This window comes from Polypterus senegalus, chromosome 4, assembly GCF_016835505.1.
Source record: "Polypterus senegalus isolate Bchr_013 chromosome 4, ASM1683550v1, whole genome shotgun sequence".
Lineage (NCBI taxonomy): Eukaryota > Metazoa > Chordata > Cladistia > Polypteriformes > Polypteridae > Polypterus > Polypterus senegalus.
In genome coordinates, this window is record NC_053157.1 from 237,228,499 (window position 1) to 237,371,163 (window position 142,665).

The following is a 142,665-nucleotide window of genomic DNA, read 5'->3' on the forward strand; positions in this document are numbered from 1 at the left end:
AGGCTCCTTTAATGGACCTGGAGCACAAATCCAGCAGTGGTGGGACCCCCTGTGTGACCCTCTAAACGATGTCCACTTGGTCCAACTTTACACCAGGTGGACTCCAATCACGTTCTAGAAACATCTCAAGGCAATTTCAGGATTTATTGGAGTTTTAATTGTCTTGGAAAGGTTTGCAAACTTACCTTTTCACTTTGGGTTACTGAGTGCATATTGACGGGCAGAAACGGCGGACTCGTCCAATTCAAATTGAATGAAGTGGGCAGCAGGTCTGAAGACTTGCATGAATCCGCACTGGAAGTCCCATTGCAGTAGGGAGAAAAAAATAAAAGACGCTAACATGCCGTCCAGAGTAAGCCCCTCATCCCACCCGTTAAACTATTGTATTTTTTATTTTTTTTTTGCTTTGCCCAAACCAACCGATCAAGCGAAACCTTGAGATTCGTCAAAAATCTTGACCTCTGTTTTCAATGGATCTCGAAGTTTTAGGGTTTCCCCGATACTGAAAAACGTTGATGATGATGAGTGGGTGGGTGCCACAGTAGGAAGGTTGCCAGTTTGAATCCCGCAAAATGCCAAAAGAGACTCTGCTCTGTTGGACCCATGAGCAAGACCCTTAACCTGCAATTGCTGAGCGCTTTGAGTAGTGAGAAAAGCGCTATATGAATGCAAAGAAAGAATTATTACAGTTTCTTGAGGACGGTCGTGAGCTAAAAAGGCTGGACGGAGAAACGGCAAACTCGAAAACGTCAGCCCGTTATGAGCGGATTAGTCTTTGAGTCAAATTGTGCAAGAGAACAGGGCCCTCTAGAGCAGGGGGTCCTCAGTCCCGGTCCTGGTGGGCCACAGTGGCTCCAGGTTTTTGTTCCAACCCAGTTCCTTAATAAGCAGCACTTATTGCTCAAGTAACGATTCCGCTTCACTTTAGTGGTCTCGCTCGTTAAGATTTTGAACCCTTATTGCTTATTTTAGTCTTAAACAGCTGTTGTCTTGGTTTTGAATTGCTTCTAATTAGCAATAAGAATCAAATGACAAAAGACAGCAGCATTTCTCCATTTAGCTTGTTACCATTTACACCTCTGTGTGTAATTATCATGCACTTATTGGGTTTAATTAAACACTTGGAAGGAAAGTGAAGAAAAAGTGAAGGGCTGAGAATCACTCCTCCATTTTAGCCTTCAAATCATTTGGATGATATCCTTAGAAAAAGGGGAAGAAACTCGAGGATATGAGAATGAGATGACAGAGCGGAGTTAAAGCACCAACAAGCCATGAAATGAAATTATTGGTAAGGACTGCTTTCTAATTAAGCCACCGGGTTAGAACAAAAACCTGCAGCCACCGCAGCCCCTCCAGGACTGGGATTGAGGACCCCTGCTCCAGAGGACCCCTCACATCCCATCATTCTGCAGTCAGTGATGAAATCTTCTCGTCAGTCGCTCTCGTAATGCGGTGCGGTGGGTTGGCACCCTGCCCAGGATTGGTTCCTGCCTTGTGCCCTGTGTTGGCTGGGATTGGCTCCAGCAGACCCCCGTGACCCTATTCGGATTCAGCGGGTTAGAAAATGGATGGATGGATGGATGTTAGGGAAAAGTTTGGGGAACTCGGTTCCTAGGGGCGCAAAGCCCCACTGACGCTCACGGCCGAATTTTTTTTTTTTAATGATGAGGCTTCTAAATAAGTTGCTGTCATTACTCGAGCTTTGTATTTCAGTTGTGTACCTGAGGTTTCTTCAGCGTGATATCACGAAGTTGAGGGACAGTCGGGCTACGAATGGAGACCTGAAGCTGAAACACACAAGCGACAAGACCACAAGGAAACTGAGCCGCAGTGTTAGAAATCCAAATGAGTCTTCCATGTGCAAGTGGGCTACGGCATCGTGAGAAGGACAAGGGTGCAAAGGGGAGAGCAGGGGGCCATTACGTTTGCACATCTGACAGCACAGAACCTTTCTGGAATCAACTTGTGACATAAGGACCGACAACTTGCGTTATCTCTTTATACCGTGGGGTCGAGGATTGCAAAAAATAAATAAATAAATAATAATAATAATAGTGAAAGAAAGAAATTAAATGGCTCGGTGACGGGATGGCTACTCACGACTGCGGTAAGTGCGTGCTGTCAACTTTCACCCAGTTTTATTTAAATTTTCCATCACACGTGTGAACTTTTCTGCCGGTCACACTGAAAGTAAACCCTTTATTCTTCTGACTTGATCCCCTAAACTTTTATCTAACAAATGAATCCTTCTGCCTTGCTGCGATTACGGGAATGCGCCTCAGCGCTCAGTCGTCGGAAACCGTGAGCGCGCCCGAAGGACTGCTTCAGACGCGCGCTCTCGGGGTGCATGTAGTCCTCCAGGCAGCCTTTGTGCTGAAACGTGTGTGCCGCCACCGTGTTAATATGGGAAGGAGCAGACTCTTTGTTTTAAATGGTTTTTAAAACATGTAAACACGAATTTTGTAAAATTCGTAAAAATCAAATCAGCTAAGAACACCCACAAATTTCTGCCTAAGATTTCTAAGAAGATTGCCAAAGTGCGGAACTAAGGGTATGAGTACTGCTATAAACGTGCGATTTCAGTTGCCGGGGGTCTCCTGGAGCCAATCCCAGCCAACATAGGGCGCAAGGCAATAAACAAATCCCAGTCAGGGCGTCAGCCCAACGCAGGAAACACACACACTATGGGCAATTTAGGATCGCCAATGCACCCAACCTGCATGTCTTTGGACTGTGGGAGGAAACCCACGCAGACACGGGGAGATAAATTTGGGCACCGTTGTCATTTTATTGATTCCCAAACTTTTAGAACTAATTATTGGAACTCCAATTGGCTTGGTAAGCTCAGTGACCCCTGACCTACATACACAGGTGAATCCGAGTATTTAAGGGGGTCAATTGTAAGTTTCCGTCCTCCTTTAATTTTCTCTGAAGAGTAGCAACACGGGGGTCACAAAACAACTCTCAAATGACCTGAAGACAAAGATTGTTCACCATCATGGTTCAGGGGAAGGATACAGAAAGCTGTCCCAGAGATTGAAGCTGTCTGTTTCCACAGTTAGGAACATATTGAGGAAATGGAAGACCACAGGCTCAGTTCAAGTGAAGGCTCGAAGTGGCAGACCAAGAAAGATTTCGGATAGACAGAAGCGACGAATGGTGAGAACAGTCAGAGTCAACCCACAGACCAGCACCAAAGACCTACAACATCATCTTGCAGCAGATGGAGTCACTGGGCATCGTTCAACCATTCGGCGCACTTGACACAAGGAGATGCTGTATGCGAGAGTGATGCAGAGGAAGCACAAACAGAGCCGCTTGAGGTCTGCTCAAGCACATTTGGACAAGCCAGCTTCATTTTGGAATAAGGTGCTGTGGACTGATGAAACTAAAATGGAGTTATTTGGGCATAACAAGGGGCGTTATGCATGGAGGAAAAAGAACACAGCATTCCAAGAAAACACCTGCTACCTACAGTCAAATATGGTGGTGGTTCCATCATGCTGTGGGGCTGTGTGGCCAGTGCAGGGACTGGGAATCTTGTCAAAGTTGAGGGACGCATGGATTCCACTCAGTATCAGCAGATTCTGGAGACCAATGTCCAGGAATCAGTGACAAAGCTGAAGCTGCGCCAGGGCTGGATCTTTCAACAAGACAACGACCTGAAACACTGCTCAAAATCCACTAAGCCATTCATGCAGAGGAACAAGTACAACGTTCTGGAATGGCCATCTCAGTCCTCAGACCTGAATAGAATTGAAAATCTGTGGTGTCAGTTAAAGAGAGCTGTCTATGCTCGGAAGCCATCAAACCTGAATGAACTCGAGATGTTTTGTAAAGAGGAATGGTCCAAAATACCTTCAACCACAATCCAGACTCTCATTGGAACCTACAGGAAGCGTTTAGAGGCTGGAATTTCTGCAAAAGGCGGATCTACTAAATATTGATTTCATTTCTTTTTTGTGGTGCCCAAATTTATGCACCTGCCTGGTTTTGTTTGAACAATTATTGCACACTTTCTGTAAATCCAATAAACTTCATTTCACTTCTCCAATATCACTGTGTGTGTCTTCTATATGATATATTTAACTGACATTTTTTATCGTAACAACCAACGATTTATACAGGAAAATAATGACTATTAACAAGGTTGCCCAAACTTTTGCATCCCGATGTACAAGCAAACGCAAGCACTCACTTCTGGGGTTGCATTTATAAACCTCTGTGTGGATTCGAGGGTGAAAAGAAGAGCGCACAAAAACAAACACATAAAAATTCGCATTACATACTAATTAAACATCTATTTTATGTAAGTAGAAAAGTGGAGTGCTTATATATTGAAATGGTTTATACGTTTCTAAAGATGTAGTGATAAGGTCATTGAGATGGCCTGGGTGGGCTGCAGCCGCCATGTCTCTCTTGACCACTGGATTCACAGATAGTCATGTCTGAGATGAGTCAGCCAAGAGTAGGGTGCAAAAATGCAAAAAAAGTTATTTTGCTTTACTACGATCAAAGTTCAAAATCAAACTGATCAAAAGAAAGTGCAGGTCTGTGACACCGGTTACACAATTCCGGACTCTGGGTGCCAGTAGACGTAACCAAACGACCAGGAGGATGGGATAAGTGAGCCGCAGACCGGAAAAAAAAAACAAAAAAACTCTGTTTTAACTCAGACACGCCAATCTTATTTTAGAAAACAACGCCAAAAGTGACTCTCCTTCGTTGAGCAAGGCCCTTAACCTGCAATTGCTCCATCCTGGCTATGACGCTAATCTGCACGTAGGCCCTCCAACCTGCAGGGAAAATTAATGGCGCTTTTCCACTGCATAGTACGGCACAGCACGGTTCAGTACAGCTCATCAGTTCAGCTCGCTTTGCGTTTTGACTGCAGTTTAGTACCGCTTTAGAGTGGGCGGGATTATTCACGTGTCGTTATAGTTGCGCCGCCTCTACTGCCGTGACATCATCATAAACGCGCCACAAGCGACTTTCTGAAACATTTTTTCATTCCGCGTCGCCCCATCCAGCTCTCGCTGAATCCGCTCCTCGGCTACCAACGAGAGGGACGTCTGTACTTCCTCAATAGACCACGAAACAGCCATTTTTGGTTAAAACAAAATGGTGCGTCCGAACCTTCGCTGGCTGTGCTAAAAATCTAGCGGGTCTGTTGTGTCTCGTGTCGCAAGTTCAGTGACGCAGTAATGACGCATTTTCTCCGCCAATCAGTGACCAGCACAGTTTACACGTCACGTTTTGGTAATGGTTCAGCGCGCTTGGAACCTCGGCTGAGGTGGTACTAAAAAAAAGGACCAGGTACCAGGTACTGGTACCCCCCAAAAGTGAGCTGAACTGAACCGTGTCGTGCCGTACTATGCAGTGGAAAAGCGCCATTATAGTGTGGTGCTGAGGTGTCATCCCTTTCATGGCTGCACTCGAGTCCTAACCTGGGATCCTGCGTTGGTTTGTCATGTGACGGGTGCTGCAATGCGTTGTATCAGCGCCTGCTCCTAACCCAGTGTTTCCCAAACTCGGTCCTGGGGACCCCCTGTGGCTGCAGGTTTTTGTTCCAACCAGCTTCTGTTTTTAATTGAACCCCTGGGCTAATTAAGTGAACTGATATTTCCCAAGTTCTGTGTTTTGGGAACAATATAGAAAGAAATTAGAAAAATAAGTATGCAAAAATAAATAAATAAATAAAATGTACCAGGCAGTTATATGGGAATAATGTATTTTTTTTTTCTTTTTAACAGTATTTTCATCTTGATTTTCATTCTACTTTTCTAGGTGTTCTAATTGTTTAATCCATTATTTACTAATTAGTGGGGCTGACGCTAAAGTAGTTGCAGCCTTTGATCGTTCACTGTGTTGTTTTCCAGCGTGTCATTAATTAGATACAAGGGGTGAAGCTGCACAGAGAAAGGGCAACATAGAATGAAATCAACAAAAGAGAGTTAAGCATTTAAACCTATAGTAACATCAAAAATATTTCTAAATGTCTTATAAATGTAAAAATCACATTGCTGTGCTTTTCTGAATGTCGAATAAAAGAAAGAAAATCCCAGCACAATAAATGAGTTCAGTGCTATTAGATGTTGTCACTGATTAGGAATCTGGTTGGAACAAAAACCAGCAGAGACACAGGACCGAGTTTGGGAAACACTGTCCTAACCCTCCCTCTCTCTCTCTCTCTCTCTCTTTCGCTCGCTTGCGCACGCACGTCTGACTCGGTTACGCGGTCATCCACTTCTATTTTCACTTTACCACACGTGAGAATTTCCTTGCCGGACCCCCGAGAAAGTAAACCCTTTATTCTTCTGACCTATTTCCCTAAAGTTTTACCTAGCGATTACTCCTTCTCCCCTGCACTGATTACGGGAGAGCGACTCGACCGCCGGAAGCCGGGAGCGCGCCCGAAGGACTACTGCAGACGCGCGTCTCGGCGCCGAGTAGTTCGTGGTCCACAGCCTGCTGTCGGGGTGCGTGGTCCAGACGTTGTGCCGCCACCATGTTAAGCTGGGCAGGATCACTGAAACAGGTACGTGAAAACTTTATTTCTCCTACAGATTTTTTTTTCTTTGTTTATGATAGGCTGAAGTCTCCTTCCATTATAAATAAATAGTTTAATAAATCATCCAAAATAAAAAAAAAAAAAATAGCAATTATGGTGGGGGTTAAAATCAACCAATAAATAATCCATAGACAAAATGAGGTCAGAGTCACTCCTAGGAACATTAAAGCATCAGAACAATCTGGACGAGAACAGGCCATTCAGCCCAACAAAACCCACCAGTTCTATCCACTTAATTAATCTAAAATAACATCAAGTCGAGTTTTGAAAGTCTCTAAAGTCCTGCTGTCCACAACATGGTGATGACATGGAGGCAAGGCTCGCCCGCGTTAAATGGATGGACTGTGAGTGGGGGGCATCAGAGGACTGCTGTATGAAACGGGAGGCCTGTGACAAAAGGATTTCCATTTTTAAAGAAGAGGAGCGCCAGGGGGAGACCATGGAGGTTAAAGTTGAGGGTTTGAAAGAGGTCTCAGCATGTCTGGAAGAAGAAGAAGAATGCAATATTGGCAATATCTGTGAGCCGGAGATTTCTGAAGAACAGCCCTGGTTTACTAATATGGGACAACTGCCCGGCTGGCAGAATCCTATGGAAGTGAAATTGGAGTCATTTGATTTGAGCTTGAAGAGAAAATGGGTGATGGAAATGTGCGAGACGCAGAAGAGCGGCAGCCTTCTAGGAGTGCGGGAACAAGTAAGTGATGTGGTAAAGAGTAAAACCTGTGACACTGCTGTCATTTACAAAGTCGAGTGCTGCAGCTCCCCAAACCCCTTGACACAAAAGGCTTGGACACAAGTTTACAAATGAATGAAGCTTTTTTATTGTGTGAAACTCTTCCAAGGAATATTTTCACACACCACAACCACACTCTAATTCTAATATATGGTGACTCTGTGGCTGCTTCTCCAGCTGGCTTTGTCTTCCTCCTCCCAACTCTGGCTCCCTGAGTCAAGGCAGGTGGCTCCTTTTATATGAGACCCAAAACTGTGGCGCGGGAGTACTTCTGGGTAAGGCTGAAGGCTGACAATGTAGGGCTCGCTAGCCCCCTCTGCACCCGCTGGCAGCATCCTCAGAGCCTACGAGGGCTGAGGCAACAAACTACAGTTGTCCATGTGCTCTGTAGGAATCCATGGTGGTACCGTAACCTAGGGGTGCCGCCACTTAACGGGTTGGGGGAGACATTGTCCTAAACAGATTATCTTCCCTTGTCCTTCGATCATATTGGGATCCTGGCTGGTTAAGGATCCTGCTACAGCTCCGGTCCAGATACCAGTCGCAGTGTGGGATCTCCCGCACCCTACATCTCATCTACCTGTATGCCCCCGTATAGCAGGCCAGTTAGCTACAACGGAATCGATGCAATCTCTTCAGTCCCCTGTCCAACATTTAACAAAGTTTCTTATCGGATCTAGTAAGGTCATAATCGTGTCCAAGCAACAGATGGCTTATCCAGCTTCCTTACACTTTAAAATTAGATAGTCCACCTTAATGAAAGGTTAAGTGTCTGTGTGACCATCCAGATGGTATGTCTCTGCCATTCCAACAGACATTTGCAGTGATAAATTGCACTACATTTTTCATTCCAAAAGATGGCGCATCACAAAAATTAGCACTGATTTTCTGAATCCCATTCAGATGGCATGTAACAGCAATACAGCAACTGGATGGACACACAGATACACAGGTAGTGGTCCTTCTGTTAAGGTGGACGGTCTACTAACTGCTCGTAAATTGTATTGTTAGAGTGTGCTGGTGGCCAGCAGTGCATGCAAAGTCCGAGTATGGCGGTCTGTCGACTAAGCATGTGACAAGAAGTTCTCCTTCTCATTCTTTCTCGGTTCTTGGCTTTGTTTTGATCAGCTGGATTTTGTCTCCGTATCACGTAGGCTTTTGCTCCAAATCTTTCAAGAGCTTCTAAGTACTAGGGTGTTGTACCGTGTTAGCCATTTTGAATGTAGAGAAATGCCAAGCAAAGTGACACCTTTTATTGGCTAACTAAAAAGATTACAATATGTTTCTAAGGCAAACATGGAGGATTCAAAGGGTTTCAGAACTCTGGACCATTTTAGGGCTCGGACACTCAGAGTTACTCTGAGCCAGTTTGACTTCACCTGCTCATTTGTGGGGAATTTGGGAAATCCATGCAGACGCGCAGAGACCATGGATGACAACAGAGTGACAGGATGTGACCCCTTGAGGCAGCTACACTATGTCACCATGCCACCTGAAAGCAAACACATATACAGTATTCATGTTCATTTTGTGCAATATAAAGTAGGTCTTAAAGCATCTAACTGTTACCAAATCAGTCCCAACAAAGTCGAGGTAAACTAAATCGACACCCCAAACTCTAGTTACTGAAGGTCAACTGGCCACTCAGACCCTCCATATCCCACCACAATTCATCCGTTTTGGTGAGATAAGAGAAAGCTCCAGCATTGAAGGTGATGTGTCCACTGCAGTGTCCTGTTAAAGATTAGGAGTCACAGCTTGACAGAAAGGAGGGGAAGATTGAGAAGATGAGAGCGACAATAATAAAGAGTGAAGGGACAGTAGTGACCACTTGCCACAAAGGGGTCTCTATCGGGACTTTGGCTGTTTAAGTTCCCATTCTTAATCTCCCCTTCTATTTTCATACCCGGGGTCATGGGCAGCATTGAAACCAACTTGTGCATGGATGCCAGTCCACCACTGGGCACACATGTCCACATTCAGTCACACCAGAGGGTTATGAACACAGCAGACACATCTATGAGATATAAGAGGGAGTTGGAGAAACTGAACAGAGAGCAGGAGAACACAAAAGGTCCACAGCCAGAGTGGTCAGACCAGCAATGAATGTGAGGTGTGGGGCAGGAATACCAACTGGTGTGCCTCCCACTTCTTTCTTAATATTTAAATTAGTTTCCAAACGTTTAAACAAAACTTCTGTTATTTCAGATTTCCTGGACAATGGCAGCTCTTTACCATCTTCATTAATACAGAACTCTCTCTCAACTGGAACAGGACAAGGACAAAATAAAGATATCAATAACTGGATCCGAGAATTTTCCCCCAACCACTTTTCAGCATCCTCTTACTTGTGCTGCCAAGCAAATGAAGATAGAAGCCATCAACAACAATCAACATGAAGAGCAAAATTCATCTCAAGAGGCTTCATATGCTTGCCAAGGGTGCAGTCGAACGTTTAAAAACATGTTGGACTATAAATATCACAAATGGTTTCATACAAAGCCCAATCTATATGTCTGCACGGACTGTGGCAAATTCTTTTCTTGCAACAGTAATCTTCACAAACACAAAAAGATCCACACTGGGAAAAACCTTACTGCTGTTCCAAATGTGGCAAAGGATTCTTACATTTAAGTCATTTTCAGAACCACAAGAGAATCCATACTGGCGAAAAACCTTACTGCTATTCCGAGTGTGGCAAACGATTCTCCAATAACAGCAGTCTTTGGACACACACCACAATTCACACGGGAGAAACATCTTGCAGCTGTTCTGACTGTGGGAAAAGATTCTTGCTAAAGAGCCATCTTCAAAGTCACATCAGAATCCACAGTGGAGAGAAACCTCATTGCTGTTTAGAATGCGGGAAAAAGTTCTTATTAAAAAAACAACTTCAATGCCACATCCGAATCCATACTGGAGAGAAACCTTATTGTTGTCCTGATTGTGGGAAACGATTTTCAAACAACAGTACTCTTCATAGACATAAAGCAATTCACTTAGTAGAGAGGCCTCATTTTTGTTCTGAGTGTGGGAAAAGATTTTTACATGCCTACCAGCTTCAGCGGCACATCAGAGCACATACTGGAGAGAAACCCCATTGCTGTTCAGAATGTGGCAAGCGATTCTCCCGTAACAGTACTCTTCAGCAGCACACACACACCTTCACGCTGGACCCCAAGAGAAGCCATATTGCTGTTCTAAATCTGGCAAACAGTTCTCTGACAGGAGCGCTCTTCAGAAGCACACACGCCTCCATACTGGAGAGAAGCCATATTACTGTTCTGAGTATGGAAAAAGATTTTCTCAAAGCAACCATCTTCAGAAACACAGACAGATTCACATAGGAGAGAAGCCATTTGGCTGTCCTGAATGTGGCAAACGCTTTTCACAAAACATCCATCTTCAGAAACGAATGAGAATTCACATTGGACCTCCAGAGAAGCAGCCCCAAGAGAGAAAGATAGGAGGCAAAAAAGGAAGGAAGTAGCCATGTAGCAGTGCTACTATGAGTTAGAACTGCATCTCCCAGCAGTCCCTGCAGGGGCTGTTGGGGTCACAGGTGGTCAGAGGGGTTTAAAAGGAGGGCAGGTGTCCGACAGAGAAAAAAAAAAGTGTTTTTTTGTTGTTGTATTTTGTGTTCATTTACCTGTCGGATTGCCTTCTGTTAATACAGCCATATTTAGTCGCAGTGTCCTGGATTGTATTCGTTGTTGGGGTCTGGATCGTCTGTCTACCTGTGTGCTGAGGACTGTTTGTGGATTCATGGCTTTCCCACAAGTATAGGAGCGCTCCTGAATGATCCATCCGTCTTCACCCTTACAGTGTCATCCGTGGGACTGTGTTTTCAAACCCTTTCAACATACAGATCTCTGGACTTACTCTCGCCATCTTTCATCACATCTGATTTGGTATTCCATGGACTTTGCTATGTGGTGCTTGTGATTATATGTTTAATGTAATATTGCTGTAGGGGTACAGGGGTGTTATTATTGTTTCATTTATATAATTTAATTTCATTCTTTAATTCCTGTTAGTTCCCAGTGTGCTGCTTTTTGTCTCTGTTTGTGAGTGTGTGCGGGTCGAGCCAAGGCTGGGAACGTCCCTGCGATCAACTATAAAAATAAATCACCGTCATCTTGAAAGTGGGAATCTTAGCAGCACCTAGTCAAGTGTTAATCCTCTTGTCTGCTGGAGCCTTGATGAATACCTTTGTGTGGTGGGCTTCTGTTGTGTAAGTTCTCCACGGGGGGAAACTACATTCACAGGGGCGGCGCAGTGGGTAGTGCTGCTGTAAGGAGACCCAGGTTCACTTCCCAGGTCCTCCCTGCATGGAGTTTGCATGTTCTCCCCGTGTCTGCATGGGTTTTCTCCAAAGACATGCAGGTGAGATGCATTGACGATCCTAGATTGTCCCTAGTGTGTGCTTGGTGTGTGTGTGCCCTGTGGTGGGCTGGCACCCTGCCTGGGGTTTGTTTCCTGCCTTGCACCCTGTGTTGGCTGGGTTTGGCTCCAGCAGACCCCCGTGACCCTGTGTTAGGTTATAGCAGGTTGGATAATGGATGAATGGATGGACTACATTTACAGTAGACAAAGGATCCAAAACAGTTCTTCATGCTGGCCTATACTGGATGAAAAGATGCCTCGGTCCCGGGACAAATGAAGGCGGTAGTGATAGTGTGAAATCTTCGGATGAAAGGAAGAAGACCTTTAATCTGATGACATAAGAAGAAGAACAGTGAGATAGACAAGCAAACTAAGCAAGAAATTAAGACAGGGTGTCCAAACTTTTTTTCACTAGGGGCCACATACAGAGAAATCTACGAAGGTCTGGGCCACCTACTTGAGGTGAGGTATATTGCCTCACCTCCTGTGTATTAAGCTAGCAAAATCAATCAAATATAATTGAATATACTTAAAGAAAAAACAGCATCACAGCTCTCCATTAATGGGATTTAATTTACTGTATTACTAGCCGTCCCTCGCGGCTTCGCCCACGTAGTAGTGAAACAGGACAGTGAGGAGTGACAGCTCTCTATTCCTGACTTCACGCTTCCCCCTCCCCTCGGCCCGCGTGAATGTATCGCTCCTGCAAGCGAACTATGATTCTTAGTGGGATGAGAAAAGTCGCAAAATCAACCGGAATGTTCAAGCAAATTTTAGACAAAAACCCGATCTAAATCCGTTAAGTAGTTCTCTCGTGAAAAGCGGACAGAGAGACAAACGGGTCTAAAAAAACTATAAGAAATCTCGCGCTTAGACCACGAAATGTTTAAAACCGTTTCTTAGTGAGCACCTATGGGCCAAGGGTAACCTACATTTCAAATATCAAGTCCCAAGTCCCAATGGTTTTGGGAGATTTCGTGATGAACGAGTCAGTGGTATTTGGCTTTTATATACGTAGATAGACAAATCGCTCTCATCACATGCAATCGAGCACAAATCAAAAGCACCAGCTTTAGCTGACACATGATGGTTGAAATTTGCTGACAATTCTTCAATTCGCCGCACATCTGCGTTTCTGGACAAGCGCATGTTGTAGAGCTCCTGAGTTTTTCTCCGAGCACATTATTCCTGCGACTTTAGTGAGGCGCTCTTTTATGACGTCACCACCTGAGAAAGGTTTCACGTGAGTTGCGCTACCGCGTAACTGGCTAATGTGGCATTTTCTTGTGTTTTGTTAGCATGGAAAAAAATACTGTAGTTGAGCTAGCAGAGTAGCTGCCATTTGCTTAACTCCCTGTTCTCGCTCGGCACTAGTGTAGGGCGTGTAGGTCGGATGTTTGGTTTCGTAGTGTCGACGCCCATTATACTCTCATCAGTGCGATGGTTTCATTGCAAATCAAACAGACACTTGCCCATGACTTCTAGGAAGAGATATTCATTTTCCGCACCGTGTCTGAAATTTTCTGCACTTGGTTGCTATTGTGCGTTTCTTTGGTTCTGCCATTTTTGGTCGCCTTGTTTGTGAAGTTGTTGTTTGTGCTCCACGAGGACCCTCAGTGCCAGGATGTGCTCAATGGTTGACTTCTTAGGCGTAAAACCAGACTGCATCTGGTCGCTGGTAGGTGAGCAAGTGATCACAGATCTTATTGAGGGTGACATCCTGGCACAGAGGGCCGTGTTATCCCCCTGTAGTCCCCCCAATCCAAGTGCTCACCCTTCCCTTTCCAGTCCCGTTTACCAGTCAGTTAGGATGATGCCTGTCTGTCCCAAAATGGAAACAAAGATTGCTTGCGATGCCAGGAGGACAGCCTGACCACCAGCCTGGAGAAGTTCACCACAGACCACTGCAGCCTTCCCTCCCCCTCAGCCGGCTCGCCACCTGTGCCAATCTCAGTGAGGATGGGCATGACATTAAACAGCAGCCGGCCCTGTAAGCAGTCCTCCAGCTTGAAGGGGAGTCATGGAGGTTGGTTGCAGGATTGTCACACCAGCCACCGTTAAAACATTTCACACAGCTCCGAGGTTACAGACGGGACTTCTTTCTTTTCCGCAGCCACAAATGCCCCCCGAAAGGCTGCTCGCATTATGAAGGGCATTGAGGGAAAGACTTCAGGAGCCTCAAACCCATTGGAGATTTTGGTCCTGTCGGGGATCAGAACTGGTGCGGTGCCAAGGCGTCACCTGCAACATGGCAGCACTGGGGTCCCAGATTGAGGCGGCCCACTTGAGTTTGCATGTGGAAAGTCTGGTGATCACTAACTTTCACCAAGACATAAGGTACAAGGACAGGCCAAAGGAGCCAATGTGTGCTCCTCTCCTTGAAAACGTTATTGAAGTGGAAGTTCACGCACTAAATAAGAGGTTCGAAAAAAACAGCGCAAATACGAATTAGAAAGAAAGCCCCTCATCATTTTGCCTACAGAAACTCTTCAGCCCCCCTTCACTTTTTGTCACATTTTCTTATGTCACATCTTTCTGCTCAAATCCTTTACATTTGTTTTGTTTTTCCCCCTCATCAAGCAATGGCCAATACCTCAGAATGACAAAGCGAGAAAACGGGATTTCCAACTTTACTAAAGAAAAAACAAAAGTGACACGTGACATTGGCACAAGGGGGTCAGAGCTCACACTGTCACCCTATTGCTCATTATTGAGATGTTTGGAGTCTGCGACTGGACTGATTAGAGAAGGCCCGCGTCGGCCTATAAGAGGGTCCCACAGCCACGCGGTCCAAGGTGTCATCTGCAGAGCCTGGAGAGAGGATTGTGTCGAGGCACAGAGCTGGGGAAGGTGACGTCACTGGAGGAGCACAGTGGGTGGTCCGTGATATTCTTAAATGGAAGAAGTCTGCAACAACCAACCACAGCTCTTCCTAGAGCCGTCCATCTGACCAAACTGAGCAACAATGTGTGAAGAGCTGACTGATAACCTGATTGTCGCCTGTGTGGACCACCACTACTGCAACATTGTTATGGTAAAGTGGCCAGAAGCCCACCGGGAGTTTGCAAAAAGCCATGCTGAAGACTCTCGGACTGTGAGAAGAAAGATTTGTTGGTCTGATGAAACGGAGACTGAATGGTTTGGCCTCAATTGCAAGTCTCTCATCTGGTGGACTCCAGGCAGCACTCAACACCTGTGCGGTACCATTCCAGTGGTAAAGCCTGGCACTGGTGGCATCAAGGACTGCCAGAGCTTGCCGAACAGAGCAAATTGCAGAGGTGTCCTTAATGAAAACTTGCTTATAGCACTCTGGACGTCAGACTGGGCTGGGCTGAATGTTCACAAAGCAAAGACAATACAGGAGTGGCTTGGGGACATCCTGACCCAGGTGGCTCATTGTTTTTATGGGGTGCGGTAAAGTGCTATCAGTGCCTTCTCCCAACCTCCTCCTCCTTAGGGACAACTCTGGGAATGTCCTTGAGTGTCTCAGCCGAACATCTTTGGAGAGACACATCCATCCATCCATTTTCCAACCCACTATATCCTAACTACAGGGTGGAGCCAATCCCAGCCAACACAGGGCGCAAAGCAGGAAACAAACCCTGGGCAGGGCGCCAGCCCACCACAGGGCGTGCACACACATGGGACAATTTAGAATCGCCAATGCACCTGACCTGCACGCTGGGAGGACCTGGGAAGCAAACCCAGGTCTCCTAACTATGAGGCAGCAGCGTTACCCTCTGCGCCACCGTGCCGCCCGTTGGAGAGACCCCTTCCAGGAATTGTTTCTAACATTGCCCCCAATGCATGCTGGGATAGGCTCCTGCTACTAATAACTCCACCATGAACATACAGGTTTGAAAGATGGTCTCACCATCAGTGTGCAACCTGCCAATGAGGGCTCCCCTTCACGTTTACCACACCATCACGGAAAGGCTTTTGTTTGGAGCCCTGAGTAGAGTTGATTTGGAGATCACGGGCTCAGGTCATCTGTGGGAGGGACACACGCCCTTTAAATGAAACACTTTGCACCTCGTCGTATGTTGTTACTTTTTCGCTCTCCAGTGTGAGCTGTACATGTGTCTGTTACGATTGCTGCTGTTTGAGAAACCCTTGCCGCACTCAGAGCACATATGTGGTTTCTCCCCAGTGTGAGTATTTTTATGGTTACGAAGGCTGCTGTTGGTTGAGAATCGTTTCCCACACTCAGGGCAACAAAAGGGTTTCTCTCCGGTGTGAATTCTGATGTGGCACTGAAGATTGTACATTTCTAAGAACCGCTTCCCACATTCAGAACAGCAGTGATGCTTCTCTCCCGTATGAATTCTCATGTGTTTACAAAGGGTGCTGCTGTGCGAGAATCGCTTGCCACATTCCAGACAGCAGTGGGGTTTCTCTCCAGTGTGAATTGCAAGGTGGCTCTGAAGTTGGCTGGCTTGTGAGAACTGCCGGCCACACTCGGTACAACAGTAAGGTTTCTCGCCGGTATGAATCCGGATGTGGCGTTGAAGGTGGCTTGTTTTGGAGAAGCTTTTCCCACATTCGGGACAACAATGCGGCTTCTCTCCAGTATGAATTTTTAAGTGTTCCAGCAGACTGCTGCTTTGGGAGAATCTGTTGCCACATTCTGAACAACAGTAAGGTTTCTCTCCGGTGTGCATTCTCACATGCTTCTGGAGGCTGCCGCTTTGGGAAAATCCTTTGCCACACTCCAAACAGGAGTACGGTTTCTCTCCCGTGTGAATCCGTATGTGCTCCCAAAGATTGGTATTATTGGAGAATCGTTTGCCACACTCAGAACAGCAATAACTTTTCTCACCAGCGTCGATTCTTCTGTGCTTTTGAAGACTCGGGAGTTTGCCACGTTCAGAACAGGAAACCGGCCTCTGACTCCTATGAATCAACTTATGACGTTCACAGTCGGATTTCTTCTTAAAAGTCTTCCCACACTCTTGGCAGGTGTACAGAGCCTCTTCTGCAGTTACCCCTTCTTGATGACCAGTCTCTGATGGTTTGTCAGCAGGAAAAGAGCTAAACAGGACAGAGGTTGGGGTCACATTCCCTGATCTTCTTGGGCACTTCATCACCTTCTCGGTGTTCGGGTTGTGCTGCGGTCCGCTCTGAAGAGATGGCTGAGAAAAGGAGGATGAGGAGAAGAAGCCATTCTCCTGGAAATCTGCAAGAATAGAAACACTTTAGTTAAACATTAAGAACAATACAGTGTTAGAAAGAGATATGGGGGGAGGCATGGGGAGGGGGGGGGCAGATGGGCAGGCACTGCTTCCTCACGTCTCAGCTCTACTCCTGCAGTTTCTCCATCTTCCTCTCGTGTCCTCAGGGACGTGCCTGCCGTGTTAGTCACCATCTGGTGTGACTGAGGGCGGATGTGTGTGCCAGTGTGCCCCCACAGTGGGCGCGGGTTGGATTTCAAAGCTCCTGGGAAACCCCTTGCCAAGAAAAGAGTGGAGTGGTGGCTCTGAGGTTAGGGATCTGCACTGGCAATTGGAAGGCTGACGAATCCTGTAAAATGCCAAAAGGGATCCGCTCTGTTGGGCCCTTGAGTAAGGCCCTTAATCTGCAACTGCTGAGCGCTTTGAGTAGTAAGAAAAGCGCTATAGAAATGCAAAGAATTAGATAGATAGATAGATAGATGGATGGATGAAAGGCACTATATAATCGATAGATAGATAGATAGATAGATAGATAGATAGAAAGGCACTATATAATAGATACAGTGGTGTGAAAAACTATTTGCCCCCTTCCTGATTTCTTATTCTTTTGCATGTTTGTCACACAAAATGTTTCTGATCATCAAACACATTTAACCATTAGTCAAATATAACACAAGTAAACACAAAATGCAGTTTTTAAATGATGGTTTTTATTATTTAGGGAGAAAAAAATCCAAACCTACATGGCCCTGTGTGAAAAAGTAATTGCCCCCTGAACCTAATAACTGGTTGGGCCACCCTTAGCAGCAATAACTGCAATCAAGCGTTTGCGATAACTTGCAATGAGTCTTTTACAGCGCTCTGGAGGAATTTTGGCCCACTCATCTTTGCAGAATTGTTGTAATTCAGCTTTATTTGAGGGTTTTCTAGCATGAACCGCCTTTTTAAGGTCATGCCATAGCATCTCAATTGGATTCAGGTCAGGACTTTGACTAGGCCACTCCAAAGTCTTCATTTTGTTTTTCTTCAGCCATTCAGAGGTGGATTTGCTGGTGTGTTTTGGGTCATTGTCCTGTTGCAGCACCCAAGATCGCTTCAGCTTGAGTGGACGAACAGATGGCCGGACATTCTCCTTCAGGATTTTTTGGTAGACAGTAGAATTCATGGTTCCATCTATCACAGCAAGCCTTCCAGGTCCTGAAGCAGCAAAACAACCCCAGACCATCACACTACCACCACCATATTTTACTGTTGGTATGATGTTCTTTTCTGAAATGCTGTGTTCCTTTTACTCCAGATGTAACGGGACATTTGCCTTCCAAAAAGTTCAACTTTTGTCTCATCAGTCCACAAGGTATTTTCCCAAAAGTCTTGGCAATCATTGAGATGTTTCTTAGCAAAATTGAGACGAGCCCTAAAGTTCTTTTTGCTTAACAGTGGTTTGCGTCTTGGAAATCTGCCATGCAGGTCATTTTTGCAGCCCAGTCTCTTTCTTATGGTGGAGTCGTGAACACTGACCTTAATTGAGGCAAGTGAGGCCTGCAGTTCTTTAGACGTTGTCCTGGGGTCTTTTGTGACCTCTCGGATGAGTCGTCTCTGCTCTTGGGGTAATTTTGGTCGGCCGGCCACTCCTGGGAAGGTTCACCACTGTTCCATGTTTTTGCCATTTGTGGATAATGGCTCTCACTGTGGTTCGCTGGAGTCCCAAAGCTTTAGAAATGGCTTTATAACCTTTACCAGACTGATAGATCTCAATGACTTCTGTTCTCATTTGTTCCTGAATTTCTTTGGATCTTGGCATGATGTCTAGCTTTTGAGGTGCTTTTGGTCTACTTCTCTGTGTCAGGCAGCTCCTATTGAAGTGATTTCTTGATTGAAACAGGTGTGGCAGTAATCAGGCCTGGGGGTGGCTACGGAAATTGAACTCAGGTGTGATACACCACAGTTAGGTGATTTTTGAACAAGGGGGCAATTACTTTTTCACACAGGGCCATGTAGGTTTGGATTTTTTTTCTCCCTAAATAATAAAACCATCAGTTAAAACTGCATTTTGTGTTTAGTTGTGTTATATTTGACTAATGGTTAAATGTGTTTGATGATCAGAAACATTTTGTGTGACAAACATGCAAAAGAATAAGAAATCAGGAAGGGGGCAAATAGTTTTTCACACCACTGTAGATAGATAGATAGATAGATAGATAGATAGATAGATAGATACTTTATTAATCCCAAGGGGAAATTCACATATTCATTATTATTATTATTAAAATGGACAGGTGGACTAGAAAGGGCTGTGACGAGTGGAAGTGTGGATTCAGACAAGTTCAGGTTCAAGCTCCTCCATGTCAAGTTGTCACGACGTTTAAAATGAAGTCCTAATTAGTATAAAAAAAAAATCACAGGTTTATGAGGCACTCATCTTTACAATTCTTTTTACAATTGTTGCTTTTAGTTCTGTAATTGAATGTATCGTAAATTATTTCTTTCAAATAAGAGTTATTAATTAAAAAAAAAGACCCCAAAGTTAGACTGGGGTACTCCCCGTTTAGATTTTTTCTAAACTTAGCCTTTTCTGTTCTGTCATTGCTGCTGCTTAAAGGAATGCCTTGTTGTCTCGAGCAAGTTAAACTGTGCAATACTCAGAACTCTCAAACACACGGAGCGCATAGAAATCATGAACTAGGGGTTTGGGGGACTTTTTGTCTCTTTTGCTGAAATACAGCACCTGATCGAAGATAAAATCGCCACGGAACACCTGTGAGATTACAAATAATTCCTTTAGTGATTATTATTACAATAAAATGGAATGTAGGATCGTAACAAACTGGAAAAAAATTATCAAGCACCGCACTGCAGACATAAAAGGAGGACAGGGAGTACCTCCAGTTTACTTTGGGGTCCTTTTTTAAATAAATCTTGCATAGAAAAAAAAAAACGGATGTCCGCCTGTTAATGTACCCCATCATGTACAAACATTGGGGACGGAGATCGCCAACAATGTAATTGAAAAAAGAATGCTATATGAACGGTGCCTCACTCAACACACAACTCAACCGGAAACCTCCCCTGTGGACTGACAGGCAAACCATTCCACCAATCAGTGTTTTTCGTTTGTTTTGCCAAGGTGCCCACCCTTTCCGTTCACTTGTACTTGTCGTCACCCTTCTGATTGTGAGCGTGTCATCTCTAATTTTGCGTGGCACCACATTTAATTCTGCGCGTCACCTCGTTTGAATGTGCGCATCAACTTCTTTAATTGTGTGCGTCACACCTTTACATTTTTTTTTGTTACTTGCCCTTCGGAGCTTCTTTAAAAGTATTACATGGTATATCTTCTTTGAAGAACTATAAGAATGACATTCTGGGTTTTATTTCTCTGTTCAGGCTCTGATGGGCATTAGTGCTCGGTCGCTGCGCATACACACACTCACCTAAAGGATTATTAGGACCACCTGTTCAACTTCTCATTAATGCAATTATCTAATCAACCAATCACATGGCAGTTGCTGCAATGCATTTAGGGGTGTGGTCCTGGTCAAGACAATCTCCTGAACTCCAAACTGAATGTCACAATGGCAAAGAAAGGAGATTTAAGCAATTTGGAGCGTGGCATGGTTGTTGGTGCCAGACGGGCCGGTCTGAGTATTTCACAATCTGCTCAGTTACTGGGATTTTTTAGGGTTTACAAAGAATGGTGTGAAAAGGGAAAAACATCCAGTATGCGGCAGTCCTGTGGGCGAAAATGCCTTGTTGATGCTAGAGGTCAGAGGAGAATGAATGGGCCGACTGATTCAAGCTGATAGAAGAGCAACTTTGACTGAAATCACCACTCGTTACAACCGAGGTATGCAGCAAAGCATTTGTGAAGCCACAACACGCACAACCTTGAGGCGGATGGGCTACAACAGCAGAAGACCCCACCGGGTACCACTCATCTCCACTACAAAGAGGAAAAAGAGGCTACAATTTGCACGAGCTCACCAAAATTGGACAGTTGAAGACTGGAAAAATGTTGCCTGGTCTGATGAGTCTCGATTTCTGTTGAGACATTCAAATGGTAGAGTCAGAATTTGGCGTAAACAGAATGAGAACATGGATCCATCATGCCTTGTTACCACTGTGCAGGCTGGTGGTGGTGGTGTAATGGTGTGGGGATGTTTTCTTGGCACACTTTAGGCCCCTTAGTGCCAATTGGGCATCGTTTAAATGCCACGGACTACCTGAGCATTGTTTCTGACCATGTCCATCCCTTCATGACCACCATGTACCCATCCTCTGATGGCTACTTCCAGCAGGATAATGCACCATGTCACAAAGCTCGAATCATTTCAAATTGGTTTCTTGAACATGACAATGAGTTCACTGTACTAAAATGGCCCTCACAGTCACCAGATCTCAACCCAATAGAGCATCTTTGGGATGTGGTGGAACGGGAGCTTCGTGCCCTGGATGTGCATCCCACAAATCTCCATCAACTGCAAGATGCTATCCTATCAATATGGGCCAACATTTGTAAAGAATGCTTTCAGCACCTTGTTGAATCAATGCCACGTAGAATTAAGGCAGTTCTGAAGGCGAAAGGGGGTCAAACACCGTATTAATATGGTGGTCCTAATAATCCTTTAGGTGAGTGTAGATATGCATATATATATATATATATATATACGCCAGAACGGCAAAACTTCCTCACCGTGATCATCGCGAATATACCTTCGCAAGAATAATCAGGTCAAGTCGGCACGCGTATTTATCGACTGCACTCACCAGAAGAGGCAAGTGGGGGGCAATCCGATGCGTCTCACCCTTGTATGCTCCGATATCTCCCTCTATTTCCTCTCCGCAATTGTTGTGTGTGCATTACGTGGAATTGCATCACCATTAATTACGGAGAAATAGGTTATTGTATCGTCATCCATACCAAACATGTATGCAAAACCTGAAGAAATTTCTCTTTTGCAAAAGAGGGATTAAAATCAGTTGCGAGATTTGACCCAGACATACAAACAGACAGTGGAGTCGAGTGAAATTAAAATCATTTAAAAACTGCTTTTTCTTTCATAGGAAGCTAAGTGCGGGTTTCGGGAGGTGTTATGTGTGCGTGAACCAGCGCCACCCGGTGGACAGGAGAGCGCGTGCACGGTTAACTCATTGGTTTAAAGTGGCACGGGACACGTGACACGGGCAGGGGTGACCAGATCCCTTGTCAGCTGATAACTAGAGGAACGCATACAAGCCTGTAGGGAAATTAGGAAGAAGGGGAGAGAGGACAAGCTGAGTCAGGGACAAGACGTCCAGAGTTGCTTGTGGCCGCACGAACCCGTCAGGGGCAGAATGTGCAGGAAGTGCAGGGCACAGTTGGAACGATAAATGGGTAGATGCAATTGTCCCATTAATTTTTTTACTTTTTTTTGCTTGAGATATTTATTGTGCGTTTTTAGTATGTTTTAAAAGCTACTGTTTTTTCACCTTTTTTGCTACATTCACACGTTGGACCTGTTTTTAGCTGTTTATTGAACAATAAATTGTCCTTTTAGTTTTATCAGAGAGTACCACTGTGTCCCCACTGGCCTCGGTCCCTCTATCAAGGACCTGGGGGTCTGCCAGTTTTATCTGTTAAGGACCCAAGGACCTGACAGTCTTATTTATTAGATTGGATATTTTAAGTCACCACACCCCTGAGTAGTTGCTGTCTGTTCTAATCCAGTCACAGTCACCTCTCATGTCCACCTACTAAGAACACCATGACAGTCACGGTCAGAATTTCTACTTTCTTTCCCATTTAATCCTATGACTTACTCATTCCAGCGCTCCCAGATGGCTGCTGCTCTTCTCCTTCACTGTCTTTCTCTTCCAGTCCACATATCTCAGATTTCGCTTGCTGTGTTGCCTGTTGCCCCACATTTTGTAAACTGGAGTGAGCTCCTACATAACGGTCTTGCTTGAAGGCATTGCCAGTTTCATGGTTAGGCAGTTCAAGGGTAACTGGGAACTCCTTAGAATCCTCATCTTTAACCTCATTGGCCCCCCATTCAGACTCCTCTTTAACAAGGCAAATACATCCCTCACAGTCCTCCAGCTTCACACACAGTGGCTCGAGTGCACCCCACTCACAGTCCTCTTCTTTAACGCATGCCTCCATGTCATCCTCTGCTCCGTGGAAAACTCTTCTCTTCCCCCAAAAGCATTTACTCTTCTACTCCGAGATTCCCTTCTCACATGGACGGACCTAAACTGGAGGACATTAGACCCCCAACTCCGTGGCCATGTGACCTGGGAAGGAGGCTCCCCTGTGGAAAAAAGAAATAAAAATGAGATAGGTGATGAAAAACACTGAGCGATTTCAGGTTTAAGTTAGATTTTTATCACTTTGTTTGCATGAGAGATTTGAAATGCAGGGAAACCCGAACCTCAGAAGCTCTTGGTAGATGTGGAGCAAAAACCAACTCGATTAGGACACCAAGTCCAGATGACTGAGACATGGGAAAGGCGCTATATGAATTAAATGTATTTTATTTATTATTAAGGACAAGAACCTGGAAAAAGTGAAGAAAGTTTAAAACAAAATTCAGTCTTTTTTATCACTTTGAACCACCGCATACGGGCAGGACAGGTCTACTCAAGGCCAGTGCTCACACAGTGGCAAAAGATCCAAAGGCCACCATCTCAGCCACGTGACAAATTGATAGGCCACACCTCAACTGCAGCGAAAGCAACAGAAAGACACGTCAAAGAAAACACAACCAGGTATTGAGTCGCTTATGGCCTGTAGGGGGCATGACAGCACTCCAGACCCCTGGAACGTCTTCACACTCACACACACGGTCCTGGGTTCAAATCCAGTGCTTTAATTTACAACAATGCACAACTTTACAGGTCTGGTAGGGTCATCAGTCACTCTTTCTGTGCTCCGTCTGCTTCCCTCTGCTTGTCCAAATCAAGTGTTGTCCACCTCCTCCCATGACTCCAAGCTCCCAGGACCAAGCAGAGGGCTCTTATTTAACACCTGACCTGCAAGTATTTCTGGTCAAGTCAAATCAAGTCAGCTGTATTTACAGACAGTAGCACATTTAACACAGCTACACGTTTGTAGCACTGCCACATATGGGGTGTACTGAAATGTTTTGCCTGTATGTGTTGTATTGTATCTCGTCTGTCTCCAGACTACATTTCTGCCTTCAACATCTAGTCTTGTCCCAAATATTTAACTCTGTCCCAAACATCAAGCCCCCATCTCAAACCTCCAGCCCCAACACAAATACCCCAGTCCTGTGCCCCAAATATTCAACTCCAACCCAAATGCCCAGGTCCACCTCAAATATCCACTCCCTTCCCAAACATTCAGCCCTGCCACGGAAATGCAGTCCAGTCCTAAATGTACAGCTCTGCCTCAAACATTCAGTCCCATTCAAAACATCCATCTATACCTTAAACCCATCCATCCATTTTCTAACCCGCTGAATCTGAATACAGGGTCACGGGGGTCTGCTGGAGCCAATCCCAGCCAACACAGGGCACAAGGCAGGAACCAATCCTGGGCAGGGTGCCAACCCACTGCAGGACACACACAAACACACCCACACACCAAGCACACACCAGGGCCAATTTAGAATCGCCAATCCACCTAACCTGCATGTCTTTGGATTGTGGGAGGAAACCGGAGTGCCTATACCTTAAACCTCCAGTCTGATATCAAACACTCAGCCTCGCCCCAGACATTCAACCACACCCTAGCCATCTACTTCCACACCAAACACTCAGTTCCTCCTGAAATGTCCAGCCCCGCCCAAAATGAGATGTCTGCCTCAATCATCTAGTCCTGCCCAAAATATTCAACTCCATCCTGAACGTCCAGCCCTGCACCAATCAAACATTCAGCTCTGCCTCAAACATGCATTCCTGCCCACAACAACTTCAACTTCATCCTTAAAGTGAAGCCCCACCTCAAATGCCCAGTCCTGTCCCAAACATTCAGCCCTACCCCAGAAATTCCACCCCAAACATTCAGTCCTACTCAAGATGTTCAGCCCTACCTCAAATTTTCATTCTACATTTCCAGGTGTTCTAATTGTTTTTAATCCATTACTTACTAATTAGAACATTAGAAGACTCTAGACGAGAACAGGCCATTCAGCCCAACAAAGCTCGCCAGTCCTATCCACTTATTTCCTCCAAGAAAACATCAAGTCGAGTTTTGAAAGTCCCTAACATCTTACTGTCTACCACACTACTTGGTCTCTTATTCCAAGTGTCTATCGTTCTTTGTGTAAAGAAAAACTTCCTAATGTTTGTGTGAAATTTACCCTTCACAAGTTTCCAACTGTGTCCCCGTGTTCTTGATGAACTCATTTTAAAATACAAGTCTCGATCCACTGTACTAATTCCCTTCAGAATTTTAAACACTTCACTCATGTCAACTCTTAATCTTCTTTTGCTTAAACTGTAAAGGCTCAGCTCTTTTAATCTTTCCTCATAATTCAACCCCTGTAGCCCTGGAATCAGCCTAGTCGCTCTTCTCTGGACCTTCTCTAGTGCTGCTATGTCCTTTTTGTAGCCTGGAGACCAAAACTGCACACAGGACTCCAAATGAGGCCTCACCAGTGCATTATAAAGGTTGAGCAGAACCTCCTGTGACTTGTACTCCACACATCAAGGCGCTATATAACCTGACATTCTGTTAGCCTTCTTAATGGCTTCTGAACACTGTTGGGAAGTTGATAGCTTAGAGTCCACTATGACAACAACAACATTTATTTATATAACACATTTTCATACAAAAAAATGTAGCTCAAAGTGCTTTACATAATGAAGAATAGAAAAATAAGAGACACAGTAAGAAAATAAAATAAGTCAACATTAATTAACATAGAATAAGAGTAAGGTCCAATGGCCAGGGGGGACAGAAAAAACAAAAAAAAAACTCCAGACGGCCGGAGAAAAAAATAAAATCTGCAGGGATTCCAGGCCATGAGACCGCCCAGTCCCCTCTGGGCATTCTACCTAACATAAATGAAACAGTCCTCTTTGGATTTAGGGTTTTCACGGAAGGATTTGATGATGATGATAATGATGATCACGTGGACTTCTGGCTTTTAGTCCATCAATGCTGGGGCATCATGGTGCTTTGAGTAGGTGGAGGTGGCGCAGGCCGCCACCACAGAGAAACCGGAAAAAGAAACAGAAGAGAGAGTTGGGGTCCGTACGGATTTTAGAGCCACCATGAATAGTTATTATGATAAATTGGAGTATCAGGATTAAGATAAAGTGAAGTTATGAGAAGGCCATGTTAAAGTAATGTGTTGTCAGCAGTGTTTAAAGTGCTCTACTGTATCAGCCTGGCGAATTTCTATTCCAGATTTTAGGTGCATAACAGCAGAAGGCCGCCCGCCTCACCACTTCTTTTAAGTTTTGTTCTTGGAATTCTAAGAAGACACTCATTTAAGGATCTGAGGTTACGATTTGGAATATAAGGTGTCAGACATTCCGATATATAAGTTGGAGCTGATTATTTAAGGCTTAATAAACCATAAGCAGTATTTTAAAGTCAATCCTGAATGACACAGGTAACCAGTGTAGTGACATTAAAACTGGGGTGATGTGCTCAGATTTTCTTTTCCTTGTTAGGATTCTAGCAGCTGCATTCTGCACTCGTTGCAAGTGATTTATGTCTTTTTTGGGTAGTCCTGAGAGGAGTGCGTTACAGTAATCTAGTCGACTGAAAACAAACGCGTGAACTAATTTCTCAGCATCTTTCAATGATATAAGAGGTCTAACTTTTGCTATGTTTCTTAAGTGAAAAAATGCTGTCCTAGTGGTCTGATGAATATGCGATTTAAAATTCAGGTTACAGTCAACGGTGACCCCTAAGTTTTTTACTTCCGTCTTAACCTCTAATCCTAATGCGTCAAGTTTATTTCTGATAACCTCACTGAATCCGTTTTTGCCAATCAATTCAATGGCTCCTAAATCCTTCTCATAAGGTGGACTGTCGATTTTCCGATCGCCCGTTGTGTATTCTAATTATCTTGTCCCAGACATTCAGTCCCACCTGAAACATTCAGGCACACCCTAAACATCTTGTCCCATCACAAACTTCCAGTTCTTCCCCAGTCATCTAGTCCCGTCCCAAACATTTTGTCCCACCCAAAGCATTCAACTCCATCCTGAACCTCCATCCCTGCCTCAAGCATTCCTTTCTGCACACAGCATTCAACTTCATCCCTAAAGTTGTAGCAAGGCTACATAACTTGACAGTCGGGTTGGCCTCCTGGACTGTCTGTCACTTTATTATGTTGGCTGGAAGGGTGTTTGTAAATAACAACATTTATTTCTATAGCACATTTTCATACAAACAGTAGCTCAAAGTGCTTTACATAATAAAGAATAGAAAAATAAAAGTCACAATGAGAAAGCAAAATAAGTCAACATTAATTAACATCGAATAAGAGTAAGATCCAATGGCCAGGTGGGAAAAAAAAACTCCAGACGGCTGGAGAAAAAAATAAAACCTGCAGGGATTCCAGACCATGAGACCGCCCAGTCCCCTCTCTGGGCATTCTACCTAATATAAATGAAACAGTCCTCTTTGGATTTAGGGTCCTCACGGAAAGGGCTTGATGATGATGGTCATGTAGACTTCTGCCTTTTAATCCATCCATTCATTGTTGGAGCATCATGAAGCTTTGAGTAGATGGTGGTGGCGCAGGTCACCACAAAGAAACCGGAAAAAGAAACAGAAGAGAGAAGTAGGGGTCAGTACGGACTTCAGTAAGCCCTTCAGGCTTCTTTGGTGACGTCCCAGTGCTGGGAGGACCCCGCCCGGTAAACATTCCAGCTGCCTGTTGCCGGCGTGAGGTTTCCATAACAACCGAGAGGGGCAAGGATGTTTCGGTGGGAAACTTTTTCTATTTAAAGGGGAATGGCGGATCAAGGCAGGAGGGAAGAAAAAAAAAAAGGAAGGAAAAGGCTGAAGGCAAGGCGGAGACTATCCACGCTCAAAGGATCATTCGGGATCTTTCTTCACTCGGGGACGTCTGCTATTTGTGGGTGGCCACCCCGGAGAAATAATCTGGTGACGAATCCCCGAGAAGAGGCCAGGTGCTGGTGTTCCCCGGGTGCTCCCGTCTGGCGAGTCAGATTCCTGAATCTGCATTTCTTCGTGATAGTCCGCGGAGAAGCCGTTTCGCCAGAGGACTGTTGTGTTTTCCTCCTGCCCTACGGAAGGAACTGAACTGCAGGATTTATTGTTTACTTATATGTGGACAAAGTAAATTTTTCTTTTGTGCCGTTTTCGGAGAACAGTTTTTTTTTGCTTATTGTCTACATCAAACTGGGGATTACGATTTGGGCGCTGGGTAGGGCGTCAGGGAATGGGGTTCACTAATGAGCACTCAGGCACCGAGCAAGTAAATGTTAACAGTAAATGTCAATAGATTTTTCAGTCCCACTTTCTTTTGCCAGTTATATAAGGGGACAAGAGGGGCCGAGGACCGAATACGGTAATGCTACTTTAACCTTCTATTATCGTCCACTTCCCTTTGGGTTGTGAAGTGTAGGAATCGCGTGCCCATATCTTGTGATTGCTACAAAGTGAAGCCCCACCTCAAATGTCCAGTCCTGTCCCAAACATTCGGCCCCACCTCAGTCCACGCCAAACATTCAGTCCCAGTCAAGATGTTCAGCCTTACCTCAAACATCTTGTCTTATTTCTTATGCCCTGTCCAAGACATGCAGTCCCATCTGAAACATTCAGGCACACTCTAAACATCTTGTCTCATCCCAAACATTTTGTCCCACCCAAAGACTTCAACTCCATCCTGATGATCAAGTCCTGCCCACAAACATCCAGCTCCGCCTCAGACATTCATTCCTGCCCAAAATGTATAACTCCACCACAAATGTCGCTCCCCATCCCAGACTTTCAGCCTTGAGATCTAACTCTGCCTGAAACTTTAAGGTCCATCCCAGGCTGTCACCCTGCCAGCTCCATAGTGACAGCAACAGGTTCAGACTGTGACTGGAGGACGCCGGATCTTTGATCAGGCAGCACTCCTCACTGTCATCGTGTTGCCCTTACTGGAATGTGTATTGAAAAATAAATAAATAAATAAATAAATAAATAAATAAACATGAGCAGAAGAGTAGCAGCGATGAAGAAGCTCATTCGACGCTTTAGTGGCTACAGTTGTCGTAACCCTACAGCTTCGCTTGTAAGTCAGCGTTTCTCAGCCTTTACGTATTTGCGACCCGGGTTTTCATAAGTTTTAATCGCGCCCCCCTAACGTTTTTTTGAAAGGAGCTCACTAATACCAATTTGTTCTTTTTTAATTAATGATATATTATCAATGCATACAGTGGTGTGAAAAACTATTTGCCCCCTTCCTGATTTCTTATTCTTTTGCATGTTTGTCACACAAAATGTTTCTGATCATCAAACACATTTAACCATTAGTCAAATATAACACAAGTAAATACAAAATGCAGTTTTTAAATGAAGGTTTTTATTATTTAGATCCAAACCTACATGGCCCTGTGTGAAAAAGTAATTGCCCCCTTGTTAAAAATCACCTAACTGTGGTGTATGACACCTGAGTTCAATTTCCATAGCCACCTCCAGGCCTGATTACTGCCACTCCTGTTTCAATCAAGAAATCACTTCAATAGGAGCTGCCTGACACAGAGAAGTAGACCAAAAGCACCTCAAAAGCTAGACATCATGCCAAGATCCAAAGAAATTCAGGAACAAATGAGAACAGAAGTCATTGAGATCTATCAGTCTGGTAAAGGTTATAAAGCCATTTCTAAAGCTTTGGGACTCCAGCAAACCACAGTGAGAGCCATTATCCACAAATGGCACAAACATGGAACAGTGGTGAGCCTTCCCAGAAGTGGCCGGCCGACCAAAATTACCCCAAGAGCGCAGAGACGACTCACCTGAGAAGTCTCAAAAGACCCCAGGACAACGTCTAAAGAACTGCAGGCCTCACTTGCCTCAATTAAGGTCAGTGTTCACGACTCCACCATAAGAAAGAGACTGGCCTGCAAAAACGGCCTGCATGGCAGATTTCCAAGACGCAAACCACTGTTAAGCAAAAGAACATTAGGACTCGTCTCAATTTTGCTAAGAAACATCTCAATGATTGCCAAGACTTTTGGGAAAATACCTTGTGGACTGATGAGACAAAAGTTGAACTTTTTGGAAGGCAAATGTCCCATTACATCTGGCGTAAAAGGAACACAGCATTTCAGATAAAGAACATCATACCAACAGTAAAATATGGTGGTGGTAGTGTGATGGTCTGGGGTTGTTTTGCTGCTTCAGGACCTGGAAGGCTTGCTGTGATAGATGGAACCATGAATTCTACTGTCTACCAAAAATCCTGAAGGAGAATGTCCGGCCATCTGTTCGTCAACTCAAGCTGAAGCGATCTTGGGTGCTGCAACAGGACAATGACCCAAAACAAACCAGCAAATCCACCTCTGAATGGCTGAAGAAAAACAAAATGAAGACTTTGGAGTGGCCTAGTCAAAGTCCTGACCTGAATCCAATTGAGATGCTATGGCATGACCTTAAAAAGGCGGTTCATGCTAGAAAACCCTCAAATAAAGCTGAATTACAACAATTCTGCAAAGATGAGTGGGCCAAAATTCCTCCAGAGCGCTGTAAAAGACTCATTGCAAGTTATCGCAAACGCTTGATTGCAGTTATTGCTGCTAAGGATGGCCCAACCAGTTATTAGGTTCAGGGGGCAATTACTTTTTCACACAGGGCCATGTAGGTTTGGATTTTTTCTCCCTAAATAATAAAAACCATCATTTAAAAACTGCATTTTGTGTTTACTTGTGTTATATTTGACTAATGGTTAAATGTGTTAGATGATCAGAAACATTTTGTGTGACAAACATGCAAAAGAATAAGAAATCAGGAAGGGGGCAAATAGTTTTTCACACCACTGTATTTTATTATACCTACTTAACTTTTATCGACATTTATCTAACTCTATACAGTATTTATTGTTCTAGTATCAGAATGTAGTTTAAGTTAATTTGCTTTGGTTTCAATAGATGTATTTTTCATGTTTTTGATTCTTGTTTTTTTTTTTTTCACATCTTCGCGCCCCCCTTTTTGTTACTTTGTGCCCCCCACAGGTTGAGAACCACTGTTGTAAGTAATTCTTGTGTTTGGATACTTGCAGTGTTGTAATTGCAGATAAACGTTTTCCTTCACTTACGTCCATCTCTTCATCCAATGACCCTGATTGTGCGCAGGTGAAATTCCTCTAATATAACATTCATTATCTCCTCCGTGAATCGTCACCCTATTGTGGAGGAGCAGATTGTGTGCCCCAATGACCCCAGCAGCAATGTCATCAGGGGCAACTGCCCTGGTAGAGTCACCAAAGAGGTGAAGGACCAGAGGGACCAGGCTAAGTGCGGCTCACATGACCTTAATGAGAAGAATTACGAAGGAGCTAATGACCTTACCCAGTAAAGGGGAACCAGAGCCCCTCACCTTGGAGCTGAGCATCGGGGCAGGTTTGTCTTTGAGGGCCTGGTGGTCGGGCCTTTACCCACAGCCCAAATAAGGAACATGGGGCTGTCCTTCTGTGGGTGGAGCCATACTGGTCTGGGGCATTGTGGCCTTGGGGAACAAAACTGACTGTAGGGACATTGAGCTGGTGTGGCTGATTTACTGATGGCTGAGATGAGGATCAACACCTCCAAGTCTAAGGTCAGTCAGAAAAGGGTAGAGTGTCCTCTCCAAGTTGGGGATGAGGTGCTCTCTCCTGTGGTGGAGTTTAACTATCTTGGGGTCGTGTTTGTGTAAGTTAGGGGACTGGACCTTTTTTTTTTTTTTTTAAGCAGGACAGACTCTAAGTCCCAATTTTGCTCCACTAGGTGTACTGGGTATGACGTTAATCTTCATCCAGCACCCCCATGTAGGCCCTCCGACCTGCAGGGAAAAACCTGGGGTTTAATCTCTCGAGTGCCATTAAAAAACCTCCTACTGTTCCAAACCAGCTGAACCAGTGCGGTGCTGAGGTGTCACCCGTCGCATGACTGCACTCGGGTCCGAATCTGAGATCCTGAGTTGGTTTGTCCCGTGGTAGGTGTGGCAGTTCACCGTATCGCTGCCTGCCCCTAACTTCTAGGTGACTACTTTGGTCTCTCGAATGGTAAAGCCGGCTCTATCCTTATTACTGCATTAAATATGATGAGCGTGCGAAAATGTCCGACTAACCTTATTGTGCATGCGACTTGGAAGAAAGTTCTCGTGGAACTTCCAACTAGAAGATCTCGAACTAGAAACTCGGTCTGGATGTCAATGACGGGACGAGTCGCTAACGCTGCGGTGTGGGGCCTCAGTGTGTGCGAACGGGGGCGAAGAAAAAGGCGTGGAGCGAGTGGGGTGCCGCCGTTTACCACCAAACTGAGGGCGGGCGGACCTGGCAGACTGAAGCGTCTCTCTCTCTCTCTCTCTCTCTCTCTCTCTCTCTCTCTCTCTCTCTCTCTCTCTCTGACCCGTGCCAATGGGATAGCCGCTCCTTGCTCCTCCTCTCAGATTCCCCCCCCTTGCTATCTTCGTCTTTCTGTCAGCCCTTACTTACTTTCCTTTGCTCGCTCTTCTCCTCTCCTGTCTCACTCGGGGGTCTCACCTCTCATCCCAGTTCGATGCTCATCGACTCTCCTCCTCCACCTCTTTCGATGCTCTTTCGCTTTTTCTCCTGATTTTTCCTGCTCGCTTTTGTTTGTGCAAATGCAGACACGTAACTCGTACGGCAGTCCCAGCCGTCTGCTGGGGGAAGAAAACAAAGTGGAAGAAGTCGAGTCATCAACACGCGACTCAGTGTGGGGAAAACAGGTGTGATGCTGCCATCTACTGCGCAAATTCAGAACTGTTTTAAAACGCCTCGTCTCTAGAAATACCAAAAGAGAAGTTCATAATGAGGCTATGCGAGGTTCTGACGACACCCTGCTCATGGCTGGTGGGACAGGCTCCACCTCGTGGGATGCTAAAATGGATTTGAAGTAAAGATAGTGATCACGGTAACGGCATTCATCTATCCATCTTCTAAATTCGCTTTGTCCTGAGCAAAGTCAAGATCGACAGAGAGAGAGAGAGAGAGAGAGAGAGAATCTTCCTATTAAGTCAGTAGACGGATTGGGAGAGCATGGAGGGTCATGAGGTCGCTGGGAAAGTTTGCGTGGCGCTCCGGATATCTCTGCAAAAGAACGAAGGTCCAAGTTTTTATTGTCCAGGAGCTTCCTGTCTTACTATATGGTTGCGAGACATGGACGCTATCCAGTAACCTGAGACGAAGACTGGACTCCCTTGGTACAGTGTCTCTACGGAAAATACTTGGGTACCGTTGGTTTAACTTTGTGTTGAATGAGCGGTTGTTCATGGAGTCCCGAATGAGGCACATGACCTGCATTGTGAGGGAGCGTCAGTTACGACACTATGGACACGTGATCCAGCTCGTAAAATCCTCATTGTTGGGGACCCACGTGGCTGGACCAGGACAAGGGGACACACACATAACATCTGGCTGTGGTAGATAGAAGGTCATTTCCGAAGGGTAGGACTGGACAGCGTGTATGCCTGGGGGGTTGCCAACCAGGATCCCGAGCTGTTTCATCGTGTAGTGGGTGCGGCAACGCGCTGTACCAGTGCCTGCTCCTCAACTTGACTTGACTTGACTGAGCAATGTCACGAGGCAGCTGGAGGAGAACCCAGCAAGCCTAGGGGGCAAGGCAGCACCTCGAGGGGGCGCAAGTCCATCGCAGGCTAACAATAGGAAACATTTCTAGAGCGTAGTATATTTTTATATTCTTCTATAAATGTGTGGGCCAAGGTGCATTATAAATAGTCAAATAAAAATTAAACTTAGAAAAGAGGCACAAATGGATGAATGCCTGACGGAGAGGAATGAGTCAATCTATGTATCTATGTGTTAAATTGCACCTTTCATATCTATATATCTATCTATCTATTATATAGTACCTTTCATATCTATCTATCTATCTATCTATCTATCTATCTATTATATAGTGCCTTTCATATCTATCATATAGTGCCTTTCATATCCATCTATCTATCTATCTATCTATTATATAGTGCCTTTCACTCATCTATTTATTATCTATCTATCTATCTATTATATAGTGCCTTTCATATCTATCTATTTATCTATTATATAGTGCCATTCATATCTATTATATAGTGCCATTCATATCCATCTATCTATTATATAGTGCCATTCACTCATCTATTTATCTATCTATCTATCTATATAATCTATTATATAGTGCCTTTCACATCTATCTATCTATTATATAGTGCCATTCATATCTATCTATTTATCTATTATATAGTGCCATTCATATCTATTATATAGTGCCATTCATATCTATCTATCTATTATATAGTGCCATTCACTCATCTATTTATCTATCTATCTATCTATTATATAGTGCCTTTCATATCTATCTATTTATCTATTATATAGTGCCATTCATATCTATTATATAGTGCCATTCATATCCATCTATCTATTATATAGTGCCATTCATATTATTATATAGTGCCTTTCACTCATCTATTTATCTATCTATCTATCTATATAATCTATTATATAGTGCCTTTCACATCTATCTATCTATTATATAGTGCCATTCATATCTATCTATTATATAGTGCCTTTCATATCTATCTATCTATTATTTAGTGCCATTCATATCTATTATATAGTGCCATTCATATCTATCTATCTATCTATTATGTAGTGCCATTCATATCTATCTATTATATAGTGCCATTCATATCTATCTATTATATAGTGCAATTCATAGCAATCTATCTATCTATCTATTATACAGTGCCTTTCATATCTCTCTATCTACTATATAGTGCATTTCATTTCTATCTATCATATAGTGTAACTCATATCTATTCTATCTATTATATAGTGCCATTCATATCTATCTATCTGTGTATTATATAGTGCCTTTCACATCTATCTGTCAGTCTATCTAACTATCTTTTATATAGTGCCATTCATAACTATCAATCTATCGATCTATCTAACTATTATATAGTGCCTTTCATATCTATCTATCTATATATCTTATGCTCTAAATCGGAACCAGACATCTGCAAGACAGAGAGACTTCACTGTATTGAGCTGCTCGTTGTTTCTGTCAAGTTAAAATTATTTTCCACATGGGAGAATCAGAATATTAATTAAATCAGTATTACTTCTAGCTTTCTATTATTATTTTTATTATTATTATTACTAGAACTCCTTGTTCTGTTTGCTGAAGATGTGTCATATTATTTTCTGTACAGTTCTTGTGTCTCAAGAAAACTGAACATATTAATGTGGCTCATACCGTCACTGCTTCTTGTAGCTTTTAATAACAAAAGTTTTACAACAAAATACACCACTGAAATTACAAAAATAATGTCCATACATCTAATTCTTAGAAATCTCAGTATAATTCAGTTACGTTTGTGAAAGTATTTGAGAAATTAGAACGCTACAACTGATGTTGATATAAAGACTTTGTGTGCCTCTACGCATGCGTAAAAGACTTTAATTTTATTTTAATTTTTTTCATTTTTATTACTATTTAATTTATTATTGTTTCTTTGTATCAGTATACTGCTGCTGGATTATGTGAATTTCCCCTTGGGATTAATAAAGTATCTATCTATCTATCTATCTATCTATCTATCTAAGTCTAAAAGCAGATAGGACCGCTCCAATATGGCGAGCGTGTAGACGTATCGCCGTTAAACCGATGTCAGCGCGGCATGTAATGCGTGGCTGTGCATGGCAATAATACTGCGCTTGTTCTCTCCCAAGGCCTGGACCGCTCACAGGCCCCACGACGTTAAGATTCCTGACTTCACATCCACGTGCGGGGATTAAACCAAGGAGCGACAGTTAAAGCCGTCATTCTGATCAAAAGAACTTGAGCGACGATTCCTCTCCTGCTCCGCCAAATCGAGAAGAATGAAGCTACAGACCTCCCGAGCGCCGCGATTCAGTAATTGGACTGTAGTTATTTTTTTCCTTGGTTTTCTTGGCTTGAGTCAGATAACTTTTCCCACAACTGTAATCTTAACCATAGTATAACCAGGCTAATATATTATAAAGCTATAACCTGCAGCCATAGAGTGGATCTCTGGAGGTCCGCAGCTGGGACCAAATCACCGTTTATCCATATCGGGAAGGATTACTGAAAGATTTTTTTTTTCTTTGTTTCTGTTTCACTCTGCGCATTAACGCATTAAGAGGGGCTCTCCTTTCTGATCACCCCCATTCTTTTCCCCGTCTTTCTCGATTTGAGTTCACAACAGCTATTTACAATGACGAGCAAAATTAAGTCGGGCGCCCCAGGATGACTCCTCCCCAAGAGACGATAAATACACAGTTCTAAAGGTTCCCAATTGTAAACGACGTCTCTGGATCTCAAAATATAATAAAGGGTTCATTTGGTGTAAATCATGCGTGATGGAATACCCCTCTTCTATTAACTGCTTTCTCAAAAATACGATTCAGTCAGACCTCTTTTTTTAAGACTGTTTCCAGATGAACATGAATGCCGTGAATGCTCACTGCTGTCCTTTGTACCCGATGGCAAGACAAATTCCTCGGTCTGTAACTCGCAATTTAAACAAACAAACAAACAAACAAACAAATAAATAAAATGTTCTTCTGCTGCTTGAGATGGATAAGTGAACAGACAAGTGAACAAGCCCCCCCGTTTCCTCCGATTCGGTTTTTATATTGACGGCCTTTTGAATTAACATAAACTACAATTCCCATGAGCGTCTGCGCAGCCGTCCAAACCCTACTTAAAGCACAGAGCGCACAATTACAACGCAGGGACTCGGCGCAGGCGGTTGTGTTCATAACTTAACATTAAACAGGATCTGCTTAGCATTTGGTTTGATACATGAACGTCAGACGGAATTCTGGATGATTCAGAGTTTTATTTATTTATTTATTTTAACTGTACCAAGGGAGCTCAACACAGATACCTCAGCGCAAGTGTTATTCTGAACTGAACAAGAGCAATATATTTTTCTAAGCATCACATATTTATTCATATTTAGCACATGACATTTAAGCAGGATTCCAGTTAACAAATACTTTTATTGGTTTTGATGCATTTTTAGGGTGCAAATATTACTCCAAGCAAGAAAGTTATTAAGTTCGTTTGTCTTGAGTAGGGTGTAGGGGTCACTTACATACCTTACCAGTCAAAAGTTTGGATACAACAGAAATTATGTTTTTGATAGTAGTTGATTTATTTAAATAAGCTACCCTTAAGTTGATTTTAAAATATGGTATCCTTTACTACTTTACTTTAAATAACTTTCCTATTCACACGTGACTGCAAAGCCCCATTCTCAGCAGCCATTCCTCCAGTGTCCTAATGGCCAACTCCCTCAGCTTATCCAGAATAAGTGGATTGGTTATTAGAGAAACCTTTCTAAACTGCATTAGCAAACCACTCGAACCTGCTTAGTCTTTTCACTCGGGCTACAAGGTCCTGGCATTCCTAACGGTCATTTCTGGGTTCGGAAATGTCTCGACAAAAGTGTCAGTTTTCACAGAATTGATGGCCACTCCGTTGTGACAGAAAGTGAGAAAAACTGAAGATGTCACACTGCCGTGAGGGCAAATTGGATCTGACCAGAAGAGAAGAAGAAGAGGAGGAAGGTCAAGATGAAGAAGAAGAGAACAACACAAGAGTGTGTATAAGGTAAGAAAAAAAAAAAGACTAAAAAAATAAACAAGAGCAAATAAATAAATAAAGAGGCAAACAAGCACACAAACAAATAAATAAGCAAATGAGCAAATAAATAAATACATAAACAAGCAAATAAATAAATAAACAAATAAATAAATCAATAAGCAAATAAAAAAACAAATAAATAAATAAATTGTCAAATAAGCAAACAAACAGATAAATAAGCAAATGAGCAAATAAATAAACAAACAAATAAATAAATAAACAAACAAATACATAAATAAACAAACAAATAAATAAACGAGCATAATAATAAATAAGCAAATGAGAAAATAAATAAATAAACAAACAAATACATAAATAAACAAACAAATAAATAAACGAGCATAATAATAAATAAGCAAATGAGCAAATAAATAAATAAATAAATAAACGAACAAATAAATATAAAAAATAAATAAGCAAATGATCAAATAAATGAATACGTAAATCAATGCCTTGTGGGTCCTCAGTTGGCACCAAATCCCAGTATAAATGAATGCTGTTCTTCAAGTTTCAAAGACTTAACCACCACTGAAAATGTCCAATTTAAAACAGAAAACATTCAAATGGGAAAAAGAAGACAAACATTAAACGTTATGACTGGAGACGCCTACTGTGGCCAGCATCCTGGAGTCGTCGTCTTCCCCCTCTATTTGCGGACGGCACTGGGGTCTGACGTGGACCTGATGCAGAAGCGGTAGGTCCAGCTGGGCTCATCCCATCGGCCGTGTATTGAACTTTCTCCGCTAATCTTAACAGATTCAGAGTTCACCAAGGCAATGGAGTGTAACACCCCTGGGTCCAGCCCAGAGAGGGAGACACTTCTCAGGTGCTCTCAGGATGAGAGAGGAAGTGAGGTAAAGCTGGCCACAAAACACCCTGGCAGGACCTGCTATGGGGATCACACACACACACACACACACACACACACACACACACACACACACAAAGAGCACTCAAAAAGCACATTGACTGCGTGTTTCTGCTGCTAAAGACCGTCCTGGGCGTTGGGCCGTGGGCAAGCCTGGGTGACCCCTGGGTGAATGTGTGAGGCAAGGCCAGTGGTGTGTGGGCACAGGTATCAGGATGAAGCAGTCTGGGCATGTGGAAGTCTAAAAGACCTGCATGGTGTGGAGTAGCATCAGAGGAACATGGTGGCAGGTTCAGGCTGAGGAAAAAAAATCTACCAGTCCTTTTCAGCGTTCGGTAGAGTTTTGAATGAATTCCTCCATCTCCAGCCCCCAGTGCTCATAAATGTTACTTCAAAATGAATGCACTTTACGTTGAATATCCATTATTGTAATTAGAAGATCAATTCACCTACTATACAAATATCCATCCATCCATTTTCCAACCCGCTGAATCCGAATACAGGGTCACAGGGGTCTGCTGGAGCCAATCCCAGTCAACACAGGGCACAAGGCAGGAACCAATCCTGGGCAGGGTGCCAACCCACCGCAGACTATGCAAATATACAAGCTCAAAATGATAAAGAAAGAAAAAATATCTGACCTGATACAAGAACACTGAATAATTCAGACAAAAGAAGACCATCAAGCCCCCCAAGGCAATGTCTCATTAAAGTGTGTGACAGACACCCATAAGATGGAAGGACTGGAGAAGATAGAATGCACAGGGCAACTCCGAACCTGGACGGCCGCGGGATTTCCTTCTAGTCAGGGGACGACTCATTTGGTTTCTCATTACTGAGATACATGGCTACTAATTAAGAAGAAGAAAAATAGCAATATATAAATGAAACGCAGATTATCACAAATGTTTCCAATCAGTTCTTCTCAGAGGTGCACCATACGGTTGATAAAAGGCCAGTTTTCTGATTTTCACAGCTGGCATGATGACTGACTGTTTCAAATTCAATATCTGTTGAGTTTTCGTACTTTGTCATTTACTCAATTCATTTAAATACCTCGCACACCCGCCCCTCGTTTATGGTGCATCCTCTTCATTTTCACTCCTTGTGTGCTTATTAAAGTGTCCAATTTTAGGAGGGTAAGAACAACAACTTAAAAAAAAAAAAAAACTATTTTGATCACAGCACGCAAGTCAAGATGGCATTGACATACAGCACAAATAACTCCTTAAATTTCAGAAAGTAAATCATATCAGAAACTAATTTTGTGACTCCTCCAAAAATCTATCCACCTTCATAAAAGGATAAGTGTTTGTGTGTCTCTCTGTGTGTCCATCTCTGTCATTCTAAATGATGTCACATCACAAACATTTTTAGTAATAAAAGGCATTGGATTTGTCATTCCAACAGATGGCACATCACAAATATCAATGCTGCTTTTGCAAATCCCATACCAAATGGCATATAACAGCAACACATGCTATGCATTTGTCAATCAAACAGATAGCACATCACATGCTTTAACACTGCTTTTAAGAACCCCATACCAAATGGCATATGAGAGAGACACATGCATTACATTTGCCATTCCAACAGATGGTGTGTAACATTTTTTAGTAATAAAATGCATTGCATATACCATTCCAATAGATGGCACTTCACTAACTGGTTTTACAAATCCAGTACCAAATGGCATATAACAGAGACATATGCATTGCATTTATTATTCCAACAGATGGTGCATCACATTAACAATGTTTTTTTGTTCTTTATTTTGCCTTATACAATTTCTTGCATTAGGAATTTGTTAGTTTTTGCATAGCCCTTGGGGGCAGAGCGCAGGGTCAGCCATTATACAGCACCCCTGGAACAATTTCAGGTTAAGGGTCTTGCTTAAGGGGAGAGTAGAATCTCTTTTGGCAGTAACAAGTATTCAAAACAAGCAACCTGCCAATACCAGCACATATTTGAGCATCAGAGCCACCACTCTGCCTTTTTATGACTCCCACACCAAATGCATACAAGACAGATGTATGCATTGCACTTGTTATTCCAACAGATGGCACTACACAAACATTAGTGCCGCTTTAATGAATCCACTATGAAATTACACATGACAGAGACGTACTGTATGTATTGCGTTTGTCATTCCAACAGATGGTACATCTCAAACATTAACACTGCTTTTGTGACCCCCATACTAAATGCATACAAGAAAAACATGTGCATTGCATTAGTAATAAAATGCATTGCATTTGTCATTCCAGTAGATGGCACATCACTAACATTAGCACTGCTTTTAAAAATCTAATACCAAATGGCATATTACAGAGACATATGCATTGCATTTATTATTCCAACAGATGGTGCATCATAAAATATTAACAATGTTTTCTTTTTTTTTGTTCTATATTTCGCTTTATACAATTTCTTGTATTAGGAATTTGTTAGTTTTTGCATACCCCTTGGGGGCAAAGTGCAGTGTCAGCCATTGCACAACACCCCTGGAGCAATTACAGATTAAGGGCCTTGCTTAAGGGGCCACAAGAGTAGGATCTCTTTTGGTAGTAATGGGGATTCAAACCAGCAACCTTCCAGATGCCAGCATATATCCTTAGACTCAGAGCCACCACTCCGCATTTTTTATGATTCCCATACCAAATGTATATTATAAGAGAGATGTATGAATTGTGGGCGGTACGGTAGCACAGTGGATAGCGCTGCTGCCTCGCAGTTAGGAGACCTGGGTTCGCTTCCTGGGTCCTTCCTGTGTGGAGTTTGCATGTTCTCCCCGTGTCTATGTGGGTTTCCAACCACAGACCAAAGACATGCAGGTTAAGTGCATTGGCGATTCTACATTGTCCCTAGTGTGTGCTTGGTGCGTGTGTATGCCCTGCCTAGGGTTTGTTTCCTGTCTTGCGCCCTGTGTTGGCTGGGATTGGCTCCAGCAGACCCCAGTGACCCTGTAGTTAGGATATAGCAGGTTGGATAATGGATGGGTGGCGGCACGGTGGCGCAGTGGTAGCGCTGCTGCCTCGCAGTTAGGTGACCCGGGTTCACTTCCCGGGTCTTCCCTGCGTGGAGTTTGCATGTTCTCCCCGTTTGCATGTTCTCCTCCGGGCGCTCCGGTTTCCTCCCGCAATCCAAAGACATGCAGGTTAGGTGGATTGGTGATTCTAAATTGGCCCTAGTGTGTGCTTGGTGTGTGGGTGTGTTTGTGTGTGTCCTGCTGTGGGTTGGCACCCTGCCCGGGATTGGTTCCTGCCTTGTGCCCTGTGTTGGCTGGGTTTGGCTCCAGCAGACCCCCGTGACCCTATTCGGATTCAGCGGGTTAGAAAATGGATAATGGATGGATGGATGTATGAATTGAATTTGTCATTCCAACAGACGGTGTGTTACATTTATTTTTAGTAATAAAATGCACTGCATTTATCATTCCAGTAGATGGCACCTCACTAACATTAGCACTGCTTTTACAAACCCGATACCAAATGGCATATAACAGAGATATATGCATTGCATTTGTTATTCCAACAGATGGTGCATCACTCACATTAAAACTGCTTTTACAAATCCAATAGCAAATGGCATATAACAGAGACCTGCACATTTCATGGTGCACAGTAAACGTTAACACTTAGGTCAATGTCAATTACTTAGATTTCATCTCGTCTTAGATGGATGGCACAATTAGTAATTATATTGAAGAAAAGAATTGCATGCCAATGCCTGGTTACCCTGTTCAACTTGTGGGTGGCACTTCCTGTTGGTTTGCACTGCGCTGTGAATTTAATCGTACTTTACATCCACATTATCTCATCATCACACTAGCCTTTTTCAGCTTTGTCCTTTTGTTGTAAGTTTTTACCACAGCACAGTAATGTCATTTGCTCATTCTGTGCTCTGGTGTTTGTATCGCTGTGGTGTGTGTGAGGGACCTCCGTTTCCCCTTCCAGCCAAGGACACCAGACCTGCAAGGAGGTCTTATACAACATTTAAGCCATCAACTGACAAAAACTCACAGTAAACAGCTTAGACTGTCTCGACTGCATTGTGGTCGACGTGGTAAAAAACAAATTCGTTTGCTGCAATAAACCAAACAATGCATTTTATTCATAACATAAGCATAATAGATTATTGCTATATGTTTGTACAGACAAAGGACAGTAATAAACAATACAAAACATGTTAGCTTAGTTTCTCTCCATTTGGAAAAGGCACCCAACTTATGAATTCTGATCCTGCACTTAATGTGGTCACTGAGGGATTAGTTCTTTAGCTAGCATATCACATTTCTAGCGTCTGCACTCTGCTTTGCGCACTCCTGGTTTATGCTGGGTTACCCCTCACTCGGGTCCTCAGTGTGTGTGTGTGAGTGAGACGCGACTCTGAAATTTCCCACTCAATTTAGGGAAAGAAGCTTCTAAGCGTCATGAATGGATCCCTCAGAAGGGGTTATCACTGTTCAGTTCCAGTGTTTACCACATATCCAGAAGTCGTGAGCTGGCTTTATCCTAACTACTAAATTATAATTAAGAGTTCCCAGAATCTAAGTTGGGTGTACTTATGGTTTGGGTCGTGACGACTCCAATGTGCTTTTTTCTCCTACTGGAGTTGTCTTTCTCCGGCACCATGAAAGGAGGTTAAGCGCACTTTGACTTCTTTTGTTCAGGAGCTCTTGCCCTTTTTCTCTTTGGTGGAGTCCTTTGAGTTGATGTTTCAAACACCACGGACCTCATTTTCAGGCATTAAATGAACATCTGCTGGGTATTCGCTGCTCAGTCGTCTCCTTTCTTCATCAAGATGGATGTGTGGCTTTGTGTCTGGTCCATTTCTTGCTCACGCACCTCACTTTAAGGTCTGTACTGGTGGTACCCTCACCTAACTCTGGCACTGATGGCCGTTCACTCGCTACAGTCTAGTATAGCTCACTCTTTAGAATAAAAGGGATCACTCCGGCCTTTGTTAAGACTTGGTGACCTGCCATGGAGCAGAGTTACGGCCAGGCTGAGGTCACTGATCCTATAGAGCTGGTGCTTGCAGTGGGCTCTAAAGGTGGGAGTGGACATGTTGCAATGGGTTTCCCGAGTACAGATAAGCCTGGTCTTTTGGTTAACAACTGCTGCAAAGGTTTGTCACTCCATGAAGGTTGCTAATCATTAGGTGATTGTTTTTAGTTCCTTGAAAAGGAGACATCTCTGGCTGTAAGTCTGCTTGTGATTGATCAGTTTGAGCAGATGAAATCCGGAAACTACAATCCGATGAGATCCTATGGTGAGAGCCAACACTGGAGATAAAGTTACGAGGGTCTGGCAAGCTGCTTCTTAAACACCAGAATTGTGTGCCAAACCATGAAAAAAGAAGAAAAAAAAAAAAAATAAATGGGCAAGGCCAGTCTGTCCTGTATTATTCACTATTTAATGGCAGAGCAGTGGTGCAAAGACCAGTTCCTGTATGGCAGTACATTGTTCGGAGTCTGAAGCAGCTACTTGTCCTTCAAACTGCTTGCCGCTTTCACAACACCAGTATGGTTTCTCTGAGGGGTTAACGTCTCCCAACGGCTTATCATCAAACAGGAGTGAACTGCACCCTTTGGTCTTGACATGATGCTGTACTGCTGTCAGATTTACAGTAATGGCTTAGTGTAGTCACTGTGTGATTCCTAACAAAACTTCCTATTGTAATTCATGTGGGGTTAAACAGATTGGTAGGATGTTAAGACGGGCCTAGAAGTTCTTGTTTCATTAGTTCTATGGACCCCTGAGTTTGTTGGTTTGTCCCACACCTGGCATACCTTCAACTGTATTTTTTGGTACTTTTTTATTTTTTATGTCTTCACATTCCAGTGGGAACTCTTCTGTGCTCCAAAGAAAGCTGATGCAGGAGAGTCGCTTGCCATATTCAGAACAACTATGGCGTTTACCACCAGTATGCATTTGTTCATGGCTACGAATGCCTCTGTTGCATAAGAATCGTTTACCACATTCAGGATAAAAATAAGATTTCATCACAGTAAATAAAAAAAAAAAAGAAAATCTTCAAGGTTTATAAAGACTTCTGCTGTGTGGGAATTGTTTTCCATATTTCAGACAACAGTAAAGTATCTCCACAATGGTAACCTTACATCTAAGCACTATTTGCCACATTCATCACCATAAGCCTTCTCTCTGCTATGAATTCCAGCATACTTGTCAACTACTTTAAATGAGAATTATCATCCTCATTTGGAACAGCAGTGATGTCTTCTTTCACTTTTTCTGTGTTTGTAGGGTCAGTGGAAAAATTCTCTGCCATGTTTACAACGGGGTTTCCTCTATGAATTCGTCTGTGCCTCAATAAGCTGCTACTGAAAGAATATTTTTTCCCACATTCAGGACAGCAAAACAGTTTCTCTCCAGTATGAGTCTGTGCATGCCTCCTAAAGTTGTTTCTCCACATGAACCCTTTTCCACATTCAGAACAGCAATATGGCTTCTCCCCAGTGTGAATTCGCACATGGTTCAGAAGATGCCTGCTGTCACAGAAACTTTTCCCACACTCCGAGCAGGAAAAAGGTTTTTCTCCAGTGTGGTGAAGTCTTGTGTGGATCTGAAGACTGTTTCTTTGTGAGAATCGTTTGCCACATTCTGAACAACCATAGGGTTTCTCTCCAGTGTGAATTTTCATGTGGCTATTAAGACTGGCGTTGTTCAAAAAACGCTTGCCACATTCAGAACAGCCATGCTGTTTCTCACCAGTATGAATTCTTTTATGGCTATAAAGGTTACTGCTGCTTGAGAATTGCTTACCACACTCAGAACAACAATAAGGTTTCTCTCCAGTATGAATTCGAATATGTTGCTGAAGGTAGCCTCTTCTTAAGAATCTCTTCCCGCATTCTGAACAACAATGAGGCTTCTCTCCGGTATGAATTCCTCTATGTTTATATAGACTATGGAGGTATGAAAATCGCTTGCCACATTCCAAACAACAATGAGGTTTCTCTCCAGTGTGAGTTTGGATATGTTGTTGAAGGTTGGATCTTTGTAAGAATCTCTTCCCACAAACTGAACAGCAATGAGGCTTCTCTCCAGTATGAATTTTTCTATGGTTATAAAGATGAGGGAGGTGTAAGAATCGCTTGCCACATTCCAAACAACAATGAGGTTTCTCCCCAGTGTGACTTTTGGTATGGTTAGAAAGACTCCTTTTACTTCTGTAGCTTTTTCCACATTCTGAACAGCAATACGGTTTCTCTCCAGTGTGACTTTTGGTATGGATATTAAGACTCGTCTTATTTGTATAGCTTTTTCCACATTCAGAACAGACATACGGCTTCTCTCCAGTATGAGTTCTTGTGTGATTCCGAAAGCCGCTACTGTTGGAAAATCTTTTTCCGCAATGAGTGCAGCAATATGGCTTCTCTCCTGTATGAATTCGTATGTGTGTCCTTAAGCTACTATTGAGAGAGAATTGTTTGCCACACTCGGAACAGCCAAAAGGTTTCTCTCCATTATGAATTCTGATATGACATTTAAGAAGGTGTATTTTTAAGAATCTTTTCCCACATTCTGGACAAGAATGGAGAGTCTTTCCAGTGTGAATCCTCATGTGTCTGTTCAGACTGCTGCTGTCTGAGAAATGTTTGTCACACTCAGAACTGCTATGAGGTTTCTCATTTGGGTGGGTTCCTTCAAGAACATGAAAGTCATTACTGGCTAAGACTTGCTGGTCACATTCAGGTGTTTCTCCTGCATGAATTTTGGCGTGATTTAAAAGAGCAGTATTGCTGGAAAAGCGTTCGCCACATTTAGAGCAGACGTATGGCTTCTCTCCAGTATGAATGCGCTTGTGCTTCCAAAAACTGCTACTGTTGGAGAGCCTCTTCCCACATTCAGAACAGACATATGGTTTCTCTCCAGTGTGAGTTCGTGTGTGCTTCTGTAAACGACTACGGTCATAAAATCGTTTGCCACATTCGGGACAGCAATAAGGTTTTTCTCCAGTGTGGATTCTTGTGTGGATCTGAAGACTGTGAATTCGTGAGAATCGTTTGCCACATTCGGGACAGCAATAAGGTTTTTCTCCGGTATGAACTGTCATGTGGATATTAAGATTATTTCTCTCTAAGAAACATTTGCCACATTCAGCACAACTATAAGGTTTCTCACCAGTGTGAAGCTTCTTATGCTTACGTAGGCTACTTTTGTGTAAGAATTGTTTGCCACATTCCAAACAACAGTAAAGTTTTTCTCCAGTTTGAACTTGGATGTATTTACTCACTTCTTGTTGACAAGTTTTATGTCCTCCGTCTGTGCTACTGTAGTAGCATGAAGTGAACTACACTGGGAAGAGGCTGGGGTCAAGTATTCTGATCCACTGGTTGGTTTCTTCATCTTCTCACAGTCCAGAAGAGAGGTCTGAGCAAATGAAGATGCAGAGATGCTTTCTTTCTCCTGTAAATCTGCAATGACACAAATCAGTCAAGTTAAATATTTTTAAACCAGTTCAATACTGTGACAAAGTTACAGCACACTGGCTGGAGTTGCTGCCTCACACTGAGGTGTCCTTCCTGCTCTGGCCGCTCTGTGTATGGACTTTGTATCTTCTCCTGCTGTCTTGCTTTTCATATCTCAAAACTACACTGGGGTGAGGGGACCCAAAATTCTCAGGATGAGTTACTAGTGTGGGAGTAGCATGTAGTTATCGACTATGCCACTCAGTGTCGTGTGCCTACAGACTTGTTAGTGAGCCCGCCAAGTGACATTGTGCTGATTTGACCGAGAGCAGATTTCTGACATTTACCCTTCAGTCTTCTTGTGATTTTTAACTCCAAGCTGAATAAAAGAGTGTCGGGTCATTAGGAACGCCAAGATGACGATGATCACGTCTGTTGACAATAACTGAGTTACTGATAAAGATTTCTATTGGTAAGCAGCAACATTACACTGAACTGCTGAGTTGTTTGCAGGTTAACATCAGGGAATAAACGCCTGAAGCAGTGGCGTCGTATCATGACGGCCAGCCTGTACATAACACGATTCGACTAAAAACAATGTGCTTGTTGATTTGCGCACCCCTACATTGGCCAGGTATCACTAATGGGGACTTGTTTTGTTCCCAAAATGATAATTGAGAGTGAAGAGAAGAGGATTTTAATCCGTGAAATAACATACTGGAGGCTCTGGCCACAGGAATAAAGGGAAGGGTACAGGAAACTTTTCCAGGAATTGATGAAGCATTGGGGCAACTGCATTCTATCTGCAGAGGAGTATTTCACGTTAAATAAAAGAAAGTGCTGTAAATTGTATCATTTATACTGTATATAGTTTTTCTTCAAGGAAGTTTTGAGTCTCTTACATTTACATTTATTTATTTGACTCACGCCTTTATCCAGGGCGACTTACAACATTTATGATACAATTGGTTCCATTGCTTTTGGTTTTCTAATTGCAGCTCAGGCAGGTGAAGTGACTGCTCAGGGTCACCGAGTGGTGTCAGTCGTGGGATTTGAACCCACAACTTCAGGGTTTGCAGCCTTTCCCACTACACCACACCGCCCTGGTTCTCACCATAGCTACTGTGGTAATCATTGTCAGGTGTGGCTGATTGGCGATGTGTGTGCCAGAGTGCCCTGCAGTGGACTGGCATCCATTCTTTTGCTGAGTTCAAAGCTGTCAGAGGCTCCAGGTTAAGAAAATGGGGGAACTGGAAGGACATCTGATAAGAGGAGGAGGTCATGAAGTTGATACTTTCAAGTGGATTCACCCAGACTCAAGTTCAAGCCCCTCTATGTCCGGTGGTCACTATTGTCACTTTTAGTTATTTTCACTGTCCCCACTATGTCTTATTTTCTTATTGTTTCTCTCGTTTCTGTCCCCTTAATCTTTAACAGGACCCTGCAGTGGAGGAGCCCACTTCAATGATGGACTCCTCAGAGCTTTGTCTAATTCCTGTGTAACGACTCACAAACACCTCAATTCTGATGCAATGTAGAAGAATAGAGGTGGACTGGGGGGGGGGCAGATGATCAGTAAATACAACGTAGACATGAAGTTAAGGTTTTAATTGTTTTGTTGAGATTTACTTAATAATATTTATACGCTTTAAGAACTTAATCTGTACTAAAAGTAAAAAACATGCACTTGAAGTCAGGATGATAAGCGTTTAGCACAGCTGCCTAATTGTGCAAATGTTCTGAGGTCAAATCCTACACTCAGTTGTTGTCCATGTGGATTTTGCACGGACTGTCCTTGTCCTTATGGGTCTTACTCAAGTTACGCCAAATCAGCAAGAAGATGCAGGTTAGGTGACCTGGTGACTCGGAAGTGATACCGTGTGACTGTGTGGTTTGAATTGGCCCCGAGATGGACTGCCACCTCATGTCTCAAACTGCTAAGATAGGCTTTGGCCGTCCTCCCCAAAACCTTCAATTGGATCAGATGTACTTAGGGCTCACAAACTTACCATAATATTCCTAAGTGTACACCGAATAAATGAACTTTCCCCAACATATTTTGAAGATGTGCATTATATAATAATCAGATTAACAAGAGGATTGTGAGTGGGGGAAACTCCAAGGAATCCATTTTTGAGAGTAGATGTCTACGAGGAGGTCGGGACATGACAGCTCAAAACAGAGCCAGTGAGCCGATAGGAAGGTGGGCACAGCATTGGAAAATGAGAGAAACCCACTGGCTTGAGTAAAATCGCTCCAGTTTAGTGCACTAGAGTAAGGATTTTATTATTTATATATATATATATATATAAAATTTTGAGCTACACCCTTTGTATGAGAATATGCTACAGAAATAAATGTTGCTATTAGGCATAACACAATTTAAGACATGGAGATGTTATACTAAAATATGACTTTTACTGTCATTTACATTAAATATAATGATATTAGCCTAGCAAACATCACTGGTTGGTGTAGTAGAAGTCATGTGCTGGTCACTTTACATTTTTATGCATTCACCCAAACTTTTCCAAATTATTATTTACTAGATAAGCTATTTTTCTTTTCAAATTAACATGCTCCAGGGTGTCTTTATTCCAATTCAATCAAATCATGACTCCCACTCTTATTTCAATCTACTGACTCACCAACAGAGCCCCTGTTAGAATTTGTAAAGTTCCTGTTCTATTTAATCGCATGACTTACTTTTTCCCAGCTGCTCTTCTGCTTTTCTTCCGTCTCCTTCAGTAATTTTCTCCTCACGTTCCGATAACTCAGATTTTACTTGCACAGAAATCTCCACGGTAGCCAGTTGTCCAGTATTAGTGACCCAGGGCTGCAAATTGTTAACAGATTCTTCACACACATCTCGCTTGAAAATGGGGCCAGCTTCACGTTTTTGCAGTGCAAGGCCAAATGAGAAATCTTTCAGGTCCTCGACTTTAACCTCAGCAGACTCCTCCTTGCACTCCTCCTCTTTAAAAACTGAAATGCTTTCTTCGCAGTCCTCCACCTTCACGCACACACCCTCTGGCGCACCCGACTCACAGTCCTCTTCTTTAATGTGTGCCAGTCGTTGGTTCGTGCCTTCCTGTTTGACCGAGGCCATACTCCGTGTAAAACTCTTCTCTGACCCCCCAACTGTCGGCTCTTCTCTTCTAAGACCCCCCCTTCTCAACTGGGGAGCCCCGGCCCATTATTCACCTCACTCACACGTGGAAATGAGAAGAAGGAAGGAGAGTCCCTGTGAAATTAAAAGAGACAGAATGAATTCATAAAGTCGTCAAAAACAACGAGCGTGATTCAGGGTTAACTAAATGAAAGACAAGCGAACTAAATGAGCTTTTCATGAGAGATCTGAAATGCTGTGAAACTTCCGTTTCAGCTTAAGAAGTTCTCTGAAGTGAAGACCTTCTTGATATGGAGAGCACGTCCAGCTGAGCAAGACAAAGACAAGAACAGGGAAAGAGGAGCAGAGTTTATAAATTCACACCCTGCTCATCGTGAACCATTTCATGTCAGTGAAGGTCCTGGATGGTCCTGTGGATGTTCTTGGAAGCCTCACACGCTTTTCACTACATGAGTGTCGCCAGTTCACAACAGGTTGGGTGTGTCAAGGAACATTTCAGGTTGGGTATCTCCTTTATAGTTGTGTTTTATCAAAAAGTTTGGTTTAAGATACTGCAGCGCCATTTTGGTTTTATTATGTTAACTATTATAATTTTGAGCAACTCCTGTGATGTGACGGGTGAGTCGTCTTCAGAGTCTGCACACCGTGGCATCTTTTACACAACGCTACTTCAGTTGGCACCACAAACTTGCCAGCTTTGGAGATCGCAGACTGTGCCTTGAAAACAGTAACAACTTAAAGTCCTTTGATTTTATCGTCTTCAGAACTTTTCCTCCCTGTCTATCACGATTCTGATTTTCACATCGGGTTTTCTTTTCCAGGTCCTCAGCCTCCTTCAGGTCTGAGTAAAGTGCGGTTATCACCTTCATTCTTGTTTTCTCCACCTGCTGTCCCCAGTGACACCTCACATGTTCTATAACCATCACGTACAGAATGGAGGAAGACCCTCAGAGGGGAACACACAAACTGGGACCGTGACTGGGATTTGAAATCAGGATGCTGGAACCATCAAGCAGCAGCACTCAGCACCACTCTGTCCTCATCTTACCCTTCCTGCTCTGAACCCCCATACAGTATTAAAGTCTACAACTGGTAAACACAACGACAAACCTATCGGACATTCCCACCGGGTTATCCCACTCACACTTCATTTTCCACACATCTTCTGAAGGCTTGTTTCTCATTCTCTGCTGGTCACACGTGAGCAGAAGTTTTGCTTTCAGTCCTCCACTTATTCTCCTGCATCATAAAACACAAGTGGGTTCAACAATAATCTGACCAGTGATAGCTGAGTGGCAGTGCAGAATTTACGTATAAGCTACACAAGCTATAGCTTAGGGCCCCCGCCTTCTTGGGGCCCCCCAAAACAAATCATATTTGGCACTTGCATAGAATATCTGGACTTATAAGGGGCCCCATGTCTCAAATAGCTTAGGGCCTTATCAAGTCCAAATCCGGCCCTGCCGAGTGGGTCCTGTGGTGCACTGGCACCCTCTACAGGTTACTTCTTATCTCCAACCCCATTCTGCTTGTGGCCTAAGAAACCCTGAACTCAATTAAGGGACTGTCATAATGGTGGGATGGCTAGCAGGTCCTGAACAGGTGCGTTTGTACCTGAAGGCTCATCCTTCTGTGTGAGTACCCACCGTGTAATTAACTGACCCCATCAGTGTTCAAGATGGACTCCTCACACTTCTTCTCTTCACTCTCTCTGTACTTCCAGCTGGTAAAGTTTTTTCCGTGACTCCTCTGTTAATGGAATTCCTCTTTCACAATGGAGGCACAATCACCATCACACACAAAAACCTCTTTGCCCCCCTATAAAACTAACACAACATCATCAAACCAACTTCAATCTAAGCACACAAGTGACTGCTGACACCCAAGTGATCCCTGTGATGGGCTGGCACCCTCTCCAGGTTACTCCTTATTTTCCACCATATGCTGCTTATGCTTATGCACTGCATTTATCATTCCAACAAATGGCGAATCACAGATATTTGTAATAATAAAATGCATTGCATTTGTCATTCCAACAGATTGCATATTACAAATATTTGTAGTGATAAAATGCATTCTGTCACTCCAACAGATGGCGCACCACAAATACTAACACAGCTTTTATGAATCCCATACCAAGTGACATATAATAGAGACATATGCATTGCATTTATCATTCCAACAGAAGGCGCACCACAAATATTAACACAGCTTTTATGAATCCCATACCAAATGGCATATAACAGAGGCATATGCATTGCATGTCCTTCAACAGATGGCGCACCACAGACATTAACACTGAATCCTGTGTCAAATGGCTCATCCTGCTGTTTGAATACCCACCGTTGTTGTTGACTGAACTCCTCAGTGTCTGTTCTGACACATTCAAGATGAACGCCTCCCACGTCTCCTCTTCTCTTTCACCTCTACGGACGTCTTCTCGGTGCTCGTGTGACTCAATAGCTCCTCTGAATGTTTAATCAAACGTCACTCAGTCTATGATACAGGAAGGCAAAGACAGAGGGAGAGAGAGAGAGAGAGAGAGAGAGAGAGAGAGAGAGAGAGAGAGAGAGATGATACATTTAGGCTTCTTGTCTGTATATTCATGAACTGAAATGTCAAGGTTATTATGGGATGGCATATACTTTGAAAAGTAGCTATGCTGCCATCTACTGGATGGAGGGAGAACAATTCCTAAAGGAATAATGGATCCTTGACTTGAATTGCACACCCAGCTGACCTCTGTACAGTTTGCATGTTCTCCTCTGTATCTCTCCAGGTACTCAATTCTTCACCTTGTAAGGGACGGCCAGCAGCCCAACCCGGCTGGGATGCCCAAGTAATCGGAGGATGGGGGGAAGACAGCTTCTTCAGGGCACTGCCACCTCCAGAACACTAGATGGCAGCTTTCCTGGGTTGCAGTAATGCTATGGATTCCCACAGGGCACCATGGGACATGGAGTTCTTTAACTCCGCCATGTTGGGTGCCAACAGGGGGTGCTGCAAGGAGAGAGGAGCCATGTGGCATGGGGTTTCTACCTCACCTGAAAGCTTTGATAGATCACACGGGCAGATGTTTGGAAGCATTTCCAGGGCAGCTAAAATAAAAGGGACTGTCTGGTTCACATTGATGAGCCAGAGTCAGTTGGAAGGTGGATGAAAGACAGTGATAAAGAGAGAAGGTAGAAAAGAGGGCTTTATTGTGCCGAGACTTGGGCTTATTGCATACGTGGACTTGTGGCCGTGGTGGGAAACTCTTGGGGGAAAGAGTATCCCATGCACAGAAAGACGCGTTGCCCTTTTAAATTGTGTCTGTGTCTGTTTACGTTGGGTTTTTGGGGACCCAGAGCGCCCCCTACTGTCCACACCCTCACATCTGAATGTCATGCAGGTCGGGCTGAATGGAGACCCCTAAACTGACACCTGCTCGTGTGTGCTTTGTGACGGACTGCCGGTCTGCCCAGGGTCCATTATAGTTGAAATCACGACTCGGGTTTGCTTAAGACGACTGTAAAATGAATGGACAGATGGGATTTAGGGCTGTAAATGTCTCCAATGTAACAGACGCTCTGCTTAAACAAATTAAGAGTGGAAACGGTCTGGAGCCTGCCCTGGCAGCACCGGGTGAAAGGCAGGAAACTTATTTTTTTCCTAAAGAGTAGGGCGTATCCCGATGTCCTGGCATGACCATGACCTGGTCAACCTGGCCCCCTAATCACCCCCTGTCTCTGATTGGCTAACTATCTCTCACCACTTCATCATCTAAACTGCTCATGTGTGGCGAAAGGAGTTGCACCAAAATGGCTGCCATCACATCATCCAAGTGGGTGCTGCACATTAGTGGTGGTTGAAGTAGCTGCCCACTCACTGTGCAAAGGGGGAGAAAAGCACTATAGAAACGTTATATTATATATATATATAATTATTATTATTTTGGACAGACCGTTAATGCATCACATGGTCCACTCACCAGTATCCAATTTTTTTAAGTCACCTTTGTGTATGTGGGGAAACACTCCATACAGACCACCAAGAAGAACAGACAGACACTATTCAAAGGAGGATCTATAGAGTGGTTAATAATAATAATAATAATAATAATAATAATAATAATGGGCTGGGCTGGCACCCTGCCCAGGGTTTGTTTCCTTCCTTGCACCCCATGTTGGCTGGGATTGGCTCCAGCAGACCCCCTGTGACCCTGTAGTTAGGATTTAGCGGGTTGGATAATGGATGGATAGATAATAATAATCATATTATTATTAATAATAATAAATAGTCTGTGGTGGGTTGGCACCCTGCCCTGGATTGGTTCCTGCCTTGTGCCCTGTGTTAGCTGGGATTGGCTCCAGCAGACCCCCGTGACCCTGTATTCGGATTCAGCGGGTTAGAAAATGGATGGATGGATAATAAATAGTAACACATTGCATTTCTATGTAATGACCCGGGAAGCCAACTTACAATCTCCTTACTGCATAGCAGCAGCGTCACCTGCTGAAAGTCCTATTCGGAAATGAAGAGTTTCATAGAAAGATGTGGTAAAGTAATTCTTACCGGAGGACCTGACAGTTGTTTCCTCCCACAGTCCAAAGACATGCAGGTTAGATGCATTGGCGATTCTAAATTGTCCCTAGTGTGTGCTTGGTGTGTGTGCATGCCCTGTGGTGTGCTGGCACCCTGCCTGGGTTTCTTTCCTGTTTTGCGCCCTGTGTTTGGCTGGGATTGGCTCAGCAGACCCCCGTGACCCTTTAGTTAGGATATAGCGGGTTAGACAATGGATGGATGGACCTGACAGTTTAACCCTTAACTACTCGTACCATTTCTCATCTCACAAGTACTGTTGTACTTTAAGCACCCTGTGTTAAAATGGCTATTTCTATGCACGCTGTGAGGTTGTAATATAAAATATTGCAATCGTTTTCAATTCACCATGTTTTTAATGCAACTTAATAGCGTATTACTGAATAGGATAGTCCAGTCTAGTACTATCTGAAAGTAAACCTGACGCACTTCTCCCGTGCTCATTCGTCACCCGCCACACTTTGATCCACTGCAGGATTTGCACTCGTGTCACATGTCACTTCAGCTCTTGAATGAATTTTGTGGAGGAAGTCATTGCCAGATCAACATCTCATCGTTAAGTAAGTACATAATGTAGGACCAAAGCCACCATATGGAACTGGCGACAGGGCATCCGCTCGTAAAACCGGCTGGAGTGAAGTCATCGCGACTCTGGACTTGTAGTGAATCAAGTTTAGGAGAGATGGCGGATGCTATCGGTGGGTTCAAAAAATAACTGACATTGGGCTACAAAATACTCCAGTGCGAGTAGTTAAGGGTTAATCTCATCAGTAACTATTCGCATCCCAGTTAAAAAAAAAAAATTACAGAAACTTTTACCGTTTGTGAAAAAAGTCTGTAAAAATAAAGAACCCCAGGTGATACGAGTCCTTTGCGAATCCACATGTCAGTAAAATTCCATCGTTTAAGCGATTCTAATGGGGCTGAAGTTATGAATGCCCTCTGGTAAGAATTACTTTACCCAAAGACTGAGATGAAGAAAGAAAAAAAAAAAAGAAATGTTGGTATACCTGACTGTGTCCAGCAGAGGGCGCCAGCTCCCTGGGAAGGAGTTCTATCCGTAATGGCGGCGTGTTACAGATCCCGAATCTATATGGATAGAATATAAACAGCCGATACCACTCGTACGGCGGAAAGAAATCACGTCTGAGAAATAACTTTGCTTTGTTTAATGTCGGCTTACACTGCATATCAGACGAAGGAAGCCGGGAGTGGGGGGCCCCGAGGCGTAGAGCCTGTCGATGTCGGCGGTGCACTGGGAGGCTCTTTCAGGAAACAATGACGGTATTTCCCATCAGCCCGTTGCCTTCGAAGGAGTGCTGGGCAACGTGCTAAAACTTTTTACGGTCTTCCCCACGTGCAAGGCCCCCCTACTTAGGCGAACATGTAATTCCAAACAAGGCAATGGGGCTTAAACGAGGATACTATTCCATGCTGAGTTAACAGAGAGAAATAACACACAGCAGCTGTAGTCCGACGGCGCGCTGTCCAGTTGCTGCTGTCTGTCACATAGCACTTGAATGTGGTGAGCCGCTGTGCGTAATCTGGCTCTGTGTCAGCTGCGCATGTGAGCAGAGAAAAGCAGATTTATAAGAGAGATTTGCACAGGGACACATTAAACTTATGCTAACACTGGCCTATTGAACAATCGGGCGGATCAGGTTTAAATTGGCTCGGAGGTCTATTGGTAAGCTGATATTATTATTATTATTATTATTATTATTATTATTGTTTCTTACTTGAGTGACACCTTTGTGACTTACAGCTGCCTACAGCTCTCAGTTGCAGCCCTGGCAGGTCAGGTGACTCACTCAGGGTCACACCGTGGTGGCAGCAGTGGGATCTAAACCCACAACCTCAGGGTCTGAAGGTGTACTTATTATACAAAATACATATAATATTAAAAAATATATATAATATTTATTATATGAAAAAAGGGAGTGGATCCAGGCACTGCAACCCACCCAACCCTTAGAGGTGCAAACTGACATTTTGTTCTTAAAGTAATTTACTGACTTAAGCCGCCGACCTAAGGTGTAAAACTAACCCCATTCCAAGGTGGGCTTGCTTCAAGAGAACAATGAATCAAATCTGAATTGGGTGGAAAGCATTATGAACAATGCGGGTCTATCCAGGCCCCCCCTCTTCACATTTGGGATCCTCTTGAAACCAACACCCTTGACAGCTATGAGCGAATAAGCTGGCCAATGGGGAGAAATCACACGAGGAGCAAGGGGATGGTGTAAAAAGTGTCCTGTGCTTTTATTAAAAAGAATTAAAAACAAAACCAAAAACAGGGGGCAGTAATAAAATAAATAAATAATCCATTAAACAAGTGAGCAGTGGGGGATAAAAATACAATAAAGAAACCTATTAAAAGCAGAGATTACATTATTATATATATATATATATATATATATATATATATATATATATATATATATATATATATATATATATATATATATATGAATTATTATTTAGTTATGTCAGTGTTTCTGTAATGTGAGTGAGTGGGCGAGAGGACAGGTGGGGCTCATACTTGGATAAAAGAATGACTACACAGAGACTTTGAAAAAAACAAAAAAAAAAGAGTTTGGATATTACGTTTATTTTCGGAGGCTTTTGTGCTCCGGGTGGTATAGACACGAGAACTTGCTGGACACGAGGACACGAAGAAACGGTCGTAAAAAAAAAAAAAATAAATAAAAAGGTGTTGTGGAGTTGTGCGAGACAGGCGAACTAGCACAGTTAGCCGGCGAAGAGGAATGGGATACTTTGGATAGCGCTCCAGCTAACCAAAGGAAAACCTGGCAGCTCCTCGGACAAGAGAAAAAACAACAAGTTTCACCCCATTTTGGATAGACTAGCTCCTTTTGCTTGCAGCATTTTGCCGTGAGCCTGCCTTCTTACAGGGCAACTCCATCATTTTTTTTTCCACAGTGAGGGAGTGCTGTGTTTGGACAATGGACACTGATATTCGCTCTGCTTATGTGTGAGTACTGTGACCTTTTATGTTGGCTTGTTAGAGTGAATGGGCCTTAACGTTTTTGGCCACCACATTCCCGAGCGTCGACCAGGCCTGCAACGAGGAGAATTTGTGTTAAAATTATTTTTATTTTTGTGACCGCTGGCTTGTGTGTGTGTGTGTGTGTCTTGGCCCCTAAAGTTGTTAAGTTAAAGTGAGGTTTCAGTAATTAAGTTTGCTCATATTATAGATTTGGTTATTGTGTTTTTCAGTGGGATGCTTTAAGTGTTGGTAAAAGCAAAGAGTTAAAAGTACATTTGGAAGGTTTAAGTACAATGCCTGAACTTATAGGTATTTGTGCTCAAGGGTAAATTTACTGCAATTTGTGTGAGTTTTCTAATTTCTGTAATCTATGATTTGTGGGAATTTTGATTGGTTTTAGCTTTAAATAGTTTTTTTTTTTTTAGATATTTTTCTAATTTAGTCAATAAATTTTGTTATATTTTGGGAACATATTTGTATTTTGAATTGTGTTACAAGTTACTAATTGTGAAACAGCTGGCATCTTATTACTGGGGAGTAGGTATTAGTTAAGGGAATCTAATTTATCCTCTAAAAATACATATTTAAAATTAAAGGGGTTTTCATAAATCAGCTTAGGGAAACAGAGTTTATGAACTTAGGGTGCTATCCTATGGCTAAAGGGTAAAAAAAGATCTATCTATCTGTCTTTAAATTATATAGTGCCTTACACATATCTATCTATCTGTCTTTAAATTATATAGTGCCTTACACATATCTATCTATCTTTTAATTATATAGTGCCTTACACATATCTATCTATCTATCTTTAAATTATATAGTGCCTTACACATATCTATCTATCTTTTAATTATATAGTGCCTTACACATATCTATCTATCTATCTATCTATCTATCTATCTATCTATCTATCTATCTATCTATCTATCTATCTATCTATCATATAGTGCCTTACACATATCTATCTATCTGTTAAAGTTCTGAAAAGACATGCCCTCAATATATATGTATAAAAGAACAACATTGCTGAAGTTCCATTATTCAAATGTCATATTTCTAGGCATAGCTGCCTTGTGGTATGGATTTCAGAAAGGGGTGTCTTTTATTTATTTATGTCACGCACAAATCTATCTAAAAGGCGCCAGCAATATTTCTTAAGATTTGCTGATTATTTTCCTGCTCTGTTGTTATGCATGTGATTTGCCTCCGTCAAGTGTCTCTCACCTCTCCACACCAAACAGATCGCCGTGCTAATGGCCACTTCCCTCTCTTGCAGGCATACAGGAAGGCGAGCAGAAGCCGGCTGGATAAGTGTGTGCACCTCACCTTTGGAACAGAGGACATGAAGTAACCATGCAGAGGTGGAGGGAGAGGGATTTTCTGTTTCCAGTGGAACAGTAGAGGAGAGGCAAATTGTTCCATTAACATGAATGTGCTACAGTTTGCTTGGTGGATGTCAAAATGCTATGAGATTGGCCAAAAGAAGAAGCACTAACTGACAGCTCTGCAGTCTGACAACCTTGTGCTAGGAGCAAGTTGGAAGGCCATTGTGTGTGTCAGGAGCAGGACAGCAGCAGCAATGCATTGTACAGTATATGACTGGGAAGCAGCACCTGTCATCAAGGCTGTCCACTCACTTACAGCAGAGCTAAACGTGCCCCGGCTTCATCAGCCTCCTTCACGCATACTCTCTCTCTTTCTCTAACTCTCTTTCAGGAGGAATATGAGATGTCGTCAAAGCTCGGAGGAAAAGGAGGCCGCTCAGTATTCTCGCAGAATCGACTGAAACCTGCGCTCTGAGAGTCAGCGGCAATGCCGTGAGATCAAGCTTCTTCTCCTTGGCCCCAGTAATTCAGGAAAAAAGCACCATAGTGAAGCAGATGAAGATAATCCACAGTGGTGGCTTTAACTTGGAGGCCTGCAAGGAGTACAAGCCCTTGATCATCTACAATGCCATTGACTCCCTGACAAGAATCATAAGAACCCTGGCAACCCTCAAAATTGAGTTTCACAACCCTGACAGAGCCTATGATGCTGTTTGCACTGACTGGTCCTGCTGAGAGCAAAGGGGAGATCACACCAGAGCTACAGGGGTTCATGAAGAGGCTCTGGGTTGACCCAGGTTTCCAAGAGTGCTTCTGTCGCTCACTTGGAGGATAATGCGGCTTACTATCTTAATGAACTTGATTGCATTGCTGCGTTTGACTATATCCCCAACTGTTGAAGACCTTCTCCAGTCCTGAGACATGACAACTGGGATCGTAGAAAACAAGTTTAACTTTAAAGAGCTGACATTCAGATTGGTAGACGTGGGTGGACGGCGCTAGATAATCAAAGGGTAAGTACAGGGTGGGCCATTTATATGGATACACCTTAATAAAATGGGAATGGTTGGTGATATTAACTTCCTGTTTGTGGCACATTAGTATATGTGAGGGGTGGGGGACTTTTCAAGATGGGTGGTGACCATGGTGGCCATTTAGAAGTCGGCCATTTTGGATCCAACTTTTGTTTTTTCAATAGGAAGAGGGTCATGTGACACATCAAACTTATTGGGAATTTCACAAGAAAAACAATGGTGTGCTTGGTTTTAACGTAACTTTATTCTGTCATGAGTTATTTACAAGTTTCTCTTTGTGTACAGCCATTGACATGTCGCAGAGGTTAACACGTGAGGAGCGGATAGAAATTGTGTTGATGTCTGGTGAACGCAGTAACCGGGTCATTGCAGCAGATTTCAATGCAAGACACCCTACGAGACCACCCATCTCCTATGCTACAGTTAGCAAACTGCTTGCTAAGTTTCGTGAAACTGGTTCAGTGTTGGATTTGCCAAAATGTGGACGCATGAAAACTGTCACTAATGAAGCAACATCAGTGGCTGTCCTAGCTTCATTCAGCAAGAGCCCACAGCATAGCACTGGAGAGTGGCATTAGTCGAACATCCCTTCGGCGGATATTAGCTACTCACAAATGGCACCCTTTACAAACTCCAGCTACTGCAGCATCTCAACGTGATGACTCAGATCGGCGCACTGAATTTGCAGAATGGGCAAAACAAAAATTGGAACAGGACCCTCAGTTTACGCAAAAGATTTTGTTCAGTGATGAGGCAAACTTTTATGTGAATGGTGAAGTTAACAAACAAAACCACCGCTATTGGTCTGACACTAACCCACATTGGACAGATCCCTCCAAGACTGTTGGAACAAAAAAATCGATGGTATGGTGTGGTATATGGGGTACAAAAATAGTGGGGCCATTCTTCATCAATGGAAACCTCAAGGCCACTGGATATGTGAAATTGCTACATGATGATGTGTTTCCCTCTTTATGCACTGAAGCTGGCACGTTCCCTGAGTTTGTCCAGCAAGATGGTGCTCCTCCACATTATGGGTGTCAGGTCCGAGCATTCCTAGATGAACAGTTTCCTGGAAAGCGGATTGGTCGTCGTGGGTCAGTTGAATGGCCCCCAAGGTCTCCCGATCTGACCCCCTTAGACTTTTATCTTTGGGGTCATCTGAAGGCAATTGTCTATGCTGTGAAGATACGAGATGTGCAGCACTTGAAACTACGGATACTGGAAGCCTGTGCTAGCATTTCTCCTGCGGTGTTGCTATCAGTGTGTGAAGAGTGGGAGAAGAGGGTTGCCTTGATAATCCAGCACAATGGGCAGCACATTGAACACATTTTATAAGTGGTCAGAAACTTGTAAATAACTCATGACAGAATAAAGTTACGTTAAAACCAAGCACACCATTGTTTTTCTTGTGAAATTCCCAATAAGTTTGATGTGTCACATGACCCTCTTCCTATTGAAAAAAAAAAAGTTGGATCCAAAATGGCCGACTTCAAAATGGCCACCACCCATCTTGAAAAGTTTCCCCCCCTCACATATACTAACGTGCCACAAACAGGAAGTTAATATCACCAACCATTCCCATTTTATGAAGGGGTATCCATATAAATGGCCCACCCTGTACAATGGCTTTCATTTGTATATCCTGGGTGTCTCACCAACTTTCTCCTGACAAAACTCAGACTGCTTGAAGAGCCAAATTTCCAGTAAATGCAGATAGTTTAGTGGAGACCCTCAGTGCCAAATCTTTGGGGCAGGGCTTTCTATATTTTTCCCTGACTAGGCACAAGTCAAGGCACAAGGCAAAATGCATCTGATGAACCTCAAATGTTCTTTACACCAAGGTTGTACGCATTTAGCTCACATTGATTCATCCGGGAAAGGAAATTTCAGGCTTGCTCAGGCTGAATCCTGGTGTAATATGAAAACAGTATTAACAAACAGTGGCTTGGGTTTTCTTTATCAGGCTCATTTGAATAAGCCGCAACCATCCATACATTTTCAGGATGTGGTATCAGAACCTGTTCCTGCAGTTTTGGGGAAAAACTATTCTAAATCAGACTTCCATTGCATAAACATGACCGACATGTGGAGGACCCAACCACATACGTTCATTTGTGAACGTGATTAATCCAAGGCCAGCGTCAGGCACAAGGTCTGGCATGCCACCTACTATATTTAGGGCTCCTGGCACTGCAGGGAACAGGGCCAATTCAGAGTTGGTAATTAACCAGATTTACATGTTTTTTGTGAAATACCAGCAGACAGCCCATGTAGATAGAGAGAGAACATGTAAACATTATACAAATAGGGGCAGTGCTGCTACCTTCTGTCCTCCAACAAATTCACTTTCCTCAACACGGTAAAAGTGCACAAACTGCCATATTTACAGTCAACAAGATTTAAGAGAGAGACTCTGATGCATTTTACAAATCCACTGTATTGTTAAATGGATATTTTGTGCATATCTTTGTATTTTGCATATTTTAATCTGGGCCATTTTGCAAAGCCAAAATGATCATCATGTGTTCCAGTTTTCATTTAATCCCTTTAACATTCCATACTTTGTTAATGTGGGCTTCCCTTAATCCTTGGCAAAAATTACAACCAGGATCCTCAAGCATTTGAAAGTGTTACTACATCTGTACACTGTAAAAAATAAGGCAACAAATTACAAGCAATATTTTTGAGTAGATTTAATATACTGCACTATTGAGTAAACTTAATTTAATAATTAACTCAAATTTACCTAAAATAAATGAGTTGGATTAAATATAAGTAGTGGCAAAAATGGTTTCATTTTACTCTGATTTTCATTTGAATTAAAGTACTCAAAAAAAGTGAGAATGCAACGCTGGACAGTAATGACTTAACAAATACATGCTAAAAATCCATATATCTTTATTTATTTGAACATACTGAGATAGTCGGGCGGCACGGTGGCGCAGTGGTAGCGCTGCTGCCTCGCAGTTAGGAGATCCGGTTAAACTTCCCTGGTCCTCCCTGCGTGGAGTTTGCATGTTCTCCCCGTGTCTGCGTGGGTTTCCTCCCACAATCCAAAGACATGCAGGTCAGGTGGATTGGCGATTCTAAATTGGCCCTCGTGTGTGCTTGGTGTGTGTGTCCTGCGGTGGGTTGGCACCCTGCCCAGGATTGGTTCCTGCCTTGTGCCCTGTGTGGGCTGGGATTGGCTCCAGCAGACCCCCGTGACCCTGTATTCGGATTCAGCGGGTTAGAAAATGGATGAATGGAGATAGTCACAACAACGGAGTTATATTTTCAAATTAAAGTTAAATCAAATGTCTGAGGATCGTTTTTACTGAATTACTAACATTCAAATGTCAATGAAAATTGTCTTTTCTTTTTTTAAACTTTCTTCAAAAAGTATATCTCAATCAAATAATGTCCCAGGAATGAGTGGTAAACGGGAAGGAAACAGAGAGTGAAAGAGTGAAATCCTGCGGCAGGCACGTGCCGCTCTTTAAACACGTCCTGCATTTACGCCAACACGTCCTCTTAAATGAATGGCCGCCTTTTCACTACTTTTCAGTATGCGATAGCGAAAATCCTGAAATAAAATAATAGGACATAGGAAATCAAACATCACTAAATAAATCAGTGCTAAAAATTAACCAGAAAATACATGGCCTCTGTAGAACACGAATTAAATAAGAGGTCAAATAATAACATGACGGTTAGGCAAACGTCTTTACATGTTGTTTACAGGTCGTAGTTTAGGACAAAAGCCATAGCGTTCTCAAACTTATTGTCATTTTCTTTTTCTGTGTAAAATAAAAGTTTTAAACGATAAAAGAAAACTTATGAACATACGTAACTATCCGAGAAATGTACTTGCTTTTTAAAGCAAACCAACGAGGTAAGTTGTTAGAAAGCGCTACCTTGCCGCCATGTTTCCCACACGAAGGAAAGTTTTGTGAAAATAACAAATGCTTACATCTGTAACTATGAGATGAAATACTAGTTATTCATTACGGAATTTATATGCTTTATACTTACACATTCATAGTAAATTAGCTCTTATTATGGATAAGCGTTAAAGCTGAATGCGTTGTTGTAAAGACCAGGAAATCAATGTAATGACACGGCACTTCCTCTCACATCGAAATGTGCCCTGTCATTAAATTTAACTTAACTTAAATGTGTTCAATTCACAGTATATATATTTTTTTTACATAGAATAAGTTATAAAAAATGTTTACATTTTAAGAAAAATAATAAGTTAACATTATTCTTAATTTTTTTATTGAATTAGAATTAAAATAGTCAAGAAAAAGGGTAAAACCCATTTTTATTAATTAAGGTAATGATTATTTTGCGTATAGTTAGCTATTTTTTATTATTATTTTTCACACATGCAAGATTTATTTTTTACAGTGTAGTGGTCATACTTTGTAATACATTGTTGACCTGAACATGGCATTCTCTCAGATCTATTCTGTGGTTTGCCAGAATTGTGCTATTTAGGAATATTATACAGGATAATATAGGAAAAGTTAAGGTGACAATTACCACCAAAAATATAGTGTACTTGAAAACATAACATTTAAGACATAGCTTTTTAGAGACCGAAAATGCAACCACCATAATGTTGTGTTAAAGAAAGGTGATAAGTAAATAAAGTGTTAAAGCTTAGGCACCAAAATGTGACCATAGCGTACAATCCAGCAAAAGGATGGAGTGACAATGTGATAATAGCTGGAATCTAAATGACAATGCATTTCGGGTTAAATTTTTATTTACAGTAATCCCTCCTCGATCCCGGGGGTTGCGTTCCAGACCCCCCCGCGATAGGTGAAAATCCGTGAAGTAGAAACCATATGTTTGTGTAGTTATTTTTATATATTTTAAGCCCTTAGAAACTCTCCCACACTGTTAACATTATTAGAGCCCTCTAGATATGAAATAACACATTTTAGTCAAAAGTTTAAACTGCGCTTCATGACAAGACAGAGATGACAGTTCTTTCTCACAATTAAAAGAATGCAAATATATCTTTTTCTCTTCAGGAGCAGAGAATTTCAGAGAGAGAGAGAGAGAGATGGCGCTCGCAAAGTAAAGCAAACAATCAAAAAATCAATACTTGTGCTTTTAAGTTTGCCGCGGCATTTTTTAGAGGAGCGTCAGTATCTATGGCGTTATTTCAGTGCCACTATTCTGAGCACACGTAAAAAAAGATTGAGCGCACGTAAAAAAAGATTGCAAGTGCAAGGGTTGCATTTTGAAGAGAAATTTATTTTGAGCGTACAAAAGCTGAATTTGAGTGAACAAAATTCATTGCTGCGTGCAAAAAATGTATTTCAGTGTTTGCGCTTATCCATATACACACACACAATAGCACCCCCTCTCGCTCAGTTTTTTCATTTGCGCTTGCTCGCAATGTGTTGCTTGAGCTCACAACATTCTCTGCTGCGAGCGCTCAACTCTCTGTACACCGTTATAAGTGTGCCACAAAACCAACCAATCACAGACTTGGTTTCAAAAATTCTGATTGGCTCTTACGGTCTCCAATCAGCTCGCTAGCTGCTGCATTCCGGACACCGGAAACACTGTCCACTCAGCCTCGCTTCTTGCAGATAGAGGGAGTTTTGATTTACTCTGCAGCCAAAGAAGAGATGGCAGATGTAATAATAATGTACAAAATGATTTTATATTACTTACATGTGGCCGGGACATGTTGTTTTCGTGCTGCTGTTCAGTATTCGACGACATAAAAGAGAGCTACTCAAATATAATTTGGAGAGTCAGTTGGCATGGTTGTATAATGCAACTACATTATACTACACCAACGATAGTCTTAACAAATAATATATTTTAAAATAAAATAATTAAAGATATTATCCGCAAATTGGGGTTTAATTGAGTTTAGCTGGATTTAGCTACATTTCGGACTGTTTCCGGAATGCAGCAGCTAGCGAGCTGATTGGAGACCGTAAGAGCCAATCAGAATTTTTGAAACCAAGTCTGTGATTGGTTGGTTTTGTGGCACACTTATAACGGTGTACAGAGAGTTGAGCGCTTGCAGCAGAGAATGTTGTGAGCGCAAGCAACACATTGCGAGCAAGCGCAAATGAAAAAACTGAGCGAGAGGGGGTGCTATTGTGTGTGTGTATATGGATAAGTGCAAACACTGAAATACATTTTTTGCACGCAGCAATGAATTTTGTTCACTCAAATTCAGCTTTTGTAGGCTCAAAATAAATTTCTCCTCAAAATGCAACACTTGCACTTGCAATATTTTTTTACGTGCGCTCAGAATAGTGGCACTGAAATAACGCCATACGTATCTTCTGTGCAAACAGCTTCTGTGCAAACAGTCCCTCTGCTCACATCTCCTCGTCAGGCGCAGAGAACGTCAGAGAGAGCGCACGAGATTAAAGCAAACAATCAAAAAATCAATAAGTGTGTTTTTGGAAGCACCGCGATAAAGCGGCCGGCATTTCTTAGAGGTGCGTTCGTATCCACTATAGGCAAACAGCTTCTGTGCAGACAGCCCCTCTGCTCACATCTCCTCCGTCAGGCGCAGAGAATGTCAGAGGGGGTGAGAGAGAGGCAGAGATAAGCAAACAATCGAGCACCACACGGGAAGCATATCTTATAGCATTGAGGAGTTTTAGTTAATATGTAATACATGCTCTGATTGGGTAGCTTCTAAGCCATCCGCCAATAGCGTCCCTTGTATAAAATCAACTGGGCAAACAAACTGAGGAAGCAAGTACCATAAATTAAAAGACACAGTGTCCGCAGAAAGCGGCGAACCAGCGAACAATCCGTGATATATATTTAGATGTGCTTACATTTAAAATCCGCGATAGAGTGAAGCTGCGAAAGTCGAAGCGCGATATAGCGAGGGATTACTGTATTAACAATGAGGCGGGCGTTTCCCTAAAGCCTGACCACACCAGCAGAGAGACAGTAAGCCTGCCATTAACTGGATAGTGCACTGCAGCATGGGGTTGTCAAAAGCAGTGAAGTGACAAGTCACGGTCATGTAGAAAAGGGCGTGGCTTTACAGTTGGGGAGCACACGTTCTCTACATTTTTTTTTTTTTTTAACATTTCGCTTTATGCATCTAGTGATGTTTTTGTGACTTCAGCATTATAGGGTCAAGTTGGATATGAATGATATCAATCGGAAAGGGCTTAAATCATGTAAACGTTATGTTTTACCGAGAGATCGTTTCTTAGGTACCCACATGTATTTTAAAGTTGATATAAATGGGGGTACATGCAAACCATATGAAACAAGATCAATTTTGACATTTACACGATTAACGCGGCTGAAATACAGTATCAGAAAGAGCTGTGTTTGTACTCGGCATATAAATAACTTTGTATCAAGTGCCATAGACAGCAAGAAACCGCTGTGCTCAACGCGGAGGTTTTTAATAACTTTTCTCGCGAGCTTTTAAAGTTCATTGTGCATTTTGGTACATAAGAGAGAATCGTTAGTAGGAAGTAGTTCGTCTAATAATATTGTTCTTAGACCATAGGTATGTAAAAAGGCTTTGACATTTAGCCGATTAACGAGTTAACAAAGAGCAGGGTCTTATGAATTTTAAAGTCAGCTTATATTCTTTATTCTCAAACCCCGTTGAATGGTGTGGGTTTTTTTTTTTAATAATCGTACGATTTTCCGATTTCATTAAATTAAAAAGCATGAATTGTTACAATAAATATTTTAACACTAAAGTTTGTTTTCCAAGCGTTTAAAACTGGCGGCCAAATGTGGTCGCCTGGCCGGGGGCTTCGTGGTTCTCGCTATTGATCAACTGAAGTTTAACACCAGAGGTGTCCTGTGAAAGAAAGTTTGTTCCCCATTTAAAATTGGCGGCCAAATGTGGTCGCATGGCAGGGGGCTTCCTGGGTCTCGAAATGCCTACTGGCGGTGAAAGAAAGTTTATTTCCCCGGATTTATAAAAGGAGGCACACTTGCGTGGACTCGTCTTACGCGCCGGGTAAGGGAATATTTCACTTTATAGAGTTTTTAAGACAGTTACGGCTACGCAGAACTATACATGACTAAAAAGCATGAAAAGTGTTTATAAAATGAGGTCGTGAGTTTATATCTTAGCGCATTAGGGTCTGTGAATATTTCCAGAAAGAATTAGAATTAGAATTAGAACAATCTAGACGAGAACAGGCCATTCAGCCCAACAAAGCTCGCCAGTCCTGTCCACTTATTTCCTTCAAGAAAACATCAAGTCCAGTTTTGAAAGTCCCTAACGTCTTACTGTCTACCACACTACTTGGTAGCTTATTCCAAGTGTCTATCGTTCTTTGTGTAAAGAAAAACTTATTAATGTTTGTGCGAAATTTACCCTTAACAAGTTTCCAACTGTGTCCCCGTGTTCTTGATGAGCTCATTTTAAAATACAAGTCTCGATCCACTGGACTAATTCCCTTCATAATTTTAAACACTTCACTCATGTCACCTCTTAATCTTCTTTTGCTTAAACTGTAAAGGCTCAGCTCTTTTAATTTTTCCTCATAATTCAACCCCTGTAGACCTGGAATCAGCCTAGTCGCTCTTCTCTGGACCTTTTCTAGTGCTGCTATGTCCTTTTGTAGCCTGGAGACCAAAACTGCACACAGTACTCAAGATGAGGCCTCACCAGTGCATTATAAAGGTTGAGCATAACCTCCTTGGACTTGTACTCCACAGATCGTGCTATATAACCTAACATTCTGTTAGCCTTCTTAATGGCTTCTGAACACTGTTGAAGTTGATAGCTTAGAGTCCACTATGACTCCTAAATCCTTCTCATAAGGTGTACTCTCGATTTTCCGACCGCCCATTGTGTATTCAAACCTAATATTTTTACTTCCTATGTGTAATACTTTACATTTACTGACATTAAATTTCATCTGCCACAAATCTGCCCAAGCCTGTATGCTATCCAAGTCCTTCTGTAATGATATAACGGATTCCAAATTATCTGCTAATCCACCTATCTTGGTATCATCTGCAAACTTAACCAGCTTGTTACTTATATTCCTATCTAAATCATTTATATATATTAAAAATAGCAGCGGCCCTAGCACTGACCCCTGTGGAACACCACTCTTAACATCGCCCAGTTCTGATGAGGTTCCTCGCACCATCACCCTCTGCTTCCTGTGTCTGAGCCAATTCTGCACCCATCTAAAAACATCACCCTGAACTCCCACTTCTTTTAACTTGATGCCCAACCTCTCATGTGGCACCTTATCAAATGCTTTCTGAAAGTCCAGATAAATAATATCATAAGCTCCACTTTGATCGTATCCTTTTGTTGCCTCCTCATAGAATTCCAACATGTTAGTAAAACACGACCTCCCTCTTCTGAACCCATGCTGACTGTTCAGAATAACTCCTGTCCTTGTCATGTGTTGCTCAATCTTATCCTTAATAATTCCTTCCATTAATTTTCCTGTGATGCTTGTTAAGCTTACTGGCCTATAGTTGCTTGGATCTGCCCTGTCACCCTTTTTATATAATGGGATGATATTTGCCATTTTCCAGTCCTTTGGAATCTCTCCAGTGCACAGTGACTTCCTAAAAATATGTGTCAAGGGTTTATATATGTACTCACTAGCCTCCTTAAGAACACGAGGATAAATATTATCTGGGCCTGGTGATTTGTTTGATTTCATCTTATTTAATCTGAGCAGCACTTCTCCCTCTACAATTTCCAAATCCCTCAGTACCTCCTTAGTAGTTGTTTACCTCTGGAGGTTATCCACTTGCTCACTTGTAAACACCTCAGAAAAATGTAAGTTTAGGGCATCTGCTATTTCATTGTCTGTATCTTTTAATTCCCTTTACTATTCCTGATGAACTTGACCTCCTCCTTAACTGTTCTTTTACTACTAAAATACTGAAAGAATCTCTTGGGGTCTTCTTTCGCCTTATCTGCTATATTCCTCTCCAACTGTCTTTTAGCCTCTCTGATATCCTTCTTAATGGTTGCCCTCATTTCTCATACGCTACGGTTCTCTTTGCAGTCATTAGTCTTATATGCCTTATACAGCAGTTTTTCCTTTGCAACTTCTTTTTAAATCTTTATTAATCCATCGTGGAGTTTTTTAGTTTCCTATTACTTCCAAATTTAGGTATGTATCTGTCCTGCATTACATGTAAAACATTTTAAACCTGTTCCACTGCTCCTCGACTGTCTCCACATTTAAAAGCTTATCCCAGTCTATCCTACTTAGACTTTGTCATCTGCTCAAAATTAGCCCTACTAAAGTTCAACTTAACAATTTTAGTCTTTGCATCTGTACTCTTACAAAATACTGAGAATTGTATTACATTATGGTCACTTGACCCTAGTGGTTCAATCACCTCTACACCCTCAATTCTATCCTGATTATTACAGAATACTAAATCCAGACAGGCTTCACCCCTTGTTGGTGCTTTAACATGCTGTGTTAAAAACAGTCGCTGATTACTTCTAAAAACTCCTGCTCTTGTGCTCCTCCATCTGTAAGGTTATCCCAGTTAATATTTGGATAATTAAAGTCCCCATGACTATAATATCCCCAGTAAACTTGCCTTTTTGATATTACTAAAAAGATGTGTGTTGAAATTACTGTCTGAATTGGGTGGTCTATAACACACTCCTAAAATGAGACCCTTTTCCCTAATATTTTCCAGGCGAAGCCACATGTCCTCACTAAGATGGGGCTCATCATCCAACTGAAGATGACTTACATTTAATTCCTGTTTGGCATAAACAGCAACCCCACCTCCTTTTCTGTCCTGTCTATCCTTCCTAATAATGTGTATCCCTCTATGTTACACTCATCCCCATCTTTGTTATTTAGCCAGGTTTCCGTTATTGCTATAATATCATAATTATGCTCTGCTACATACAACTCCAACTCACTTACCTTATTTTTGATACTTCTAGCATTAAGAGAAGCTATTTTTAATGTGTTAATCCTTCTACCTTTACGTGTTTGCTTAAAATTTACATTACTATGCATTTTTATTTCTACACCACTGTTTGTTCTTCCATGTATAGATCTAAACCTGGCCTGTCCTAAACTCCCTGCCCCCCCATTCCCTAGTTTAAACAATCCTCGACTAGCCTACACATACGCCTCCCCAATACATTGGTGCCCCTCCGGTTCAGATTACACATAGCTAGGACGGCAAGACGTGTATATACTGTATTTAATTTCTTAATGTTCATTTTGAATCTAGTGTTTATAAAATGAGGCCATGTATGGTGAGTTTATAACTTAGAACTTTAGGAGTGAATATATTTTAGAAAGTCACACATATGCGTGGCTTTGCATACAGGATAGGTGTATATTTAATTTTATAATATTAATTTTGAATCTAGTGTTTATAAAACGAGGTTGTGTGTGAATATTTTCAGAAGGTTTACACATAGGAATAGCTATGACGGTAAGACAAGTGAATATTAATTTTGAATCTAGTGTTTATAAAATGAGGACGTGTGTGTCATTAGTTTATAACTTAGAACGGGGTGAATATATTTTAGAAAGTCACACATATGCGTGGCTTTGCATGCAGGATAAGTGTATATTTAATTTTATAATATTAGTTTTGAATCTAGTGTTTATAAAACGAGGTTGTGTGTGTCGTTAGTTTATAACTTAGAACGGGAGGGTGAATATTTTCAGAAAGTTATTGCGGTGGCCTAAAACAGCAGGTAAGCATTTTAGATTATTATCATGTAATCAGAAAGGCACTGCCTTGTTACGGCATGGTAATTAAATTAAAGAGACAGGCCGTGATCGATCATATTTGGCGCATTCCATTGGGGAAAGTAATTGAAAAACAAGTCTTTTAGCTTAATTGTTTTGAGCCGGAGAAATTTACAAAGAGGCGCGCAGGCATTAGGAGTGGCCATGTATTTTCTTCCATTTGATTCTAATGCAACTTATAACGTTTTTAAAAAACTGTATATTTATTTTCTTACTATTAGTTAATAACTTAGAGTGGGGAGAGAAAATAGTTTTTAGTTATGACTGTATCGTGATCTTATAACTTAGTTTGGTTTGAGGGGGCTGGGGGTGAATATCAGTTTAGTTATGGCTGTGCAGGAAAGATAAAGACGCGTGTTGTGAACTTATAACTTAGAGGGGGAGTGAAAATCGTTTTTCGTTATGGCTGTGCAGGAAAGATAAGTGCGTAGAGCAGGGAGTCCATGTCGTTTTTAGAAACGGTCGGCCAGATAATTGTATATTTATTTTCTTACTATTAGTTTATAACTTAGAGCGGGTGTGTGAATATTTTATAGCGTTTTTATGCAGTCGCACATATGCGTGGATTTGCATGCAGGATAAGTGTATATTTAATTTTATAATATTAGTTTTGAATCTAGTGTTTATAAAATGAGGTCGTGAGTTTATATTTTAGCGCAGGTCTGTGAATATTTTCAGAAAGTTTACACATAGGCATAGCTATGACGGCAAGATAAGTGTATATTTAATTTCTTAATATTCATTTTGAACGTAGTGTTTATAAAATAAGCCCACGTGTCCTAAGTTTATAGCTTATAAATACATTTTCATACTTTTATAGTTTCATATTTACATAAATTATGTTTTCATATTTTCATAAATTATATGTTCATATTTCCATATAATTTCATATTTTCTGAAATCATATTTTCATATTTGGGGCGGGGCTTATTGTGATCCATCATATTTCGGGCGGGGCTTAAAGTTATCAATCATATTTTTGACAGTTGCTTTCTGTATGTACTACAAAACTATTAATTTTGAATCTAATGTTTATAAAATGAGGTCGTGTGTGTCGTGAGTTTATAAGCGCAGTTGTGTGAATATTTTCAGAAAGTTACACATAGGCATAGCTATGACGGCAAGATAAGTGTATATTTAATTTCTTAATATTAATTTTGAACCTAGTGTTTATAAAATAAACCCACGTTTCCTAAGTTTATAGCTTATAAATACATTTTCATACTTTTATAGTTTCATATTTACATAAATCATATTTTCATAAATTATATGTTCATATCTCCATATAATTTCATATTTTCAGAAATCATATTTTCATATTGGGGCGGGGCTTAATGTAATCCATCATATTTGGGGCGGGGCTTAAAGTTATCAATCATATTTTTGACAGTTGCTTTCTGTATGTACTACACGTGGTTTCACTTCCGAGGTCCTTCCTGCGTAAAGTTTGCATGTTCTCCCCGTGTCTGCGTGCAGTTTAGGTGCATTGGCGATCCTATATTATCCCTAGTGTGTGTGTGTGTGTGTGTGTGCGCTCTGCCCGGGGATTTGTTCCTGCCTTGCGCCCTGTGTTGGCTGGGATTGGCTCCAGCAGACCCCCGTGACCCTGCGGGTTGGATGATGACTGACTGACTATACTACTTACTAATAGTGATGGGAAAATGAAGCCTCGTGAAGCTTTGAGGCTTTCGTTCTATCTGTGCCGAAAATGACTCGAAGCTTTGAAGCCTCAGCGCCATGTATGAACAGCGACATCTGGTGGTTATCTGAGGTCAAGGCAAGAAATCAAGAGCACAAGTGAAGCGGCACTAGCTGTGTCAGCAGTAAAAGGTCGGAAAAGTCTGTGTTCATTTTATTCTGCTTAGGTACTTGTCCATTTATACTATTTAATGAATACACAATTATTAAACATTAAAGTTTGATTCCGAAACACTGGACTAAAAAGACACACCGGGGATTTTTCCTGCTGCGGCTGTCTCAACACGGATGACGTGTCGTCTGCTCCCGTTGCGTGCACAGCAAACACCGCACCCACACAGTATTGTATAATTGAGACACGATTATTTTATTTCATTGAACAGTGCTAGAATACGATTCTAATCAGATCATGAAATGTAGACCATAAGGAGGCAACATATCCTAGCTTATTTTGTGGTTTGAGTTCCCCCAAACTTTTGAACGCCGTTTTCCGCTGTAAGTCGCCATCTGTCAGTCACCAAAGCTCTCCAAATCTCCCACAACCCAACACTGTTGAATGAGTATGAAGCATTTTATAGAAACAGACTACCTGTTCATTTAGCGCCGAAGCTGTCAAACCAATGAAGCGCGCTGTGAAGCGCTGATGACGTTCAGAGCTTCAAACGTCACGGCTCACGTGACAGCGGTGTTTTGACACAGTGATTCGACTTACAGCGCTTCAGATTGACTGGCACAAGCTTCGACGCTTCTGTATCATCTTCTCATCTCTACTAACGTGCACCAGGTTATAATGCTTACTTTTATATATGCATACGATTCTCCTTTTCATATATGCAAATCAGCAACGTTAAGAATATGCTTTGCTATACCCCACTCCCCACCTCTTTCGGGGTTCACTAGAGCCCAAACTATTTTTATAACCCAGAAGGTGAAAAGGGGGAACCAGCTGTCAGTCTTCTTTGTATCTTGAACCCAAGACCACTGTCCTTCTTCACACCCTCTTGGGCTATGGGTCATGGGACAAATCCTCAGCAGATCTGAAGGGGTGACTGTGTCCTCATTGGCCAGACAACCAAACCCCCCCCACCACCTCCTATAGTGGGGACAAGAAGATTCGAAGACGGACAGAGCAGATTCTCACAGATACCTCATCTGTCATTTTGTTAAAGTGATGCCAATGGGGGGCGGATTGGTGGTCCTCTATGGTTTATTTTTAATGCACATCTGAACAACAACATAAGAAATTCAGGGCTTGCAAAGAGAAGTGCAGAATGTTCCTTTACAAGTCAGGATCAGATGAAGGTAACATGGGGGCCCCTCTTCGTTTCAAGTGAGTTCCTTTCAACACAGAAATGGATATTTCACATAGACGTACATACAGTGCATACATATGGAATATGTGAAGTGGGTGTGAGACCTCCACAATATAACCACAAACTTGGCCCAGTCCAGTTTGCTCCAAATTATGACCAGACACCTTACCTATAAGCTTGATGGACTGAACGGTCTTCTTTCTTTAGCAGGCTCCAAACATGGGAAGCTGGCAAAGTGTCCCAAAATATAACAAATAAAACCTCACAAGAGGGAGGATGACTGTAAACCCCTGCCTTGTGCAGCAAAGGCCAAACCAAACTCTTTGTAAATAAAGGATTTGTTTGACAAAAAATTCTCAAAAAAAAAAGGCAGAAGTGAGTGGCCTGCAAGGCCAACAACTCCCAAAACCTGATAATCCAGAAGTGTAACCCTTAACTCTTTGAGGGCGGATGTCGACTTTTGTCGACAGGAAGGGTTGAGGGCACATTTCGACAAAAGTCGACATCCAGGGGTAGAGGACAACAATCGGCTGTTAATGGTGACAAAACTCACCGTTACGTCGCAGGCATTCCCTCTCTGCTCGGAGGACTGTTAGACTCATCGACTTGCCATCGAATCCTTGCGTGTGCGTGAGTTACGAAATGTAAATAAAGGCAAGATGGCATCGACATCTCACGAGGGAGCGAAGCGAGGGCAGAAAAGAAAATACTCAGCAGATGATGCTTTGTGCATAAATCTGATTTTTCAGAATCTGATTTTGACGACATTGGTCAGGAGATCAAGCAGGAGAGCGAGGAACTGGCATCAGCTGATCGGACACCAGCCGATGCCACCCCTGCTGAGCGTATTCGCGCAGCCGACGCACCTACGGCAAAGTTTCGTCTGGGAGGAATACCCAGACATCGATCCGTGGGAGCCAAGCTGGCTACCGGACTTCACAAGACGGCATGGCTTGCTGTTGGACACGGCGGATTACCAGCCGCTGGACAACTTCAGGCTGCTAAAGTCAGACGAGACAAGCGGGTATGCAGAGCAATCTTTTGAATCTCGGGCTGCCCTTGAACCGCATTCTCGTTTTTCAAAGTGGAAACCCACAACAAAAGACGAGATGACGGGCATTGCGGCATTACAAATAGAGATGGGACTGGACTGGTGATGTAACTTCAGGGAGCATTGGTCCAAACGTGCTTTGAACCCCTGGTGGCTTTGGAAAGGTTATACCGCGTGATGATCGGTACAACGTGCTGCTGCAAAGCTTTATTCACTTCTGTGATAACCAGAAGCAAATCCCAAGGGGTGAGCCGGGCTATAACCCCACGTATAAAGTTCAGCCCCTGCTTGACATCGTGGAACCGACATATAAACAGATATATCAGCCTGGTTGAGATTTGTCTGTGGATGAATCAATGATAAAATACAAGGGACGCCAATATGTGCCAGACAAGCCCACAAAGTGTGGCATAAAGGATTTTGTACTGGCAGAAGCAAACGCTGGTTTCTGCCTGAAAGTAATCACATATACAGGAAGTACTAGGTTGTTGTACCATGTTGGCCATTATGAATGTAGAGGAAAGCCAAGCAAAATGACACCTTTTATTGGCTAACTAAAAGATTACATATATAAGCTTTGAGGCAACTCAGGCCCCTTCTTCAGGCTGAGATGTAATGATGTAATAATGCCTGAAGAAGGGGCCTGAGTTGCCTCGAAAGCTTGCATATTGTAATCTTTTTAGTTAGCCAATAAAAGGTGTCATTTTGCTTGGCTTTTCTCTACATATACAGGAACAAAGAGAGGAGAACTGTCCCTTGACAAGTCAGGTTGTGCTGGAGCTGCTTCAGGGCAGCCATGTTGTGTACATTTGATTGATTTTTATACATCACCAGAACTGTTCATGGAGCTACGGAGCAGGGGAATTGGAGCTTGGGGAACAGTGAGGGCGAACAGGAGCTGAAGATGAAAAGAGGTGACAATCCGGTTTTCATGCGGGAGGATAACTTGGTGGCAGTGGCATGGCACAATGTCAAACGGGTGACTTTCCTGCAACATATGAGGACAAAAATTACAAACCTGACTGTGCTGTGTGCAGCAACAGACAATTGAAAAGGAGGCACCAGTGCGATGTGGCAATGCATCAGACGTTGCTGTGTAAAAAGTATGTGAAATCATATAGTATGCAGGCTCAAGACGGTAACATTTCTCAAAAGTAAATATTTTTTGCTGATTTAATATGTTAAATGGGCAGCACGGTGGCGTAGTGGGTAGTGCTGCTGCCTCGCAGTTAGGAGACCTGGGTTCGCTTCCCAGGTCCTCCCTGCGTGGAGTTTGCGTGTTCTCCCCGTGTCTGCGTGGGTTTCCTCCCACAGTCCAAAGACATGCTGGTTAGGTGAACTGGCGATCCTAAATTGCCCCAAGTGTGTGCTGGGGGTGTGTGTGCGCCCTGCCCGGGGTTTGTTTCCTGCCTTGCACCCGGTGTTGGCTGAGATTGGCTCCAGCAGACCCCTGTGACCCTGTAGTTAGGATATAGCACGTTGGATGATGGGTGGATTACATGATAGATAGATAGATAGATAGATAGATAGATAGATAGATAGATAGATAGATAGATAGATACTTTATTAATCCCAAGGGGAAATTCACATTACAAAAATTCAAATGAAAGCATGGGCAGCACAGTGGCGCAGTGGGTAGCACTGCTGCCTTGCAGTTAGTAGACCTGGGTTCGCTTCCCGGGTCCTCCCTGCGTGGAGTTTGCGTGTTCTCCCCGTGTCTGCGTGGGTTTCCTCCCACAGTCCAAAGACATGCTGGTTAAGTGAACTGGCGATCCTAAATTGTCCCTAGTGTGTGCTGGGGGTGTGTGTGCGCCCTGCCCGGGGTTTGTTTCCTGCCTTGCACCCGGTGTTGGCTGAGATTGGCTCCAACAGACCCCTGTGACCCTGTAGTTAGGATATAGCACGTTGGATAATGTGTGGATTATATGATAGATAGATAGATAGATACTTTATTAATCTCAAGGGGAAATTCACATTACAAAAATTCAAATGAAAGCATGGGCAGAACAGTGGCACAGTGGGTAGCACTGCTGCCTTGCAGTTAGGAGACCTGGGTTTGTTTCCCGGGTCCTCCCTGCGTGGAGTTTGCGTGTTCTCCCCGTGTCTGCGTGGGTTTCCTCCCACAGTCCAAAGACAGGCAGGTGAGGTGCATTGGTGATCCTAAATTGTGCGCTTGGTGTGTGTGTGTGTGTGCCCTGCAGTGGGCTGGTGCCCTGCCCGGGGTTTGTTTCCTGCCTTGCACCCTGTGTTTGCTGGGATTGGCTCCCGTGACCCTGTAGTTAGGATATAGCTGGATGGATATGTTAAACAATTGCTTTGTGTTCTTTTTTTCAAAAGTTAGTTTTTGGAAATGTATTCAGCCCAGGAGAAAAGAAAGAAAACAAAAAAGAGTTAAAGAGAAGCAAGAAGGTCAGAGAAACTTGAACTCTCCAAAGAAAATAACAATACTGGCGATAACTCCTGGCATCTGAACTGGGATGGTTGGCATTCCTTAACCAGGCTTAAGCGGGATGGACATTCATTATGGATGGGAAGGATCCTATTCTCTTTCCGGGTTGGGACATTGCCATAATGGATGGATGACTACCTCCTCCCCTGGTCATGTGCTCCTTTGCAGTCCACTAGGTGGCAGTCTGGTGCAACATCCGTTCTGGTGGAGTATTTTGGGGCAGCCACTAGAGGGTGCTGTTGGGAGGAGGAAGAGGTCAGGTGGAGTTTAGGCCTAACCCCTAATTTCTTCTTGGGTGCGAGATGATGGTACCAGAAGTGACTCATCAATGTGATTCAGAATCAGGAGTGAAGAAGGACAAAGCTGACCAGGAGAGGAGTGGAAGACATAAAAGGGAGAGAGAAAGAAAGAGTGATAGAAATGTGGGGTGGATTGAACTGGAGAAGAAGCTGGAAAAAAAAGTATTTTATTAAATAAAGAAATATATAGTTAAACCCAGGACTTTGGGGGTTTGAGGCTCTGAGTCGGCCCTAGTGGTCACACTCCAAACACTAAGATCAACTGATGCCAGCTTAGTGGACTCTTAAATAGGCAGTGGGAGGGGCTCAGAACTGGTGATGTCATTGAGGCCCCTCCTCCTTTGACCTCCACCCACATAAACACAAGGAACTGAGGGACGTTTAAAGGACAACAAGTAGTCATTCAAAACAGGACAATAAAACTTAAAATACACTTAAATACAAATTCTGTTGACTCCACCCACCTTTAATTCTGTTGGGTTTGCCTTCCAGTAGCTGACCACATTCCTTTGGTGGTGTCTGTGAAAATAAAGAAATAGAGAGGGAAAAAATAAAACGTTTGGGATTCTCTAATTAAGGTGACTGCAGTGGGCTTGCGTCCTGCCCGGGGTTTGTTTCCTGCTTTGCGCCCAGTGTTGGCTGGGATTGGCTCCAGCAGACCCCCATAACCCTGTAGTTAGAATACAGCACGTTGCATAATGGATGGTTGGATGGATGGATAATTAAGGTGAAGCTACCAAAATAATATGGCTCAGCCTATCTTCTTCTATGCAGCCATGTGAAAACGTTAGTGCCCCCCATTATTCCCAGTTTGCGTGTGTCTCCTGGTCTCCTGTCCTGGGGTCTGTTCCTGCCTTGCACCCCATGCTGATGGAGATAGTCTTCAGCCCACCACCCTGCCCTATACTTCTCCCCACCCCCTGTGACCCTGGCCTGGTTTAAGGGGGTTACAAAATTGACATGACATGACTGGACCCCATGAAATATTTGTTCTTCTTTTGACATTCCTTCATTTTATTTATAGCTCTACAGAGCACAACAAGCATCAGGCCAGGTTTACCTTCTGTAGTCCATTGAATAATTTAAATAAAAATAAATGCAAACTGCACACTTGGAGAAAGTAAGCGCAGCAATCCATTTACTGTATCACCAACTCAACTACCTCAAATCAGAGTGCAAACGATCAGAACATCACGAGGAGAGGATCTTGTCTGACCCTGGCGGCTAATAAGGCCGGGTTTATACTTCACGGGCCGCAACGCCTGCTCCAGCCGTAGTCTTCTGCTACGCATGCGTTGTCCTGTTTATACTTGGCGCGTACTTTACGTAAATCTGGAAGATTCCACTAGGTGGCAGTGCGAGATCTCATTACGGCAGCGGTTGTCAAACTTTCGTTTTTCGCAAACACCCCCCTTTTCTACCTGGAATAATTCTGCGCCCCCTGCATAATATAAAATAGATGAGAATAACCCCTGATACAACTAAGAAGGTTATGATACTCGTGCGATGTCGCAGAATCCTATCATTTTTACTTCCATAAGATGTGAATGTGTTCGTCTAACTTCGATGAAATATTTGCAATTTTTTTTTAAAGTGCTTTAGTAACAGTTAAAATGCCTTGTGTGGTTTTTGGTAGTGGTTTTTGGTAGTAATTCTAATCCCTAAATTATTTATTCTTATTTAATATTTTTTTTTATGTAAAGAAACGATTAACTATGTTTTAGTTTTTAAAAATCTCGTAAACGAGGACACCAATAAAGTCAATCTGCGCGAGACAAATATTATACCGCTGTTAGTTGTATCATGAAAATAACCCAATACGCAGTAAATTATTGAACTCAATTTAGCAATATTGGCTACCCGCCAATGTGGTGCAGTCGCGCCGCATTATCACCTGATCTACTGTTACTCGAATATACGTGACAGATACCGATACGTCTCGAACTTTCTGGACTGAAAATACACGACTATAAAAGCAGCAGCAGCGGCGCCACTCGTCAGTTAGTCATTAGATATGCCTTAGAAATGTTTTATTTTAATTTTAGTTATAATGCATTCGTTGTGATTACGTACTTGCAATTTTAAATTTGAAATATAAATGTAAAAAAATATTTTTGATGTCTTGTTCATTTATTCGACGCCCGCCTTGTACAGCTTCAGCGCACACTCCCCCCATGGTGTCCATTCCATAAAGCACTGGGCATGAGATACAGACGGGGCCTCAGCTCATCGCAAGGTGAATACAATCACTTACATACACACACTGGCGTCATTTTAGTGCCACCAAACCTGCATGTCTTTGGAAGGAAACCGGAGCTCACTGTGGAAACCCAGCAGGAAAACATGAAAACTCCAGGGAGGGAACACCAGTGATGTGACTCCTTGCGAGACAGCAGTGCTACCGCTCTGCCACCGTGTCACCCCCGTGTGTGTAATTATTAACACTATTCATTATGTAAACGAAATTAACAAAGATTTTTATGCATTTCATCATGAAAGTGATAAACTATAAATCTTAGGATCCTAAATGTGCAAAGAGTTGGAATATCATACATTCAACGTGTTCTGTGTGGTGATCCATTGCTGTTTTCCGCTGCTGTCAAAGCAGGAGGATGTCCCAGAAGCACTGGGTTTACGACGGTCTGCTTTAATGATTAAAATAAAATTTTCACTTTAAATCACAAAACAGACCTTTTCACCGTGTCTTTATTTTCATTCTCTGTGGCTCAAATACACTGCCATACATATTCTGATAAGAAGACGGTACTAAAGACGGTGTGTCAGACTTTTAAAATGTTTCGGGTCATTACGATCGAGAATATGCGACACTTGAATAAAAAAAACATCACGAATGCATCTGTACGTCGGCATTTTGCTTCACCACATCGAAACATTCATCAAACATCGGAGCGCACACAACAATCCCGTAGGATCCGTAAAGCAGCTTTCTGTCATATGTCGATAGTTGACAGAGAATGTGACGTCACATTCCGATTTTTATCACACTGCGCTAACCCGACTACTTGCTGGACTGCAACTCGTGCACGCGTTGCGTTAGGGCTCGTTTATAGGCTACTTCATGCTCAGAACATGTATGCGAGCGCATCATGGCTGTCACGCTTTCCCAGCGTTTATTTGACGCGGCCTCTGAGCAGGCCCTCAGAAATTAACTCGACGCGTGCGCGAGTTGCAGTACCAGCAAAAAAGTCGGGGGGCGCAGTGTGATAAAAGTCGAAACGCCAAGTGACGCTAGAGTCTCTGTTTACTATCGACATGTGAGAGAAAGCCGCTATGCTTTCTCAGCGTTCATTGGACGCGCCTTCTAAGCAGGTCCTCAGTAATTAAAGTGACGCCTTTAGAATTACCATTAGAAAAAAAAAGGCTGCACAAATGACATCTACCTGGAAGGTGTGCCAGGGGGAATACCAGGGCAAGACTAAAGTGTGGTCATCAATACCTGGACTCGAGGAACCGACGGGGCAAAGATAGCATTACGAGGACAGAGTAGCAGGAAGAGTTTTGGCAAAAAGCAAAGACAGCATTTAACCAGAAGAACCTGAAAGAAACTGTAAGATATATGAAGGTGGAAAAGGTCAGGGGATGCTGTGAGGTATCATAGATAGATAGATAGATAGATAGATAGATAGATAGATAGATAGATAGATAGATAGATAGATAGATAGATAGATAGATAGATAGATAGATAGATAGATAGATAGATAGATAGATAGATAGATAGATAGATAGATAGATAGATAGATAGATAGATAGATAGATAGATAGATAGATAGATAGATAGATAGATAGATAGATCGATTGAATGGGCTCACCATCATTGAATCCAACAGGAATGTTTCATTGAGGACAATGTGGGACCACCTGCCAGAAGACTGAAGCTCAACTGAAAGTGGTCCTTGCAACATGATTATGACCCCAAACATACCAGTAAGTCCAACAAGCAACCACGGAAAATAATGAAATGGAGGGTTCTAGAATGTGGCAAGTCCAAGCCCCGCTCTAAGACTCTGTGGTGGGGGGTGATTTGAAACAGGCTGTGCACACAAGACACCCCTCAAATATCACATAACTGAAATAATTCTGAAAGGAGGAGTGGCAAGAACCTTCCGCCAGTCAATGTCAGAGACTGCTAGACAGGTAGAGGAGATGCCAACCTGAGGGGGCACTATTAGCTCTATGAGCCAAGTGTGGACTTACTTTTTCTACAGATGGGAATGGTATGCAGTGTCTGTTAATTTTTCATCAAATAAATTATTGCACAGTCAAATGTTCACTCTCTTTTCAACTAAATCAACTTTATAGATAGATGCTGTTATGATATGTCAAGATATGTCCGCATTTATCTTAGTAAAAGGATAAGTGTCTGTACATCTGTCAGTGAGTCCGCTCATTTGCTATGTCCCTGTCATTCCAACAAATGGTGCATCACAAACATTGTAGTAATAAAACGCATCACCTTTGTCATTCCAACAGAGGAAACATCACAAATGTTAACACTGCATACGATATGATATGAGATTTGTAAAAGAGGTGTTAATGCTTGTGATGCACCATCTGTTGGAATGACAAATGCAATCATTTTATTACTACAAATGTTTGAGATGCACCATCTGTTGGAAAGACAGAGACATAGCAAGCAGACAGACACACAGATACACAAACACCAGGCCTGCAAGCAGGTCCTTCAATCTGCAGGTAAAATTTGGGGGTTGGTGGCAGGATTGGCACTTCAGACACCATAAAAACCAAAAAACATATTGTCGCATTCCATTCAAACTAGTGTGGTGGTGAGGTGTCACCCGTCACACGGCTATCTTTTTATTAAGGTGGATGATTGATTTTCTGTCAAAAGCACTTAAAACAAACAAAATCCTGTCTATCTACACTCGCAACAAATTTCATAGTCATTCACACTTCACCGTTCTGTGTCTGCAGTCAGTAAGATGAGTGCTATATAATAAAAATAAATAATTAAATGCAAATGTAAAACTACTGCAAAATACTTACAATGGGCGACTGAAGATAAAACATTAAAGCCTTAATTTTCATAATCTTAGTGAGTCGTTTGGGGTTTGGAGTTGGAATACCAGTCACACAATGTGACCTACCAATCAATTGATCTCTCAGACAGATCAGGTTTTTCTGTCCAAATACATCACACATACTGTAAGTCTTCTCTCTCTGAATACAGCATTGTAAAAAGAAAACAATGTCAGTAATAAATTGTTACACTATACAGTAATTGCATAAACAATCAGAAATAATAATAATAATAATAATAATAATAATAATAATAATAATAATAATAATAATAATAATATCTGGTTGCCTTGTTCTAGTTGTCAACAGCACTTCTTGTTGGTTTGCACAACATCGTGATTTTGATCTTACTGGACATTTGTATTGTTTCATTATCGCAGTGAGCTTTTTCTGTGGTGTTCTTTGCTCTCCTAGTACAGTTGTGTTGCCAGCTCATTCTTCTTCCTGGTGTTGGTTCTGTTCACCATCTTGTGTCACAGCACTGGTGCTGGGTCAACTGTATGGCTGACACACAAGTGCTACCAATATTGAAGCAGCCACTTGTCCTTTATGCTGTATCAGATTGTGACTTCTTGCCTCTGGAAACTGCTGATTTGTGGGAATCGCTTGCCACAGTCACAACACCAGTACAGATTCTCAGAGGTCATCCTTTGTCCTAAAGGTGTGGCGTGCTTGCTGCCCCATGCCTTGATGGGATGTTGCTCTGATGTAGATGTCATTCCTGTAAGTCTGTAGTGAGGGGCTCAGTGTAGCCCCTGCATGGTTCCTAATGAAGCCTCCTGTTGTGATTTGTGTAGGGGTGATAGAGATGGAGACCTCTTTATGTGAGGTTGCTGATGCAGGAGAATATCTTGTCACATTCAGAACATTTATAAGGGTTACAGAAAGTATGAATGCTACTGCTGTCTGAGAACTGCTTACCACATTGAGGACCACAATGGGATTTCTCACAGGTGAGAGTAAAAAGCCTACTATTGTGTGAAAATCGTTTGCCACACTTCAAACAATAATAAAGTATTATCTCTTTGGAGATGTGTATCTACACATTTTACTGGTCAGTGTTGATGGCTTCTGCTTTCTTTTTCAGGATTATGAAGACTCCTGCTATCTTCATAGTCATTTACAGTATTCCAAGCAACACTGATTTCTAATATGACTCTAAATGTGTCTTCTGTTTTAGGACCATTTTCCAAATTTAATACCAGGAGTCTTTTCTCCACTAGGAATTCTTATGTTCTTGTGAACTACTTTAAATGAGAACCCTTTACCTCACACAAAAGATTTTTCTTCACTTTTTCTGCTATTGTGGGGACGTCGTTTGCCACATTTTGTGGAGGCTTTTCTCCAGTATGAATTTGTCTGTGCTTCCGGAAACCTCCACTGGAAGAAAACCTTTTTCCGCATTGAGAACAGGTGTATGGCTTCTCTCCAGTATGAATTCTTACATGGCTCCGGAAATTGCTGCTGTTGGAAAGCCTCTTTCCGCATTCGAAGCAGCAGTACGGCTTCTCTCCCGTATGAATCCGCGTGTGCTTCTGTAAACTACTACTGTCATAGAATCGTTTGCCACATTCTGGACAGGAATACGGCTTTTCTCCAGTGTGGATTCTGGTGTGGATCTGAAGACTGCGAATTTGAGAGAATCGTTTACCACACTCTGGACAGCAGTGGGGTTTCTCTCCGGTATGAACAGTCATGTGGACATTAAGGTAATTTCTCTCTAAGAAACGCTTTCCACATTCGGAGCAGCAATGAGGCTTCTCGCCAGCATGGATTTTCATATGCTTATAAAGACTACTGTTGTGTGAAAACTGTTTGCCGCATTCCAAGCAGTGATGATGTTTTCTTCCAGTGCGGAACTGGTCTGTGATGACGGCTCCCGACTGAGTTGGCTGACCAGCAGAAGGGGAATTGCGCTGAAAGGAGACCGAGGTCACATTATTGGATCCTCTTGTTGATTCCTTCATCTTTTCTTTGACTTGTTTCTGCTGCAGTCTACACTGATGAGACGTTTGAGCAAACGAAGATGTGGAAAAGCTGGCATGGTCCTGGAAACCTGAAATAACACAAATGGTTATATGTTTTACAATAAACTGTAAACTACAAGTTGACAGGAATCACACTGGGTGGTGTTGCTGCCTCACACTAAGGTAACCATTCCTGTTCTGCCCGCTCTGCATCTGGACTTTGTGTCCTCCTGCTGTCTGTTCTGATTCTCCATCTTCCTTTCATTTCCCACAGATACATCTGTGTGTGACTGAGTGTGCCCTGTAGTGGACAGAAATCATTTCTCAGGTTGTCTCGAATGGTGCCTGTGATCCGAGGTTAAGGGAATCAATGGGTTGTGGTGGATGAGAATGTCATCTGACAAGTGGAGCTAACGAGTCACGGCTTTCACATGGATTCAGCCATATTGAAGATCAAGACCCTTCCTTGTCCCCTCACTCGTTATTTGGACTGCTCTTACTAAGCTTCATTTTCATGCTGTTTCTCTCATTTCTACCCTCCTCGTCTTTAACAAGACCCTGTAGTGAATGGTGGATTCAGCCCAAGACCTTTGTTTTATTCCTCCGTAGCTACTGTCATTCGCCTCCACCATCAGGCATGGTGGAGTAACAGGGAGAAACTGGGTGGGCAGCTCACCTACTGTAATGGCAATCTGGGATGTGAATCTGAGTTTTCTCTTCTTGGTTGTGATTCATCTGATGATATTGAACTCCTTTAATAACCTGACGTGTGCTTAATAACAATAAACACACAAATATGCTGAATGAATGTGCATTATGATGGCACAGCTGCCTGATTGTTCAAGTATAGTGAGGTCAAATTCTGCACCCACTTGTTGCACGTTCAGACTTTGCATGGTCTCTCCATGTCTTTATGGGTCTTTCCCTCCCCATCCTCAAAAAAATCCGTGCAGAGTGGTGAATCTGACATTAAGGATAATCAGAAGATTGCCAGTTCGAATCCCATAAATGCCAGAAGGAAATCTACTCCACTGGGCCGCTGAGCAAGACCCGTAACCTGCAACTGCTCTGTATGACACTAATCTGCAGCCTGCCTTGCAAGAAGGCCCTAAAGATAGATTACCAAAATAGGTGGATTACCAAAATAGGTGGATTAGCAGATAATTTGGAATCCGTTATATCATCGCAGAAGGACTTGGATAGCAGACAGGCTTGGGCAGATTTGTGGCAGATGAAATTTAATGTCAGTAAATGTAAAGTATTACACATAGGAAGTAAAAATATTAGGTTTGAATACACAATGGGCAGTCGGAAAATCGAGAGTACACCTTATGAGAAGGATTTAGGAGTCATAGTGGACTCTACACTATCAACTTCCCAACAGTGTTCAGAAGCCATTAAGAAGGCTAACAGAGTGTCAGGTCATATAACGCCTTGATGTGTGGAGTACAAGTCACAGGAGGTTCTGCTCAGGCTTTATAACACACTGGTGAGGCCTCATCTTGAGTACTGTGTGCAGTTTTGGTCTCCAGGCTACAAAAAGGACATAGCAGCACTAGAAAAGGCCCAGAGAAGAGTGACTAGGCTGATTCCAGGTCTACAGGGGATGAATTATGAGGAAAGATTAAAAGGAGCTGAGCCTTTACAGTTTAAGCAAAAGAAGATTAAGAGGTGACATGAGTGAAGTGTGTAAAATTATGAAGGGAATTAGTACAGTGGATCGAGACTTGTATTTTAAAATGAGTTCATCAAGAACACGGGGACACAGTTGGAAATTTGTTAAGGGTAAATTTCGCACAAACATTAGGAAGTTTTTCTTTACAAAAAGAACGATAGACACTTGGAATAAGAGACCAAGTAGTGTGGTAGACAGTAAGACGTTAGGGACTTTCAAAACTCAACTTGATGTTTTCTTGGAGGAAACAAGTGGAGAGGACTGGCGAGCTTTGTTGGGCTGAATGGCCTGTTCTCATCTAGATTGTTCTCATGCTCTAATGTTCTAAAACTTGCAGGGAAAACTTTGGGGGTTGGGAGCCCTACAGCCACCATAAAAAACCTCCCACTATTCATAGTGTGGTGCTGAGGTGCAACACACCAACACTAAGTCCCTTTCTTGACGCCAGTCCATCCGTCTCCACTCCTCTTCAGGTTTTGTCTCCTACCTCCTGACTCTGGCCATTCAATAGAGTGAGGCGGCTCCTCTTATTCAGGTGGCTCATCACTGTTACCCGGAATTACTCCCTGGTGTGCTGGAGGTCATCTATAGCGTTCTGCAGCTCCCCCTGGTGGCCCCCACAGAACCCAACAGGGCTTCGCCAAACTCCAGGTCCCAACATGCCATGCGGGATTCTGCGGTGCCACAGCCGCCCAGCAGTGTTGCCCTCTAGTGTCCCAGGGGGAGGTATTGCCTCATCAATGCCCTCTCCCCTGGTCCTTTCACTCTGTTGGCGTCCCTACCAGGTAGTGGCCCTGTCCACCCATCACACATTCGTATTTAATGTGTAGGCTAATAATGAATAAAAACTTATTTTGTGCACATCCCTGTCTAGACTCCAGCACAGTCTGAACTGTCTTTAACAAAGTAGGCCTTTTGCTGTTTTCATGGAACAGTGCCATATTGGCCCAGCACGTGGCACAAAACGTTACGCAGTGAACGCCACTTTATGTTTTTTTTCTGTAGTCACCCAAACGTTTCCAATTTATCAGGTCAGCTGTTCTCAGTTGTTACGCACCGAAGCGGCTTGTCTGTATTCAAATTCAATCACACGTGAATCTTTGCTCTTATTTCAGCCTACTAAAAATGTCAAGTCAACCACATTTGGAATTCCTAGATGTCCTCAGTGACACTTTCTTTTATATTTAATTACATTACTTACTCATTCCCACGCTGCTGGACGGCGGCTGCTGCTCTTCTCCTTCTCTCATTTCCTCTTTAAACTCCAATAACTCAGATTTCACTCCTGTAGAATTCTCCTGGTTAGCCAGTTGTCCCATATCGGTTAACCAGGACTGTAAGCCCGGAGGTGACTCTTCAGAAACATCTTGCTTCCAAGCATTCTCGGTTTCACACTTTTGCAATTCAAGACTTACTGAGAAATCCTTGGAATCCTCCACTTTAACCACAAAGTGTTTTCTCTTGGCTTCACCCTCTGAATCACAATCTTCCACCTTTACACACAAATCCTCTGGTGCACCCCACTCACAGTCCTCCTGTTTAATGTGTGCCAGCCTTATGTCCATGTTGTCAGTTTTGGCTGAGGCTGTGCTCCGTGTTAAACTCTTCCCTAACCACCAAGTGTCTCCTCTCTTCTTCTCTTCTAGGAATCACTTCTCACGTGGACAGATCTGACCAGGAGGTCATTAGACACCTCACGGTATGGCCAAGTCAATGGTGAAGGAGGCTCCGTTATACCCTGTGAACATAAATGTGATAGAATTACTCCTCAAAAATAACTTAACAGCATTAGAGACCCCCGGACAAAGGAGTGCACTGGGGTCTCAACCTACACAACCACTCAGCAAGTCACAACATACATAGATAAGTGTGGGACACCTATGCTCAAGGGGCAACCTCCCTGTGTGCCTATGCATTAAGACGGCCTTACTTGAACACATTTCAGGGTGAACTTTCCAGGATTTAAGACCATTAATCTATTAAATTGGGAATGCAAGATCAATTCCAATTGATCTCCTGGAATGTGAGTTGGAATTGCACCAGAGGAGAAGAATTGGAATGAAAGAACGCAGAATTGAATCCCAATAAATTTGACAAAAATTCTACTTCTGAGATAATTGGTCGTGATTTGTCAATTATTACACTGCCAATATTATGAATCACTTAAAATGCAAATGCTTCAAAATGCATTGAAGCATAATGTATTGTAATGGACACCAGACCTGGACTGGCACTCTGGGGTCCAGGATGGTTCAAGGCCCCTTACCCAGCCAGGAGGCCAGTGTAGTGGAAGGACAGGGGGAGGCTGCTTACATGGGGGATTTGCTCTGCTGGCACAGCAGGTGGCAGTTCTCCTGAACTATGGCACCGTCTTGGATGCCCGCATGGCTTGTTGGGAGTTGTAGTCCCGTGACACAGTGCAGTGGTCCGTTGGTGTTGCCATGGGGGGAGATGCAGGGACAAATAATTCCCACTTCAGGGAAGCTCCACTTGATCTCCAACTGGTAGTCTTGTAACACCAGGGGCCTCATGTATAAACGGTGCGTACACACAGAAATGTTGCATAAGAACTTTTCCACGTTCAAATCGCGATGTATAAAACCTACACTTGGCATAAAGCCACGCACTTTTCCACGGCACCTCATGCCTTGTCGTACGCAAGTTCTCCGCTCGGTTTTGCAGACTGGTGGCACCCAGCGTCAAAGCAGTGCTACTGTTCTTGTGTGATTACTCATTATTTTCATGACGCGGCTTTATAAATACACAGAAACTAACCGCATATTGTTTATTAGTGTAATGCATCTGATTGTAATTAACTCGTAACAATATAATGGTCCAGGGAATAGCCACAGTATTCCAAATACCATAACTGCTTTAGCGTTGTTACTCTCACTTCTTCTCCTTCTTCTTCTTCTTTCAGCTCCTCCCGTTAGGAGTTGCCACAGCGGATCATCTTTTTCCATATTTCTCTCACTGCACGACTCTGAGTATTTATATCACTGTATCTGAGTGTGAATCACAGCAGCAGCTGATCGGAAAGAGAATTATCGGTATACAGTTTCAAGGACACGCTGTCTCAGCCACTGCAAAACGTTTTAAAGCCTTTCCTGTACGGACCTCGCGGTTCAGAAACAGTTTAATCCCAATAACTTTAAATGCACTCAATCAAGTGCTCCTTGTAGAACTGTCTGGACTTATAAGTACAATCACCTCACTGTAAACTTGCACTACAGTTATAATATCTCACAACCTGAGCCACTTTATAAAGCGTATTTACATATGATGACAATATCATTTTTAAGGTGAAATGCAGCAAAATATGTTTATTAAATTATACAGATAAAACTTTAACTTCATTTAAATAATCTATATTCTTCACTGGGAGTATGAAGGATAGAATAATTAAACATGTACTACAAGATATTTCAATGTTCTTTAAACGCTTTTGAAGAATCAGCGCTAAGCTTACAGATGGCTTAACATCTATTACAGAGCTGATTGTGGTGCAATCGGTTACTTGGAGAAAAAAGCAAGAACTGCATGGGCGGCCACGCCAATATATATTGAATATAAAACAGAAAGAGAAAATAACGACACAGCTAAAAATGCAGCGGCAAATTTCGACAAAAGTTAAATGCTTGTGTCATGAGCACGAGGCGGCTATGCAGTGTCTGCAACGGACGTGGCCATCCACCGTGCATAAGATACCTTACTGACATTGGGCTAAGGAGCCACCGATTCTTCCTCTGCCCAGTGCCACCACAAGCCTAGAGCCGCCCTGAGTACTGCTGCAATAAATTATTTCATCAGATGGTGCACAATCGCTGCGCTGTAAAACCCATGTTTAATAACGTGCTTTAACTCTTAATGATATCACGTATACATCTCAGTATTTTAGTTATTCAGAGAGCTGTAATATCACGAATGTAATGGACTCTGTGTTCAGTTGGAGGAAGAGAGCCGGTTTAAGAAGCAAGTAGTGATTCACACACACAGAGCACATAGAAGATCAAATACAAAACAAAGCATTTAACGTGCTACTTTAATTACGATGTGATTTGAGAAACTGGTTAATTAAACGATTTTAAGATGAAGTTTATGATGTTCTACTTTAATGACAAAATAAACTACAGATTAAAGTGGAAATGTCGAGATTGAAGTTGACATTTCGTGCTTTTTTTCCCCACTGTGCCTTTTTTCTCTGTACCCTAAAAAGCTTTCATATGACACTCAGACAGTGGGCTACAACTCGCCTTTTCATGGTGACTGATATCTGAGCTTTCAAGTTTCTCCAACACGCTATGTCACTCGATCAACTTCCTTTTGTTGATTATCCCACGGCTTATTTGAACAAATAGTATGTTTTTCCTTTGCCTCCACTTGGTATTCGCTGAAATTCTTATATTTCCCCAGATGCAGGAATCTGTGCGTACTCCAACTTCCACGTTCTTCCGTTACCTAAATCCCGATCAGCGTGAAAACTAACGCTCATGCACTCGCTTTTTGTAACGCCCCAACTCCTCCCAGAATTACGCCTATTTGAATATGCAAATCAATATAAATCGCCCTTAATCGCAGCCTTCTGTGAAGAGACAATGGGAAAAGCACAGGGAAAATATAAGAATTTCAGCGAATACCAAGTGGAGGCAAAGGAAAAACATACTATTTGTTCAAATAAACCGTGGGATAATCAACAAAAGGAAGTTGATTGAGTGGCATAGCGTGTTGGAGAAACTTGAAAGCTCAGATATCAGTCACCATGAAAAGGCGAGTTGTAAGCCCACTGTCTGAGTGTCATATGAAAGCTTTTTAGGGTACAGAGAAAAAAGGCACATGGTGGGGAAAAAGCACGAAATGTCAACTTCAATCTCGACATTTCCACTTTAATCTCGTAGTTTATTTTGTCATTAAAGTAGAACATCATAAATTTCATCTTAAAATCGTTTAATTAACCAGTTTCTCAAATCACATCGTAATTAAAGTAGCACGTTAAATGCTTTGTTTTGTATTTGATCTTCTATGTGCTCTGTGTGTGTGAATCACTACTTGCTTCTTAAACTGGCTCTCTTCCTCCAACTGGACACAGAGTCCATTACATTCGTGATATTACAGCTCTCTGAATAACTAAAATACTGAGATGTATACGTGATGTCATTTTCATGATGATAGGAGCTAAAGCACGTTATTAAACATGTGTTTCACTTCGATGAAATAATTTATTGCAGCAGTACAATCAGGGGCGGCTCTAGGCTTGTGGTGGCACTGGGCAGAGGAAGAATCGGTGGCTCCTTCGCCCGCCCGTCAGTGAGGTAGCTTATCACGGTGGATGGCCACGTCCTTTGTAGACACTGCATAGCCGCTTCGTGCTCATGACACAAGCATTTAACTTTTGCCGAAATTTGTGACCGCGTTTTTAGCTGTGTTGTTATTTCTCTTTCTGTTTTATATTCAATATATATTACGAGCAGCCCAAGAGTCCTTGCTTTTCTTTTCCCAAGTAACCGATCGCCATACAATCAGCTCTGTAATAGACGTTAAGCCATCTGTAAGCTTAGCGCCGATTCTTCAAAACGTTTAAAGAACATTGAAATATCTTCGTAGTACATGTTTAATTATTCTATCCTTCACCACACTCCCAGTGAAGAATAGAGATTATTTAAATGAAGTTCAAGTTTTATCTGTATAATTTAACAAACATATTTTGCTGCATTTCACCTTATAAATGATATCGTTTCTGTTTCTGAACCGCGAGGTCCGTACAGGAAAGGCTTTAAAACATTTTGCCGTGGCTGAGACAGCGAGTCCTTAAAGCTGTATACCGATAGTTCTCTTTACTATCAGCTGCTGCTGTGATTCACACTCAGATACAGTGATATAAATACTCCGAGTGGTGCAGTGAGAGTAATATGGAAAAAGATGATCCGCTGTGGCAACTCCTAATGGGAGGAGCTGAAAGAAGATGAAGAAGAAGAAGAAGAAGTGAGAGTAACAACGCTAAAGCAGTTATGGTATTTGGAATACTATGGCTGTTCCCTGGACCATTAAATTGTTACGAGTTATTTACAATCAGATGCGTTACACTAATAAACAATATGCGGTTAGTTTCTGTGTATTTATAAAGCCGCGTCATGAAAATAATGAGTAATCACACAAGAACAGTACCATTGCTTTGACGCTGGGTGCCGCCAGTTTGCAAAACCGAAAGCGGAGAACTTCAAGTGCACGACAAGGCATGAGGTACCGTGGAAAAGTGCGTGGCTTTACGCCAAGTGTAGGTTTTATACATCGCGATTTGAACGTGGAAAAGTTCTTACACAACATTTCAGTGCCTACGCACCGTTTATACATGAGGCCCCTGGTCTGGCATGAAGGGAGCAACTCGATCTCCTCCAGATGATTCTGAGTTGGGCAGCAGTGCACAACACTCATCTGGAGATAGGGAGGGAAAAGAAAAAGAAAGTAAAGTGGAGAAAGAAGAATTGTGTTTGGGTAGTCTGTATACAAAGGTTCGTGAAAATAAACCTTTATTTGAACCTGAAGTGATGTTGGCATCAGAGTGTTTACGGGTTTGGAGCTCACTGGTGCCCCTTTGTGGTCACAGTATATATTATGTTATAAAATATAATTTTTCAACTTATCGTCATTTCTACATGAAGAAAATGTGGATATCTTATTTGCATCATTCACTCTAATAATTACTTTACTAAAAATGTTTGTGATGCGCCACCTGTTGGAACGACAAAAGCAATGCAAGTCTCTGTTATATGACACTTGTTATGGGATTCACGAAAGCAGTGGTAATGCTTGTAATGCACCGTCTGTTGGAATGACAAGTACAATGCATTTATTACTGTAAATATTTGTGATGCACTATCTGTTGGAATGACAGAGACATAGCAACCAGACGGACACACAGATAAACAGACACTTGTCCTCTTATGAAGGTGGCTTTTGTGCATTATGTTGTATAAACATTTTGACCATTTCATCAAGATGACAACTTCTGAACTGGGCTGGGATTGGCTCCAGCAGACCCCCGTGACCTTGTAGTTAGGAAATAGAGGGTTGGATAATGAATGGATGGATGGGTAAACATGCATTATGTGAGTCGATTATTCATTGATCACAGCTGGGCTAAGGTTAGGAAAACTGCAGAAAAAATCCTCTGCACCCATGGAATGCATTTTCAGTGTTTTCTGGAAAGACATTCAGGCCTGATAGATGCAGTCTTAGTGATGTGAAATGTCAGGATGTAATAATGAATTGCTGTGGAAAAAAATCTAAAAGTCTTTGAATGAACGATGAAAAATACTCATTATTGCATTTGATAGTTTGAGGTATATCACACTCTCATATATAACGGCTCGTCAATGGCACTTTACTGGGTGGTGTGGTTCCATTGCTTGACAATGATGCATTTTATTCCGTGAAGATATGTGTGAAATAACGTTTTTTTTTTAAACCCTAATAAAATTTACTCCTGTATTTTCTGCTGCCGATACACCGCTACAAGTTTAAAATTTCCCTGCGAATAGCGAAATTACGCCACATATGGCAACACTGCCCACCGCTTCTTATTTCTCGCGCTTTCACGGAAAGTTTCAGTCTTTGCCGAATTTACTAGAGATGCACCTGCTAGTATAAATGTGAATTTCGTCTCGCCGAGGCCATATTTCAGTCTGGTTGTTTGACTCACTTAAGTACTCGATAGTGTTCCTAGCAACTCGAATATACGTTGTAAAAACCAAACATTTTTAAGATCATCACCAAGGATAAATTTAATTGGGCGCAAACGAGCATCGGACAATTGTGAAGCATCAACAAGCGCCCAGAAGAGCGTCGTTCGGAAGGTTAAATGAAGAAAATATTCTGAAGACTATTTAAATTTTGGATTCACGAGAGGCCCCTTTGTGTTATTTGTTCTTAAATTTTGGCGGCAGACAGCATGAAACCCAACAAGCTTAAGCGCCATTTGGAAACAATTCATAGTCAGTACGTCAATAAACCTCGAGAGTTTTTTGCTGCTAAACTAAAATCGTACGAAAAGCAAAAATCTGTTTTTTTAAAAAAGCTTTGTCTTGTTTGTTTGTCCCCCTCCACAGGTAGAGAACCGCCGCCTTAGGGCGCAGATCAAAAGGACAGGGGGACCCAGCCTATAGGGCACAAAATAACCTAGCGCCGGCACAGTTTGCAAGTATTTATAAACACTGCTTATTTGTATGTATCTTTCTTGATGAGTTTTCATTACATTTATTCCTGATAAGATCACAGTACGTGCCAAAGTGAAAGGCTTTACTGGATAGTTCTCGGCTTCATTTCTAACTGTTGGCTGTTTCTTTAAAAAGGAGCGAGTGGCTGCGCGTGCATGTGACCGGCTGGCAGGGCAACACAGAGCAGGCATGACACGCGCGCGAGCACGAATACAGCGCAAGCACTCACGAATTAATGCGCCTGCGCTACATTTCACAAACAGATACGTGGTATCGTTAAACCACCCCTACCCCCAATCGGAACATTCCCCACAGCACACAGATGGACTGACTGGAAGGGAGTGGCGAACGCAATTCGCAATAAACTTAAGAAGCGAGTCTCTGTGCCGCCGTCAAAACGGACAAACCGAAGCGCTCGGCTCTTTAGCTTAAGCGACCAACGCAGCGTCAAGCACCTGCTCAGCTGGTACTCCCTCGCGCATAGACAACCCCCCACCCTTTAAATTTGTCTTACCTTGTGCACCTTTGCTTAAAACGAGCGTGAGTATCGAATAGGAGCATGCGCGGTGAGAGAGAACGCGCTCAAACAGGGCGGCCCAAAAGGACGTCATCAACCCGATCCCGCCCCGCCCACTCAGCGAGACAGGCGCCCCTTGATTTTTTTAAAGAGTTTATCGGTTTTCATACCATCGGGTAGGATTACGAGGGGTTGGCAAGTGCAGTGATGGATGATCTTCAGCCGATGTCGAGTAATAAATACGAATGAGAGGCGTGGGGATCGATGAATAAGACAAAGAGAACCAGAGGGTCGACGTTTTCAAGTTCAATTTTGAGCTAAACATGTGAGAAGGATGCTCATCCTGCTTTCGTAAAGGACTTCGTGGTTCCCTTGAATTCTCTTTACCGACTGAAGGTGAAACCTGAAAAATTGTTCGATCGGCATTTCCGCTTTTAATTGTAAGTGACGTTTGTCTTTCATTTCTCTGAAGACAGACGCTGATTCGAGTCACTAATAAAGTAGGAGACGTAGGGGTGGCTAAGGTTCTTATTTATATGTGAAAATTCTGGCTAACCGTCTGACAAAAAGAAGAGAGAAAAAATGCCACAGCTGGGCCAGTTCTGTAGGTCAAAGGCTTCACGATGTGAGTACCATATGGGATGGAATGGCGACCAAAATGGATGTTAGTTTCTTGCCAGGGGAGGATGTGGCAACGTAAGGACATAGATGGACAAGCATCCCTCGGGGATAAGTGTTGCTTCCCTGCCAGGTTTTTGGGTGTTACCATAATGAAAGGAATAGATGGCGTCTGTTAATCAGGATTATGTGTTCCCCTGGTACACATGGTGGTAGCATCCCTGGGGAAACTACCATTTGAATACCTGCAGGGCAGGTTGGGAATTGGAGTCCCGTGGGGCAGCCCTATCAGGAGTATCCTGGGGACTTCCGGGGGAACCTCCAGGGGAACTTGGCTTATTCTTTTCTGGGACTTCAGAATGACCCAGTGGTGCTTCCAAGGTGCAACATTTCCACACACTGCAAGTTCCACTTGGGTCCAGCATAAAACAGGGAGGCTTCTCTTTTCCTATTGAGTAGAGGTGCGGAAAGAGGAAAGAAAATATGTTATTGTGTTGTACTGCTATGTAAGAGGATTTGGAGGTCTGTGAAGTTATTTAAATATATATATATATATATATATATATATATATATATACAGACAGACGGACATCATATTGTCACCACACACCATTTATATATATATATATATATATATAAAGTTTGTGCTCACATGCACCCCAGTGCCTTGTGATCTCCCCAAGTCCAGGCCCACAGTCTTTGTGCCTTCCTGGCCGCCTCCCGCCCTCTCTCCAGTTCCGTCTGCTTCCTCCCGACTTCCACCACTGACTGGAGGGAGGCGGCCCCTTAAATAAGGCTCCCGGATGAGCCCCAGGTGTTTCCGGCATCTGTTCTTAGCCACGCCCCAGCGTGGCGGAAGTGCTGGCTGCCTTCCTGGCAGCTCTCCGGCGCCACATAAAGTCTTCCGGCACTTCCTGGTGTGGCGGAAGTGCCGCCCCGGGATAATTAGGCACAGGGCGCCGCTTGGCGGTGGCCACGGGTCCCTACAGGGCTGGGCTTCCATGCCCTGTACCCGAGGCCCCTGCGTAATCCAGGACGGACGCCCCACTCTGTCTGGAGGAGGCACTCGCCCTCCTCTTGTCCTCCATAGCGCCCGCCGGGCTCCAGCCCCAGCCGCGACCGCAAGGGATAAACCGCATCGAGCCGCCTCGGCGGTGACCACGGGCCCCTACAGGAAGGGCTTCCATGCCCTCAACCCGCGGCCCCCAACAGAACCAGGACGGACGCCTCATGGCGGTGTGGAGGAGGCACAAGCCCTCCTCTCGCCCTCCCAGCGCCCCGCCGGGCTCCAGCTCCGCCGGCGACTGCATGGGATCAACCGCATCGGCGCCGCCTGGCGGCAACCACGGCCCCTACAGGGTAGGGCTTCCATGCCCTCACCCCGTGGCTCCCAATAGAACCAGGACGGACGCCTCACGGTCTGGAGGAGGCACAAGCCCTCCTCATGTCCTCCTGGGCCCCGGCAAGGCTCCAGCCCCGGCCGGGGGCCACAATATATATATATATATATATATATAATGATCTTGTGTTTAAAAAGCATAGTACTGGGATCAGTTGGGGATAGGGGAATCAGTGGTGTCCCACTACTGGTCACAATAGTAAATACAAAAAATGTCTTCAATGTCAGCACAAAATGAAAAACTATTACTTTGTAACTCATATGTAATATTAAACTACTACTACTACCACAAATAATAATAAAAATAAATTGTATACCTAGAGCACAGTAATAATCATATCCATGTGACTCACAAAGTAAAAGGACGTTGTGTTAATATGATGCAAAATGGCAGGCGAGTATGGCAGTCATCGTTTTCAACCCGCATGGGCAAAGGAGTTTGGTTTTGTTGCAAGAGGGGATCAACTGCAAAAATGCAGCATGCCAGACATAAAGTGTGTGGCGTCACTTGGAGAAGAAGCAGGAGACAACATTTAAAGAAGAGTTTCCATCCATTTGTATAACGGCCAAGAATTGGGCTTGCATTGCATTCTACGTTTGTTCTTTTTAGTGGCAGAATATTTTTGTACACTGGCTGTGCTACCCATTTAAGACGGGTTGAAATCCAAGTAACAATACTAATAAATTAGCTATTATTATTATTATTATTATTATTATTATTATTTATTTATTTATTTATTTATTTATTTATATAGCATCTTTACCATGCTTGCGGTAGACCTCAGCATTAATGTTTGTAGTGTTCCGTCTGTTGGAATGTATTTTGTAGTTCTACACTGTGTGCACAATTATTAGGCAAGTGAGTATTTTGACCATATCATCATTTTTATGCGTATATTCCAACTCCAAGCTGTATTAACTTGAATGCTTATTGGATTTAAGCACGTCAGGTGATGTGTATTTGTGTAATGAGGGAGGGTGTGGCCTAAGGAGATCAACACCCTATATCAAGGTGTGCAGAATTATTAGGCAGCTAGTTTTCCTCGGGCAAAATGGGCCAAAAAAGAGATTTAACTGACTCTGAAAAGTCAAAATTGTAAAATAGTCTTTCAGAGGGATGCAGCACTTTTGGAATTGCTAAGATATTGGTGTGTGATCACAGAACCATCAAACATTTTGTTGCAAATAGTCAACAGGGTCGCAAGAAACGTGTTGAGAACAAAAGACGCAAATTAGCTGCCAAAGATTTGAGAAGAATCAAACGTGAAGCTACCAGGAACCCATTATCCTCCAGTACTTTCATATTCCAGAGCTGCAACCTACCTGGAGTGCCCAGAAGTACAAGGTGTTCAGTGCTCAAAGACATGGCCAAGGTAAGGAGGGCTGAAACCCAACCACCACTGAACAAGAAACATAAGTTGAAACGTCAAAACTGGGCCAAGAAATATCTGAAGACAGATTTTTTCAAAGGTTTTATGGACCGATGAGATGAGAGTGACTCTTGATGGACCAGATGGATGGACCTGTGGATCAGTAATGGGCACAGAGCTCCACTCCAACGTGGAGGTGGGGTACTGGTATGAGCTGGTATTTTTAAAGATGAGCTAGTTGGACCTTTTTGCATTGAAGATGAACTCAAAATCAACTCCCAAACCTACTGCCAGTTTTTCGAAGACACTTTCTTCAAACAGTGATACAGGAAGAAGACCATGATTTTTATGCAGGCCAATGCTCCATCACTTGCATCGAAGTTCTCCACTGCGTGGCCAGCCAGTAAAGGCCTTAAAGATGAAGGAATAATGACATGGCCCCTTCCTCATCTGACCTAAACCCTATCGAGAACTTGTGGGCACTTCTTAAACGCTAGATTTACGGGGGAGAAAAACAATCCACCTCTCTGAAGAGTGTCTGGGAGGCTGTAGTCATTGCTCCACAAAAAGCTGATCGTCAATAGATCAAGAAACTGACAGACTACATGAATGGAAAGGCTTATGACTGTTATTGGAAAGAAGGGTGGCTATATTGGTCATTGATTGATTGATTGATTTTTTTTGAAATGTCAGAGATGTTTATTTGTAAATTTTGAGGTGTTTGTTTATTATTCTCACTATAACAGATGAAAATAAACAAGTGAGATGGGAAAATTTTCATTTTTCCTTTAGTTGCATAATAAATCTGCACACTAATAGTTGCCTAATAATTGTGCGCACATATGTATTCCCTGATGATGTTCACACTCACATTTCCGTTGTGAAACATTCAGGTTTCAGGTTTATTAACATTTTGGATTGACTGATAGCACTGTGTTTGTTCCATATTAAAATTAATCCTCAAAAATACAACTTGCCTAATAATTCTGCACTCCCTGTAAAGGCCGCATGATGGCGGAAGAAATGACCGTCAAACAACCCCACCCGGGTGATCTAAACCCTCTAAGAGGAAACAGGCTGCAGGAAGTTTAAATCATAACCCATTTATTCTCTTTGAAGAGGGAACACTCCTATCACAGGACGCTGTAAGTATAGACGCACAGCATTTTCTGCTTTTTTACACAAGTACTGTAAAAAGTGCAGAATTATATCACATCATGCAAAGTTACTTATCATCATTGGCTGCTTCCAGTTGCTAGCCGGGCATACAGGGCAAAATGAACCATCTTAAATTAGAAGTGAGCACGGGCAGCAAAAATACGGAGATCGTTAATGTCAAACGTCGCGTTTGCTTTGCCATTTTCAGCTCCTTTCTTTATTAGCATAGAAACTGAAGCCAGACGCCTTCCTCATACACCAAATAAACAGATAGTTTCCAGCTTACAGCCCGATGGAGTCTACTTGCATCCCCTCTCAGCAGCTGCCCTAAATCACCTGGAAACGCTTTAACATTATAAAGTGAACTTTGGTAAATGTGTTTAATTGCTTTAAGATATACAATCCAAACCTCACAACTATGAATTAATTTGTCTTGTGATATATTTCGGCGGCGCAGTGGTAGCGCTGCTCTCTCGCAGTTAGGAGATCTGTGGTTTGCTTCCCGGGTCCTCCCTGCGGAATTTGCATGGTCTCCCCGTGTCTTCTCCGGTTTCCGCCCACAGTCCAAAGACTGGTAAAATGCATTGGCCATCCTAAATTGTCCCTATAGTGTGTGTGTGAGTGTGTGTCCTGCGCTGGGATTTGTTCCTGCCTTGCGCCCTGTGTTGGCTGGGATTGGCTCCAGCAGAACCCCGTGACCCTGATTCAGCGGGTTGGAAAATGGAACTACTAAAATGCCCTTCATTTGTCATTTTAACATATGGCACAGTAATAAAATGCATTAGGACAAATATACGTGAATCACAAATGCATTGCATGAAGCCAGTTCAGCCCCGCTGTAGTGTTTATTTACTAACAGCCATCTCCCCTCCCAGAAGAGGCAGACCACAATGATCAATACCTGAACGTAAAGTAATTTAGAAAAGTCTTAGTGAATAATCACATACAGCAGTTTCGCCAATTCGCCTGACAAGAATGTTTTTATAGGAAGAATCCGAAGCACCCATAGGAAACCCACGTAATCACGGGGAGAACATGTGAACTCATCCATGCCTCCATTTTCCAAACCCGCTTTATCCTGAGCACGCTCCCCATAACGTTCATAAACGGTGCCCCTGAGATGACGAAGTCGCCTACTGGATTGAACGGCCCTTCCTTTGACATTTTGTAAGTATTGTTATATTGTCAAATGTTTACATTGTTTTCGACAGAATTTTAACGCGTCAATTGAAATACACTGGCTGTATTCGGTACTTCAACGTCTGTCTTCAGCGAAATGCACGGTAAAAGTACCTAAAGTACCGATCAGATAGTTTTCACGTTTCACCTTCATTTAACAAAGTGGATGTAAAAGAAGGGACAGTCACGAGCTGCTTCACGGGTGCAGGCTGTACGCCCTTCTCCAAAACGTTCAGCTCCAAGTTTAACTTGACGAAATCGTCCTTCTGGTTCTCTCAAATTTAATTATCGATCCTTCTCCTCCCCATCGTTTATTGGGTTGTCATACCGTATGTGCGACATTGGCTGCTGTAGATCATTCATCACTCTGTTGACTAACACCTCCTAATCCTAACCAGACAGTAATATCGCTATAAACTTGATAAAAAAAAAAAAATCTAAACCAAGAAGACTCCAGGCTCGGTGAAGTGAGTAGGACGGGCTATGCGTGCTGTTTTACATATTGATGACGTCATCCTGTTTTGCCCTGTTTGCTCTCCTTATGCTCATGCTCTTATTCAACACTCCCGCTGAGACTTCTTCGAGGCCACAACAATCTAAGAGTGTAGAGCCATCACCAACAACGAGCGCATGTGCGGAAGGTGAGAACAAGTCGAACCACGGGCGGTTGGCGGGCATAACAAAGGGATAACGCGACAGTCTGCGAGGTTCTGGATTTTAGGAGGTGCCTGACAACAAAGTTTGAGGCTAAAGCGCTTACTTGGAAGACGATACAACGACTCGCTCCCATGTCCCCTTACGCAGCTACTGAGAATCGCGCTCGCCGCTCACTTCCACTTGTCAGCAAAGAGACATTTTCTAATATCCGGCCTGTTTTATTTGTAAATCGTTTGTTATTAATAGCTGCGCGAAGCGAACACGACAAGAGCCACGATAAATAACTATTAAATATATATGTGTAACATGTTCAGATTCTCGAAATAGTACTGAGAGTAATGTGACACTTTCCAGCAAACAGAACAGAAAGATCGGATACGTTATACACAAAATGATAATAGTAATAATAAATTAATTCCATTTATATAGCGCTTTTCTCACTACTCAAAGCGCTACACAATACAAATGATACGAATGATAATACAAAATTAGCAACAGGTCAAGAAATAAATAGATATTGTGACGTGTCTTATGGGCTGTAGGGATATATATATATATATATATATATATATATATATATATATATATATATATATATATATATATATATATATATATATATATATATATATATATATATATTTTTATTGTATTTAACTTTATTTAATATCTATTATATAATTTTAATTGTTTTCAGTATAATTATGTATGTCATTTTTCATTTAATTTTGGAGCCCCTTTTTGTGTAACCTGTTTCAGTTGCACCATTTTCAGTTTTGCACTATACGGCCCCTGGTAAATTCATCAATGGAAAATTTCTGTGGTCAAACCCCGCTTCTCTTGATGCCCTAAGCACCTGCTCAATTTGCTTAATGGTGAATCCAGCTCTGGATATGAAAACTCTGGAGTGCCACTCTTAAAAATGTTATTTGTTAATGGCACTGCATGGTTATTTACTGGGTTGCATGGTTCAGATAACAAATGTGTGTGTGTGCCATGCCCCTCTTGGAGCTGAAATCATTATGCCCCACTTACTCATCTCGCAGATGGCATTTTAATCCACTTTTATTAGCAGACAAGAACAGTAAAGAATTTATATCCAAGCAAATCAATTTTTTCTTAGAGACAAATACACTCTCAGAGATTTCTGCTGTAACACTCTGGGAAACCCTGAAGGCCATTTTAAGAGAACAGATTATCTCATATCTTTCCCACAGAAATAAATTGGAAACCAAGAAGGTATCGGAGCTAATCAACAAAATTACTAGAATAGATCAAGAACATGCCAGGTGTCCAAGTGAGGCTCTTCATAGGAAAAGGCAGGCTCTGCATTCAGTACTCAACCTCTTAAAAACTATAGAAACAGAACAACTCAATTTTTAAATCAAGACATCATTACTATGAACATGGAGAGAAAGCTAACAAGCTCTTAGCTCAACAAATCCACAAGCAGGAAGTTCACAATGCAATCACCAATACGAACAGAGATAAAATCATTGACCATAAAAATATAATGCACACATTTAGAGACTACTATAAATTCTTATATTCTTCTGAGTTTTAAGAAGACAACAAACAATCTAATGTGTTTTTCAATGCATTATACCACAAATAGATACTCTTGGTGCAGAAGAATTGGATAAACATCTGGTACTATCAGAACTACTAGATGCTATAAACTCACTGCAGAGTGGGAAAGCATCAGGCCCTGATGGTTACCCTGTTGAATTTTATAAGAAATTCTCCGCTCAGCTAGCTCCCTTCCTATTATCAACATTTACAGATGTTCAAGACAATAAAATTCTACCTCAAACTTTTCGCCACGCATTAATCACCATCTTTCCTAAACAAAATAAGGACTTATTACAATGTGCATCATACAGACCAATCTCACTTCTGAATAACAATGTTAAGATACTCTCCAAAGTCCTAGCTAAAAGGACTGAGAAAGTGCTGCCTTTGGTAATTTCACAAGATCAAACTGGATTTATTAAAGGCAGACACTTACCTTCCAATCTTCGACACCTTTTTAATATAATATATTCACCCACAAATTCAAACACCACAGATATATTATCATCCTTGGATGCAGAGAAAGCATTTGATATGATTGAATGGAACTACATTTTCACCACATTAGAGAAATGTAGGTTTGGCCCGAACATTTGTGCATGGATCAAACTACTGTATACCAATCCAGAAGCTTCAGTTTGTATTACCAACATTAATTCAGACTACTTTAAACTACAGTAGAATGGGGTACTAGACAAGGATGCCCCTTGTCACCACTGCTATTTGCAATCGCCATTGAGCCACTGGCAGTTCACTGTCGAAATGCTGATCAGATAAAGGGGATTATCAGAAAAGGACTGGAACAGAAAGTCTCTCAACATGCAGATGATATGCTACTGTACAGTTGTGCTTGAAAGTTTGTGAACTCCTTAGAATTTTCTATATTTCTGCATAAATATGACCTTTATCTACCTAAGTAGATAAAGAGAAACCAGTTAAACAAATGAGACAAAAATATACTTGGTCCTTTATTTATTGAGGAAAATGATCGAATATTACACATTTGTGAGTGGCAGAAGCATGTGAACCTTTGCTTTTAGTGTCTGGTGTGACCCCCCAATAACTGCAACTAAACGTTTCCGGTAACTTCTGATCATTCCTTCACACCAGCTTGGAGGGATTTTCGCCCATTCCTCCGTACAGAACAGCTTCAACTCTGAGATGTTGGTGGGTTTCCTCACATGAACTGCTCTCTTCAGGTCCTTCCACAACATTTCGATTGGATTAAGGTCAGGACTTTGACTTGGCCATTCCCAAATATTCACTTTATTCTTCTTTAACCGTTCTTTGGTAGAATGTGTGCTTACAGTTGTTGTCTTGCTGCATGACCCACCTTCTCTTGACATTCAGTTCATGGACAGATGTCCTGACATTTTCCTTTAGAATTCTCTGATATAATTCAGAATTCATTGTTCCATCAATGGAGGCAAACCATCCTGGCCCAGATGCAGCCAAACAGGCCCAAACCATGATACCACCACCACCATGTTTCACAGATGAGATAAGGTTCTGATGCTGGACTACAGTGTTTTCCTTTCTCCAAACATAACGCTTTTCATTTAAACCAAAAAGTTCTATTTTGGTCTCATCCGTCCACAAAACATTCTTCTAATAGCCTTCTGGTTTGTCCACATGATCTTTAGCAAACTGCAGACGAGAAGCAATGTTTTTTTTGGAGAGCAGTGGCTTTCTCATTACAACCCTGCCATGCACACCATTGTTGTTCAGTGATCTCCTGATGGTGGACTCATGAACATGAACATTAGCCAATGTGAGAGAGGCCTTCAGTTGCTTAGAAGTTACCCTGGGGTCCTTTGTGACCTCGCCGACTATTACATGTGTGCCTTGCTCTTGGAGTGATCTTTGTTGGTCGACCACTCCTGGGGAGGGTAACAATGGTCTTGAATTTCCTCCATTTGTACACAATCTGTCTGACTGTGGATTGGTGGAGTCCAAACTCTTTAGAGATGGTTTTGTAACCTTTTCCACCCTGATGAGGATCAACAACTCTTTGTGTGAGGTCCTCAGAAATCTCCTTTGTTCGTGTCATGATACACGTCCACAAACATGTGTTGTGAAGAGCAGACTTTGATTGATCCTGTTCTTTAAATAACACAGGGTGCTCACTCACACCTGATTGTCATCCCATTGCTTGAAAACACCTGACACCTCACCTTCAAAATAACTGATCATCCGAGAGGTTCACATACTTCTGCCACTCACAAATATGTAATATTCAATCATTTTCCTCAATAAATAAATGACCAAGTATGATATTTTTGTCTCATTTGTTTAACTGGTTTCTCTTTATCTACTTTTAGGACTTGAGTGAAAATCTGATGATGTTTTAGGTCATATTTACGCAGAAGTCTAGAAAATTCTAAAGGGTTCACAAACTTTCAAGCACAACTGTGTACACTCACCTAAAGGATTATTAGGAGCACCATACTAATACGGTGTTTGACCCCCTTTCGCCTTCAGAACTGCCTTAATTCTACGTGGCATTGATTCAACAAGGTGCTGAAAGCATTCTTTACAAATGTTGGCCCATATTGATAGGATAGCATCTTGCAGTTGATGGAGATTTGTGGGATGCACATCCAGGGCACGAAGCTCCCGTTCCACCACATCCCAAAGATGCTCTATTGGGTTGAGATCTGGTGACTGTGGGGCCATTTTAGTACAGTGAACTCATTATCATGTTCAAGAAACCAATTTGAAATGATTCGAGCTTTGTGACATGGTGCATTATCCTGCTGGAAGTAGCCATCAGAGGATGGGTACATGGTGGTCATGAAGGGATGGACATGGTCAGAAACAAAGCTCATTTAAACGATGCCCAATTGGCACTAAGGGGCCTAAAGTGTGCCAAGAAAACATCCCCACACCATTACCACCACCACCACCAGCCTGCACAGTGGTAACAAGGCATGATGGATCCATGTTCTCATTCTGTTTACGCCAAATTCTGACTCTGCCATTTGAATGTCTCAACAGAAATCGAGACTCATCAGACCAGGCGACATTTTCCAGTCTTCAACTGTCCAATTTTGGTGAGCTTGTGCAAATTGTAGCCTCTTTTTCCTATTTGTAGTGGAGATGAGTGGTACCCGGTGGGATCTTCTGCTGCTGTAGCCCATCCGCCTCAAGGTTGTGCGTGTTGTGGCTTCACAAATGCTTTGCTGCATACCTCGGTTGTAACGAGTGGTTATTTCAGTCAAAGTTGCTCTTCTATCAGCTTGAATCAGTCGGCCCATTCTCCTCTGACCTCTAGCATCAACAAGGCATTTTCGCCTACAGGACTGCCGCATACTGGATGTTTTTCCCTTTTCACACCATTCTTTGTAAACCCTAGAAATGGTTGTGCGTGAAAATCCCATTAACTGAGCAGATTGTGAAATACTCAGACCGGCCTGTCTGGCACCAACAACCATGCCACCCTCCAAATTGCTTAAATCTCCTTTCTTTGCCATTCTGGCATTCAGTTTGGAGTTCAGGAGATTGTCTTGACCAGGACCACATCCCTAAATGCATTGCAGCAACTGCCATGTGATTGGTTGATTAGATAATTGTATTAATGAGAAATTGAACAGGTGTTCTTAATAATCCTTTAGGTGAGTGTATATCAGACCCACAAAATACTGTGCCTGCAGTTTTAACAGCACTAACAGAATTTCAAAAGATCTCTGGTCTCAAAATTAATTTGAATAAAAATGTACTCTTTCCAGTGAATTCTCAAGCACACAATATTAGGTTGGACACCTTCACTTTTTTTATCATTGCAGATCAGTTCTAATACCGAGGGGTAAACATCACAAGTAAACATAAATTTCTTAATCAGCAAAAATTTGCCATCTGTATGTATGGAATAAATTAAGCAAGACTTGCATAGATGGTCAACCCTTCTTCTCACTCTAGCTGAAAGAATTAACACTGTTAAGATGAATTTTCTTCCTAAGCTTCTCTTTTTATTTCAAAACATTCCAATATACATCAGTAGATCATTTTTTAAGAAATGATATATAACCATAACCTCATTTACTTGGAACTTAAAATATCCACGTATCCAAAGAGCAGCCCTACAAAGACCTAAGGCAGAAGGTGGCATGGCTCTACCCAACTTTCAGTTTTATTACTGGGCAGCAAACATACAAGCGATAAAAACCTGGACACAAATAGATGAACATTCACAGGCCTGGTCCGCAATAGAAATAAAATCCTGCAGTACTTCTTTATATTCCATGCTTTGTAACCCTATAAATGTAAGTTATCGCCTATAAACAGTGCATCCAGAAAGTATTCACAGCGCATCACTTTTTCCACATTTTGTTATGTTACAGCCTTATTGCAAAATTGATTCAATTCATTTTTTTCCTCAGAATTCTACACACAACACCCCATAATGACAACATGAAAAAAGTTTACTTGAGGTTTTTGCAAATTTATTAAAAATATAAAAACTGAGAAATCCCATGTCCATAAGTATTCACAGCCTTTGCTCAATACTTTGTCGATGCCCCTTTGGCAGCAATTCCAGCCTCAAGTCTTTTTGAATCTGATGCCACAAGCTTGGCACACCTATCCTTGGCCAGTTTCACCCATTCCTCTTTGCAGCACCACTCATGCTCCATCAGGTTGGATGGGAAGCGTCGGTGCACAGCCATTTTAAGGTCTCTCCAGAGATGTTCAATCAGATTCAAAGTCTGGGCCACTCAAGGACATTCACAGAGTTGTCCTGAAGCCACTCCTTTGATATCTTGGCTGTGTGCTTAGGGTCGTTGTCCTGCTGAAAGATGAACCGTCGCCCCAGTCTGATGTCAAGAGCGCTCTGGAGCAGGTTTTTATCCAGGATGTCTCTGTCCATTGCTGCAGTCATCTTACCCTTTATCCTGACTAGTCTCCCAGTTCCATCAAAACAGCATGATGCTGCCACCACCATGCTTCACTGTAGGGATGGTATTGGCCTGGTGATGAGCGGTGCCTGGTTTCCTCCAAACGTGACGCCTGGCATTCACACCAAAGAGTTCAATCTTTGTCTCATCAGAGCAGAGAATTTTGTTTCTCATGGTCTGAGAGTCCTTCAGGTGCCTTTTGGCAAACTGCAGGTGGGCTGCCATGTGCCTTTTACTAAGGAGTGGCTTTCGTCTGGCCACTCTACCATACAGGCCTGATTGGTGGATTGCTGCAGAGATGGTCGTCCTTCTGGAAGGTTCTCCTCTCTCCACAGAGGACCTCTGGAGCTCTGACAGAGTGACCATCAGGTTTTTGGTCACCTCCCTGACTAAGGCCCTTCTCCCCGATCGCTCAGTTCAGATGGCCGGCCAGCTCTAGGAGAGTCCTGGTGGTTTCGAACTTCTTCCACTTACGGATTATGGAGGCCACTCTGCTCATTGGGACCTTCAAAGCAGCAGACATTTTTCTGTAACCTTCCCCAGATTTGTGCCTGGAGACAATCCTGTCTCGGAGGTCTACAGACAATTCCTATGACTTCATGCTTGGTTTGTGCTCTGACATGAACTGTCAACTGTGGGACCTTCTATAGACAGGTGTGTGCCTTTCCAAATCATGTCACATCAACTGAATTTACCACAGGTGGACTCCAGTGAAGCTGCAGAAACATCTCAAGGATGATCAGGGGAAACAGGATGCACCTGAGCTCAACTTGGAGCTTCATGGCAAAGGCAGTGAATACTTATGGACATTCTCAATTTTTTATTTTTAATAAATTTGCAATACCTCAAGTAAACTTTTTTCATGTCGTCATTATGGGGTGTTGTGTGTAGAATTTTAAGGAAAAAATGAATTTAATCCATTTTGGAATAAGGCTGTGACATAACAAAATGTGGAGAAAGTGATGCGCTGTGAATACTTTCTTGATGCACTGTACTAACAACCCATTTGAGCTTCACTCACTCAGAATATGGAACCAATATAGGAAGTATTTTAAGACAGAGAAGCTTTTATCTGTGGCACCTCTGCAACTTTTTCCACCTTCTTAAATGTTTACAGCTTTTAATATCTGGAAAACATTCAGGATTATTAGAGAATTATAGATCTGTACATAGACATCTTCACATCCTATGAAATAATACACTAAAAATTTCACTTTCCAGCAACACATTTCTTTCACTATCTTCAAATAAGAAACTTTGTTAAACAGAACCTGCCCAGTTTTCCTCATCTCCCACCTCCCTCTATAATATCACTCAGTTTCGAAGGACTCAGACAGCATTTCTGTAATATATAAAACCATTTCACTCTCCCTCCGTTTCAAAGATCCCAGAGGACATTGGGAAGAGGATCTCTCACTCAACATCTCAGAAAAGGAGTGAAAGGCAGCGATGCGGGAATTTCACTCGGACTCCATATGTGCAAAGCATACAATTATTCAACTTACAGTTATACAGTCATATGAAAATGTTTGGGAAACCCTCTTAATTCTTTGAAAGCTCAGTCAATGATGAAAAAAAACAAAACAAAGTAACAACTTCCTTTGAATATCTGACATGCCTTATGGATACAGTAGGATTTCAGCAGTGACATTAAGTTTATTGGATTAACAGAAGATATGCAATATGCATCATAACAAAATTAGACAGGGGCATAAATGTGGGCACCACAACACAGATATGACATCAATACTCAGTGGAGCCTCCTTTTGCCTCTCGACGCTGTCCTCCTATAGCCTGTGATGAGTGTCTGGATTCTGGATGGAGGTATTTCTGACCATTCTTCATACAAGATCTCTCCAGTTCAGTTCAATTGCATGGACAGCCTGCTTCAAATCATCCCACAGATTTTCGATGATCTTCAAGTCAGGAGACTGTGACGGTCATTCCAGCACATTGGACTTCTCCCTCTGCATGAATGCCTCTGTAGATTTCCAACTGTGTTTTGGGTCATTGTCTTGTTGGAATATCCAACCCCTGCGTAACTTCAACTTTGTGACTGATGCTTGAACATCATCCTGAAGAATTTGTTGCTGTTGGGTTGAATTCATCCGACCCTCGATTTTAACAAGGGCCCCAGTCCCTGAACTGGCCACACAGCCCCACAACATGATGGATCCTCCACCAAATTTGACAGGAGGTAGCAGGTGTTTTTTCCTTGGAATTCTGTGTTCTTCTTCCACCATGCAAAGCGCTTTTTGTTCTGACCAAAAAACTCCATGTTTGTCACATCAGTCCAAAGCACTTTGTTCCAAAATGATTCTGGCTTGTCTAAATGACTATTGACATACAACAAGCAACTCTGTTTGTGGCGTGAGTGCAGAAAGGGCTTCTTTCTCATCACCCTGCCATACAGATATTCTGAATTGTAGAACGATGTACTGACACACCATCTGCAGTGAGATGTTCTTACAGGTCTTTGGAGGTGATCTGTGGGTTGTCTGTAACCATTCTCACAATCCTGTCATGTGTCACTCCTGTATTTGTCTTGGCCTGCCAGACCTGCTGAGTTGGTTTAACATCAACTGTGCCTGTGGCCTTCCATTTCCTGATTCCATTCCTTACACTTGAAACTGACAGTTTAAACCTCTGAGATGGCTTTTTGTAGACTTCCCCTAAACCAGGGGACTCAACAATCTTTGTTTTCAGATCTTTGGAGAGTTGCTTTGAGGATCCCATGCTGTCTGTCACTCTTCAGAGGAGAGTCAAAGGGAATGAAGCACAACTTGTAACTGACCACCTTAAATACCTTTGACCACTCGTGATTGGACACTCCTGTCTATGAAGTTCAAGGCTCAACAAGCTCATCCAACCAGTTTGGTGTTGTAAGTAATCAGCATTGAGCAGTGACAGCCATTCAAATCATCACAATGACAAGGGGACCCACATTTGTGCACAGCCAGTTTTTCACATTTGATTTCATTTCATAACTAAATACTGCGTCACTAAAAATCTTTGTTCGGAAAACACCGCAGTGCTCAGATGTTCCTAGGAAATGAAAGACAGACCACTGGTATCTTTATTGTTGAAAGGAGAGTCCATTATTATGCAGGCTGAGCTGGGGTCCCAAACATTTTCATATGACTGTATATTGAGTGCATCTCTCTCATTTAAAATTGTCCAAAATGTTTCCATGGCAAAACCCAACCTGTGAACATTGCAATCGAGCTCCAGCCTCACTGGGCCACATGCACCAATTAACATAATTTTGGACCAAAATCTTTAAATGCCTTTCAGGCAGCCTTGGTGTCACAATCCCTCCTAATCCACTAACAACTGTGTTTGGTGGGCTTACAGAGGGGATTACAGTGGAGAAGGACTATCAAACTGTGATTACATTCACTACACTATTGGCACGCAGACTTATTTTGCTAAACTGGAAGAATCCTAACTCTCCTCTTTTAAGTTAGTGGGAAACCGATGTTTTATACTATTTGAAATTGAAAAAAAAAAATCAAATTCTCACTTAGAGGATCTGTGCAAAACGTTTTCAAAACCTGGCAGCGTCTCATCAATAAAATTTTAGAATAAACATTTAAATTGGGGAAGCAGGTTCTCTCCCCTCTTCTACTCCATTTATCTTTATTAATTTATTAATCTATTTACATTTTTTTTTTTTACTAGCTTAAAGTTTTACTCTGCTAGCCTACACTGTAAAAAAATTGCCAGGATTTCACAGGTGTTAACTGTAAGTTTTCACAATAAAATACTGTATTCAGAATTTTTGTTGTAATCACAGTAAGATACGCTGTCGTCTGTCAAAAGACAGCAAATTACTGTAAAATTGTATTTGGAGAAGACCCGTTGCACTGTGGGATATTACATGCTCAGAGAGTGGAAGAAAGTAATAAAATGGCGTTGTAGTGTGCTTGTTACTTATACAAACGGTAATTAACTTAACATTCATTGCCTTTCTCCATTATCATTATAATAATTTCTGTTTTGTATTGTTAGAGAGGAAGTTATGCAGTCATTTTAAGACTTTACCACGGAGTGTATTAGAAAACTTACATACTGCGCTTTCAGTTTGTACTTTCTCACATTGTTTGAGTACGTGCAGTTTCGTTTAATTTCAGTTTGTGCATTTCTCAATCTACTTTAAATCATGCCTTTCAATATATATTAATGTTTACAGCTGTAATTAGTGATTTCTTTCATAAAATTTAAGTTCTAGCATTTTCAAACCGTTTCATTTTGTGCATTTTTTTAACTCGTGTCTTATCTTATAGCTTCAGGAAAGCGTTTTCATATTGTTTCAATGTCAGCTTTTTCATGTAGTTTTAGTTCATGTATTTTTAAACAGTTTTAATTTGTGCATTTTGATTAAGTTTATGTGCTTTTGTTTTCAACTGTGATTAAAGATGTTAGCTCAGGAATAGCATAAATATATATATATAAATATAAATAAATTAATTTATGGTAAACTCCACAGGCAAAAGTAATACATGGAAGCAAATGTATTGATTTAAGCACGGTTGATAGAAATTTGACTTCAAATGGTATTTTAATGGATTCTTACTGGTTTAACTTTTTTGTAGATACATAGTGTAGTTTTTTTGTGTGTGTGTTAACATTTCCCTTTGGGATCCAAACCATATTGCATTTTCCACATTTTTTAGTTATTGTTAGCTGGTCTGTGTTAGAAAAGGCAGTCTTAGCAAGGTATTTTTGACTCTATTAGCCATTAAATAAAATTGCCTATCAATTCACAATGTTCCATTGTAAATTTAGTAAGTGCCAGTATATCTGTAGTAATGTTACTCAGTTTATTCAACACACAAAGCTGCACAGTAACACTCCCAATTATCATTATCAGTGTGGTGTGCCTACGTGTTCTCGGATGTACCGCAAAGCCAGTGTTCTGAAAACACACATATATAGAGACCATAAGGAAGCAGTTCCTACTCTGCGGCACTACAGGCAGTTCATTACACCTCTAAACTGTGTGGTTCAGTCATGTGAAGTTAAGTGTGACGCTTTGACCTCTTTCATAAAGCATTTAAAATCACACATAAAACAAGGACTGAAAATCAAATGCCCATTCAGAGGTTGTGAGAGCATTTTACAGTTAAGTCAAGTTTAGCCTCGCATATTTCAAGGAAACATAGAGGCTCAGAGGACCTAGATGATTCAATTCTAGATACATCTGTTCCCATGGATCCCTTTGGTGTTCCTAGTCAGACAGATTCAAATATTTTTGATGAGGATGATTGTGAACCAGAAAGGCCACTGGCTGTGGATGAAACTTTGTTTTTACAAAACATTACACTTCTTTATCTGAAATTACAAGCTAAGGTATTGTTACCAGCAAGTACCATACAGACAATCATTGAGGACTTTCAAAATGCCCATGACATTGGACTTTCACATTTACTTAAGATTCTGATTGAGAAATTGAAGGCACTTGGAATTCCAGAGGCCACTATAAGTGACATAATTGATGAAATGAACAGGGGATCTCCTTAAGATGTATAACAAGGAACTTCTAAGTACAGAACAAAAGAGAAAGACTGTATTTAAAAAGAATTTTAACTATGTTGAGCCCGTACCCTTGTTTCTCGGCACTGATGAAAATGGCAAAGAATGCTTTGCCCAGTATGTACCAATACAAGAGACTTTACTTGCATTGTTCAAAAGCGAGTCTGTAAGAGAACAGTATGCCTTAGCACATTCTCAAGCATCCACTGAAAATGTCTATAAGGATGTTGGAGATGGAGAGGGAGTTCGAAGTAATCCACTATTGAAAATAGAACCTTCTTCTATTGGTTTGATTTTATATCAGGATGCCTTTGAGGTTGTAAACCCACTTGGTTCAGGGAGAAAAAAACATAAAGTTTTAGCTGTATACTTAACCCTGGCTGAAATTTTGCCACATAATAGATCCACTACAGCTCACATGCAACTTGTTCTCTTATGTAGGGAGCAGAACTTAAAATACTTTGGAGTGACCAAAATTTTTGAATCTTTGATCAAGGACCTCAAATTTCTAGAAGAGAGAGGGATTTTGATAAGTGATGGCAGATTTGTAAAAGGCACTCTGATTGCCATTTCAGGAGACAACTTGGGATCCCATTGTATTGGAGGTTTTCTGGAAAACTTCAGTCGGGCTGATCGTTTTTGCCGCTACTGTGAAATAGATAAAGCAAAATTTATTAAAGAACCATACTTGTGTGGTGCTGTGAGGACAATACAGTCATATAAATGTCATGTTCAGGGTTTAGACCCTGCTGTATCAGGTATCAAGTGTGACTCTCCTTTTAACCAACTTTCTTATTTCCATGTTTGCCAGCCTGGGCTCCCACCGTGTCTAGCCCATGACTTGTTTGAAGGTATTGTGTCGTATGACCTCGCTTTGTTTGTTGGTCATTTAATACATGAGAAGCACTTCACTTACTTGCAATTAAACAGATGTAAGAACCAATTCAAATATCAGGGAAATGATGGCAATGACAAACCTGCAGATGTTTCCCCTGGTAGTGAACGACTAAATGGACATGCAGTTCAAAATTGGTGTTTTCTTAGATTGTTACCTCTCTTGATAGGTGACAGAATTCAAGATCCCTGTGAAAACGAGGTATGGCAACTCCTTTTACAACTAAGAGAGGTAGTGGAGCTTGTCTGTGCACCAGCTATTGCAGCAGGCCAAGTAGCATATCTCAAAGTCATAATTGAAGAATATCTACACAGTAGGAAAAAGCTTTTCCCTAATCACCCTTTAAGGCCTAAGCATCATTATATGTGCCATTATCCTGAACTTATACTCCACTTTGGTCCACTTATTCGCCTTTGGACATTAAGGTTTGAAAGTAAGCACTCATTTTTCAAAACATGTGCCAGAAAGCTACACAACTTTAAAAATCTGTGCAAAACACTGGCAGAAAGACATCAGCTTCTTCAGGCTTACTTGAGTGCAGGCAGCCTGTTCCCTACAGTTGTACAGGTACACAGGGGTACACAGTTTTTTGTGAATGATTATAATGACAAAATCAGAGAATCTGTTGCCAGTTATAATTTTGAGTCACAGTCTACAGTGGCAGGCAATGAAGTGACTGTGAAAGGCACAGCATACAGGAAAGGAATGTTTGTTTTGCTTGGAAGTAGAGATGAAGAACTTTATGTTGGGAAGATTATTCTGGTCCTTACTGTCCACGATTCTGCATACTTTGTTACAGAGAAGCATACCTTTGTGAAGTTGAGAGATATAGGTGTCTATTGTAAATTAGGAGTAGTCCAAAAGGATTATGTTTGTATAAAGCAAGATGATTTGCTTGACTACTACCCACTTCCGGCTTATAATGTGTGTGACCTACTGCTAATTGTTCTTCATCATTCTTTTTTAGAAATTGTGTAAGTAGAAAGGATAGATAAATAATGGAGTAGGAAGAGTCTGTGAGGTTCTTTTAAAGAACACATATATGTATATAGGACTTTGTATATATATGTCTTTTAAATAACATCTTTGTATTGTGGTGAAAGTATTATAGAAGGATATGATTCAGAAATTGCCTTTGAAGATTCCAGCACATTTACCTATAAATGAAGAGTTAAATTTTCTAATTCAATTGAAATCAAACTGAGATAGGGATAGTCTGTAGTTTGTGAATGCTTTCACTTCTTGGAGTACTCACTAGTGCCTGAATAAAACATAAAATCATACAGAGATACAATTGTAGCAAATAACGCATTACTGATAATAAACAAATAATCAAGGGGTTTATGAATTAATTGGTTGATATTTGACTGTCTGCTCCCAACTCTCTTTTAGAAAATGAGTCAAGACATAAGGGAAGTGGTGCTATCTATTTTGCCAAGCCTCTCAAATGAATCCTTAACATCTCTTCTTGAACGGTTAGAAGAGCTTGGTGTGGAAAGCAGAGAAGACCTTGCTTTTGTACAAGAGAAGGATCTGGAGAAACACATTAGGCCAATCCAGTGTCGCAAACTGTTAAACAGCATTAAAAATGAAGGTAAATATATATTTTGATAACTGCCATTGGTAAGCTGAACAATTAACACTGAAGTTCAAAGATTATTGAAGGGCGAACTCATTGACCTGAAAAATCATGTCTTTCTCTTACTAGTGTCCTTCATTCTGTTTCTTTTCAGTGGCTACCAATATAATATATTGAACAGGAAGAATGTAATTTATCATAAATTAATTTAGTGTGCTGCTTTTTGTTTTTTCCATTGATCTTTTTTGCTATCATCTCTAGGACTTGTAACAGTTCAAAGTGAACTGGATGCTGCTGCCTCTTCATCCCTCTCATCAAGCCCCATGAGCACTCCACTCATCCTATCTTCTAACTCCTCAAGCAGTTCAAACTCCTCTGTTTCTTCGTCCCCACATCCTGGCAGGCCATGGTATGCAGAGTTCAAAGTCAATTGGAATAGGATGCCAGCAGCAATTCAAAAAGCAGTGGCAAATCAAACAAGACCATCACCAGGAGACAGAAAAGATATGGTGAAAGCAGTGGTAGATCAGATGCTTGAACATGATCTTAACCCAACTAGAGCAATGTGTCACAGCGTAGTCCGAGGAATTGTAAGGGAACACCCAAAAATTTTTGGATGTTGGAAAAAAAGGAGACATGGTTGGAGAGGGCTGCCACTCTCTTCTTCAGCAAATTAAAACAAGAGTGGAATATAAAAACAGAACAAATACTCTTGCAAGGCGACGCAGAGAGAGAAGGTCCCACACTAATGCAGCAGGGGAGGCAAGAGGCCCTGTAGATCAGTATGGATGTGTGAGGTGGTGTCCTGTAGAACTGCCAGCTGGAGAAACGGAGGCATCATTAGATGACATGAAAATGCAGCTACTTAAAATATTCTCCGAGTTAGGGATGAGTGGAGCAGAGAAAGCTGAACCTCTTATGGAGAAGACCTATATCCACCAGCGCCGATACCTTAATGGAGTGCCTGCACCACACATTGCACAAGTTCAGAAGGAATGGCCTTTCCTTTTCTCTCAAAGATGTCTTTACTCCCACTTTAGGCTTCTAACAGACATATCTATCCTCAGCAAGCTGCAAGAGGCACTGGACAATAAAGGCAGTACAATTATAAAGTTCTGCCAGGAACTAAGCCATCATTCAGGAATTCAGGATGTGCTGTCTAAGTTTGAACCAGAGGTTTCAGTTAAGGCTGCATGTGTCCTTCTCCTCCTGATGGCATACTTTAAGGAGCCCAAGGATGCAATCCTACTTCAAGCAGATGTAAGTAATTGTTTTACAGATAGAAAACTGAGTTTTGCTTACAATAGACCAGGAACCCAACTGGCATTGAAAATGCTTTAGAGTTGAATTTATTTTTATATTTTTCTAAAATTAATGCCTTGAAATTTTAGAAAATTAATATGGTATCTTGAGGAGTGCTGGATGTGCTTGATTTTTTATATAGCAGTAAATGTTCAGTATTCTATATGAAGAACTAGTTTGATAGAAACAATAAGATGAATATGATGGCTCAACTCAACCTGACTAAGAGTAAAAAAGGTAGGTGCCAATGCTGGAACTCGGGTAGACAATACAGTATATTAACCTTCATACTTGTATTCATACACTCTTAATCTCCCATGTAGACACACAGTTCTCTGACTACTGAATTTTAGTAAAATACACACCTTGCTAAATCTACTGTAGAATTGTGAATCACTGGGGTCAAAGGGATTTTCTTCTGCCATTTACTCTTCAGTAAGGGATATACAGTACACACTGTACTGTACATATATCCAGCATATTTTAAAGTTATGTATTACTGTATTTTACAGACATGTGCCACAGGTGCTGATGTTCAGAGGACAATGATGCTACCAAGCACACCCCGCTTGATTATACAAGGTAATGTTAACAACACATGTAGCTTATAGTGTCAGCAACTTTAGTAGTATGTAAACCTGTATTACCTTCTCATATATGTTTTGAAGGTCTGTGCAGCTGCTCTTTACTTTGCAAAGACCAGAAGAACAGCGTGCAGACCTTTAATAGTTGTAATCTAAGACCCTGTGTTAGCGACCCATTCCTTTCACACTGTTGTTCATTAAGAATTCCACTTCTTTGCATAAGTACGTGATGAATATCTTTTTTATTTCAGATGACATGATGAAGCCTAAAGCCTGGATGTTGTCAATTGAAGGACAAGTGGTCATGGGACCACATCATGATTTTGTCAATGGTATTGCTACAATCTTTGCAAGTTATTACAACTTTAACTTGCAGTATCCTGAAGATGCCTCATCCACATTGGAGTTTATCCAAAGGTAAACTAACACACTGACATTGTAGATAACACTAGCAAGGGTAATAGTGAGACTAGTAAATCACCACAACATTGTTAAAATGGCAGAGAAATTGTGTTTGGCTTTCCTACTTAGGAGGAGTGTTAGGCATCAGTATTCTGTAGAAAGGAACAGCACTTAATGTCTTTTGAAAAACAGTGTGAAATAGCTCAAATAAAACTAATAGCTTCTATATTTTGTTTACAGGTTTTTTTTGGGTATTAACCCAGAGTCGGGCTCAAAATCAAAAAAGAAACACGGACACATCAACCAACAAGTCTGCACACTTTTGAGGAAACTAATTGATTTTGAATGGATGTCAATGTAGACATTTTCAGAAAGGACTCCTAATAATTCAAATTGATTTAAAGTGTTTTAATCCCCTGTTTTGCCTCAGTTTAATTTCTATCTTGCTGTCTTTAAAAATGTTACACTGCTTTATAATTACATTTTTGTTTTTTAACATTATCGTTTAAATGTTAAACACTGGAGTTTATATCTTTAATTTAATTTCTTAAAATATACCTTTTAAAAGGGAAATGCTTTCAGAATTATTGATTGCTTTTCACTTGACCCTTTCAGATGTCTGCATATCTGGAAAAAGTAGCACATATTTACAAATAATACACTGTTGACTACTAGACAGCCAATAATAACTCGGGCACTGAGGTACAGTATGTGCAAGTTGTTTACTACAGAGGATTTTAGATATACAGTACAGTAAAAAATGTGTTTTTGTTTCTTGTACATATACTTACTGTATGTGAGGTTTAGATAATTTTGTTTGTGCAATTTAAAAAAAAAAGTTGAACTGCCTGTTAAGACTTTTATTGAATTTAAAAGTGTATACTTGAGGTATTCTGTGCATTTAACGTTTGAAGAAACACTGCTGAATAAATATGCAAAACACATACAGTAATGTGTTTTGTTTTATTTTTGTTTAACTTTATTAATTTTCAATAATTTAAAGATTATATGTGTTGTAAAGTGACTGATAAAAGTCTAATCCTGACTACAGGGACACTGATGGAAACATTTTGTACAAACATCATACAGAAAACCACAAATGCAAGGAACAAGTGAACAAGTAGTGAGATGGACAAGGGGACTTTAGAGACCTTCAGAACTTAACTTGATGTAAATTTGGGAAAATTTGGTAAATAGGATGGGTGATCAAGGTTGTTTTAATGTCCTTTACAGTATTTAATGTTGTTATTGCACCTGTAAATTTACAGTAAATTACTGGCTACTGAGTTGCATTACTTTTACAGTTAGCATGTAAAAATACAGTAGATTAATGTAAATTGAAAATGGTTAATTATTGTAATTCAACAGCAACATACTGCTACATCACAGTAATTTTCTTGCCCAGTTTACTGTGAAGTCACAGTGTGGTATGGTAATTTTATTGTAATGTACTGTAATATGATACAGTAAAATACTGTAAAAGTAATGCAACTAGTAGCCAGTAATTTACTGTAAATTTACAGTGAAATTTTTACAGTGTAGCTCTCTTTCACAGGGGTGGTCAGGGGGTTGATTTGTTTTGAGCCAAGTCTTCTAAAATTTGACTTGTTTGTATGAAATGTTCTTTGTTAGTGTGCTTGGTTTGTGTGCCCTGCGGTGGGCTGGCATCCTGCCCGGGGTTTGTTTCCCGAGGTCAATTACTTCCGACGAATCCCCAATTGCTCAAGTGGCATTTTGATACTTCATTTGAGGGGTCTCGCTTGTTAAGGTTCTCCCCCCTTAATTTCTTATTTCAGTCTTCAACAGCTGCCTTCACTGTTTAAATGGCTCCTTGTCATTTGCATCGTATTGCTAATAAAGGAGCCAGCAGTTCTCCGTCTTACCTGTTTTCATGTACACCTGTGTTGATTCATCCAGCATTAAATTTGTTTAGTTAAACACTTAAGAATGTGACAAACTGAAAATGATCCATTTTAATGTTCAAATCATTTAGACCAGTGGTTCTCAAACACATTCCTGGAGACCCCCTGTGGCTGTGGCTCTATTCAATAAGGGCGCGCACAAAAAGGCGAGCTTCAAAAAGTCGACCTCAGTTGGGCGCGGCGAATACAGGCGCGCGTAAATAAAGGCGACCTCAATTGGGCGCAGCGAATAAAGGCGCTCGTAAATAAAGGAGACCTCAATTGAGCGCGGCGATTAAAGGCGCGCGTAAATAAAGGCGAGCTTCTAAAGGACGACCTCAACTGGGCGCGGCGAATAAAGGCGCGCGTAAATAAAGGACACATGAATTGGGCGCGGCGATTAAAGGCGCGCGTAAATAAAGGCGACCTCAATTGGGCGCAGCGAATAAAGGCGCGCGTAAATAAAGGCAAGCTTCAAAAGGGCGACCTCAATTGGCGCGGCGAATAAAGGCGCGCGTAAATAAAGGCGACCTCAACTGAGCGCGGCGAATAGAGGCGTGCGTAGATAGTTTAGTTCAAATGGCTCTGGAATATGTAAAGAGCAACAATAATAATACATTTTCTTTAATAATTTTGTTGTGTTTGCCTTTATTCGCCGTGTCCAGTTCAGGTCGCCCTTTTGAAGCTCGCCTTTTTGTGCACGCCCTTATTGAAGGATACCTGTGGCTGCAGGTTTTTGTTGCAAACAACTTCTGTTTGTTATTGTGGCTGCTAGCTTAATGAGATGAGCTGTTACTACCCGTTTCTGTGATTTGGAGTCTAAGTGAAAAATTACGAAATGAAATTTGGTCCATTTTTATTAAAAGGTAAAAACGATGTATAATTGCTTAGTACATTAACAATTTTTCATCCCGATTTTCATTGTTCTTTTCCATGGTATTATTAGCGGCAACACATGCAGCACAAGTATTTACCTGAAAACTTCAAAATGTGTCCAGTTTATGTTGCCAATGATGTTTACAATGCAACAGATGGCCGATAGCTCAAACCGGCCGGGAAGCCCACAAAGTGGAACGATGGGGTAAGGCATCCTCTTTATGGGACACTACTTCCCCCAAGAATCATCAAAAACAAGTTACTTTTAACCCTTACCCCCCATATGACGTCAGTAGATTTTATTCCACCACCTTAGCAGTGGAGGTTTACTGTATAAACTTGTGGGTAAGTTGGGACTTTACATAATTTCTGGTATTTTGTTGGTCATATAAGTCGAACACAAACTCACGCTATTGGTTCAAGAGATTACGATATGCTAATGCCCACCTGAGAGAGTAACCATGGAAAACGCCTCCCCCCATGTGGGAGTGGCAATGTGCTGTATCAGAGTGTGCTCCTCCCCTCTCTCGTGCCTATGTGACGACACAGTAACACCCAAACTATGCTGAAGTGACATTTGCACTGTTGGGTCTCTCACAACTTTATCATAAAAGCATCCCTTATATACCAAGGAGAGTTTCATCAGAAGAAAGTATGAAGCTGGTTTTAAACTTCAGTCGAAGTGGCAAACGAAATTGAATGTTGTTGTGATGCGAAACTGATGTGGGATGGTAGGAGGCAAAAAAAGATGGAAACAAAAATTGTTGCATTTTTGAACAGGTGTACAAGTCAGGGTCTGATTATGTGATTGATTTTTCAGGTTAAGACCCGACTGGTATGTGAGCATATACAGTAAATAACCCCTTGAAAAAATAAAATAAATAAATAAATAAATAAAAAAAGCAAAGTGTCCCAGGATACCTCAGATACATTCAATGACTCTGTACACCTACTGTCACAGACCAGCAACCTTTAAGAATCTGAAAGCACCACTCACTGCAAATAGGGAAGTTAATCAGAGGGGAGGCTGTGAAAGTGGTGGAGTATGAAGGGAGACAGGAGAATATCTTCACTGTGGTAAAGGAGCTGCATGGCAAGATATTATATGGGGGCTGGGGGATTCAGGAATTTAGATATTACGATTAGATCGCTAGCAGTTTGGGGGCCCTACGTGGTTCAGAAATGTGCAGGCCTTGGTATTTGTGGCACTAACCCTAACCCTAATTTCTAATAATTGTCCGGAAAAGGCCTTAGATGACCAGTAGGCCTACATGTACACTGGTGTGCATGCAAAGTGGTAAAATATTGATTTTGTTCCAGATCTGGTAAAGGCCGGTAATATAGGGATATTTCACATTATGGGGATCTCTGAATGAATCAGAAACAAATCTCTAAAATTAATATTTTCTATAGTGCATTTGGCCAAGTTAAACAGTGTGACAATAGTAGGGATTTAGGTGAAGATTGCAACTTGGATAATAAAATTACCTTTGTTAAGACTAAGATGCACTGAACTGAATTTCCTGGAAATGACACATGGCTGCAGTGCCAGGGGTCCCAGGCCCACAGCCCGACCAAAAAAAAAAAAAAAAAAAAAAAAAAGTTGGGGCTGGGTGATGTGGGTTCGATACATGCTCCCATCATCAGTCCAGGAGCCCTTGAACCCTACACTGTCAGTAATGTTACCGAGGAGCTTAGCAGTGAGTAACAGCAAAGCAAGGGGATGGTGCAAAAGTGCTTTTATTTAAAAAAAAAAAAAAAAAAGTCAATAAAGTGCAGTGTCTTCCAAAATCAAATAATCCATAAAATTAGTTGTGTAAAAACCAATAAATAGAAAATCAATCCTTTAAAAACAAAGTTAACAATTCAGGAAACATCCATCCATTTTCCAACCCACTGAATCCAAACACAAAGGTCACGGGGGTCTGCTGGAGCCAATCCCAGCAAACACAGGGCACAAGGCAGGAACCAATCCCAGGCAGGGTACCAACCCACCGCAGGACACACACGGGCCAATTTAGATATGCCAATCCACCTAGCCTGCATGTCTTTGGACTGTGGGAGGAAACTGGAGCGCCCGGAGGAAATCCACACAGACATGGGAAGAACATGCAAACTCCACGCAAGGGAGGACCTGGGAATCGAACCCGGGTCTCCTAACTGTGATGCAGCAGCGCTACCACTGCGCCACCGTGCTGCCCCATGCAGGAAACAGTCTTTTTTAAAAAAAAAAAAAACCCTAAAGTCTGGTATCTTTTACCCATTTCTTCCATCTGGGCCCCTCAACAGGAGAGTCGCCCTCTCAGCAGCTGAACTTCTCTACTCGACTGGTCAGGAGGCCTCCCGATTTCTCGCTTCGGCCGCACACTCTACCCAGACTGAGACTTGGTTTCCTTGACAACCAGGACACTCACGTCAAGGTATTCACCAACCAAGCCTCCCGCTGCCTTCGCAAACTGTCGTCCTTCAGCTGGTCATGCCAGCTCCTGACTCGCTCAGCTGGAGCGACCGCTTCCTTCTGCCCCCACCAAGTGTTGCCAAACACCATTCTTGGGGCTCACCTTCCAGCTGCTTGCTTGCATCGGCTCTCACCACGCTGCTTCCTGGGTGTATCTTCCGTACGTCGCTTAAACCATCCGAGATCAGATGCCTCATTTTGGATAAGTTAATGCCGGTGACACTCATCCAGGATAGGTCGGTTTTTCAAACACAGCGGTGTAGTAGATTAGTCGAGCTGGATCTATTCATCTGAGAGGACTGCGCACACCCACGCTGATTGAAAAGCCCGTATATATCGAGTCTAGAAAACATGATCTGCAAGTCTTTAATTGGCTGCAAAAAAATGACGAAAGAACGGGCGCATTTTTTTCACGCAAGCGGAGCAGAACCTGTTACTCGAAGGATATGAAGAATTTCAAGATTTAATATGCACAAGGGGTAACACTGCAGATGCAGCCCAAACCAGAAAAGACGGCTGGCAAAAAGTGGCCGACAAACTAAACGCGTAAGAAGTGTGCATTGTACTTACTGAATGCAGCGTTTCTTTTCCTATGTGTCAGATTAATTATTATTTAATATGTCATAATTCCAGATAAACCGTGAGCACAAGGAGAACATGGGAAGAGGTTAAAGTGAAGTACAAGAATATACTTCAAACTGGTAAATATTGGCATATAACTAAAGAATTGTTGACATAAAGAATCATATATATATATATATATATATATATATATATATATATATATATATATATATATATATATAAACATTTATTTTTAAAGCTAATAAGAAGGCAGACAAGCAAAAAACATGGGAGGTCCACGTGGTCCAGACCTAATGCCTGCAGAAGAGTTGGCTCTCCAGTAAAATGCCCATCGTCCGGTTTCTGAGGGCATTCCAGGGGGAAGCTCTTCCTCAGAAGCAGTGGCAGGATGCAGTGGTCACTTCATTTCAGATAAAGGGTGGTCATTCCATATATTTGTCCTCGATGTGTGCCATAGGTAGGTTCTATATCGCCCTCATTTTTGTTGGGTCAGTTGCAGTGAATGTCACATCCCTAAGAACTTGTGTCTGTCCAGCGAGATATTGACGAAGGTCAAATATTTGATGAAGACATTGTGTCTGATTATTCATCAGGAGGAGATGTACATTTTCCAAATAATATTTGATCAAACTCCTCTCTGATCAGTCCCATGTGCTAATCGTGATATAACTGTGTTGCAGTAGCCTGTGTCGTGGCGAAAAATTCATCATCAGAAGGCTTTTTACCTAAAAATAAAGGCTATTAGAACTCAAGATAGACAGACAGACAGACAGAGTTTTAAGGATTTATTGCAATAAATCAACACAAAAAATAACAAGGACTCAACCCAATACGGCCAAATTAGATTGAGCAATGATCATTTCAGCCACTGAAGCTTTTATAACAATTTCTTATCATTTTGGCTCATTCATTAAGCTGACTCTGCACCTGGTTCAACTGTCCATTATTCCTCTTGGTGTCTGTTTGGCTTATTCTGATTGGTCTAAGACTGGGTGGATGGCTTCCTCTTTCCATCTTTGGGCTTTCCTGATGTAATTTCCTATCTTTTCTAACCTTGCTCTAATGAGCTGGTTTGCTTACCTCCGCTGACTCCCTCTTACTCCCATCCGACCAAATCTTGAGTTTCTATGGTAACCCTTATCATCTCGTTAGACTGGTCTGCTAGTGGAATTTGTTATCTTTCTATTCTGTTCCCATTTTTTCTAACTGGCCAAGGCTAACTAATCCATATATGGGTTTTCCTCTCTTAGGCTTTCCAAACTTTTTACAATAGTGACCTGAAGCTTAAGCTTTAATTAAAAAGAAGTACAGTATGTGCTTTTATTTGATCATTGCTTGCCATGCTTGATTTGTCTTAATTTCTACACTAAAGTTAATTGCTAATATATTCTTGTAATATTTTTGCTAATGCCTGCATTTGCTAAGATGCATTACAGTGTGACCTTGCTTGTAGCAAAAGACCTTTTCTGTAAGTTATCTCTTCCTAGCCTTGAATCACAGGTGTCCTCCACTCTTATCCTGTCCAAAACTGGTTTTGCTGCATCTTTTAGCTATTCTTTTCATTACTTTGGAAAATCTGCTGTGAGCCTATAAAATAATGCAATATAACTGATTTTTTAGTTAACCATTTGCTAGACCTATCATATTTTTGCTTTTATATTCTAATTTATGCTTAATCTAATGTTTTAGAAGCCTTTAATTACTTTCTATGGCTCGTATGCTAATTTGCTATTCTCTTATGCTAATAAAAATTTTTCCTTCTACACCTGTAGCCAGCACACATGTACCTTTTGGAACATCCACATCAAAAAAAGGAGATGGTGAGGTTGGTTGAGCCATCTGTTGTACTGTACTTGATACGAAATGATTCAAAATGATGTGCCGTGTATACAATATAGAGGAAAAAAGGCATTTGTCATTGTGTATTTATTTGCAGAAAAATGTGAGAGCTCTATCCAAGAGATATCTTCAGCAGAAAGTCACGTACAGGAAACTAAAAATGAGGACAATACAGCAGGACATGGAAGTTTGTGAACTGAAGACAACCAAGATGAAGTTGGAGATAAAAATACTAGAAAAAAGAATTGGTAACAAAATTCCCTTCTCTTTCCCATGATGTGTATGCGTGAGTGTATCCTTAATTTATGTTCGCCTCCTTACAGGCTGAAGGTCCGTAATATATAATAAATCAGTTTTTGTGTGAAACCACTGTTGTCTTTTTCATTGAAAATGTTGGGCCGCAATTCTGTCTCTGGCAGCTCCTGCCACCGGTTTGCCCAAGGTGCACCAAAACCTCAGGGACTCTCTCTTTCCTGATGGTCGCTATGTTGTCACAATTATGTCACATGATCTGTCAGGTGCAGCCCTCAGCCTTTTTAGACATTGACATCTCTCCTTCAGGTGGCCAAAGGTCATTTCAATTCGTGCCCTTGTCCTAGACAGAGCTGCATGATATCGAGTTTGTGGCCCAGGGTTGGGGTCTGGAAACGGGGTCATTAGGAAATTCCTACAGGCATATCCCCTGTCCCCAAGCAGGATTCCATCATGACCCCCTGTGGAATATGTAAAAATTGTGAATACAATACACACATCACCATGATTAATAATTAGATTTTTACCTTGTTCAAATGTCCGATACAGGTGTGACTCCTTAAAAATTCTAGAGTCATGAACAGACCCTGGCCATTTAGCCTCCACATTTGATACAAGGTGGATCACAGATCATCTGAGAATTGAGAGCATGTAGGTCAAACAATTTTACTGTCGACATACCTATTGGCTACTCTTTCAAAAAGTGACATTACCTGCACGTTAATACTGTGGAAGCCTTTTCTGTTCACGTAATCTGGCTCATTTGGACCTGATGGGACCTTTATTCGGATCTGTGTACAATCCAGTGCCCCAATCACATTTGGAAATCCCAGGTAATGAGAACGTTAGGCTGATTGTGAGATTCTTTATTGTACTGTGGGTGTTTTTGCCTGATACCTGCAATGGCATGAAACGCCCCTGGAAACGCAGGTGTCCAGGAAACACTATGAAAACCCGAAGGAAATATGTCAGAGACAAACAGAATTTAAGAGTTGCCTGGCAAACTGCACTTTTAGATAGATGTTCCGCATCGCCTACAGTATATAAAAAAGTGCCGCTTGCAAAAAACCTCAAAGCAATGCATACCGTCTGTGTGGTTGTGAGAGCCCGACTTCGAATATAAGGAGCTAATAAATCTTTGAGGTATGATATTCCCCCTCGGAATCTTTCGGAAAGAATTTCCTCCGGGAGCAATAAAGGATCTTGCCGATCGCGCAAAACCCTCTCTATAAGAAATTCTCTTCGTATAATTTGCGCACCGATATCAATTGGTCGCTCATTCATGAACTGGATGAAATCCACGCACCGTCACCGATTACGTGTGTGAGCTAATCCTTCCTGCTCGGAGCAGGTTTGAGGATTTGGATGTTTTGCTTTGACAACACTTCCAGCAAGAGTTTCGACAAACCGACAGATCCAGGATCAGGCCAAATCGTCAACAATTACATCCGGCTAAGCGAGTAATCCACGTACGAAAAATACCCCCTGGGGGCTGTTCCACGAAGCGAGCTAACCTCAAAATCCAGTTTTATTTCGATAATCCCGGTTTAATTTCTCCAAATTCGGTTCCACGAACGAGGCTAACCTGAAGCTCCGCTTAATTACTATGCCAACATATGCTCTTGGACAAGCCTGCTCCGTGGCAGGTTAGTTGTGAAGCTTAGCTTAGCTTGATGAATATGATTGGACAAGCCATGTGATGTCACAGCACGACATTCTGCGGGGCTGGGATTATTCTGCTGCTGTTCACTCCCTCTTTCGCACACATCGACCCTCCAATATAAAATTATTACAGATTACATGCAGGCGATTCTAATTACTTAGAAAGTATAAAATGACAAGGAGTGCATTGAAGGCTTTTACATGAATAACCATGGCGTGCCCATTGATTCATAATCCAGTTGATGAGGGAGCGAGGCTCATTCGTAGAGCTTTAAGGCAACAGGTTCCACAATTACTTCGGCCCAGGATAGATCCGTTGCATTTTGGATGATTATTTATACTGGCTATAGATTTAGTAGACACAGTATTGCATATTTGTGTCAGTTATTGGAACCTTACATTTCTAAAAACACACGTCGCTCTAAAGCCCTTACGGTTGCACAGTCTTTGTGTGTCGCTTTGCGTTATTTTGCCAGTGGTTCATTTCTGTACAGTGTGGGGGATGCTGAACATTTAAGCAAAGCTACAGTGTGGAAGGTTTGCGTTGCATTAAAGTCCTTTTTAAATATATTCATTACCTTTCCTGGCCACCGAGGAATTCTTGCCATTAAGGAAACTTTCTTTGGAATTAATGGTGCTTAATCTTTAAACATCTACTCATTTACAGCACATAAATCATTACCTGATAAGTAACTGAATTTAATTTGTCAGGCTTTTCTAACGTCATTGGAGCCATTGACTGTACACACGTGAGGATAAAGGCTCCAGCAGGTCCAACAGAGTCTGATTACATAAACCGCAAATCATATCACAGTATTAACGTACAGGTAAGTACTGAGAATATCTCACATTTATATACAAGAGGTGAAAGTGTAGTCGTCCAACATTAGCAATGCATGTCATTACCATTTCCTAAAATGTTTCATATGGTATGCACTGCTGAACATCTAATTTCAAACATTGTGGCAAAATGGCCAGGATCAGTACATGATGCCAGAATTTTTCGCGAGTCTTCACTGGCTCAAAGCCTCAGACAAGGCAAGTCAACTAAAATTCACAAATATACTATAGTTTATTATACTACAGTCTAATGTGTCTACTTTCCATTATAGGGATTTTTCCTGGTGTGCTGCTTGGTGACAGAGGATACCCATGTCTACCGTTTCTTCTCACACCATATACAGATCCTGCAACACAAGCAGAAAGACATTTCAACCATGATAATTGTAAGACAAGGGCATGCATTGAAATGACATTTGGACAGTTAAAATCCAGGTTTAACTGCCTGCGGCATCTCCGAGTTACACCAGACAGAGCGTGGGACATTGTAGTAGCCTGTGCAGTTTGGCATAATGTGGCAATACTGCAGCAGGAGCGTATGCCAATAATGACGCAGTCTTCACTTGCTGCCAGGACCTTTTCGTTCCACTCATGTTGCTCCTGAAACCAAGCATTATTAAAAATTATATTAATAATTACAATTATATATCACTTTTTATCCAAGATGAACCCATATAATTAACGTGCTGTCCTGTTTATCAATGTGTTAAAATAACCTTAAAGTACCTTACAACTGGTAACAAAATGCACATGTAAAAGGAAATTTTAATGACTATACATTTTGAAGGCTTGAAACTGTTCTCATTTAGTTGTTAAATAGTTTGACATGCGTAACACAAAAGTTACTAAAATCATGTTTTTACGCATTTAACTTGTCAGCTATTTTCTGCCATGCAGCCTCACGAGCTTTGATAATACAGCTCGTGTTCCCCTTTCTAGTTATTATAGCTTTGTAGTCCTCATAGGCTTGTAATAATAATTCTTGCTCCGCCTGCGAAAAAAACGCAGCTCTTACCTTAGTTTCCATTCTTACTTATCCAGCATCGATTAACAAGGCTGCCTTTTATATCGCGTGGACGCGCACGAGCCTCGCTTATCAAGCTTGGCTAGAATTAGCGGAGGTTAAATACACCGGAATTTTGTTCGTGGAACTCAATGAGCCTGAAGTGAACTGTTAGGCTAACTCAAGCGAGGCTATTACAAATAATCCTCGATTTTATAAGCTCGCTTCGTGGAACAGCCCCCTGGTCATCATACAAGATCAGCATATTGTTGCTTTAAAAATGTCGTTTAGCATCAATGCGATGCAAACCTTATGAAATTCCTGAGTTGGAAACGACTCTACTGAGCTATAGGAAGATAGGCGAAGAGAGTCTGCCGAGTGGTGAAAAGCTAAACATACTAATTTGTTTTTCTATTTATGCTATATTTATTAATTTATCTTTTTTTAGTTCATATTCCCAGCTCAAAATACCCAATATTTCAGTACTTTAAATATCTGTCCCCATTTTTTCAACGTTTCTCCCTCTCGAATCAGATAGTTGAAATATATTCTTTTTGTTCTTAACATCAGCCATATCATACATATTGCTTAACAGGGATTTTTCCTGCCTTGCATCCAAACCTGCAGGCGTAGGCTCCAGGCTCCTGCGATCCTGCTATTAATGAACAGGTTTAGATGATGTATACATTGCTCTTAATCTCAGATGCTGGCTCTGTCATTTTGTGCCCGTTGTGGTAGACAGGGGGCGCTGTCATCCCCTTGAACCCTCAGAGTTGACTCCAGACATCAGGTAAAAGTCCAAAGTTTGGATTTATTACAATAATCCAGTGCACAAAGCACCCTGCACTCCACTATATTCATATACTAAACAATTCTCAATAACAAACAATAAATCAGTCCTCCTACTTAGACACATTGCCACCCTTCCTCCCAGCTCAGTTCACCAGGCTGCGTTTCCCACAATCCTTTTATACTGCTTAACTGAGAAGTGCTTCATCCCTCAATCCAAGATTCCCCATCACTTCCGGGTTATATAAAAAGTCCTTTTCTCTTCATCCCGGAAGTACGTCGGTCCTTCCGTCCCCGTGACTATGATATACTTCCGATTGTAGTGAACACCAATGTCTCTGTGCCTCTGGTAGCCCCCACGTTATCCAGCAGGGTTGCACTGGAAGACTCCAATTCCCATGAGTCCCTTCTCAAATTTGGGGCCCCTCCATGATGCAGGGATGACTCCACCTGGCAGCCTAGGGGGTGTGGGCCGGCCATATTTCACACCGTCCACACTCCTATTACCTGCTCCTTAAGGGTTTACTCTTCTTATGGTGGGTTATTCTTGTCTCACTGCCCCTCATCTTCACACTACATGATTGTTTTTTCTGTTTCCCTCCATACAGCTAGATGGGGTCTGCACACTGATTCAAGCCTAAGACCCTTATTCTTTTTCATGGTCACACCTGTCAGAACACAGTAGAATCTTTTATTTTTGTATATCGTTCTAGGCCTGCAGGTGCGACATCTATAAGGTGTGACGGAGATGGAATTAGAGATCAATACGGCTGGTAGGAAATAAAGCGCAACGTTTGAGATTTTTTGAATGAAATATTGAAGGCATTCATTATAAGCACATGGTCATTGCAGCAGATGTTTGCTGTACACATTTAGAGTAAAATACCCTCACACTTTAAAGTTCACCTAAATTTCATTACAAATTGGCCCATGCTGGGCAAAGAAAAAAAAAAAAAAAAAAAAGGGCCAACACGTTCAGCACAACTGACAGAATGTTTAACCAGACAAAAAACAAATAAAGTGTATTGTGTAGTGGATCAAACTTTCAAACATTAAACTCGTATTGAATCCAAACCTGTTAAGTGTACAGTTCTGTCTCATTGGGACACAAACTAAACTCCATCGTATCTCTTTAACCGTAACAATTACAAAAACTGAAATACATCAAATGCATTTGTAAAATAAAACTAAAAATACAAAGGAGGAAAACTAAAATTCCAAGTTATGTCAGAATATAGAAATTAAAACAAATAAGAGGCAAGTCTATACTAACCTGGGGCTGAGGCTTCAAGTCTTTTATGGCACAAAGAAAGAAAGCCTCAAAGCTTCCCAAGACTTCGTTTAGCCAGCACTACAAAGCACCTAACAAGTGCAAAAGCTAGCGATGCCAATTTTAGTGTCACACAGGGAATTTTCCAGTTGGAGCTCAGGCAGGTAAAGCCACTTGCTTGTGGTCACAAAGTGGTGACAGCAGTGGGATGTGAGCCCACACAGCTTCAGGGTTTCCCCGTGTTTATGCTGCCATTGTAATCTGGATGTTAAGATGAACAGATTTGCACACAGGAGCCATTTTGAAATAGTGGATCATACCAAACATTTCACTTACAATTCTTTAAAGTGTGTTGAGGTTTTTGGGACCTTCTGTATATGAGCCATTAACAAATTTAAAATTTTACTGCTGAAGGAAAAAAGTGGGGTGGCACAAACCAACTGGAGGAGGGCACAACACTAGATGTGCCATTTCATTTTAATGGCAAACTGGCGACAGGCCAGTACTCCCAGCAGCAGTAGTAGTCCAGATGTTGGGCTGCACACAGTCAGGTATGATCTCACCTTAATGTTGTGCGACAGAGCGAGTCTTCACAGATGAAGGCATTTTTCCCCGCCCAACATGGTCAAGGAAGGACAGGTAGTTACCACACACCATCCTAAATGTCGAATTGGCACGTGTTGGTGACAATGAGCCAAGCTGAAAGAAGGTGTGCTGATCAGACGAAAGGAGCTTAAAGTTCACGCGTGGTCCTTTCCAGTTGGTTGCATTATAACAGACTTGCAAGTCATTTAAGACAATGCCATCTGCCACAGGTACATTTTTGCAACATAGCACTGATAAGAAAAACTACAGGAGTGGATGATAGGGCCTAGTGAGGTGGGAATGGTGGGGCACGTTGGAAAGAACACCCACACCCCAGACCGATTGAGCCAGCCAATCAAGCCATGCCGGCCCTAAAAAGGCACACAGGTGCATTTGCTCAGTGAAATGCGACACCAATAAGAAAAAGGATGCCCCCAAAAGACCCATGTCAGCTCAAAGCCTCCATGTGATCCAACAAGCCATTCAGGATATAGACGGTAGCTCAGACACATCCCAGAGTTTAAGTAGTCCTGCACAAGCAGACACTGGTCAGACAACCCATTAAAAGCATTCCATGAGAATGTTTGTCAAAGATGGGATAACCAAGTAGGCCAGCTATGAAGGATTAAAACAAGATGGTACCAACTCCAGCTCACCACCTATTTCATAAAGTCAACAGCTGGAGCTTGGACACCAGACCCACAGGTTTATAGCTTTGATTGAAAACAAGATTCCAACCATTCACGAAGTAAAGAGCCTTTATTAAAACTTCAGATTCACTTTCTGCCTGTTCAACCTCCTCACGGCAACTACAGCCAAAGACAGGACCACCATCAACATGGCAGCTGCAGCTCCCAGCACCAGGTATCCAGTGGGAAGAGAGGCTGTGGGAGGAAGACAAAGGACATTTACTCTCCAAGCCATCCAGTTAAGGATCAGCCAAGGCCACAAGCAGAACTCAGTCCTACACCAGTAGGAGGATCAAGATGGTTACCTTTCTGCTCCAGTCTGGATGTTAGCACCTGGTCAGCCTCAAAGAGCACAGGACCACTGTGAAGGAGCACATTCTTCCTGAAAGCAGCAATTTGTACCAACTTGTCTGCAGCTCTCCCAGATCCTGAAAACAAAGTGGTAGGGTTAAGTTTCACACACTCCGAGCCCCCTTTACAAGGCAGAAGCAGATTTCACACCCCATGTCTGCGAGACAAGAAGTTCCCATACCACTCTGTGCATAGCTTCAATTACAAGGCACCGAATTAGAAACTCTGGCTGTGGTGTCCATTTGTTAGAAAATGGCATCAAACTGTCACATGCTACTCACTTCTTGCAGGACAGCTCTGAGTACAGGGGTCAGTGGCAGACGGATAGCAGGCAGCAGCAACACAGTAGATGAAGATCTACAGAGAAAATTGAGATCACATCACTAGGAACCCAACCAGCAGAAATACTCGAAGGCCAAAGCAAGGGCATGAAGTTTATCAAGCAAAACAAGGCAGGATACCCCATTGCCACAAAACCCACCTTCTCAGCCAAGGCTTGCCGAGCTACAGGATCCACAAAAGCAAACATCTCAAACACAAATCTCTTGTAATGACTTGGGTAGGCCACTCCAGATGTGCTGTCCACAGTCACCAAGCTGGTCAAATAGTTGTCCCCAGTGTATGGGCATCTGGGCAAAGCAGACCACCAATTAGCACAGAACAGCTAATCTTTCCTACACAATGTCACAAAGTGGGCACCCACCCATTCACTAGAAGGCTCCACTGGGGCTGGCTGGAAGCAGAAGGTCCTGGGGTGACCCAGCAGTCCCCAAGAGTGAGAACAAGGTTAGGGTCAGTCCTGTTCATGATGTGCACTTCCACAGCCACAGGATCCCGCAGAGTTTTGGTCACTGGGTAGTCGGCATCCACATAGTAGGAGCCATAGGAGGAATCTGGCCATGGAATAGAGGGGGTCCATTAGTTAGTGGAAATCACACACCGTAACCACATGATCCTCATCTGCAAGAGCATCAGGCGTTTAAAAACCTTTATCAAGTCATTCTAATAATCAGATCAAACCAACAAGGACCCCACACCATCAAGTACCTGTTGCAATGACCAATTCCAGGTCAAATGGCCCTTGCTCTACTACTGGAAGAGGTGGCGCCACAGTATACACCTCAGCCTCCACTTGCACATCCTGGCTTCCTGAGTAGGTGCACTGGAAGAATAACCTGAGGAGAGAAACACAACATCCTAGCAGGTAGAGCACATTTAGGGTTAGAGGAAGCAGGTTCAGAAGCCTTACTTGTAGACACTGTCCCTGGTGATGGAGCCCTCTGGACCAGTCCTCACAGTGATGGCAGCAGACATGGTGTTCTGGTAGGTCACATTGCCTCCAGCCAGCTGAAATAGGGACATTAAAATTAGTGCTGACCATGATGTCGGTGTTCTTTTTCTAGGTCATCAGCAAGAAATTTCACACTGCAGTGTGTATGGTCAGACAACTTTAAGGACTAACTGCCCTAGTTAAGGAGATCAGAGGTGTCCCATTCTCTAGTTTAGGATTTGAGCATCCAGCACAAGCCATCAGGTCCAATACAGGACAATCTCATTACTCAGCACTCAAGATCAATCATAGCAAGCTTAAGAGTCCACTACTCCTACATATCCCCCAGATGGAGTCTCACCTGAACTGTGCTGCCACAGGCACTGACTGGAAACTGGTACATGACAAAGCTGGACAGGCTGGTCACAGGGCTGCAGCTGGGAGAACTACTGTCCACCAACTGGATGGACCCAAGATCCAAGGGAGGAAGGGTCACCTTCTCAGACACCACCACCACAAACTGGCCATCCAGGGTGCACTGCACAGTCACTGGCCAAAGCAAACAAGCATGAATATGCAGTAGCAGCCACCTTTGCTCACTCACACCAAACCACTCACCCCCACCACTCACCATCATTGGCATAGTAGCATGGACTGGTGCTGCTGCTGGAATCGTAGCAACAGTTGTTGGCTTCACAGTCTGCTTGAGTGATGGATGAAGACCCTCCACAAGGGAGCTTCTCACTGGCTGCAACTGCACATCTCTCAGCAACACTCCCAGATCGGCGAGCTGCGATGGTGAAAAAGCCCAATTAAAACGGGGGAAGACACTCAGGGTGCCAACCCAGAAGAGAAGTATACCTGGTTTAGGACATGTGAAGGTTCTCAAATTTGATCGAGATCCAACAGCAATTGTCACAACGTATTGAGAGCCCTAAAGTAAACAGAAGTCTCAAAACTACAAGAAACTTAATTAAAAACGGCAACCAATGGCTGAAGCGTTAGCGCTACTCACCTTCTCAGACACATAACCGTACGGGGAAGAAAAGGGCACCGTTAGTGTGGTGCGACCAGCAACTTCACGGAGGACAACTCCTGGGAGGTTGTTGGTTACCTTTACGAGTCCACTCATCTCTGAAAAGATAGAAGTTGACGAGATTTACTAAAATACGCAGGCGCTGACACGTCCCGTTGCTCGAGTACACGACGCACTCACTCTGGAGAAAAACGGTCGGAGAGCCTGCAAATGACAGCGTCATCGCCTTGTCAACGTCGCATTTCTTAGTCACGTCGCCAGACGCTGCAAAAACAAACTGCACACCCGTCCAGCAAACGGCCGTCCAAAAAAGACACCAACACTCCAAACGCACCATGCTGTTAATGCGCCAAACAGGAACACAACATGAACGAGAGCGCGCGAGCGTAGGTTTATATCCTCATCGGCGGCGCGCACAGGTGACTCGTTAGTGAGAAGGCGCGAGAATGGAGCGCGGGAAATCAGGGGCACTCTCTCTGCTTGTGCGGCTTTATTGAGCAATCAGCACGTCACGGCATCGGACTGAGATGTCTAAACGAAGATCGTGTAGAAGTGAACGCTCTGCGGGGCGATGTAATGAGGGAAATCAGGAAATATCGAGGAAGAAAAGGAGACGAGAAACGTCACAACTACGGGTAGCCTATTTCTAAAAGGGAGACTTTGGAAGGTTTGGGAATGATTCGTGAAGTAAGTACTAATAAATAAATCAAAAGAAAGGGGGTGTTATTAAAAATAAAAATCGTGTTAATAATTTTGAATTTTGGAAACTAAATGAGTAGAAGTTAGATCTGCGGTGTTGTTTAATTTGAAATGTATTGCGGATATGATGTAGAAGAAAAAAATCCTCCATATAGCGCCTTTTGACAAAATGTTTCGTGCTCATACACTGCTTTATTTCAGCTTTTTAAAACAACTATTTCCCAATTTCCTCATTCTCTCTTTATTTTTAGCACTTCATCTTAGCGCTTTTTTTCATTTCATTGTTTAGCACGAATGTTCTACAAGGTGAATCTAATTATGCAGATCCAGATCGTCTGGATGACTTTGATTTATGCGGGGACGATTCCAGTTCGACGCAAAGATGATTCTTCATGTTGTCAATTCGCACACTTCTCGATGGACAGGGATTTTTCGGGTGATTTTCTATGTAATAAACTTAATAAATTATAGTGTAATCCTAGCGTTTAACAGGCAAATTTATGATGCACCTCGTTAACGTATGAAGAACAGAAACATTGAAAACGTTGGACATGTTAGCGGTGATTTCAAAGGTAAGTTTATTTTTCTGATATAGCTTGGTATCAGAGGGTTTTTTTGAACAAAATTATTACACTATATAGCAAGAAATAAGTTTGAAGAGTTTTCTTTTTAAACATGTCTACCATAAGGCTCAGAAGTCACATAACAGTTAAAGAATTCACTAACACTGATTTTTCAAATGTTTGATCACAAAACATTGGATTCTTCATGAAAATACAAATACTGTAATCCACACTATGAATGTGTTGTGACAACTTTACACTCACCAGCCACATTATTAGGTACACCTTGCTAGTAGCTGATTCGACCCCCTTTTGCATTCGGAACTGCTGTTATTCTTCATGGCGTGGATTCAACAAGGTGATGCAAATATTCCTCGGGGACTCTCCTCCATATTGACATCACTTAGTGCTGTGAATTAGTCGGCTTCACATACATGATGTGAATCTCCTGTTCCAACACCCCCCAAAGATGGACTATTGGATCGAGATCTGGTGACAGTGGAGGCCATTTGTCTATTCGTTTGTCTATTTGAGCGTAGCAGTGTAGTTCGGTTTTTGTTCAGCACTCTTTGGAATTGTTGCTTTTTGTTTGCGCACTGCGTCAGTTCACGTGAGCCGCTGAATATGGGTTTATATGTCACTCGCTCGCTTCGAATTGTTTCGTTGCCTTCTTAATTATATAATGTATGTTTTCTTCAGCGGTTTTTGGTGCTCTTCCTGGTTTTCTACGTACTGTGTGATTACGTGGGAGGCGTGATGATGTCACACGAAACTCCGCCCCCCCACGGCTTTCGAGCTCAACTCCATTACAGTAAATGGAGAAAAATAGCTTCTAGCTATGACCATTATGTGTAGAATTTCGAAATGAAAGCTGCCCAACTTTTGTAAGGAAGCTGTAAGGAATGAGCCTGCCAAATTTCAGCCTTCTACCTACACGGCAAGTTGGAGAATTAGTGATGAGTGACAGAGTCAGTGAATCAGTGAGTCAGTCAGTGAGTGAGGGCTTTGCCTTTTATTAGTATAGATATGTCATTCTCATTCAACAATGTTGGGTTGTGAGAGATTTGGAAACAGACGGCGACTGACAGCGTTCAAAAGTTAAACAATTTAAATGAACAATTACCTTAGCGGAATTAAATGAACTCACACTTCCATCCATCCATTTTCCAACCCACTATATCCTAACTACAGGGTCACGGGGGTCTGCTGAAGCCAATAGCAGCTAACACAGGGCGCAAGGCAGGAAACAAACCCCGGGAGGAGCGCCAGCCCACCGCAGTGACTTTTCTGACCTTTTCCTAGTGACTTGAGGCTGGAATAGCGAGTGCCGCTTCACTTGAGCTCCTGAGAGCGTGACTTGACCTCAGGTAACCACCAGATGTCGCTGTTCATACTGGGGGGCGGGGCAAAGTTTTTATAGTTAACGAAAACTAAAATGAAAACTGAAACTATTAATAAAAAACATTTTCGTAAACTGAAATAACTACACGTACTAAACATTTACAATTTCATTTTAGAAGCAAAAACGAAAAAACGAAAATGAAAGGAATTTTTAGATTTTGAAATAAAAAAATAAAATGAGGGAAAATAAGGTATTTTTTAATTTTAAGGTAACAAATAGCAGTCATACACATACTTTTCTGGATTTTTTGTGATTAAAATAATGATAGTGTAATAGCTCAAAAACAACAAAATCGACGCATTTATAGCTTTTGTCACCTTTATCTCCAAATGTGTGTCAGAGTGTCTCGACATCCCGAGATTTGCTCAGCACAAAACTTTCTAACATTTCTCGCTGAAAACCCTCTCGCTTCTCTGTGTTTATATGACAGACGCTCAGATATCATTCTCGATGACAGGCCTTGTTTTGCCATCCCTGAAATCAGTATATATAAAATAAATGAATCATGAAAAAAAAAATTCATTTGATGAATTTTGATGAATCCTGACATTTAAGACCTGCCAGAGTCAGAAAATACAGTTTTTTTGGAATTCTGTCTGCATGTGTGTGTGTGTATATAAACACGACATCTCAAAAACGCAACTAGACAGATGGATGAAATTTGGCATACATTTTATTTTTGTATAGCCCAAAATCACACAGGAAGTGCCGCAATGGGCTTTAACAGGCCCTGCCTTTTGACAGCCCCCCAGCCTTGACTCTCTGAGAAGACAAGGAAAAACTCCCAAAAAAACCTTGTAGGGAAAATGGAAGAAACCTCGGGAAAGGCAGTTCAAAGAGAGACCCCTTTCCAGGTAGGTTGGGCGTGCAGTGGGTGTCAAAAGAAGGGGGTCAATACAATACAATACACAGAACAGAACAATTCCTTAAGACAGCATAATAATAAAAATTTTAGAAGTACGGTTTAACAGTAGATGATATGACATAATTAGGTTTGGATATTTTTAGAGTCCTGGAGACCTCATCCATCTAGCTGCCTCCCCATTTGGCCATGCCACGGCTGAAACGTTGCTCCGATGAAAGGACCCCTCTTTCCCATGATTCCTGTGATCCTCCATCAGGGATGACTTTACCATAGGCAGGCAAACAACTTGGCAGGTGGGCGTGGCACCAATGCCAAATTTGGGTACCGAGAACAGAAACAGAATAGGTGAGGGTTAGTATTCAAATATAATTATCATGTTACTTATGTTATAGTGCTAATGACTAACAACAGAGATGCAGTATGTACAGTTAATCAGCAGCTCTAGTCAGGATATGCTAAACTGAAGTAGTGAGTCTTCAGCCGGGATTTAAAGGCTGAGACTGAAGGGGCATCTCTTATGGAAGCAGGAAGACCATTCCACAGTTTAGGGGCCCTGTAACTAAAAGCTCGACCTCCCACTGTTATTTTATTAATCCTTGGAATCCTAAGCAGACCGGCATCTTGAGATCTTAATGTGCGCTCAGGTTTGTAAGTCATGATAAGTTCAGACAAGTAAGCGGACCTTGGCCATTTAATGCTTTATATGTTAAAAGGAGGATTTTGAAATCTGCCCTAAACTTAACTGGGAGCCAGTGTAAAGATTTAAGAACTGGGTTATGTGTTCATATTTTCTTGTTCTTGTAATAATTCTTGCAGCGCATTTTGGATTAACTGGAGGCTGTATAGAGAACAGTTTGAACAGCCAGTGAACACCGCATTGCAGTAGTCAATCCTACTAGAGATAAATGCATGAATTAATTTCTCACAATCCTGTTTATTTAGAAAGCCCTTAATTTCCCAACATTTTTAAGATGGAAAAACATGTTTTGGACGACTTTGTAATATGCGCTTTAAATGACATGCTAGAGTCAAAGATAACTCCTAGATTGCGGGCTGATTCAGTAAAATTAATTGGGATTCCAACTGAGTTAAATGACGACAAAATATTGCTGTGATCAGCGTCATTCCCTCCAACAATTAACATCTCTGTTTTATCTGTATTTAAAGACAAGTAGTTCTCATTCATCCATTCCTTTAATTCACTAACACAACTAATTAAAGACAACATCGGAGAAACTTCATTTGATTTAAATGAAAGGTATAACTGGGTGTCATCTGCATACGAGTGAAAATTAACATTATGTTTCCTAATGAGAGATCCCAGTGGAAGCATGTAAAGTGAAAACAGTAAAGGTCCCAGTACTGAGCCCTGCGGGACACCATATTGAACTTCTGTGTATAATGATGGAGTACTGTCTGCACATTTCTGTACATACTGGAATCGATTTGATAAATAAGAACTGAACCAAGCGAGCACGGGCCTGTAAGCCCAACATCGTTTTCTAGCCTGTGCAGTAAAATAGAATGGTCAATGGTGTCAAATGCTGCACTTAAGTCCAACAACATAATTACAGTGGAATTTCCTTCATCAGAGGATATCAGAATGTCATTTACAACCCGTGTTAGTGCCGTTTCTGTACTATGACCAGTGCGAAAGCCAGACTGGAATTTCTCAAATAAATTGTAATGCGTAAGGTGTGACTGAAGCTGACTGGCGACTACATTTTCTAGTATTTTAGAGAGAAATGGTAAATTTGAAATAGGCCTATAGTTATTTAGTATGTGTGGGTCTAGGTCTGACTTTTTAAGTAAAGGTTTAATGACTGACACTTTTAGTGCATCAGGTACTGTGCCATGCAGTAATGAACTATTGATAATGTTAGAATAGGCTGCAAGAACATCCATTGCACTTTTACTAGTTTTGTTGGCACTGGATCTAGGGAACAAGTAGTGGGCTTCATTTTAGTAATTAAAGTTAAGACTTCCTGGTGAGTTACAGGATTAAAATTACTAAAGTGCTGAATGCAATGTGCGACAGGGTCTGCTAAGCTAGTATTTGGTTTGTACTGTGATGCTGAGATCTGGGATCTTATATTTTTAATTTTCTCATTGAAGAAGTTCATAAAGTCTGTACTGCTAATATCTGTTGGTATTTTGCACTGTAGATCTGAATTCCCATTTGTTAATTTAGCCACTGCTCTAAAAAGTACCCTAGGATTTTTATTATTGCTATCTATTAATGTAGAATAGTATTCTGAGCGAGCTTTAAAGAGGGCTTTTTTATATTTATTACACTCTCTGTCCATGCAATTTGAAAGACATGTAGCTTTGTTGTTCTCCATCTGCGCTCCAGTTTTCGACACTCTAATTTAAGAGCTCGAGTGTTTTCATTAAACCAGGGAGAGTTTCTATGTGCTTTGATCACTTTTGTTTTTAGGGGAGCCACTGTGTCCAGAGCATCTCTCAAGGTCACATTATAATGTGATATTAGCTGATCTAAATTGTTTTCCACGTTTACATTTGATGTTAACTGATCTAAATGGTTTTCCACAATTACAC

The 142,665-nt window shown here is 42.1% G+C and overlaps 5 protein-coding genes and 2 pseudogenes across 9 annotated transcripts; 3 read left to right on the forward strand and 4 right to left on the reverse strand.

The window, feature by feature from the left end:
- Positions 1–6,878: 6,878 nt before the first annotated feature.
- LOC120528919 (zinc finger protein 664-like) lies at positions 6,879–10,651 on the forward strand. Its single transcript, XM_039752995.1, has 2 exons — positions 6,879–7,265; positions 9,866–10,651. Exons 1-2 carry the CDS (start codon positions 6,879–6,881, stop codon positions 10,649–10,651), a joined length of 1,173 nt encoding a protein of 390 aa, XP_039608929.1.
- Positions 10,652–15,383: 4,732 nt separating this feature from the next.
- Positions 15,384–83,864, reverse strand: LOC120528280 (zinc finger protein 501-like). Of its 5 annotated transcripts, XM_039752411.1 has the most exons (7): positions 83,628–83,864; positions 79,067–79,121; positions 52,448–52,600; positions 49,681–50,218; positions 46,800–46,980; positions 22,658–23,148; positions 15,384–16,866 (listed from the first exon to the last, which is right to left on the reverse strand). In XM_039752411.1, exons 6-7 carry the CDS (start codon positions 22,998–23,000, stop codon positions 15,737–15,739), a joined length of 1,473 nt encoding a protein of 490 aa, XP_039608345.1. In that variant the 5' UTR covers positions 23,001–23,148; positions 46,800–46,980; positions 49,681–50,218; positions 52,448–52,600; positions 79,067–79,121; positions 83,628–83,864; the 3' UTR covers positions 15,384–15,736. The 5 variants fall into 5 exon arrangements, with proteins under 5 accessions (XP_039608345.1, XP_039608343.1, XP_039608346.1 ...); XM_039752409.1 differs by lacking the exons at positions 79,067–79,121; positions 83,628–83,864 and adding an exon at positions 55,696–55,956; XM_039752412.1 differs by lacking the exons at positions 79,067–79,121; positions 83,628–83,864 and adding an exon at positions 55,869–55,936.
- Positions 42,629–50,083, reverse strand: LOC120528920 (oocyte zinc finger protein XlCOF6-like). The gene is made up of 2 exons (XM_039752996.1): positions 49,760–50,083; positions 42,629–46,856 (listed from the first exon to the last, which is right to left on the reverse strand). The coding sequence occupies exons 1-2, from the start codon at positions 50,081–50,083 to the stop codon at positions 44,733–44,735; spliced, it is 2,448 nt and encodes an 815-aa protein (XP_039608930.1). The 3' UTR covers positions 42,629–44,732.
- Positions 57,201–60,077, forward strand: LOC120528303 (annotated as a pseudogene).
- An 85-nt stretch (positions 83,865–83,949) lies between the features above and the next one.
- On the reverse strand, positions 83,950–96,100 carry LOC120528294 (oocyte zinc finger protein XlCOF20-like). The gene is made up of 3 exons (XM_039752439.1): positions 96,027–96,100; positions 88,504–89,040; positions 83,950–85,716 (listed from the first exon to the last, which is right to left on the reverse strand). The coding sequence occupies exons 2-3, from the start codon at positions 88,865–88,867 to the stop codon at positions 84,905–84,907; spliced, it is 1,176 nt and encodes a 391-aa protein (XP_039608373.1). The 5' UTR covers positions 88,868–89,040; positions 96,027–96,100; the 3' UTR covers positions 83,950–84,904.
- Positions 96,101–112,732: 16,632 nt separating this feature from the next.
- LOC120528276 lies at positions 112,733–120,119 on the forward strand (annotated as a pseudogene).
- Positions 120,120–133,971: 13,852 nt separating this feature from the next.
- On the reverse strand, positions 133,972–136,956 carry LOC120528268 (zona pellucida sperm-binding protein 4-like). Its single transcript, XM_039752397.1, has 12 exons — positions 136,758–136,956; positions 136,557–136,675; positions 136,403–136,475; positions 136,173–136,331; positions 135,903–136,090; positions 135,521–135,618; positions 135,319–135,446; positions 134,975–135,164; positions 134,753–134,900; positions 134,553–134,628; positions 134,226–134,348; positions 133,972–134,115 (listed from the first exon to the last, which is right to left on the reverse strand). The coding sequence occupies exons 1-12, from the start codon at positions 136,912–136,914 to the stop codon at positions 133,994–133,996; spliced, it is 1,581 nt and encodes a 526-aa protein (XP_039608331.1). The 5' UTR covers positions 136,915–136,956; the 3' UTR covers positions 133,972–133,993.
- Positions 136,957–142,665: the final 5,709 nt, after the last annotated feature.

Excerpts from the sequence above, each read along its gene's own strand:
- LOC120528919 (XM_039752995.1), top strand. The coding sequence starts at position 6,879 with ATGGAGGCAAGGCTCGCCCGCGTTAAATGGATGGACTGTGAGTGGGGG. Across the intron at positions 7,266-9,865 it reads TTCTAGGAGTGCGGGAACAA|CAAACACAAAAAGATCCACA; the intron begins GTAAGTGATGTG and ends CAGTAATCTTCA.
- LOC120528280 (XM_039752411.1), bottom strand. The coding sequence starts at position 23,000 with ATGGAGGCATGCGTTAAAGAAGAGGACTGTGAGTGGGGTGCACTCGAG. Across the intron at positions 16,867-22,657 it reads ATCTGGGAGCGCTGGAATGA|ATTTCCAGGAGAATGGCTTC; the intron begins GTAAGTCATAGG and ends CTATTCTTGCAG.
- LOC120528920 (XM_039752996.1), bottom strand. The coding sequence starts at position 50,083 with ATGGCCTCGGTCAAACAGGAAGGCACGAACCAACGACTGGCACACATT. Across the intron at positions 46,857-49,759 it reads CCGTGGAGATTTCTGTGCAA|TTCACTTCATGCTACTACAG; the intron begins GTAAAATCTGAG and ends TTCCCAGTGTAG.
- LOC120528294 (XM_039752439.1), bottom strand. The coding sequence starts at position 88,867 with ATGGACATAAGGCTGGCACACATTAAACAGGAGGACTGTGAGTGGGGT. Across the intron at positions 85,717-88,503 it reads GTCCAGCAGCGTGGGAATGA|GTTTCCAGGACCATGCCAGC; the intron begins GTAAGTAATGTA and ends GTGTTATTTCAG.
- LOC120528268 (XM_039752397.1), bottom strand. The coding sequence starts at position 136,914 with ATGGTGCGTTTGGAGTGTTGGTGTCTTTTTTGGACGGCCGTTTGCTGG. Across the intron at positions 134,901-134,974 it reads TGGAGCCTTCTAGTGAATGG|ATGCCCATACACTGGGGACA; the intron begins GTGGGTGCCCAC and ends TGCTTTGCCCAG. Across the intron at positions 134,629-134,752 it reads GGCAAGCCTTGGCTGAGAAG|ATCTTCATCTACTGTGTTGC; the intron begins GTGGGTTTTGTG and ends TTTTCTCTGTAG.